Consider the following 130247-nt stretch of genomic DNA (forward strand, 5'->3'; position numbering starts at 1 on the left):
CTTTCCCTCTGAAATCCTCCAACTTTCCACTAATAAACAATGTGGCTGTCAGGGCAGTCCAGTCACTTTATCTAAAAATTGCTCCTTCTTTCCTCCCTGAACAGTCAGAGAATCTTCCCTGGACCCTACAGCAACACATTCCTCCCTGCTGTCTTCTAGCAGTGAGTCCTCCCCTGGCCTTCACCCCCTCCCAGATTCCTGGCTGTGCTCCTGTCCCCATTGCTGTGAGCTCCTTGGGGCTTAGAAAAAGTAGCTCAGTTATTGTGGCACCCCCCTCTCTCTCTGGGCTACCTCAGTGCCATTTTTAGCCTCAGCACAGCCCCTGGAACCACCTTTTTTAATCGCAGTGTTTACATGCACCTTCTGGAGCTGCCGAAGTGTCCTGACAAGCCTCTGGAATCAAAGGCTTGGAGCAGCCCCAGGGGCAGGGAGCAGAGAGAAAGAATCACCTGGGCTGCCATGGGGATGGCCCAGGAGGGGCTGCAGGAACACGCCTGGCACGGGCGGGTGGGCTCCGGGCCACGGCCCTGCCACCCACGGCGGCGCAGGCCCCGGCACGCCGCGCTCCGGCAGCACGGCCCACAGACGCCTCCGGGGACCACAGGCGAGTTTCCACTCTTGGCCAGAAAGAGCTTGTAAAGTTAGTGAACATCTTAAAAATTAAGCATCTAATGAGGCCCATCCTGCAGCCAGGGGCTGGGTGCCAGCTGGGCGCTGGCTCCGCACCGTGCCCTGCCCGTCCTGGCAGATGGATCCCAGCACACAGCGTGGGTGAGGGGCTGTGGGGACAGAGCAGGCCCCAGGACACGGCCACCAGTTAAGTGGCCTGGGGACATTGGCGGGAACCGGGGAAGATATGAACTGACTTTGGATTGTCTCACCAAAGCCCTGTGCTCTTTGACTCCCAGAAACGTTTTACTTCCTGAAAACCCATTTTCAGGTCTTGCTGTCACAGGCTCATGTTCCCTCAGCCACCAAGGAGTGGCTCTCTGGAAAAGGTCAGTCTCCTGTGCCCTCAGGCTAAAGCTAAGGGCTTGTCTGTGGTGCCATCACCCTGATGCCATGGTGTCACCTCTGTGCCATGGTGCCACCTCCTCCATGCCGTGCATCCTCACTGCCGGAGCCAGGCAGCAGCAGTCCCCTCTCTGGGTAGCTCGGAGGGCCCTGGGGGCTGGGCTGAGGGCAATTCGTCAGAGCTTTCCATCCCTCTGTGCTTGCCTGGCTGTGAACAACGAAGCATCCAGCATGTGGATGAGAAAGCCCTCGGACGACCTCACTCTTGCCACAGGAGGGGTCAGCCTCAGCCCAGCCCACAGTGCAGGATTTCCTCTCACATCCTCCTGGGCAAAGCTGACTGGAGCCATGCCCCCTCTCCAGACACCCCTCCCTCCCCCTGCTCTGCTCTGGCCATGCTGAACCTGACCCATCCCTCCTCTAGGTGCTGCTCCCTCACCTCTGCCCTGGGCCAAGCCCTGCTTCCAGGGTACTTGCCCACCTTGGTGCTCCTCTGGAGACCCTTTCCCCCAGCCTCCCTCCTCCTGGCCAGCCTTCTGCCGTCCCTGCCCTCTACTGCTCTCCTGCCGCCCATAAAAATATATAGAATATAGAACATTATTTTATGGCGCACTATAAAAAAAAAACCAACCTGGAACTAGGAGACACGTGCCAAACCTCAGCAGCACATGCAGGAATGCCTTTGTCCCAGCTGTTGCTGGATTGCCTGAGTCTGAAGGCTTTTTGGGACAGGAATGTTGTTTCCTTGATTTATTGATTTTTTCCTGGCACTGGGCAGCAGTGGTAGCAGTGGCTGTGCACAGTCAGTGATGCCATCTGTCCTTTGGGTCCCATCTCCTGAGGCACTGCCCAGGGCTCCCCAAACCACGCACATGTAGAGCTGGGAGTGTGGGTACCAACGGAGCTGCGAAGTGTGAGGGGCAGGGGCCTCCCATTGTCCCGAGGATGCTGCTGCAGTTATTGCTCCTCAGCTCCTGTGCCTGTCAGAGCCCTTTCTCTCTCCTTCCTTAGGGTTGAGCCTGTGCCATCTGGGGCCTCTCAGCTTTTCCTGGGGTTTCACAGAGCTGCTGCTTCCTGCACAGGCGATTTGGGGCACCCATGAGCAGGGAACTGTCTGTCTTTCCTGTCACGGCTGATGTAAGACCCTAAATAATCAAGGGATTCCATCCTACACTAGTACCCACACCCTGAGGTGCCAGCCCCACTCCCTGAGGTGCCAGCCCCACACTAGGAGGTGCAAGCTCCTGGTCCTCCCCATTTCCCTGCCTCTCCTAGGCTGGTGAACTTTCCTACAGCCGTTCAGCCCCAGCTCCATAAAGCTCCCGATTCATTCCGCAGATATTTCCTGCACTGGGGCTTTCCGCAGCATCTGCTGGTTTGAAGTGCTCCGTTTATTCGTCCTGGGGGCACCATTACTTTCTGCTTTAGCAGTTCTGCCTGCTCTGAAGTCTCTGCCAGGCTCCATCCACGGGAGAGAAAATTGATGAAAGAATAATAATGATGATTGTTATAAATATATATTTCATTGCGGTGGCCCTTGGTGCACGTGTTCGTCACTGATGAGGAGACCAGAGGGCGAGGGGGTGCTCAGCTCCCAACAGGCTCCCAACAGCAGATGTGTGTCCTCACCCTGCTGCCCTCCTCCTCCTCCTCTTTCTCCTCCTCCTCTTCCTCCTCCTCCTCCTCCCAAGGCACTTGTCAGGACACCCCTGTCTGTTCTCCCCAGAGAGTCTCAGGTGGGTCTTGTGGCCAAGAGCTGGACAACTCTGGAGACAGGATTCTGGGAGTGCCTGTGGGACATGTCCTGGGCAGGCTGGAGCCACTTCCAAGCTCATCCATCCATTGGGATGGCAGGAACGGGAAGCAGCAGGGAGAGCAGCTGAGTTGGGAATAGAGCCTTGCAAAGTGAGGCATGGGGAAGAGGTGCACAGCAAAGTGTCCTGGCCTCTGCCTCCATTTCTCCATGGATTTCTGCTGTCATCCAACCAAGTGGAAACAGAAAACACCAATCATTTCATCCATAAATGATCCCCATTGGCACCAGCAGCACATTTCCCCTCTCCTCAGGGGATTATCCAACCAGGGACTCTGTGAGTGAGTGCAGAGGATCTTTTCCCTTCTCTTAAAGGAAATATTTTCCCTTTGTTTCTCCAGCTGTGGATAATCCCCTTCCCTCCACATCCTCAGCCACAGCAGACTGAGGATGCTCCGGGCCAGTGTCCCGGCCCTCACGGCCACTCAACCTCCTCCACTTCCATTTCCTGCTGCAGAGAGTTTCAGGTATTTCCTGTAGACACTTTAAAATTCCTCAAGGGCTTCTCTGTTTCACCCACAGCGGGATGGCCTGGAAGTAGGACAGCAGGAGCCACGTGGAGTGGGGTACCTGGGACGGCTTTGTACAGATCAGCATTCCTTGGCTCATTTTTTCACTGGCTTTCCCATTCGGAGCAGCCCTCCCCTCCCTGCAGATCAGACCAGAGAGTTGTACATGAGCCCTCCTGGGTCTGAATATCAGTAAATGCAATTCCATCTGCAGCAAGGATAATGTTACCACTGCTGGCTCATCCCTGCTCCGGCCAGGAGCCATCTGTGGGGTGGGGGCTGTGCTGGGACACACACGGATGCATGGAGAGCGCCAGCCCATGGGGGTACTGTTACCTACAGATGGAAATTCATCTCTGAGGTACTTGATCTTCCCTAAACTCCCTTGCTATAACTCTTCCACACGACATCTGTTAAATCCCTCCAGGGATGGAGACTCCACCACTGCCCTGGAGAGCCTCTCTCAGTGCCTCACCACCCTTCTGGGGAAGAAATTATCCCTAATGGAAAAATGGAACCTCCCCTGGCACAGCCTGTTCCCTCTCATCCTGTTCCCTGAGAGCAGAGCCTGACCCCCACCTGGCTGCCCCCTCCTGTCAGGGAGTTGTGCAAAGCCACAAGGTCCCCCCTGAGCCTCCTTTTCTCTGAGGCCCCCCAGCTCCCTCAGCCACTCCTGGTGCCCCAAACTCTCTCCCGGCTCTGTTCCCTTCCCTGGACACGCTCCAGCCCCTCAGTGTCTTCCTTGTCTCTCCAGCTCAGGAAGGTGGGAGAAAGAGATGGAAATACATCAATCACCAGAGCCTGCACAAATGTAAATGCAAAATCTGGGATTTTTCATTCCTTATCTGCTGTTAGACCAGTCATAACCTCTGCTGGAGCCTCCTCCCAGCTTGGTCAGAGGCAGCAGAGCTCTCCTGTCCCCTCGGGGTAACCGGCTCCTTCCCCACCTCCCACGCTGCTCCAGTGGTGGTGTGCCCCGCAGAAGGGAGCAGCTCCCTGCAGAGCACCCTGCTGGGACCAGCCCAGCCTCACGCTTGCCGGCAGAGCCTTCCCAAAAACTCCGAGATCCAAATGTAAATGGATAATTCCATGGAAAACCCACAGCTCAGCTCAAGCAGCAGGTCAGTGGTGTTAGCTGAAAGGCTCTTTCAGACCCCAGAGAGAGACCGTGCAGCCCAGAGGGTCTCAGCTTCCCTTGTTTGCTTCCGAGGAAGTTGGTTCTTATGGCAATTTGTGCTTCAATAAACGTGAAATAAAATCCATTCTGCCCTTTCCCTGCTGGCGTCATCCCCATTTCCCTCTGTTTATCACATCACATCCATTGCCCCGGCAACCACGGCAGCCCAGGCGGGGATGCTGCTGGCAGGTGGGGCCCGTGCCAGCCCCACACCCCGGCACGAGGATTCTGCTGTCACACGGTGTCTCCAGTGGGACACACCCCAGGCAGGAAGGGGGGCTGGGAACAAACCCAAGATGGGAGGAAACAACTCCAGAAGAGGATGCTCTTGGCAGGAGCTGACCCCAGGCAGCACCCACAGGAGTGACTCTGGAAGTGTTTGCCTGTGGGATCTGCAGGTGTGGACACCCACCCCCATGGCCTGGCTCCGGCTCCAGGACGGACACAAACAGAACCCCCAGCTCAGAGCAGAGAGCCTGGGAGCAGTTTGGTGCCTTGATCCCAGTGCAGGTGCCCTCACACCTCGTGGGGCCCATCCTCTGCCTGCACCTCCCCTGCCCTGTCACGATCCAAGTTCACCCCTTCGCCCCCGCAGTCGGGAGCCCATTCCCGGTGGATTCGTTCCCTTTAGCCCTGTATCGGTTCGGATTCAGAGCTCGTTGTCCCACCGCTCCCAAAAAGAGCTCGCGGACCCCGCTGAGGACAGCGCAGCTCGCGGGGTTCCCCCTGCTCCAGGCTTCGCCTCCATCCCGGAGCCATTCCCATAGGAGCGGTAGCCCGGCTCCACACTCCTCCCGCGGTCTCCGCCTGCCCCCGCGCGGCGGCTCCGGGCGCGGACCCGCACCCACGGACAGACCCGCACCCACGGACGGACCCACGGATGGACCCGCACCCACGACAGACCCGCACCCACGGACAGACCCACACCCACGGACGGACCCACACCCACGGACGGACCCACGGATGGACCCGCACCCACGGACAGACCCACACCCACGGACGGACCCACGGATGGACCCGCACCCACGGACAGACCCACGGATGGACCCGCACCCACGGACAGACCCACACCCACGGACGGATCCACGGATGGACCCGCACCCACGGACGGACCCACGGACGGACCCACGGACGGACCCACACCCACGGACGGACCCACGGATGGACCCGCACCCACGACAGACCCGCACCCACGGACGGACTCATGGACGGACCCGCACCCACGGACAGACCCACACCCACGGACGGACCCACGGACGGACCCGCACCCACGACAGACCCGCACCCACGGACAGACCCACACCCACGGACGGACCCATGGACGGACCCGCACCCACGGACGGACCCGCACCCAGGGATGGACCCACGGACAGATCCGCACCCACAGACGGACCCACGGAGGACCCGCACCCACACCTACAGAGGGACCCGCATCCACCGGGGAGCCGTGCCCAGACACACGGACAGACCCGCAGCAGTTTGAGACAGACGGGAGTCATGGGGAGGGAAGGACGATGGGAAAGATGGGAAGGAAATGCTGAACCGCTGGGGGAGATTTTCTTGGGAGAGAAGACTGGGACTAAGAGGGTGGGGAGGCCCTGACACAGGTTGCCCAGGGAAGCTGTGGCTACCCCATCCCTGGACGTGTCCAAGGCCAGGTTGGACAGGGTTTGGAGCAACCTGGGACAGTGGAACGTATCCCTTAACTTCAGCTTCTCGTGCCAATGGGGATGGGATGGGACCTATTTGTACTGGAAATGGAACCTGCTGGAGTCTCCAGAGGCAGCCTCATCTGGACTGACCCTACAGGCAGCTGTCTCCCTGCCCCACGCTCTCTGTGGGCACCAGAACCTCACTGCCACATGCCCAGGAGGGACACAAGAACTGTCGAGCAGCCAAGGGAGGGGGTTGCATTCCGGGGTCCCCGAAGGACCCTTGTGCAAGGCTCCACTGGCAGAGTCTGTGAATGAAGATTAACCAGCCGCGGGAAGTTGCTTCACCTCTTATCAGAGAGCCCCTCTCCCCTCCCCTGCAGTGACTCATGCTCTGCTGAGCCCTTCCCACCTCATCTGGGACGTGTTACAGCCCTGGACCATACTCCCTCTCCATACAGATGGCGATTCTTGTGGAATGTCTGCCTCTTTCTCCTCCTCCTTCTCCTCTTCCCTGTTTCTGCTTCTCAGGTGTCCCCTACCCAGGTAACACAGCTGTCCCCTAAGCAGGGCTCCCTTTGGCTTGTCCCCAGCTCTGGAGCCAGCCCTGGAAAGGGAATGCTCCCCAAAGGCTCCCCCTTTCCCAGGAACTGTTCATGCCCGTTTCTGCCTGCTCGGTTTGGCTGCCAATCCTCCCCCAGGCCAGTGTAACTCTGCACTGCAGGGGGAAGGAGGCAGACACACAGATTCCGGGGAGTGAGCCCAGATCCATTGGTTCCTGGTGATGAGCTACCAGCTGACATTTCTGAGGCGCTGAGTACATGCCCCTCGGTTGGGTGAGGTTTAATTTAACCGTCTCAGAAGCACACACGTCTTTCAGAGCCAGGGATGGTGGTGACTCAAGGAGGGAGCAGAGCTAAATCAGATGTCAAACACTGATTTCTCCACACATCTCCAGGGACTGACAGCTGGAGTCACTCTCACCATCTGTCTTCCCGCTGCAGCCCCCAGAGAAGACGCACTCTGTTAGCTGTTCCTCCAGCTAACAATGGAGACAGCGAGAGAACAAATGCATTCATTTCAAGGCCTATGGATTTTCCATTCAGGGATTTCAGGAACATGCTGCATTGGGGAACATGCTCTGTTCATCCCTGTAAGAGGACACAGCACCTGTGCTTTGCTGTGTTACAGGGACACCGATGAACCATCTCCTCCCCATCCCCTGCCCAGGGCACCCTTCAGGCAGGTGTGTCTGGGCTTTCTGATCCTCAGAGGAAAAACTGTCTGAAAGATTGTATTTATTGTTCCTCGTGCTCTCGTCCTCACCCCAGGCAAGCTTGGAGACCAAATGGGTTGGCCAGAATCTTGGGACACGATAAAAGCATTTTGTCTCTAGATAGGACACATCTTCAGGGGAACGAGTCCAGAATTAATAAACCATCTACCAGCAGCCAAGTGCGTTGTGTTAACTCAGAAGTAATGAGGTCGTGGTGAATCACCAGGAGTCTGGGACGCAGGCGGAGAAACCAGCTCGGAAAAACAATGGATTAGACAAAACCTGGATGCAAACCTTGCTTCTTTCTTCATGACTGAAACTGCTTAATAGTTTGTGTTCCTGTCATTAGAGCTCCATCGCAAGCTCCCAGGAAAGCAGGAGGGGGAAACCACAGGTACCACAGGAACCAGCCCAGCCTGGGAGGATGCAGGAGCTGGCAAAGGGGGTGGGGGGGCTCCAGCAGGTCTGGCCTCTGCTCCCCTGGCAAAGGCCCCCTCGGGGATCCCAGCGTCCTGCCCTGGCCCTGCAGGGACCTGTCCCTGCCCTGCCCGCGGCCAGGGCTGTGGGTGATGCTCCTGCGCTGGATGAACTGGGAGGGAGGGCTGCGAGCTCTGCCAGCCCAACACATCCCAGGGAGTGGGAGGAGGAGGAGGTTGAGGGCACCTTCCTGCTCCCCCAAGTCGTCTCCATCCACAGCAGCTGTTCCCAAAGGGTTCTTGTTCCTCGCTGGCAGTGCACTCACAAAATGAGGGCAGAGCATCCCTTTGCAGAAGTTTTCCAGGTTACAGGTGTCTGGGGCTTTGGGAAAATGACTCTGTGGTGGGGTGATATTCGAGTCAGAGTTCTCACACTGAGAGGGAGCTGCAGTGGGACAAATCCTTCTCCCAGCTTTGCATAGTCATTTATTATGATTTACAGGCTAATCCCGTGCCCCTCCCTGTGCCCTGACAGCCTCAGCACTCACCCATATTTGAATTAACTTTTTCCATGCAGACTCTGGTTTACACCACCCACAGGAGTGCCAAGGCCTCCTCCTACCCCCTGCCCTCCATGTCCCAGGGGAGCCACCTCCCTCTGAGGGTCACCCAGGGGTGTGGAAAGCAGCTGGGAGCAAACTCCAGCTCCAAACACTCCTGTGCGTGGCAGGCTCAGCCTCAAACCCCAACCGTGGCCCAGCCAGAGCCAGTCCCTGCTCTGCTGTGTCTCTGCCCCACTCTTCCCCAGTCCTTCTTCCCATGCTTGTGTTCTGGCAGGTTTTCCTCATCTTCCTCATCCAGCCACTCCAGATGTCTCTTCCTCAGCCCCTGCAGAGGTGCAAGAACGTCTCTTTGCACAGGCACGGTGATGCCTCACCTTCCTCCTGTCCTCCCTGCGGGTCCCTGACCCGCACTCCCACCCCCTGGTATTTAGCTGTGCCATCAGTTCACGAATCCCTCAGGCACTGCCTGCAGCAGGAGCATCATGCCAGGGCTGGTGAAAGCTCCCAGAGGCTGCTGGACAGAGGGTTCCTGCCCTCACTCCTCAGGAACCCTCTGCCTTTGTTCTGGAAACGCTCTTGGCAATCCCAACACTGTGGAGGTTAATCCAGGTTCTTGGGCGTGAAAACCAAGCTGGAAGAAGGGATCTATCAGCTCTTCAAGCTGCAAGAGACAGCAAACCCAACGGCCCAAGGGTTCAGACATGCCCCACTTGGAGCAGTGATACTTTATCCAGCACTGATTTGCAAGTCTTGGCATTCACAATATTGGAATGACTCTGGTTTCCAACAAGGGCAAAACCAGGCTTAGGCGGGACGGGAGGGAGCTCATCTGCTCCCAGCAGCTCGGCTCCCTCAGCATCTCTCAATAGAGCAGGGAATTCTGCAAACCATGAGCTGAAATGTGACACATCGCCCTCCTTTGTTTTCCCACCCATCAGCTGAAATTTTCCTGTCCCTAGTTCCTGGTAGGCTCTTCTGTAATTCACTTCCCAGGAACATGTGAGCCCCACCGTGCTGTGAGTTCCTCGGAAGCACAGGCGGCTGACCAGGACAATCTATGGGAAACTGCTTTGGGAACGCCCCGCCTGAGCCTGGTGCTGCCCTCGCCCCGAGCTCTCCCTGGCTGTGTGCACACGGAGGGGCCGTCGGCAGAGGACAGGGGGCTGGGCACACCCCGACCCCCGGGGTCTCATCCCCCGTCAACCCTGGCAGCTCCGCCATCCCAGGGATTTTGTTCAATCCAGGTGCACTTTTTATTGGATTTTGTTAAATTAAACATGTGATCCCATATTATCTGACCCAGCTCTGAAGTCTCCCAGGCCCAGGCAAACTCCGCTGCCTCAGCTTTTCATTTCCATGTTTCAGATCGCCTGGGCTGCACGGTGCAGCCTCTGATGAATAAATAACCGGTGCCCTTCCAGGCCAGATTGATTAGATGGATTTAATTAACGAGCCCAGCTCCCCTTGAGGACTATCCCAACTAAAATACTGGAACGAGCCAGTGTATTACAGCGCCAGGACCTATTGATTTACGGGAATATGAACAAGGGATCATTTAGTGACTTCATCGATGCCATAACAAGGAAGAGGCTGCAAGGGGTTGGGTCACGGCTGGTTCATCACAGGGAGATTGTTCCTCCCCACTGCTCAGCCAAGTAGTGCCTGCAAACATCCATCCGTCCTCCTCCCCATCCCAGCTGGACCCGTGTGGCCAGAGGCACAGGGAGGCAGAGCAGCCGACTCGATCTCAATGGCATTGGGCGCACACGGGCGCTGGAAACCACAGGGGGAAAGGCAAAATCCTGAGGAGGGCACGGCGGGGGTTTCTCCACACCAAGGTCAAACCTGGAGCTTTGCAGGGCAGGGGAAGCAGGGCGGGAACACGGAGCCCACGCTGGGCTGGGGTGGAGGGAGCTGTGCTGTGCTGGGGCGAGCTGCCAAGACCAGCCTGAGCCTCCGTGTGCCCGGGGCCACCTCTCTAAAGGGGACAGACGTGTGACAGGGCGCTCAGCCCAGCTGTCCCCCCACCCCAGCTCCATGGCAGCCGGCAGCTCCCACACGAACCTCACCCCGCCCGCCTCCGCAGCACCCCGGAGAAGCTGCCGGATGGGTTGATTAATTAGTCCGTTAAATTATTGCCGGAGTAACTGAGACCCACGTGTTGCCCCTGCAGGTCCCTCCCCGCCAGCCGTGGCACGGGCAGGAGCCGTGACACGGGATGGGGAGCGTGCGGATAATGAGCTGCCGTGGGGAGCATCCAGAGCCGAGCGTGCCGTGCCACCTGCCCTGTCCCTGTCCCCGTGCCGCCTGCCCTGTCCCCCCGCCGCCTGGCACGGGCGGCTGCCAGGCTCATCGCGGTGACAATCGTCAGGTTTTAATTAGTCTCCAACACGATTCCTGTCATAAACACTCTGCTGGGGGTTGTTTGTTTTAATTTGATCAGGGACAGGCACAGGGAGGGGGAAGAAGGAAGGTAATTAAATTCGAGTAAAATCTTGGAATGCCATTAAAGCGGATGTCCTCATTTGCATAATCCGCTCCCCGCGGCGCCCTAAACTGCCACCGGTTTATTGTGACTGGTTTTCCCCCCAAGAGGACGCTGCCCACCCGCAGAACCTGCCAGCCGAGGGAGGACAGGGATGTGCAGGGACAGGAGAGTTCAGTGGGGAAAGGGAAAGACGCCTGGCTTTCTTTAGCAATTTGGGAGGCTGGAGGTGAAGTACGAACACCCGGGCTAGGTTGGTAAAACATCAGCACCTGGGCTGCTCCTCTGCTGGGAATGAGAGCTCCAAAGCTCTCCCGAGGTGTTCCAGACCAGCCTGGTGTGGATGCCCAAGTCCCAGCCAAGGGACAGGGGAGCACCGGGGTGCCATGTCCTGCTGGGGGCAGGACACCAGGACCAAGGGCAGGGTGACAAGGCAAATGCAGCCAGCTGTGCCTCCAGATCCCGGCCTCGGGAATGCCAAAGCTCCTGGAGCTGTGAGTTCAGGCCCCTGCACGAGGCCGGCCAAGCAGCAGGTGGTGTGGGGTCAGAGTGGGTCTCTCATCATTTTGTGGCCTTAAACAGCAACTTCTGCCCTTTGGTGCTTCTCTTTCCCTACTTATGTTTCCCTGTTTAACATGGAGAAAATGGTGTTCCTGTGTTCCCTGCTCAGCTGTCCATAGAGCAATTACCTGGTAATTATTTCTGCTCATTGGCAAGTTGTTTCTAATGATGTTTGCTAAAGGTTTGATTATTATTGCAGGTGCTGCTTCTACATCTGGAGTTGGAGCTGGGATGCTGGGGAAGGTTCTGGGAAAAGCAGGTTTTGCAGGGAGGGGCTGTGCTTTATGGAGATATCTCAGTCAGAACCGGAGACTGTGACGCTCTTGGGGTGGATTTTGTTTGGTTGGGGTTTGTTATGCTGATAAAATAAAAAATGTTATAAACTCACACTGGGTGACAAACACGGGTTTGATGATAGATGGTAAAAACCCTGAATAGTTTGGGAAGAAACATGAAACACCACCAGCTCCTGGCTGGGCTGCAGAGGCAGCAGCACCTTTGGGAGAGCACCCACGGTGGAACTGCCTTTTCTAGAGGCACTGAGGGAACAGTAAGAGCAGGGCAGGGCCAGGGCAGCAGGATCCACTCACCTGCCAGCTGTCCCACAGCACACACACCTTTCAGCAGGTGATGTGACAAGTTCCTGCCCTACAAAGCCTCTCACAGCCCCCAGCAGAAACAGGATGTCATAAAAATTAATTGCACTTGGGAGCAGGATCACATCTGCCATTACTGTGGATGTGCCCTGGGAGTGCCTCAGTGCCACCCCAGCACTGGCTGCAGCAGCCACGTGCACTGAGGATGGACCAGACAGCGGAAGATGGGATCCCCTCCTGACCTCTGCAACCACAGCGAGTGATCTGCGGGGGTCAGAGGGATTATGCAGCGAGGGGTGTCATCATTCCAGTTAAAAATCATGGGACTGACACATTGGCTGTCACTGAAAGGAGAGATGGAGCATCCCCTGAGCACCTTGCCCAAATATTCTTCCATCCTGTTCTGTAGCTGTGCCACTAAACCATCCCTGCTCCTAAGGAAGACTTGGTCTCCCGCTTCTTTCAGCACCTGGCTCCTCCCCTTGCCACGAGGACTGTCTGACTTCACTTACCTACAGGATCTGGTCAGATTTGTGCCATCTCTTTCCAGCGTGACTCTGCCTGTGTTCCTTTTTTAACTTTCAAAGCCCCAGTTAAAGCAGTGTTATCTCCCATTTGCCCACTTCCATCTCTTTTCTGCCTGAAGGACCTCCTATATCTGAGGACAGAAAAGGAAGGCCGAGCCCAATGAGGTGCCTCAGGCTGGGAGCTGCAGATGGATAATCTGTGTTCTGAAGTGGGCTGATCCCTCGGGATTCCTGCTGGGACCACTCATCATCCCCCAGGACACATGGCAGGCCCTTCTCCAAGCCAGGTGTGTGATCCCAGGAGGAGCCGTGTCTGTCAGGGTGCCAATGCAGTGCTGGCAGGGCCGGGAGCACTGCACGGGTTCACAGCCCTTTCTTTCATGTAAAAATGAATGGGTTTGCCCCAAATCTCTGTCAGCAGGGTCAGGCAGTGAGGATGCCTGAATTCCCATCTTGTCCACAACCAGACAATGCCTGTTCCACAGGGATGCTGAAATCAGAGTGCCTGTTTGTGTGACTGCCAGGCCAGGCAGGCGGCATGGTCTTTATTTAGAGAGGGGAAAAAAGCGCCAGGGAAGCCAGGCCTGGGTGAGAACTGAGGGATCATCCCAGTGGCAAACAAAGCAAAAGGAAAAGCTGGCTTGGTTTGCTCAAAGATAACGTTATCCCGGTGGGAAGGCGCCTGCGCGGCTGTGCTGGAGCGGGGGACGCCCGGGACATAACTGTGGAGCTCTGCCATGGAGGTCACACCTTTGAAATCCCGGGATATAAATCTATGCCATGAGGTTGCACAAGCCTTCCCCGAGCCCCTCGGGGTCTGTATTGTAACATTTGCTGGGCTGCACGGCCCAGAGGCTGAACCCGTGCAGGGAGGTGTCCAAGAGCCCTACATCATCCCGGGCTTGGGAGGAGACGCAATCCCAGGAGCTGGACAAGGACTGCTGCCAAAGGGTGGGAAATTCTTGGACCACTAACAAAGCTCATGTTGAGAAATACAACCAGAGTGTAAAGATGCTGTGACAGCAAGGAGTGGGTGATTATACTGGGCACCACTTGTTTCTCCTGGGTTTTATTTCTCTCTCTTCATTAGCATTATAATCATATTTTTTATTAATTGCTAAGCTGTTCTTATCTCAACCCACAGAGTTTCCCTTTTCTTTCCCATTCTCATCCCCACATGGGGGTGGTGGGAGTGAGTGGCTGTGGTGCTGAGCTGCTGGCTGGGCTTAAAACCCTGATGTGAGTGCAGGAAGAGAAACCAGTTCACCCCTGAGAAAGTTATTCCAGCCCACAGGAAGCCCCCCCAGTATGAAGATACTGCTTTAATCCCCTGGGACAAGAGGGTCTCTCCTGGCTGGGGCTGATTTAGGGCAAGGGGAACATTCTGCCTGTGAAGACAGAGAAGTTGCAGAGCTGCGGGGGCCCTGTCCTGGCCCAGGTGTGATACAGAGTGATGTGTATTTGTGAAGGTGCATGCTGGGTGGGTGGGGGCAGCCAGATAGGTGTTGTGTAGGTGGTGGGGGCCAGGTAGACTCCACCAGCCAGGTGCTAGCCTGTGCACTGAGAGCTGTGGTGGAGCAATCCCTTTAGAGATCCTTCTGCCAGGGCTGAGATAATGGCCTAAGGATCCCAGGGATGGGCAAATGGTCAGGCTGGACAAGCATCACTCCTGTGCTGGGGATGGCCCACAGAGCCAGCTGGAATGGCTGCAGCTTCTCTTTGGAAGGAGAGAATGACCATTAATTTCCCCAGATGCCCATTTTCAAGTACCTGTAATGAAAGACAACTGTGCATGTTCCTCCCCGTAATGGGGCTGTTTGCACTCTCAATACAGTACAGCTTCTACCTGACTGGCTAATAAGGAATGATTTTCTCTCTTTTTATCTCTAATTAAGCCAAACTGAGCCTGGCATTGCTGCTCTGCAGTAATTTCCCAGATGCAGAGGTTTGCTAAGTCATAGGGATTGGTTTTTATAAGGTTTGAAAAGGTAATCTGTAATAATGTGCAGGGAAAAAACATAAATCTCTGTTAATGAAACTTGGAGGATTTCAATAAGAAATTGACTTTAAATGTTAGTCTCTGCAAAGCAGAAGTTGGAGGAAAACACTTTTGGACTGATCAGCTGGTGGTGCTGAGTGGAGGCACATTTGGGAGCGTGGCTGGGGTGAGCCCAAAAGCCCTGGGGTGGCTCCAGCCAGCTTTGCAGAGGTTTTAGGGTGTTAATTAGTGTCTGCACCCAGCACAGCATCATGCAGAGGGGTGAGAAACCTCTTCATTCAATCCACTGGGGACTTGGGACCCAGGCATGGGGACATTGTGAGGCAGGACAGGGTTCCCTGTGGGTGTCCCTAAGAGCTCACACCCTTCCATCAGTGGGATGCCTGCATGGGTCCACAGAGTGCTGCCACCCTGCTGGGGCCCTGGAAGGTGAAATGCCAGCTTGCCCTCCACCCCAGGATGGGAAGGGTACCCTCTCCAACCCAGTGCTGGAGCCTTGGCCATGGGTGGATTTGGGACGAGCCAGGGCTGCCCCATTGTCTCTGCCCCCATTAGTGCTAAAAGCAAGAGCAGTCTCGCTGCTGCCAATCCCACACTTTAGCCAAGCTCAGAGAGGGATTTCTTCCTCTCCAGGCTTCAATCTTGCAGCCTTCAGCACCATCATCTTCACCTACTCCAGCACATTCTACTCTATTCCCACCACTGCTTCCAAAACAGTGGAGACAGGCGTCTGCTCCAGGGAATTCACCAGCACAGTTCCGGTGGTTCTTCTTCACCGGCATCACTGATGCTGGATGCTGATCTTCCTCCTCAAGCTGCTCTCCCTGCTGCAGGTGGCAATGCCAGGAGAACCCCAAACCCTGGCAAGGCCCTGAAGCACAGCTGAATATGGGAAATGCTGGGTTTGAGTCTCTTCACCCACGCGGGGGCAGCCCCAAGGCCGCACATTGCTCAGCCCTGGGCTGCTCCGATGCTGGAGAAGCCCTGAGCACAGAGGTTTCCTCATCAGCCAGCAGATCTTGTTAGTAGTTTATTAATTGCACGGATGGGAAGAGCAGCCCCGATCCAAGTCAAACAACTGCTGCAGTTTCATATGATACAAAACAAAAGTCCCTTAAATACAAAATACGCAGCTCTAAGTGAGCATCACCTGGTGCTGAGCTCTGCCACCAGAGTTATATATTAATATTCCACCTGTACAAGTATTTATAGATAGAAAAAAAGAAACACTTTAAAAAAATATCAGGAGAAATTTCACTCCCCCACATGTTAGTTATATTTTTTTATATATATATATATATAAAAAATACATATATATAAAAACACAGACTAGAGGCTGATTTGTGCTTTGTTTTTTTACCAAAAGACAGACAGACAGACAGAGACAGTTACGGCCCAACTCACACTGGGGGTCCCCAGCTCATGGGTCGTGTTGCCTCCCAGTTGGAACGATGTCTGGGAATTTGGGTTCCTGCCTGGATGGAGAAACCAGGTCATCTCCTGGGTGCTCACAGTTCCGGTGAACAGTTCCTTCATGAAGGGAAGGAAGAAGGGGTGGAAAGCAGAATGGATGTCTCTGCAGGGAGTAGGTGGGCATGGGCCATGTGTAGCTGCCCAAAGAGGGGCGAATCCCAAACAACTGCCCCTCCCTGCCATCCCTCCTCCCTCTCCGGGTATGGCCCTCAACACTGAGGGCAGCACAAAGGAGGAGCTGGTCTGGGGAGTCTCTCCCCACCTCGATGCCTCTTTCCAGGCATTGCCCCTTCCCACTGAGGCGCAGCTGCTCTGGGGCTCCAGCAACGTCCTGCCCCATGCAAGTAACAGGTCGGCTGGTTGAGCGATGGCCTGGGCTTGAAACGTGGTCCATCCACCCCTCCTCCCAGTGACACCCAGTGCAGAGAGAGGGCTTTTAGCCAAGGAAGAGCAAGGCACAGGAGTACAGGGCTGCTTCTTCCATGAATTCAGCACCAATGCTGCGACAGGTTCCATCTGCCCCTCAACAGGGGCTGGCACTTGAGCTGTACCTATGTATCCATAGGCAGCCCCCTCCTCCCAGAACAGCAGCCCCTTCCACTACCACACAGTGACTCCCTGGCTGTCCCCACCGGGTGACACCACACACAATCCCCTCCTCGCTGCCCACCCTCCACTTCCCAACCCCACTCTGCGACCTGCAGACACGGCCCCATTTTCCCCGCTCGCTCCTGCCACCTCACTCCACGCTCCTTTGTCCCTGCCGTTGCTCCTGGCTTGTGTGGGGGGGCCCAGCTCCTGCCACAGGGTGCATCCAGGGGTCACCCCATGGCCACTCTTTCCCTCTGCTCCCCCGCTCCTCCTGAGGGACACCACGGCTTCCCTTCCGCGGCCCCACAGCCCCCGGACCGTGGGACAGGACTGCCCAGCCCGGGGTGAAAGGATGTTTATAAATATGTGCCTCTGTCTCCTCCTCCACGGGCACTGCCCATGCCATGCTTCCTGCTGAGAGCCCCCGTCTGGATCCACTGGCAAGTCCATGTCTGACAGGACAGAGCATCTTCCTGGTGCCTCAGATCTTTGTCTCAGGGCCGTTGGGACTCAGGGCTGGGAAAGAGTCTCGTATCCTCACCAGCTCCATGGCACAGAGGTGGCCAAAGACCCTGTTGTACCACTCGGGAGACCGGCCCCTGGAGAAGGGAAGAGGCAGGAGGGGCTGAGTGGGCAGGAGAGACCCTGGCAACATCATGGAGCAGCACATCCTGCTGCTCCATCCCCTCCCCAGAGGGCCCTGTTACCTGAGGTCAGCCCTGCAGATGTGGGTCACCCGGGAGCGGCCCATGGCGCTGGGCTCGATGAGGTACTGGGACGTCAGCACGATGGCCTTGACCCCTCCCTCCACCGGCACCTTGTCGTGCTCCACCGAGAGGGAGCTGAGCAGGCAGGCTCCCCGCGGCAGGTCCGTGCGCCAGCGCCTGCAACAGAGCGGGAGTCGCCGTGTGCCCACCATGGGGTCCACAGCAGGATCAGACACCGGGGGAGCCCACACAGCCCGGGCTGGAGGAGATGGGGCTGGAGCAGAGGGGATGCACCAAACCGAGCCCAGACCCCCCGCGGGTCCCGGCCGCCCTCACCGGAGCACCATGCAGTCCCTGCGCGGGTGCGGGGCCATGCTGTCCGTCACGTAGTGGTACACCTCCATGTCCTTGTCCAGCGCCTCCACCACCCTGCTCTGCAGCAGGTCCTCGTCCCACAGGTGACGCTCCCGCAGCACCCGGTGCAGCACCGTGGCGGGAGGGGCCTCGACATCTGTGGAGACCTTCCACAGGCGCAGAGGGTGCCCGTCCCCGACCTGAGTGGATGAGGTGGGGGTCACACAGACTGTCTGTCCCACAGGACCCCCAGTGCTAACCCCTGAGCAGCTTCACTGATGGCTCCCACTGCCACAGAGCAGCACAGTCCCATCTGCTGGCTAGTGAGGGATGGGGTGGGACCTGCTCTGGCTACTGGAGAGGTCACCCCAAACACATTTCCCTGCATGTTCTCAAGCCCTTCCACACAGTGGCATTTACCTTTTTGCAGGACAGCTCTGTGTTCAGGGGCCCTGCTGTGCTCAGCCACCCCTTGAATTTCTCTGACGACTCTTTGAGCAGGTTCTGGACACTCTGCTCAAAGTAGGAGTGTAAATCCTTGCTCTCCCCCTGGCACACCAAGTCAGCCAGGGGATGGGGATAAGTGTCTGCGGCCATATAAGAGCTGCTCAGCTGCAGCAAGATGTCATGGGAGACCTGCAAGCCAAAAGCACACGGATGTTCAGCAAGGCAGAGGGATCCTGTGGGGACTCTGTGAGTGGTCCTGGACGGACAGAGAACCATAACTCATTCCCCAGGGAGTGGGGAGGATGGACATACAGCCTGAACCATCTCCTGCCCCAGGAGATGCAGCTGGGCTTGGCCCCAGGCTGATTGGCTGGTAGCAGCTGTCCTCACCTCAGGACTCCAGGAAGGTCACACCTTCCACAGGCAGCGCTGGGCTGGGACACCATTGCCACCCACCTGGAAGAGCTTCTTGCAGTCAGTGATCATATGGGAGAGCCCCTGCGTCGCAGCCATGTTCTCATTGAGGTCCTTCTGGTCCGGTTTCCCCATGGTTCCCCTCTTGTGTATGGCCCTATAGATACATATGCCAGGTAGTGCTGGCACCAGTGGGCACCTCTAGACCCCCATGACTCTCACTGGTGTCACAGAGCAGAGCCAAGAGCACCCCGTGTCTCAGCATTCCCTGCTGGCCCCCTCCCACAGCGGGCAGGGAAGGGGCACTGGAGCTCAGCCAGCCCTTACCTGGGCGATGTGCTTTCCTTCTTGGACACGTTGAGGTGGAAGATGGAGGGGGCCAGGCACACAGCCAGGTTCCCAGCCGTCATCTGGTTCTCCTCGGCTGAGGCGATGTCACTCAGGAAGTAGAGCAGGGTCTGCAGCACCTCCCGGTTCTCGTCTGGCATGAGGATGATGGCGGCCTGCACTGCCTGCAGCCGCTGCTCCTTGGACACGACTGCGAGCACAGGGCAGCGTCAGCTGGGCCTCCCCACGGCCACCACCCACCCGCTCCCGCCACCTCTGTCCACGGAACGGAGGGACCCCTCCTCCCCGAAGACCTCGAGCTGCCCCCAGCCTGGCCCTTACACTGGTAGATCTGCAGGAAGGTGTCAGTCAGCTTGCTGGTGAAGATGGGCTCGGGCAGGTCGCGGAAGTACTGCTTCAGCAGGTCGGCCACGTCGTACGCTGACTGCCCCGAGTAGTTGACGTTGTCGGGGCTGGTCTCATTCATGTGCCGGAGCGCCTGGATCCGGGACTTCACCCCGGACTTGCGGAAAATGCCAACCTGCCGGGGCAGAGCAGGGGGTGAGCAGGCACAGGCCTGGGTGGGCACCCCTGGGACAGGCAATGACACTCCCTCCCCAAAGTGCTCATCCCTGAACCCAGAGGAGACACTGAGTGAGGGATGGCCAAGGGGACACTGCTGGGTTCCCACAGACAATCCCACCCTCCCACTTCAGCACACACCACAAGAGGTGAACAAAAGGACCCCGAAGGCTATTTTTTTTCCCCCCAAATCCCAGTGCTGCTGCCCGGCAGCCACGGCCTCACCTGGTCCAGGCACTGGCTGCGCAAGTAGCGCATGGCCTGCTGGATGCTCTGGGGCAGGGGCTGCCCTGTCCGCTGCACGTTGACAATGGGCGGCACCCCAAATACCATCTTGTCCCGGTAGTCAGGGACTTTACTCCGCTTCATGAACTTGGGAACAGTCCTGCAGAGTGGGACAAAGAGACACCCATGCAACAATTGGTGCCCTCAGTACCCCCTCACAGGGGGAGCAGGACACTGGGAACACACACACATTTCTGCAGTGTTTGCAATACAAGCAAGGCAGCTTCCCAGCAGGAATGGCAGCACTTTTTATTAAGCCAAAATGCTTTGACACTTGGCTATGAAAATAAACCACTGTCCCACTCTCTTATGTTGCTGCAGCACTTTTAATGCCCCACGGACACCTGCAGCCCCCCCAGTGGCAGATAATGCCAGGAGCCCCCCTGGATGCCCAGATGATGCCAGGAGCCTGGGGCTCAGCCCTGGCTCACACTTGCCAGAGCAGAAAGCCCTTGGTTTGGCTCTTCCCCTCCACACCCCGAAGCTGCCCCAGGCAGGGGGCACAGCATGAGCTGCAGCCTGTGGGCCCCATTCTGGTCCCCCTCGCCCCAGCTCACCACGTCCAGGCCTGCTTGTGGGGCACGGAGTACTTCTCCATAATGGCAGTGAGCCGGAGCAGGGAGCACTTCTGGAGCAGGTTGAGCTGGGCCGATGACTGGCGGTTGATCTCCAGTGAGGCCGAGTTCAGGCTGGGCCGGTGTGAGTTCTGGAAGCTGTGCCAACGCAGCTTTCTGGGGACACACAGGACATTCCCAGCTAAGGAAACCCCCACTGCTCTCTATTCCTTCATGGTTACTGCCACGTCACCCTCCAGCACCAGCCAAACTGGGTGAGGAAAGCCACAGAACTAGGCAGCAGCCGTAGCTCTCCTGGGGAAAGCCCCAGGGCACACTGGCACAGGGGTAGGCACGTGCCTCCTACGTTTACGCTTGTTATTAGTTAATGAAAAACCTTTGAATCACGGGTCTGTGCAGGCAGACAGGACCGGCAGCGGTGTCCCTGCTGGAAGTGCTGGCAGCGGTGTCCTGCGGCCACCAGAGCGCACCAGCGCCCCGCGCTGCGCTCCCCTGCCCGCACCGTGCGGCTCCAGCAGCATTCCCCCGCTCCGCCCACTTCTGCCTCCCGGGAAGGGACGATCGTCCAGGCCCCCGAGGACGGGATCCGGCGCTGCTCCCCACACCCATGGGCTGTGCACGCCTCCCTGCTGCAGCAGCCCCGTCCCTGGGAGTGTTCACGACCAGGCTGGACGGGGCTTGGAGCAATCTGGTCTAGTGGCAAGTGTCCCTGTCTATAGCAGGGGGCGTGGAACGAGATGGTCTCGATGTTCCTTTCCCACCCAAACCATCTTGGGATTCTCTGATACCTGCAGGGTCTTGTGAGTGATGCTCCCACCCCCGAATCTCGGCGCTCCCGTGTCTCAATCTCTTCAGCCTCGTTGAGGGAGTTCCCGGTGCTATCAAAGTCACTGGCAGAGGTGCCAACATCCGACATGGACTGTTCTTCGAAATGCAGGTTGGAGGGTTCCCCTCCCGAGTCCGACTCCTCCTCATCCTCCTCTTCTTCGCCCCCCTCCTCCCCATCCAGGCCAGGGGAGATGGCTTTACACCAGAGTTCCACCTTCTGCTGCAGCCCCCACATGTGCTGCAGGATGTCGTCGAGGTTCTCGAAGGTGACCTCTCCGTCCTTGCAGAAATCCTCGCTGCTGCCGAACTCCGGCACGTTGTCGTAGACGCTGACGCGGCTGCCCAGGGAGCTGCAGGAGCCTCGGCGCCGGCAGGCAAAGCCCCTCGGGGAGGACGAGTCCTCCACGCTGCTGCTGCTGCCGCCCTCGCCCAGCCCCACAGCCGCGCTCCCTGGGTTCCAGTGGGCCAGGGAGCTGCCGCCCAGGGGACACAAGCTCTCGATGGAGAGGGATTTGGGGAAGGTGCCGGGCTTGTGGTCACAGGGGATATAGACCAGGCAATCGCCATGGCGAGCCCGGCGCTGGCACTCGGCAGCAGTGGCCGTGTCGTAGTCCTCCAGGTAGACTCCGCTGCGTTTGGGGTCAGAGCTCCCCTTGGTGCCCGCGGGGCCGAGCAGGCGGTTAGTCCTGTACGATACTGAGAAGAAGTGTTTTTTGCTGTGGAAAGAGGCAGGTATCCCTCTTTTAGAGGAGTTGGTCCTGGTGGCTGCAAGGTCCCCATTACTCTGCAGGGAGCCCCATCCCGGTGGGAGAGTGGCGCTGCTGTGTGGAGCCACCCTCCTGTCTGGGCTGGGTTTCTGCTTGTCCTTCCTCCGCAGGGACTCAATCCGCTTCAGGAAGCTGCGAGACCGTCGCTTCTTCGGCTTCTCCTTAGAGCCCCCTCCCTGCCCCGAGGGCTGCTCCTGCGCAGAACCCTCGCTCCGGCTGCAGCTGGAGGCGTTGACAGTGGCACGGAGGGGGGACGGGGGCTCGGACGGCGTGGCCGCAGTGCCTAGTGTGCCGCCCGTGCCACCCACGCTGCCCACGCTGCCCGTGCTGTGCAGGGACGTGGCCTCGGGGTTGGTGCTGAGGTCCGTGAGGACACTCTCACGGCTGGACACCGGGTGCATGGTACAGCTCAGGGCCTCTGAGCCCTGGGACAGGACATCAGCGGACCCCACCCGGGACCATCTTTTGCTGTCCCTCTGGAATGCCCACCGGTTGCTGATGGCACACTGGTCTTCCTCCTCAGAGTCTTCATTCTGTGGGCAGTTGAGAATAGGGGATGATCAGTTGGCTGGAGCCAAGGAGGGTCAGCACATCCCCACACCTCAGAGGGGCACAGCCACCAGCACGGCGCCAGGTGGGGAGGAGAGCAGCGTGTTCACTCCCTTTAACCAGCTCGGGACCCCTTTGGCAGCAGAGGCCTCCAGGAGCCACTCTGTGCCCAGGGCAGTCCTGCAGCTCGCCAGGACACTGCCCTGCCATCGAGCACATGATCCCCTGCACCCCTCAGCCCCTCACCTGCCTCAAGCATCCGGGACTTACCTGTTTACGCTGAAAGTGAACATCCAGCTTCATGGAGGCACAAGTGTTCAGGGTCATCAGCCTCCTGCAAGAAACAGAGCGGCTTTACCCTGGTCCCAGCCCCTGTCCCAGCCCTGCTACGGACACAGGGATGGCTTTGGCTTCTTTTAATTTTCCTGCCTCAGAGCCTTGGCTGTGCCTGTCACCTGTCATTCGCTCCACGGGTCAGAGGGACACCCGACCAACAAGGGGACAATGCCAGCAGATGGTATCCCAAGCCAGGCCATGCCCATGCCAGCTGCTGGGGCCACTGGCTCTGCAAGTGGGCAGGGGTGACCTGCTCCAGATTATTAAAGCAAAATCACCTCAGAAACTCCTGCACCCCAGACAGGGAATGACTAAAGGACCTGAAAGCTCAGAGAAGGAGGGACAGGCGGAGATTTCCCATCACCTCCTGCCTCACTGCACCCAGGAAATGGCGCGGGGATCCCCTCCTGCCCAGCACAGCAGCCTCTCTGCCGGGAAATAAGAAACAAACCCTGTTCCCGCCTCTTCTCTGTTCTAGTGGGAGGGACAGCGCTGAAGCGCAGGGACACGGCTGTGATGACGTGTCCCGAGAGCCAAGGCAGGGCTGAGTCACCCTCAGCAGCACTGAGTGACACACGGCCTGTCCAGACAGACCATCCGGTCAGCGGCCTGCTTTGGGTGCCAGCTCTGGCTGCCTGAGTCCCCCACACGCTGCTCCCTGCACACCACTCCAGGCAGCTCCCGCGGCTGCTCCCAGACTGCAGCTGCAGCAGCGCCGTGCCCAGGTGGAAACGCCCGGCCGGGCTGCGTTGCCCGGTACCGGGATGACCAGCGTCACACGGAGCATAAAAACCTGTTGTTTCCCTGGAACCACCCAACACCAGCAACGCTACCTGATCTGAACGACGGAGTTCTCACTGCAGAGGGAGCCAGAGCGCTGGAACGGGCTCTGAGCCCAGGCAGGGTGCAAGGCAGGCACCCCACTGAGCCCAGCACTCCATCAGGCACCCACTCTGCAGTGCCCACTGCCCCATCAGCCTGGACAGCTGCCGTTGTCTGTGGCACATCCCCGTGCTGATTCCATGTGCAAGGGGGCAAAGGAGTGTTACCTGCACAGGGATTTGAGGGAATCCTGGTCCAGGAAGCTGTGGTCCTTCTTCACAGCACTGATGTCAAGAGGGAATGATGACTCTGGGAAGGAAAGTGACATCAGTGGCAGATCCCGAGCCAGCTGCTCCATCAGAGACAAAGAGCAGCAGTGGGCATGGGAAGAGGAGGAGAAACCCAAGCGGCTGGAGAAGACCTGGAGGTGGTGCATGCCCAGGGTCCCTGGGCACAGCTCTTTCTAGGTATGTTAGGCGAGGGTGATACGGTGCCTGAGGGCCTCCATTCAGTTCCCTGCTCATGCCTGTGCACTCAGGGACAGCTCTGCTGGGATCGTGCATGTGAGACCTGGACCCTCCACCCCAAGGGTCTCAATCCATCTGTTCATGAAGCCATGGAGTGTTATCACCACAGGAAGGGAAACAGAGGGAAACACTTGGAGGATGTGGGAAGTTCTGTAGCGAGAGGCTGGAGAAGGGTTAGTTCATTCCTGGTCTCCAGCACCAGCACCGCTCCTCGCTGCCCAGCTGTGAGCACTGTCTGGGGCCAGCACCTGGGGCTGGGTGTCCCGGCAGGAACCCAGCCTGTCCTTGCACGTGAGGCCTGCCTCCCAAAATAGGCACTGGCAGCAAACATGCTGCTCATAAAGGCATCACCGGGGGGCTGGTGCTGCGGGGGGCGGGGGAAGTGCCCAGCCGAACAATGGCCGTGGCTGCGGCTGCCGGAGCCCCGCTTCCCGCTATTGTCCAGCCAGACGGGGCCGGCTGCAGCCACCGCTCCTCGCACCAGCCCCAGCCGGGATCAGGATCCCAGCACGGCTTCCAAGTAAACACAGCTGAGCCTGAGGCAAGAGCCACCGCCACAGCCACCTTGCCACTGCCCTGGGCGCCTGGCACAGGAGCTGGGAGTAGGAACGCCGGCTGGGTAATGCCCATGCCCCGTGACCGGGGAGGCGCAGGGACATGGTCTGCTCCAGGCAGGGCTCGCTGAGTGCTCAGGAAGGGCAGGCTGGAGCAGGGCAGGGGTTGTGGGAATGGGGAGGGACGGAAGGAGAGAGAACATGCTTGCTCTCCACATTACCTACACTGGCTGCCCCTACGCTCCCACCCATGGCAAACACTCCCTCAACCTCTTCAGAGCTGATGGCTCTCCAAAGCCTGGCTGCCCTTGGCCGAAGCAGCCGCCCCAGGATTCCTCAGAGCCCTGCCTGAAGGGGAAAAGTTCAGGAATGCAGGGAAGTTAACTGGCTGGTTCTCCAGGCCATGGCCAAGGGCTCAAAGTGTTACACACACTCATATAATCAAGTGAACAATCCCCTTTGTTCCCTCCTCTCCCTGGAGCTGTGGGCGCTGTCCCTGCAGCCCCGCTTGGAATCTGGATGAGATACAGGCTCTGAGCAGGTACAGAGCAGGGTCAGAGGCAGGAGGCAGCTCTCACCTTCGTACAGCTGGGCATACTGGGGGAATCCTGCTGCCCGTAGCCAGTCACATGCTTTCTTGGCTTCAATTTCTGGAAGAAAACAAAGAACCAGCCTGAGCATCCCACTAGCAGCAGCAACACCTCCAGAACACAGCCCACTCCCCCTAGAGCCCTGACACCAAGCCCACGTTCCATATGCACAGAACAGAGGAGATGCATGGCCGCAGAGCTGGGGTTCCCACCAGCAGCAGGGTCCTGGGCAGACACAGCTCAGCTGCAGCTCTCTGCCAGGACCGGGCAAAGAGCAGGAGGTGACAGTGATGCCACCTGAATGACAGGGCCACAAGACACAGTTTTAACCTTCTGATGAAACATTTTGTTTCTGAACCCACCAAACCAAACACAGTTCTTGGCCAGGCAGGAGAGGAAGATCTTTCTTTGTAATCATGAGTTCAGAGCTCATCAAAGCTCGGGGCTGATCACTTCTGCAAACATCCCCTAGAAAAGTGTGCCAAAGGAGCCCTTCCTCCCCACCTCCTTCCCACCACCCAGCCCTTCCCACCTCTTCTTCAAGCTGGTGTTCATCCCAGTGGGCACCAAACCCTTGGTGGGGTTCCTCACCCCTCACCCAGCTGGTTCCCACCCTTCACTCAGGGACCAGCCTCACCCAAATGAGCCCATTCAGCAGCCAGCAGTATTTCCCAGGAAATTCCTCCAATTTAGAGAACTTGAGGGAAAGCAGCCCAGAGCTCCTGCAGCCACAGCAAGTCATTGCCAAGTGTCAGCACCCATTGGCCCCATGATGTTTCTACTGCTGAGGGTGACAACATTTGACCTCAAGGGCAGAAAATCCCTTGGCAGCCTCAGGGTCTGGCCTGTCTCTCCTGGAGGCACCATCTGGCACAGAGTGGGCTGAGGCTAGACCCACCCAGCACTGGAATACCCCGATTCCATCCCCATCCGCCCACTGCCTCGGCCCAGAGCTCTGGCTACAGTTTGCATTCCCAATTCCAAGCTTACAGCAGTGAAAAAAAAAGCTCCAAATAAGCAGCTCAATTCAGGACAGGACCAAGCCAAAACCCTGGACCCAAATACTTGGCAAGTTTTGGGAAGAAGTTTTGGAATGAGCATCTGGATCTGGGTCCAAACCTCACAGCTGTCATTAGCCATGCCATGAGTCCTGCCAAAACCCAGGGCTGACCCCTTCTGCCCCCAACAGGGCTCAGACCCAGCAATCCCAGTGGAGAACTCAACCCTGGAGCTATCCTGGGCCAGCTGGTCCATGTGGAGCACCACATCCCTCCCAAAGAACCTGACACCCCGTGGGCAGGGCACCCCATGGCTGCATCTGTCCAGCAGGAGGGCACCAAGACTGGTGGTCCCTGGGAATGCTCTTTGGCCATGCCAGCTCTGGCAGCAGATCCCTCCCACGCTCCCGGGATGGACAGGACCCAGGGACAGGCATTTCCCACAGCCCCTGCCAACAGACCTGCCAGTTCCCGCTCCTGCTCGACTCTGCTCCCCCTTCTCTCCCAATGGAAATTCCATGGGGCCAATCCCAGCCAGCGACTGCAGCTCTGTGTGCCCCCAGCCATGAGCAAAAACACCAACCTCCCACCTGTGCCATGGATCCTGCCCCAGGGACGGGTCTGGCAGAGGGCAGCAGGAGCAGGGCCGTGGCAGCGCTTACCCCTGCCCGCAGCAGGGCTCAGCTGGTGCCAGAGCATGGCCGGGCACCGACTGGGGCCACACCGGAGCCCGGTGACACCCAGCGTGGCCACAGCCGCCCCGTCAGGCCGGGAGCAGCCAGGGCAGGGCTGCAGCAGGATGCTCTGCGCGGGACTGGGCTCGGCCACCGCTCATCCTGGTGGAAACGCGGAGTCAGAGCACGACATTTCCTTCCCTCCGCCGCCTCCCCCACGCAGGGGCTGGCTGGGGGCCAGGGCCCTGAGCCTCCGCCTCTCCTCAGCTCTTCAGGAGCCAGGTCCCCGCTGTGGCAAGTCCTGCATCCCCCCAGAGCCCCTCAAACAGGGAGAAGGCCCCTAGAGCAGGGGGGGCTTTGACAGCCCAAGCTGACCCCTTCTCACATAGAAGTGCTGTCACAGAAAAGGTTTCCAAGTGTCCTGTCCCAGAGGGAGTCAGCAGCCAGCTTCCTCCTCTTCCTGCCCTTCCCATGGACGTGCTTTCCCAGGGAAGTGCAGGAAAGGCTGGGCAGGCAAATACTCCTGCCGTGGGGCATGGCTGGACGCTGGGCACAGGGTCACCCATGCCAGCCGTGTTCCCAGCCCTCCCTGTCACCTCGCAGGAGCCTCACAGGCAGGGCAGGGGGATGGGACCTGAGGCCAGCACACATCCCTGGCTGCAGCCTCCACTGGGAATCCAGCCTGACCCCAGGGATTGCTGCCCGGAGACCCTTCACCTCCCACCCAGCTCAGCCTGAACCCCAGGCAGCAGCAACAGAGATGGGTTTCCAACATCTCCAGGATTCTCTGATGTCTAATATAGGCTCACCAAACACTACACCCACCCTCAGCAGGGCACAAAGAGGATCTCCTTGCCTCCACTGGTCAGAAGATAACTTCCAGGAGCATATAGCAACTCAGTATCTTTGAGATCTGCAGTTTAAATGGTGTAGAAATCATCCCATTCGGCGGCATAGCAGGAGGTGCAGGTACAGGGGACCGGCAGAGTCCATGCATCCCTGAGAAACAAGGGGATAAATCCCACCAGCTTCCTGACTGCAGGCAGGGAAGGCAGACCAGCAGCCCCATTATGTTTCATACTCCAGAGGAAGCTCTCCATGGGAGATGAGTCCTCAGCAAACACCTGGACATCCCCGCAGGGGAAACCAGCACCAACACCCTCAGTGGAAAAAGCTCCCAATGGTGCACAACCCACCAGAGAACCCCCCAGCAAAGCCTCTGCCCTTGTCCAGCAGCTGTTGAGGCTGGATGGTATTTCCCAAGGAAAGGCATCCACAGCTGCTCTCCCATCCCCTGCACCCAGCAAGGGGCAGGGACTGTAACCCAAGTGCCACCATGTCCATCAGACACGCCCCAAGCCTGGGCGCCCCCAGCCAGAGAACCCTGACCCCCCAACACCCCCAGCACGGGGTGGAAATCAAAAACGAAGGAAGAGAAGAGGCTCCCATTGTGCCAGAAAAAAAGGATGAAAACTAACACTGAAGTGGAAAAAAAGGACAAAATTCCCCAATCCCCTTCCTGCAGTCACTGCACTGTGGCATCTCCCTGGTGCAGCCCACTGGCAGCTCCAGCAGGAATGGCTCGTGGCTGTGGGGTGTCTGGAGCCTGACAGCTCTCTCTCCAGTGATTTTGGGGCTCCATCCACCCCACCCTGGCCTGGAACAGGCATGGACAGGGAAAAGCCTGGGACATTCCATAAAAGCTCTAAAATTAGCAACCTGAAACACCAGAGGCCAGCAGAATTCCAGGCAGGAAAGTCACTTCCCAGAACCCCAGCTCTGCACTTTCACTTCAACAATCAAAACTAAGAAGGAGAAGTCCCAGGCCAGGCTCCCAGCTTCCCACAGCAAGGTTCCAAATCCCCATAAAACATCCCACACAGCCAATTAGTGTGCGAGGAGAAAACCCCGCCACAAAATTGCTTGCACGTTACCTCATGGAAAGCTGGAAGCAGCTGCCTGGCACTGCAGGGGAAGCTTCAACCCCAGCACCAGGGGGAGAAAATTGGTTTTTTTTCTTTCATTTTGGTGTGATTTCTTTCCATCCTGCCTGAAAATAAAACTGCCTACAACAGGGACTTTCCTTCCTGGCTGTAAGCAGAACTTCCTTGCTGGCTTTTTACAGGAACGACAGAAAGTCCCAACACCTCTCCTGAGCCAGGGGGATGTGCCTTCACTGCTTGAGAACAGGAGCTGAGGCAGGTGTGCCATGGGAAAGGTGTATCCTACTGATGCCAAAGGTACCAGCCCCGGCATGGCCAGGGACAGAGGGATTGACTCTGCCTGAAGAAATCAGAGCTGCCTCCCTGAACGGGACATCACTCCCACAGCAGCCAAGGGCCAATCCCAGACCCTCCCAGTGGGCTTTGGAGGAAGCCTCCACGCTGCCCTCCTGGCACTGGGCACAGCTGGGACTCACTGCCCACCCAGCTGGGCTCTTGGGGCAGGAGGCACGTGGAGCCCCACACAGCCAGGGGCATCTCCCAGCCATGGGCACCTCCTGCTTCCAGCTCCCAGCTCCACTCAGTGAAGTGCAGAGGTTCTGGAGCTGCCAGCACAGACATGGACAGGGCACACGGACAGGAATGAGGAATGCTGTTGGATGTTGTCCCAGACATGGCGTGTTTCCATAATTAACCTTCACACAGTAAACAGGTCTCATAAGCTTTGGGAACTGCTCCTTGCTATGTCACCTACCAGGAATTGCTCAAATGCCTCCTTCACCTCCAGCCCTGAAATGTCTGAGGGCATCGCTCCCTGGGGATGGCACCTGGCAGGGGGATGGCACCTCTGCCACCCCACTCCTGTCCCAGACAGCTGCTGCGTGGTGCAGAACACAAGGGACATCCAGGGGTAAATATGATCCTGGAGATTGCATGGGAATTGCTGGGTGATGTCTGTTCTCCCAGACAGGAACCCCTCTGGCCCCCACGGGGCAGGGAGACTGTAGCTGTTGGATGTCTGGATCAGATCTGGATCATAATCCATGCCGGGTGGGCACAGAGACTCCCAACAGCACTGTCATAGCCCCCCAGAGCACTCCCCCGCCTTATCTCTGCCCCGCTCATCCCTCAGCTGGGCTCCAGGGCTGTGTGTGATCGCCCTTATCAGCTGGATGTGGCAGCTCTTGTTTCCTCCCCTCAAACGAGCCCAACAGCAGCCTCAGGTCTGGTTTATTCTGTTCTAAAAGCTCAGCCAGCCCTCTGCACGCACAGTGTGCAGAGCTTTGTGCTGCACAATGCAGGAACGCGGCCACCAGGAAACCCAGGTGATGCTGCCCAGCCAAAAGCAGCTCCTGCCCTCGCAGGCTGGCACCTGGGAGAGGAGCTGGGCCCAATCTGCACAGGGAACACCTCTGCTTCTACAAGCATCCCTCAGAACAACTTAAATTCAGGTTTGCAGCCGGTGCTGTCTTTAATAAAGATGGGAAGGAAGCACTGAAGCAGACAGGTTAGCCACAAACAAATGAGGCTTAGGATCCTCATTGGAATCATGGAACGGTTTAAGCTGGGAAAGCCATCTCAGATCGAGTCCAGCACTGCCAAGGCCACCACTAACCCAAGTCCTTTCTTCACATCAACACATCTTCACAGACCCCACAGGGCAGGGTTGAACAGGGGACAGCCACGCTCAGGGGCATGGGATGCACCAGGAGGGAAGGATCCAGAGGGTCTGGGACATGCTGTCCGATGGACATTGGCAGCAGGACACAGTGGGGTGGCAGAGCCCAAGTCAGCGTCCCCTGGCACTACTGTGATGGCTACAGGAGTGTCCTACAGCATATTTATTACAGGTTCCTGCTCCCCCAGGCAGCCCCTCAGAGTCCTGGAGCCCCTTTGGCCTATAGGACACCTCCTCCCAGCAGCTCCAGAGCACGTGGGAGCAGGAGCACTGCAGCAGCTCAGGGGTTACACATCCCACTGCTCGGGCTGCAGCTGCAGAGCAGATGTCTGGGGGGAACAAGGGATGGAAAGAGAGAGGAACAGAAACAAAGGGCCAGGAAGGTGAGGACCCTGATCCATCCTTGACTCCCCCACCTGCATTTCTGCAGCTGCTCTGACCCCGGAGAAGCAACAGAGAGGGCAGGACCGTCCCACTGTGCCAGGAGCACACAGCAGCAGACCCCCATGTCTGAGGGGAAGCCCAGCAGGAACCTGGGGTTCCATCTCTGAAAAGGCAACGGTAAAGCAAGCTCAGAGCAGAGAGAGTCTCTGGCTCCAGCCCACCCTGTGCACCACCCCAAGAAGATCTGTCAGTGCCAGCACAGCTACCTCTGTCAGATCCAGGTTTGGGGTGAAGTTCCTGCCTTCTCTTTGGTGTTTGCTGAACACAGAAAGAGAAATCCAGAAGAGAATCCCAGAATAGTTTGGGTTGGAAAGGACCTTAGAGATCATCTCATTCTGGCCCTCTGCCAGACACCTTCCACTAGCCCAGGTTGCTCCAAGCCCTGTCCAACCTGGCCTTGGACACTTCCAGGCATGAGACATCCACAAGGAGCAAGATGAAAACAGCTACTCAGATACTGAACAAAGTTAATCCATCTTGCCCATCCTGCAGTCCACCCTTTCTAAAAATTGCACTGTTTTCCTGCTGACCATCCCATGGATCTCACACACACTTTGTTTGGACAAGTGGACGCCGTCGCTCCAAGGGCAGCCAGCGGTGCCAGAGCTTCAGCAGCACCAGGCACAGCATCCATCATCCACCACAGGTGCCAGCCAGGCTGCACCTCCCCATGAAGAGTGATCACATTTCACGTTTCTTTACACGGACAACAGCAAAAGTCCAGTTTTCACCACCTGGAAGAGCATTAAAGCCAGCATGGACTGAGGTCAGCGTCCGGAGTACTGCACGCCGGTGCTGCTCGCAGCACAACACTCTCGCCCCAGGCTGCACGAGACCCAACACCAGCCACTACTAAAGGCCAAGGAAGGCCAAGTCAAAGGGAAACACCAACAGTTCTGCTAAAAAAACAGAACCAGCAGCAGCTCTGGCTCTGCAGGGAGCTCTCAGCTCCAGTCACCCGTTGGAGCATTTGCATCTCCCATGGATGTGACCTGCTGCAGCTGCTCTCCTGCTTCCCACGCCGAGGAACGACCCCCAGTCCCACTGCTAAATCCAGGCACTAAAAAACAGTCCCTTAATACACGAGGGAATTCCCTCCTACTTTTTTGCATTTATTTAGCATAAACACGTGTGTTACCAGAGGAACCCCTGGAGCAGAATTCCCTTGTGGTCTTGCTGCAGCTTTTTCCATGTTGTACAGAATCACAAACCCACCCCATTCCTGGCTGAAGAATGCTCAGGCTCCAGCAGCTCTGGTGGGAGCCCTACACGTCCCCACGGACAGGGAGCCCAAACCACGGCTGTCACACCCAGCCGGTGGCCACTGCCACAGCCCTGGCATGGGCACAAGCCCTCACAGGAGGGAACAGGCACTGAACTCGCAGCAGAGGCACAAAGGGTTACTTTAGGGCTCTCTTCTTCCCTTCTTAAAGGCTGCAATACAAAAATAACCCCAAATCAAGGATTTCCCAGCTCTGCACAAAATCCTGCCTCCTTCCCCACCAGCCTCAGCTTTGGTTTATCGATCGGTCCCTGCCGCCCAGGGGAAGTACAGGTGCCTGCATGTGCTCCTTGCTAAACTCCCGAAATCCCATCCCACATCAGAAAGATCTGCCAAATTCAGGAGTTTAACCCCAAGGAGTCCTGGATGTGCAGCCGAGCACAAGGCCCCCCCTCAGCCCGTGGGAGGTGCAGGCACAGAACCCCCGTCCGTGCAGGGACCCCTCCGGGCACAGCCACAGATGGAGGCATAACCCAGACTCCGAGTTTCAAAACGCAGCCAAGGGACATTTCTCGGGGGACGCAGGTCTGTGTGCACCGCGGCAGGGCTGTCACCAGCTCACAGGTCTCTCCCATCGGGACCCCCTTCTGCAGCACCCCACACCCACCGGCACCACTCGGGCATCGCTCACCGCAGCTCCGGGGGCATTTCCACCCCCACCCCACAGCTCCAAATCCCACTCCCTTCTCTTTCCTCCTCTCCTCCTTCTGAAAACTGCCCTTATATCAGTGAATTGCTGTCAGCAGGTGCTGCCACATCCCAGAGCACGGCTGGCACCAGCACCATCGCACCCGTGGCCATGCCGGCTGCCGCCCTCACTGCCTGGCAGGAGCGGGATTTTGGCTCGGGTTCAGGAAACAATCGGAGATCAGGAGGAGCTGGCACGCGGCGCTCCCCGCGCTCCCACCGGCCTGGCTGGCTCTGGCAGAAATAAACCCAAATATTGCCAGGGCTGCAGGTCTCTTCAGCAGGGAGCAGAGCGGGGAAGGAGAAGCCCCAGGCGCAGTGACTGAAGCCAGCCCGTGCTCTGCCACTGCCATCGCCCCTCTCATCCCTGCCCCGCTCAGCCGCATCCCCGGTGCCAGCGCCGTGTCCCGCCGGGGCACAGGGCTCCCTGCACACCCCGCAGCCGCCCCGCTCCGGGCACACGCTCCCGCAGGGCGGTAGCTGCAGAGCACTCCAGGGGAAAAAAGGTGAAGGAAATTCTGGTTTTCAAGAAAAGATTAAAAAATCCCCCAACAACTTAACAAGAACTCAAGCGACACCTCTGAACCCTGCACTCGCCCCCGTGTAAAAGCCCTGCTGCACAGGAAACGCTGCTTACAAGAAATTTCTAACAAGAAAAAAGGTAATTTTACAGCTTTTCCCACCTCCCCCGAGAGCGTTTGCTGACTGGAGCATCCCAATCCAAACACAAAGCTGGGACACGAGCAGACTCACCATGGCAAGAGTTGTTAATCCCGGCTTTGTTCATTGGAAACCGTGGATTAAATGCAGAAAAAAGTATCAGCATGACCTCCAGCCTCCTTCATGCCGTCCTCGGCCACCCGGCACCGTCCACTGGCGGCAAGAGACCTTCCCACAGGCACTCCATGGCAGAGCTGCAATTTCCCCCCGCAGGGCTGTGCCGTGCCGAGCCGAGCCGAGCCGACGTGTCCCGCGCAAACAGGACATCCCGGCCCCGCAGGGCTGAGCGCCGCGGCGGGGGTGGGAGCAGCGGGGAGGGCTCCATCCGGTACCGCTCCCAGCCCCGCTACAGCACGGGCAGCCGGGGCTGTCCTGCCCAGCGCGGGACCCCGGCCCAGCCAGGAGAGCTGCAGCTTCCCATTTCACCGCAGAAATGAGGGCTGACAGCCAAGTGTCCCGCAGGGCGGCACCGTGTCGGCTCCAGGGAGCGGGGCCAGCGGGGAGTTTGACACTGTCCGGCAGTACACCGGGAGGGAGGAGAGGGATGGACACCCCAAAACCCCCTCTCATCATCAGACGTCAACCACTCAAACCACTGGCTGTGAGCCCCAGCTGAGGCTCCTCTCGGGCCGCTGTTGGCAAACAGCAGGAGCTGTTGCCAGTGTGCAAGAGATGGGAAAACTGACAGCCAAGGCTGAGCCATCATAAATTCCCCAGTCCCTCAAGATACCAAAAACGAATAAAAGCTCAAAGAGATGGTTCAGGGACAAGAACAGGAGGAGTGCCTGCAATCTGAGATATCCAGACTAAATCACCCAATTCCTTACAAATTTCTGGTTTGTGCTGAGCCCAGTGTGCTCCACCTGCCCTGGGAATGCTTCTTCCCCAAGCAGCAGGACTTGGCTCACATCTCAGCCCAAAGCAGAGGGGTCAGCACAGTCCAAGCAAGAAGCTGTGGTTGACACAGGATTAGTGTCCACAGTGAAAACCACATTCCCTGTGCCTGCCCTTCCCAAACCGGTGCTTTGGCACAAATCATTCCCAGAATGAGCTGTGAGATCCCTGCAGCTGAGCATTGTCTCACCTTGCTTCTGATTCCCAGTCTCTCATCCCTATCCAGGGATACGACATTGGAAAACATCCCACCCGCCCTCAGCTCACACCTCTCAGGTCAGACCCTGCAGACCCAGGCCCCAGGGGGGACCCCAGCCCGTCAGACCTCTCTGTCCCGACAAGGCTGTGGCAGCGATGGAAGCTCAGGCCCACTATCACCCCAAAAACATGGGGGGCAGTGAAACCTGCAGACAGGGAGAAACACAGAAGGGACATCAGGCTTAGGGAGGTCACTGAGTCAAACAGGAGCACATGGTCCACCTCGTTCTTTTTTGCCCTTTCTCCCAACTGGAAGGAGACATTGTTGGGGCTGGAGTTGAAACTCAAGGCTGCCCGTGCTTTACGGAGCTAACAGGAGATGCCAGGACAGCAGGATATCGACATTTTGAAAAAGTCTTAAAGGACGTCACAGTTTTTCAGAGACAAAGAAATATTTTAAAAAAATACAGGAGTCTCCTTGCCAGGAATGTGGGGAATGTCAGGGAATATTATAAAACAGGATGCAAATCTGGCCTCAAGCAATATTAGAGGCTCTTGCTCTGGCCTGACAGTCAAGATGCTGAATCCCAATGGAAGACCAATCATGGGAATGGCAGTCAGCTTACATGGTCCCATCTATCTGCCTCCCACTGAAGAATCCAGCACAGCCAGGTCTGCCTGTGTCCTTTCCCACAGCCAAACCCACCCTGCACCCAGGCAGAGACCAAAATGGGGCCCTTTACATAAAAAACAGCATTTCTGAGGAGCCAAGGCAAGCACAACCTTGCGGGACACAGCTGACAGCCACGGATCGGGAAGGATCCAAGAATGCATGAAGGGATCTGGGCTGCTCCGTGGCCAAAAGACAGTCCCAAATCCAAGACCTTTGCTGTAAGACAGGTGAAACACTTCCCAGAGATGGTTCAAACAACTTTTCCTCAGTCTGGTTAATTAAGCAAGCACTTCCCGGCCTTCCAAGGGATTTACAGGCACAGGAGCTCACAACCCTGGCACAGCTATTCCGGCTCACGGGAAGTTATGACGCCGAACACACCGGAGCCGGAGCGGTGGCTGCCAACAGCAGGGTCAGGAGCAGAGGAACAGCTCCCGGGGTCAGGCCAAGGAGAAGCCCAGGGGTCAGCAGGCAGCAGGAAGCCCCAGTTCCACACACCAACCGCTTGCAGTAGGAAACAGAGGCCAGTTACTGGCAGAGCAGCACCTTTGGCAGGAACGGGCATGTTTGTTCCAGCTTCCCTTCCATGAGAAAGCCCCTCTGTAAGGAAAAGATTTGTCACAGCAAGACCTGCTTGGGGTTTTCTCATTTGGCCCCAACTGCACAACAGCCTCGCTGGTGCTCACAGCCAGACATGATGAGGATGGGGCTGCTCATGGGTGGCAGATCCCCTCCTGATGGTGGGCTGATGCCAGGGCTGGCAAAGGCTCCAGCCAGTGCTCAGTGCTTCCCAGGGGCGATACCAAGAACACTTTGCCCTAAAGAGAGTCATTCTGCAATACCCACCGCGATCACACAGGGAGGAGGAACCTCCCAGCCAAACCCCCACCACAGTAGCTGTGCACAGAAGGGGAGCCATCCCCAGCAGTCAGCCATCCCCAGCCATCCCTCAGCCAGTCAGTTCAGAAGAACACTCTAAAATGCTCATCTTTTCCCAAGTAAACACTCCTTTCCAGTCCCAGCAGTGTGCAGCAGTTGCCCCACTGGTGTTTCTGAGGAAGCCTTTGCCTCAGCAAAGCTCTCCCTCAGTGCTGCTGGCTGACGTGTTTGTGGTCAATCAATCAGCTCACACCCTTCTACAACTTCGCCCATCTATTTTTATGACCACTAATTTTTGACTCACATGCAAGTTTTCAGAAGGGACCCAAAGCCCCAGCGCACCTCAGCAACCTCGGCATCGTTGGGGATGAGCAGCATGTGCCCCCAGCCCCCACGGCCACCCCAGCCCCATCCAAGACAGCCCGACCTTGATTTTCCCAAAAGCCCAAGTCCCAGTGCCTGGACACACGGCTGCTCGCCCAGCACCGCCTCACTGAGCCACAGCCATGCGCACACGGCTGGCCATGCTCCACTGCCCTGACGGGCACGTGACAGGTGACACTGACCCGTGACCGCCACACACAAGGACTCGCTGCTCTTCCAGCTGGCTGCTCACCGAGTGTTTCATTCCCACCTGCCCAGGGACTGTGGAGCGCCACAAGGCCCCTTCAGGCTGAGAGCGCCAAGCGGGGCTGCAGGAGCTGATCTTTGCTCTCTCTGGTCTCCAGAGCATTCCCAGAAAGAGAGGTGGGATACGGCATCTTCTCCCACTTCCACTGCAAAACACCCCTGTGCCCATCCCCACCCAGGACCTCGGCAGAGCTGGAGATGAGCTGAAGGGGAGCAGTGCTGGAAAAACAGGGAAAGCACTGACAAAGCCACCAGTGCATCACTCCATGCCACAATGGGCTGAGGAGCCTGGCCAAGAAACACAAGTGCTCAATAATCCATGGAACCCAGTCTTACACAACATCCTCCATGCTGCCAGGAGCCCTTCACGGCTCAGTCCCTGCTCAAGGAGCAGCACAAACCACCTGAGAGCAGGTAAATCCCAGGTGAAGCAGCTGGCCAGGTGACTGGCTCTGCCAGCACAGCCAGAGAGCAGCTCAAGGACAGCCAAGATCTCTGTGGGCGCTGGCAGTATGGAGAGACTGGGATCTCCGAGGATTTGGGTTCCATCCTGAGCCAGCACTGAGCACTCAGGGGGGACGTGGCCCTGCCAAGGCACACCCTTAACTCCAAACTTACATTCTTAACTCACAAAGTTTCCTTCTGTCCTTGGAGACCGCCAATAAAATACCAGTGAACCTTATCAAACAGCAATCATTGAGACTCCTGACCTTGCTATCTCTGCCTTCTCCAACCACTGTGGCCAAAGAAACTGAGACACGAGACTCAGGCTTCTTCCTCAGGACCCTGCCTGGGGGACCCCAGCCCAACCCTCAAAGCAAAAATCGACACCCAAAGCAGGAAGGGAGCAGGGGCTGAGGTGGGAGTGGCCACAGCACAGCAAAGTGAGTTTGCTTTGCCGAGGAGGGCAGGAAGGAAAACCGTCAAACCATCAAGCTCAGCCAAGGGGCTGGCACCACTTCCGGCCACAGTTCTGTAGAACCTCATTAATGAGCCAACAGCTGCAGCTCCCCGGCCTCTAACAGTGCTCACAGAAACAAAAAATTTACTACAAAACAATCCCTGCTGCTCAAGCAGGTGGGAAGGCCATGGAGAGCAGGAGAAGAAAGGCACCCTCACAGTGCGGCTGCAGAGGGACGGCCGTGCCCAAGCTCCAGGGACAGTGTGACCCCCGCCACGGCTTCCTCAGTCGGAGGAAGAGATTTGGACACACCCAGCTCCTCTCAAAGCAGGCTCTGCTGGTGGGGAAGAGTGATCCACCCAAATCTCGCCAGGTCCCAGCCTGCTCCTGCTGCACCTCCCTGTGCCCAGGATCCTGCAGCCATCCAGAGCCGGCTGGAGCCGCAGCCGCCAGACACTCACCAAGGCCAGGCTGACAGCGGCCGCGTGCCTGGGGGAACATGAGGCACAAAGCTGCAGCTCACCAACAAACTCTGACTGTTAACACTTCTTCAATCCCACACTATATTCCTGCCACCACCACAGGGATCACAGAATCAGAGAAATCTTGGAACTACAGGATGGTTTAGGTTGGAAGGGACCTTTCAGCTCATCCCAGTTCCACCCCGTGCCATATGCAGGGACACCTCCCACCAGACTGGGTTACTCCAAGCCTCATCCAATCTGGCCTTGAACACTTCCAGGGATGGGGCAGCCACAGCTTCTCTGGGCAACCTGTGCCAGGGCCTCACCACCCTCACAGGAAAAAAGTTATTCACAGTGCCTCAGCAGCACCTGAGGGTCACCTCTGAACCCTCTCTTTGCATTTAAACACTAAAAAAACCCCAAAATTTTAAATTAAAAATGTGTGCTGCTTCTTTTGTGTTGGGAACTGTCCTCACCACATCAACCAGCACCACCTCATTTTATTTACCCCCTCTTCCCTGCTTCCTGCCATGCCAACACCATCCATCAGACCAGCCCTACCTCTGTGCCTGGCCCAGCACAGTTTGCAGGTGAAGTTTGCAGCCAGCCGAGCCAGCGCCCTGCCAGCTCGCTGCCTTTGATCTGCGGCAGCCCCAGGAAGCCCCCCAGGTGCTTTCAGAGGCTGCCTACAGAGCACCAGTGCTCCCAGTCCAGCCATTCCATGTCTGGGACCACCGCTCCTCCAGCTGCCGGAGCGGAGCGACACCCCAGCACTGCCGGGGCCAGGAGCCAAGGCAAAACAATGGGAACCATTTACAGGGCAGGAAGCTGCATCTGCTGGATGAAACGCTATCTTCAAACAAGACGTGTTTGGATAACTCCAGTTTCATAACTCGCCTCTTCCGATCTTAGGAAATCACGGTAGTAAAAAGAAAACAAAATGGGGGAGAAGAAATTTGGCACAGGGAACATCGGGGAACAGCTCGAGCCCCGGCACTGCGTGGGGAAGCCCAGCCTGTGGCGTCGGGGTCTGGCTGCAGCCCCTGCCCCAGGATCAAGGTCTGATCAAATATCCCCAGGGAAAGAGTTAAATCTGCACTAGCGACCCCAGGGGCACAGTGAATGTTGATGATCTGGTGCATTACCACGCTGGCTTGTTTGTCTTTTCAATGGAAATCAAAGCCATCCTGGGGGAGGGAAGACAGCTACACCAAGCACAGGATATGGGGTCCAGCAGCTCTTATCTTCATCATCCTAAAGAGAAAGGAAGGGGTGGCCTGAAAGCACCCCGAACACCCCGTGGATGCCAGCTCAGCCTCACCACAAGCGGCAGCAGCGCTGCTGGGGCACACGTGGGATGCCGCAGGACCCTGCTCCTCGCCCTGCTGTGACAGCCGGCCCGGCCCGCGCCTCCCGCAGCTGCCACCACCACAATTCGGGACAGAGAGACAAAAGCTGAGGTCACCCGGCTCGGCCGTGGACCCTCCCCAGGACCCACCTCCTCTCCCCACCCTTCTCAGGCCAAATATAAACTTGCTTACAGGAAATGCCTTAAAGAAACGGCACCTCCCTGCGTCCCGAAGAATGCCCAGAAAATAAACTGTCTCTGGACATGAAGGAAATGGCGCTTTTTTTTCTTTAAATCACATTGCAAAGCAACTTTAACCTCTTCAGTCCCTGCTGCAAATGCCGCCCCCATGTGACTCTGGCCTCAGGGAATCTCAACGTGTCTGGACTCTGGATTGGTGACGCGAGAGGAGCCTCTTGCCAGGGGCCACCTGTGGCATCGCCAGATCCTGAAAAAAATGCCAAAAATCCAGAATCCAAACATAAAATTTCTGTCTGACAAGGAAAGCACAGGACCCTCTAAAGGGGCTCAAAGCTGGGGACCCACTCTTGATTTCACAAAGGCGCTGGCTCCATTCCCAGAGCCATTGGGCAGAGCAGGAACTTGCACAGCTGTTGGCATTGCTGGAGGTCCTGCATTGCAGCCAGGGGGCCCAGGGGGCTGCACCTGTGCCCCCCTCCCCACCCAGACCCTTCCTTCAAGGGCCCTGAGTGGGGTGTGCCAGTTGCCCCCACTCTGAGAGTCCCTCAGGGTGTGCTGGGATCTCTGGCAGATGGAACTGCAACTCCCCAGCTTCCTGCGGAGGGCAGGGATGGGGCACCCCGGCGATGCAGCCCCCTGCACTCCCCCCCAGCCCCAGCAGCTCCTGTGCGAGCCCAGCACTGCAGCTGCTCCAGCCCAGCAGGGACACACACAGAGGCTTAGGAAGCACAAACGCTGCCTTCACACCAACGTCCTGATACCAGGCACAAGAAAGCAAAAAGAGAAGAAATACAGGAAATCCAGGACGTGGAGAAGCAGCAGCCTCAAACAGTCAGTCAAGGACAGACCAAAGCCAACAGTCCAGTGTGGAGAGGAGAGAACTCACTCTCCCCAGTCCCTCTGCCATGGGACAGGACAATAAATAAATAAGCTCAGTGCCAAGATCTGGCAGTGTTCCCATGCACTCACAGGTCACAGCCACAGAGAGGGTGATTCCATTCTCCCTCTACAGAGGAGGACACTGAGGCAGGAGCAAGGCCAAGGGCACAGCCAAAGCACTCCCTGTGTCACCAGCCCCTAGCACCTCCCTAAACGTCCCCTTAATAACGGGGTACTTGGGGCCTTCAGCCTCAGAGGCACACCGTGGTTTGATCCAATTCAGCTGCTGCTGCAAAACGCCTCCGGTGCCTGCCGTGGTTTGGAATTTCTCGGCGCAGCAGCAGCGCTGGAAGAACTGTGTGGAGGTGTGAGGCCAGGCATGGGAAAGGGAAGCGTGGGGTCAGCTGCCACTTGGCTGGGAAGCAAATGTCCGTCCAGAGCAGCAGCCAGGGCTCCGGGTTCAGCAGGAGATCACCTGCCTGGAGAAGAGAGGCAATTTCTGCCTTGTCCCTCATTTTTCACTTTGTGTATGCCCATTATTTTTAGCTGGGGGAGAACCACTGCTTCCTACGTCCTTGCTGCTCCCAAGAAAGCAGCAGCACAGCTCCCAGGGCATCCATAGGAGAAATCACACAGCCACAGTCCATGCAGGACCCCTAGCGTGTCTGTGCCCAGGGGGTTCATGCCAGTGGCTCTTGCCATGCAACAGCCATCCTGGGATTTGCTCAGGAAGGTGTCCAGAGGCCATGGGGCAACCCTCCTCCTGGAAAAATAGAGCTGCAACACCAGCCCTGGCTGCCCAGATGTCCTGCTCTTGCCCAAAGACACTGATGAAACGAGGTCAAGTGGACTCTGCGTCACCGCTGTGGGCACCGTCCCACAGCCTTGTGACACCTCTGCCCGCCCCTGCCCAGGGTCAGTTCCAGTTTCAGCAGGAGCAGCAGAGAGAACCGGCTGCCAGCCAACCCTCTGAAACCCCACAGAGCAAACCTCCACCTGCAGCCTCAGAACCACCCCTGCCCCCAGCCTGGCCCCCTGCCCCAGCCCAGCCTTCAGCGCTGGCAGCAAAGCCTCATCCTCTTCACTCCTTTTCCTTTTTTCTTCCTTTTTCCTTTAAATGCCAGCTTTCTTGTCGTCTCCACCTGCAAGGCAGGAAATCCCCCAGCTCACCCAGGCTGGGGGACACAGGACCCCTCGGGTTCAGCACCAGGATGCCCTGGGAGAATCCACCAACTCCTGTTCCCACTTAAGCAATGGGACCAAGACTTGGCTGCAGCACCCATGAAAATCCAGATGTTCTCACAGGACCACACCAGAAACCAGGTGTCCCAGGACTTATCCTGACCACCCCACCAGCCTTGCCTGCCCTGTAGTCCCCCAGCCTGTGACACTGCACCTCTGCTGAAATTCCATGTGCCTCTGGTGCAATGGGATGAGGACTGGCTGAGCCCCTGGGGAAGGTCCCCTGAACTGTTAAAGTTGTTCCCAGCACCGTTTACTCTGCCTGTAACTGGCACGCGGTGACAAGTGCCCTGTGCTGATAAGGGCTCTGCAAACAGCCGGGCCAGCGCCCACGTGGCACGGGGACCTGGCAATGATTAACCCAGCAGCCGCAGGGAACAGCAGCAGCCTGGGGACGCGGCCACCCATGGGTGTCACAGCATCCAGAAACGGGGGACACATGGGGACCCACTAGGAGCCACATCCCATGGGATCAGGGTCAGCACCTCGGGGGGAGCATCGGGCAGAGGGTGATGAGCATGGAATGGGGCAGAGTGAGGCTAGCACAGCTCCACACTGACAACGATCCCCATGCAGAACATGCAGGTAAGGCGCCCAGTGAATCAGAAAGCAAACAGACAATGAAGATCCAGAAGCCATCACCTTCTGGCACCAGGAAACTATCCTCTTACTGGAAATGTAGGGACAGACCCGGTCTCTTTAAATCCCCACGCCCAGCCCCGCAGCCTGGAAAGGTTCACGTGTTCTCGAGGTGCCTCTCCAAACAGCAGGAACCAAAGGGCCGCTGCAGCTCAATCATTAACCGTGCGGAGACCCCCGGCCTCGCTGGAATGTGCCGCCGCTGCCGGTCCCCTCCGGAGCTCTGCTCAAAGGTTCACAGGCGCTCCTCTGCTCTGGCCACCAGCCCCTGGAGGCTCCGGCCACTTGCCAGCACAGCTTTCCTCCAGTGCTAAATCCCACCAAACACCTCTGTCACACATCCCAGCAGGCCTGGAACAGCATGTGCAAGAAGGGGAGTTGAGAAACAAGAAACCCCAACTTCCAAGGAGACATTCCCATGCTCAGTTCACCCGGGACATAGTTTGGGGAGCTGTTACTCCCCGTGGCTCCTCTTGCCTTGCAGTACCCTTGCTGCTGCAGCAGGACCAGCATGGGCACGGCGTGGGATGGGAAGACTGGCAGGAGCAACAGCATCCCAGCTTTTACAGCCCTCACACCACTTCTAAAGCTTTTTACATGCACAAAAACAGCTCAGCTTTCATCCCTGGGCTCTGGCAATCCTTGTCACCAAACCCAATGGGCAGAGGGATGGAGCAACACCTCTGCTATGGGGCTGGGGGGAGGGAAGGAGACCCCCATGTTAGGGGATGCTCTGCTGGGCCAGGGAGATGAGCCCTGGCACAGGGCAGGAGTCCCACCACACACAGGACCCGCCAGCTCCCCATCCATCAGGGCCAAAGCGACCTCTCCAAAGCATTCCCTTCCCCACAGCCCTGCTGCCAGCGTGCTGGCTGAATTTGGGGATTAAACTCCCATGGACACCAAATGCAAAAGCCCTTCCAAAGCCACACCGAGGGCAAAGGCAAATCCCAAACCCCTGCAACAGGCAAACTGTCTCAGGCTTTTCATGGAGTGATCGCTTGAAGGAAGGAGACTTGGTTCTTCTCTTCACTGGCAGTGATTTACCCTCAGCACCGCCCGCTCCCCTCAGTGCCAGCCAACTTCCCAGCTTGGTCCTTCTGCCCAAAGTCACACAGCAACATCAGCATGCCCTCAGGGAAAGGGCGACCTTTCGTTCCTCCACTCACTTCAATTGACTTTGAGAACCTTCAAATCTTTTTGAAATTAGTACAAAACTGAAGGGAAGTACTGACGTGCCCTTGGGCACAACCACATTTTGTTCTCTTACGAAACTGAAGCTCTGGCAGCCTGTCCTGTGAACACACACTGGGGTTTGGGCATTGGAGGCGATGCAGACAAGGAATGCTCAACGGAAGCACGGCTGGATTTATGCAGTCAGTCTTTTATCAGAAAAGGATTTCTTGGAGGAAGTGCGAGCACATGGCATGAGCGTGACCTGCTCCTCAGAAGCAGCTTTGATACCTGCTCTGTGCTGGGACTTCATATTTTGCCACACACGAAAATACTGACAAGCTTTCAGGATTAAGGGTGGGAGCTGATTTTTCCCATGCAAGAATGGAAGGGGACTGATGGGATCCGAGCTGATCCGTGGCCCCTGCTCCTGGTGGCACACACGTGCCGAGAGTGGCAAGGGGCGGCTGCACAGCCACCTCCCCAGCTGGGCTCTGGTGAGAATACAAACAGAAAAAGGCACAGCCATTGATAAGAGCTCACGTATGCAAGTGGAAAAGAGTGTGGATTTCTGCCAAAAACTCACGATATGTACTCCAACACCCAGGGACTGTACAAAGGTCTTTAAGTAGAAGAGGCTCTGCTGCCCTCAGCACACAGAGCGTTTCAGAACACAAACCGTAATTTAAACGCACAAAGAGCTGGTGTTTGAGCTCGGCATGATCAAACAGCCCCTGAGGAAGGAGCCTCTCACCTTGTCAGCACCCTTCTCCAGAGCAGTGCTGGTTCACAATGTGACAAATGACACATGCACAGCAAACCCATCCGTCCCTACCAACGACAAAGGGCTCCAAAGGAGCCAATCCACTGGAAACGTGTCTATGGCACTGAAAGGCAGGACACAGAGCCCAGCCTCCCCCACTGCAGTGAGAGGGCCTGATCTGGAGTCTCCTGACATCAGTGCGGTTTCTCCAAGAACTCACTGACTCTGAATCAGATGGCAAATCTGTGTTTTCTCCACCACCGGGTTAGCTGTCACTAATCCCAGGTAAGAGGAGGTGAGGAGGTGCCCTGGGAAAGCCCAGGTGGCCCAAAGCCCACATCCCATCACAGCCTTCCTGAATCCTGCTGGCAGCATGCGGGTCAGCGGGGCCAAGCCAGGAGCTGAACGTGCCAAACCTGAACCCGGCCACTCCAATGGCAGCAGCGGATTCTCGCCCCACACACTGCCGTGACTCAGCCTGGGAATGACAGAGGGGGATCCAGTTACTGCACGAGGCTGTCAGGAGCTGTGTACCAGCTCCAAGCTTCTCCTCCTCCCCGGCTGCAGCAACAGCCACCTCACACAGGCACCGTGTCCGTCCTGACACGGACACCGGTACCAGAGCACACACATCCCACCTGGTGGCATTCTGGTGCTGCTGGAGCCAGCGGGGCTGAGCAGCGTTCTCTGGAGCCACAGGTGAATCACAGAATCATTGAGGTTAGAAAAACCCGCTGAGACCACCGAGCCCAACTGTTCCCCCAGCATTGCCAAGGCCACCACTAACCCACGTCCCCAAGTGCCACATTTACACAGCTGTTAAACCCCTCCAGGGACAGTGACTCCAGCACTACCTTGGGCACCCTGTGCCAGGGCAGGACAGTCCTTTCAGGAAAGAAATTGTTCCTAATATCCAATTAACCCCCCCTCCCCCCCTCGGCAAAACTTGAGGCCACTGTATCTCTCCATCACCTCCTGTCTACTTACTCCATTACACACAGAGCTGTAAGTGATTTCAGGAAGGGGTTCTGCCATGCATGTGCAGCATTCAGAGCACGGCGCAGCCAAGCCTGAGCCAAGGAGCAAAGCCACGAGGTTTAGCAGATAGCTGGATGCTCTCTCCCGAAACCCACCTCCTCCTGTCCCCTCACTCCCCGCACCTAACCGCAGGCTCCCGATTTACCTTCAGGCTATGCCCCGTCCAGCCGCGCTCTCGGGGGACCTGTCGAGGGAGGGGGAGGAGAGGGGTCTGGAGGAGGACGGAGGGTGCAGAGGGGGACTCCCGGTGCCCGGGCCGCCGCGGGCAGCGGGCGGGCTCGGGCAGTGCCAGCCGACGCTGCGGCTGTTGTCGGTGTGAGCGCGGCCGCGGCAGGTGCGGGGCTGTGCGGCGGGGGCCGCCCGGGATCCGCCCCCAGCCCCAGGATCCGCCTCCCCATCCCCGGCACCGCCCGCCCCGGGATCCGCGATCCGCCCTCCGCCCCGGGACCGCCCCGCGCCGCAGCCCCCGGGCCTGCGCTGGAGGTGCGGGGGCTCCCCGGTACCGCATCGGCCGCTGCCGGGGAAGCGGCTGCCGCGACAGAGGAGGGATATGGAGATGCTCCGAGGGCTGGAACACCTCTGCCATGGAGACGGGCTGGGAGAGCTGGGGGTGTTCACCTGGAGAGCAGAAGGCTCCAGGGAGACCTCAGAGCCCCTTCCAGTGCCTAAAGGGGCTCCAGGAGAGCTGGAGAGGGACTTGGGACAAGGGATGGAGGGACAGGACAAGGGGGAATTGCTTCTCACTTGAAAAGAGAAGGGTTAGGTGGGATACTGGGGTGAAATTCTTCCCTGTGAGGGTGGTGATGCTCTGGCACAGGGTGCCCAGTGAAGCTGTGGCTACCCCCTCCCTGGAAGCGTCCAAGGCCAGGTTGGAAGGGGCTTGGAGCAACCTGGGATAGGGGAAGGTGTCCCTTCATGGCAGAGGTTGGAGTGAGATGAACTTTAAAGTCCCTTCCCATCCAAACCATTCTGTGATTCTGTGCCACATGTCAAACCCAGCACAACCCCAAACTCCATTCACATCCTGCACTGCCCCAGGCCCCGGTGCCCCTCCAGCTCAGCCACCCCCCTCCCTCCACTCCCAGACGGGCAGCAGCAACTGCAGGGCCTGGCCTGGCCCGTGGGCTGGGGCAGCGACTGCAGGATGGGGACACCAACAACTGCCACCTCCCTGCAAGGCTGAGCACCCACGGGGATCCCTCAGGCTGTTCCCCCCACAAAGAGGCACCCCAGGACAATTTCTGGACAGACACCTGGCTGTCCCCAGCTCTCCCTGTCTGTCAGACCCAGCGGATGGACAGCTGGGGTGGAAGCCACAGCAAGGCATTGAGAGGAGCAGTAGGGCTGCTCCCAGGGACTCATGTCCCCAGAAATCCCCTTGCAGTGCTCTGTACTTAGTATTCCAACAGCACAGCGTGAGGAGGACTTTCTTCATGGCATACACACCTCACAACCTGGCTCTGGACCACAGACTCCTGTCACACCAGAGGGGCACAGCCACAGGTGATTTGCAAGAAGATGAGGGAGAAGAGGGGGGACAGTGTTCAGAATAGAGGGCTAAGAGGGAAAAACAGTGTTTAAAATGGACTTGAAGGAGGATTTTTTTTTGTGAGCAATGATAGGTGAAAGGGCTGGAGGTCAGGAAGCACTAGCCCGAGCATGGAGGGAGAGGCAGACGAGGCAGAGGGGGAGATCGAGGCAGGCAGCAATCTGGGGTGGGAAGACCAGAAAAGCAGGAGAGAGACCAGGTACATTGCAGGGATGCCAGAAACCAGCTTTCCTCTGGAAATCACTGCTTGGAGGGATGCCCAAGTTCCCAACATGGGAGAACCAAGTTAAAAAACAGGATTTTTTTCCCATTGTTTTCATAGTCTGAGAGGCACATCTCCTTCCTTCCTTCCCAAGCTCCTGACTCTCCTCCCACCAACTTCCCTCCTGCCTCTGCCCCTCCGCAGTCCCCCCTGCCCTGGCCCTCACCACGGAAGGAAGGGACTCCAGCATAGGCTGCTCAATGCAGCCCTTGTTGGCTACAAAGTCCTCCCGCAGCTCTGTGCGTGAGAGCCCCTCACCAGCTGGAGCCCAGGGGTGGGCAGGGGGTGGCAGGGGGGTGACAGCAGGCAGCCGGCGGCCCCCCGGGGTCAGCCCCAGCGAAGGGAGCAGCTGTTGATCTGGGGGGATCACTGCAAGGTCATTTAAGCGAGGAGTGAAGGGCTGCGAGCACCCGCGGGCAGAGGAGGGGTCAGGGGGAGCCGGGTGTCAGGACCCAGCCGAGCCCTGACCCCGACAAGTCCCAACGCCCCCAGAGTGCAGCTCCCCGGCTCGTGGGGAGGGGACAAAAAAGGGACAGAGGGCGAGCAAAGCCTCTGGAAACACGATGGGTGCAGAGCCTTGGCGTGCTGTCCGAGCCCCCGGCCAGCAGCCCAGGGCACAGCCGGGATGGTTGTTTCACCCGGGTGCTCCCAGCACGGTGACGGCCACTAGAAAAGCGCCGGGCGCAGAGATTTCAGGCATTTTTCCGCTCGTTTCTTGCGTGAAGCAGGAACAGGGAGGGTGTGGAGGCAGAGAGCAGGAAATGTAGCGGAGACGCTGAGCTGGAAGGAGGCGGCGGCGGGGGCAGCGCGGCGCGGCCGCTCCCACGCGGGGCCGGGGCTCCCCACGCGTGACGACCCCCCCGGCCCCGCGGGACACGGCGCCCTCAGCAACACCCCGACAGATGAACCCTCCCGGAAGAGTCACAGCCAGGAAACGGCGTAAAAGGGGGACAAAAAACTACTCCGAGTCCACGGGAAAAGCACCTTTGCTCCAGCTGAGAACGCTCCGCAGAAGGGGACCCACGCACCCCGGCGGACACATCCTGCATCACCGCGCCATGGCCATTCCACTGCTGCTCTTTTCCAACAACCAAAATAAACCGAGGAGAAAAAGGTTACCGTTTTCTTTCAGGTGTATAAATACAAACAGAGCCCAGAAAGGCACCCATGGGCGATGGGGTCTGGGGCACGTGTGTCACACCCAGCTGCCAAGGGCCTCCTGCTCCACTAATGCATTATCCCTGGCTCCTATTCATCCACTGCTGGGGATGGAGAACAGGAGAAACTTGTGTTATTTTCACACGAAGGGTGTCACCCCCCGGCAGAGCTGGCCCAGCCTGTACTGGCACCCTTGCCCACCTTGGGATGCCCCATTTATCTCCCTGTCCAGCCACCCTAGTGCAGAACACTTGTTGGCTTTTCCCAATCCCCAGCCCTAAAAGCAGCACCCAGGTGCTGCCACTGCCCCACTGCAGCCCTTCCAATCACTGGGTACACAGCAAATCCCACAAGGAGCCCCAGGCCCACAGGTCATCCCCAACACCCCTGAAAATGGTGAATCTGCAGCACAGAGAGCCCAGAAACCACCTCTGCCCCATCCACCTGGAGCTTCCAGGATCACATGGATGTTTCAGTGCTGGCCTCAGCACTGAGCCTCACACCAGAGAGAAGTGAGCAAACCAGCTCCAGCCAAGAGGATGAGGATGGCTTCAATATCCTTCATGAGAGGAGAATCAGGGGGAAGAGGTCGCCTGGCACACCCAAAATGGCAGCTGGAGCCGTGTTGCCAGCTGCACGAATACAGCAGGCGGGATCTCACCAGCACCAAATTCCCTGGCTTCCAAAGGAGGAGGGTGAGAGGGAGGAAAAGAGAAGCTCAGAGACACACACACAACAGCATCATTCATGAGAGCTGGGTTTGTGCAACAAGGGTCCTGTGTCTGGCTCAGAGCTCCAGGCAATTAAAACAGCAGCCACAGATCTAGGAGAAACAGCAGGAATTTATCCGAGGAATCCTGATTATGTGGCCACTGCTACAGCAGAGCAGAAAGCCCCCAGCTCCTGGAAGGCAAAACGCTGGCAAGTGATGAGCAACCAGTTCCATTATCCAACTGTTCCTGCCTCACCCACTCGAGTCAGAGCCTCCTCTCACCCATCGGGAGTGGGAGGATTATTACTGCTGGTCCTGCCTCCAGCCAGTCCCACCAAGGGGAGGGTGAGGACCCCAGTCCCCAGCCCAGACGTGGACCTGGCTGCAGCAGGCAGAGGCAGTGGCTTCAGGCCTGTGACTGGGGCCACGAGGGACTCGGTGCTGCAGGGCTGCTCATGGGGCACATGGCAAACCAAGCAGTCTGTGGTCCCAAAGATAAGGGCAGCACTTTGCAACTCTAAGAACGTGGGTTTCCATTCTGGTCCATCCTTGGAAGCACGGGGTTACCAGCACGTGTGAAAAGACACAGGATGCTGAGCAATCTCTTGAAAATCTTCCCGACAGGGCTGGCTCCTGGGAGCAACCACAGACCCGCCAGGAGTCCCCGGAGAGGATCTGTGTGCTCCCTGCTCTCGTGTGGATGATCCCAAAACAACCTCCTTTCTCCTGCAGGGACTCTGTCCCCTGATCCGTGGGGCCAACAGCCCCTGGCTACAACTTGCTCCATGTGCCAGTACTGAGCCGGGCAACGTCACTGGCATGGGGTCTGGCAGCAGGAGATCTTCAGAGAACTCCACTTCCCTCTCACCTACAACAAACTAAGCTTATCTTCTCATCCCTGAGGAATAACCCCTGTCCACCCAGCATGTTTGGGGCCATTCCTGAAGGGATCATTTATCAGCAGAAGGAATGAGTCTCCAACATGGGTCTTGGGGCAGGTATGAGGCAGAATTGTTCGCTAAGCATCACAGCCGACGGAGAAACCAGGCAGCAGCAGTTCCTCCTTCACACAACCCAAAATAAATGGCTTTCAAGATCATTACCCACACCCTGTTATCACAGGCATCTTTACAAGCCACATCAAACCAGGTTTAGCACTGGAGCTCCAAACGAACAAAAGCTCCTTAAGCATTTTCACAGCCTTGACAAGATGACTGATACAAGCATCATTAAAACACTATCAAATACAAAATAATGCTCTTTTTTGGATGAAAAGTGGAAGTTCTTTTCACCTTATGGTCCCTCGGGCGGGTGATCTGCTTTACCAGTCGGCTCAGGACAGTCCCCCCTTTGGCTTTGGGATCGGGATCACTCAGACAGGACAAACAGCCGGGCACGGCCAAGAGCACCACCAAAATCGCTCCGATTTGGAAGGAATGCAGCGCCTGAGCCCCTCAGCCGCGTTCCCTTGCCCGCGCTCTGCCCTTTGCATCCACCGCACTGACACGCACGGAGCCCACCCTGCGCCAGCCCCCTGTCCCTCGCCTCGCTGTGCAGCAAACGCGACGTCCCCGCTCTCGGCGCTGCCCCGCACCGGGCTGCTCGCAGCCCCCGCACCGGGCTCGCCCCCGCAGCCCCGGGCCCCGCACTCACCTGCCCGCCCGCGCCGTCCCCCCCCGCACGGAGCCGCGGCCGCGGCGCGGCGGAGCCTCAGCCCCAGGGAGCGCCCGGGGCCCCGGCGCGGAACCGCGACCCCGGCCCGGCGACCCATCGCTGCGCTCCGGCGGGACGGGCGAGAGCGGCGGCTCCTCCCACGCCGGGATGCCGGCACGGGACCGGGGCCGCTCCCGCTCCCCTTCCGCCCGTTGCCCGCACCCCCCGCGGATCCTCCCCGGCCGCGCCTCCGACCGAGGAAGCCGCTCGCCCTGGGGCACGCTCCTTCCCGGCGGCTCCGCTCCCCCCGCCGGGTCCCGCAGCATCCCCGGGACACGGTGCCTGGGACCCCGCTCAGCCCCTTCCCCCGGGGTCGGGCATCACCAGGGGCCCAGGTGAAGGTGATGCTGAGCCACGTGTTCCACCTGCATCCTCCCAAAACTGAGTCACCCCCGCTCCGGTGCTACCCCGCGCCTGGGCGCGCTCGCACCCGCCTCCGCTCCCGGGGGCGGGCGGGTGTTCAAAGCCCTGCGGACGCGCCGGGCACGACGCAGGGGCTCTTCATTAAGAGGAGAAGGAATTAACGTGATCAGACTGGCCTGCCAACACCTCACACTGCTTTTTCCCCATCTGACCTCTCAGGCTTTGAAAACAAACTCCTGTGAGCATCACACAGCCCCAGGAGGCTCCCACAGCCCCATGCCTGCTCCCTTTGCACCAGCTTCTGCCCAGAAGAACAGAAGGGCTATTTCAGGCACAGAAAACATTACCTTCCTGTGCATGTTAAGGCAATTTGCATGTCAGAGTTCTGACCAAAGAAAAAACATTGCCCAGCCAAACCTTTCTGCCAGTTTTAAGTGTATTTTCTCATCATTATTTCAGGGAAATGACCACACTCGGAACTTCTCTCTTGATCCTTTCAGTCTCATGCAAACCACCCGAGGATGCAGATACAAATGTACTTTCCTGCCTGCAGTTACTTTCCAGTCAGTCTCAATTGCTCTTTGCTGCCATGGGAAAAACTTGGCGACACTCAGGGGACGAGGTGGCTAAAGGGGCCTTTTCCCAGCTCATTCCCTGCACTTCCCACATGCTCTGCAGCTCACCAACACAGAAAAACCTTCTCTCTAACCCAGGCTCTTCCCTTCTGGCCTTCAAAGAAAATCCCCCAACCTGGGAGCAGATCCTGCTGTCCAGAGGGGGGAATCTGTATTTTGTTAGCTACAGGAAATGGGAAGACTTCCAGCCCTGGAATTAAAGCCCAGAAGGAAGGAGCTGAGCTGGGGGAGGGGGCTCTGTCATTGCAGCAGTCATCAGGGGGTCAGAGCTACACAAATTTTACAGGCAGAGGGGCACAAGGACGAGAACTGGTGATTCACCAGCCAAGCTTGAACCCGGGAGGGCAGGGAAGAGGAAGAGGAAGGAGCAGCACAGAATCCCCTCATCACATGTCCCACCAAAAGCACAAATAATCACATTCGGTTCAGCTTTTCTGCTTCCCACCTCTCCGACCCACACCCAACCCCATGACTGCCTTTTCCACCATGTAAGAGCAGCAGTTCCTCAACGAGTTCCAGAAGTGCCCAGAATGGGTCCCTGCTGCCACATCTGGCATCCCACTAACTCCATGGGTCCCCTCTGATCTCCCTGGCTTTGATGCCAGAGCAGGGCCCCGGTGCCGAGGGCAGCAGCACTGGTCCCTGCACACCCACAGATCCCAGTACAGCCCCTACCAGCCCCTGGCCCCTCTCCCTTCCAACGTATTCAGACAATGACAAAACCAGATCCCAGTCTCTGTTTCTCCCCCAAAACCCAGGGAGCCACACGCATGGGCTCAGGTCAGGTGAGGAACGGGGTCCTCATGCTCAGGCCACAAATCCACCAAGTCAGTGCAGGAGAATTTTGTGCGAGGAGAGAAGAACAGCTCAGCTGTGACAACACATCAACAACAACTAAATTTAGCAGGTTATTTTCAGTAATCCAGATGCTGGGTAAATACAACCTTATTATTTCATGCAGGGGCAAAAGTTCAGCCGAGTCCCTCGTGCTGCTTTGCCCTTTTAGTTCACCACATCCAGCCACAGCAGCCCACCCTGAAACGCTGCAATGTCACCACTGTGTGGCTGTGCTGGCAGGAGCCACCAAGTCTGTCCCTGTCCTTTAGCAGCAAGAGGACCCACTGCTCCATGACATGGGCAGAGCACCTCCCAATCCCTTCTGGAGGGGCCTGGTGCTGCTGTTGGTAGGAATTTATTCTGAGGATGCAGTTTTCAGGTGCATGGCCAGGCTGTGAGCCTTTCCTTTCTTCAAGCTTTTCCTTTCTGCTCAGTCCAGAACAATACACGGGAAGTGAATGCTGGAGAGGAAGCAGAGGGTTAGGAAATCCATGCAAACCTGACCCAGCTGGGACTGTCCCAGTGGTTAGGTTTGGGGCTGTGCAGGGGCTCTGTGTCCCACCCAGACAAAGATGCTGCCCGAGGGTACTTCAGGGTGGGCCAGGGCAGGTCTTGCTGCAGGGCAGTGGGAATGAGAGTGGGGGCACAGGTGCTCCCACAGCTGAAACATCACCTCCAAGAAGGCAGATGAAATCCAAGTTGTTTTCCACCATCACTGCTGCAGGAGCTGCCATGGCATACCGAGGTACTTTAATGCCAGCGGGAAGCCACAGTGACCTCATCCAGCCAGTGTTCGGGGAAGGGAATGTGCCAGCACAACCATGGTTCCAAACAGGGGGCTGGGAATGGGTCTGCCCATGCCTGGAAAGCAGCTCAGGGAGTTTGCCAGGTGTGCTGGGAGAGCAGCAGTGCTGGAGGGGGAAAATCAGAGGCAAGTTCTGGGAATTGGTGGAAGAGACACTTTGCCAAGAGCTACTGGGATAAACCAGAACCAACTCCATCCTGCCTCATGCCACTGCGTCAGGAGCCAAAGTCCTCATGCCACCCATCCAAAGAGACTGAAAATCATCATAAGGGAAGGGAATGGTGTCCCCCAAGCCCATGGCCTGAATGCTCCCACTGTCTGAGCACCGTCTGGGGACAATGAGTGAAGAGGGCAGCAGGCACCTGCCCTGGCCCCTTCCCAGTGGAAGGCACAACCCCCCGGCAGGCTTGCTCCCTGTCCAGTGTAATCCACGGGAAAGGCAGAACTCCAGCCTACCCCAGGCACCCTGCTGCTGCAGGTCACAGTGACACCAGGAGCCACTACGGCCCCATCATCACATCGAGTCACAGGTGACAAATCCCACAGTGAGAAACTGTGCAGCTTCTCAGGACATGAGGCTCCTGCTCCTCCTGCCCCCAGAGCCCCTGGCCACCCAGCATCCCTCCAGCGACCAGAGCTGGGCCAGGGACATGTGACAGGGAAGTGTCAGCTGGGGTCATGTGAGTGTCATTGAGCCCTCACCAGGAGAGACCTGGATTCTATAGGCAGTTATGACCAAGGGGAGAGCACCTATAAACATTCTTTGCCCCAAAATCCCAGTCACAGTGTGATCCATAGGAGTCTTCCATGCCCCTTCCTTTCCACAGGGCTCTTTAACTCTTTTTAACAAGCTCTTGACATTTATGTTCTTAATCTCTCCTGTTCAAGGGCCAGAGACCACCCAAGATACCTCTGGGGCTCTCTCACAAAGCACCTTTTGTTACTCAGAGCTCTCCTGTGCTCTGGGCTCTCGCCGGCCAGACTCAGAGCTCACCTCACCCTTACGTGCAGGAAAACAAGAGGCCCTCAGTGCATCACCCTTCAGGCAGGGAACTGCCTGGAGATGCCCAGGCACATCCCATGGGCTCCCTGCACAGAGGGTTTCCCTTTTCATGGCGCCAGGGCTCCAGCCAGCAGTGCGGACAGCCCCACTCCCCCCACCTCCGACACTGGAGCCACCACCCACGGGGCCTGTCCTAAGCCCTGTGCCCAAAGCAGTGGAGCCACCCCAGCCCCAGGTCCCTCTACTTCCAGGGCCACCAGAGCCAATGGCCATGGGCCACCCTGTGTAGGACAGGACAGGTTTGACTCTGGGGGTGTCATGCACAAAGACCCCCAGGGCACTGACCAGTAGGATGATGAAGGTGGGACCTCTACCCCCCTGCAACAGCCCTGTCCCCATCCCTGGTTCCTGGCCCTGCTGGCACACACACCCTCCCCCTCCTCCTCCTGCTCCCACAGACTACCACCAGCCTCCCCAGCACCCATGAACCCCTCACAGCAGAGCAGCCCCAACCCCCAGCCTCTGCCCCCACCTTGGCAGAGGTTTGATCAGGGCAGCAGCAGCTGTGCACAATCCCCATGGATCAGCCTGGAGCTGCACTGAGTCCCTCCCTCCCACAGTCACAGGTGAGACACTCCAGTCACACAAAGCCGAGGGGCTCCGAGCCAGGGGTGACCTTCCTGCCCATGGCACTGCAGTGCCAAGGCTCTCGAGCTCCCCATGAGATTATCTGCTGAGCACAAAGCTGTTCACCACAAAGACAATACAAACTGCAAATGAACCAAGGCCCCTTTGCAAATATATCCCCTTGAAAATAACAGTTCTGGGGGAAAATCACACTGCTGGCAGAAGAAACCAGCAAGGGGACATTCCTCTTCCCATTACCCCTGCCCACCCCACAGCAAGGGCACTTTGGCCCAAAAAATTATTGCTGCAGCTTACCTGCATCTTTTTTATCTTCTAGCAACGTGAATTTCTGTGAAAAGAAACAAAGAAAAAAGAAAAGAAATAATTTTTAAAATCATTTTGATTCTCACATTTGTGGAATGCTATCCCTCACATCTGGGCTTGGTCCCCGCTGCAGCCTTCCCTCTGTCCAGAGGTGACCTGAGACCAGCAGTGCTGGTCTGGAGCTGGGACCAGCAATGCTGCTCCAGCCACAGGACAAGCAGGGCCCTGGCAAAGGCTTCTCCCAGGGGCATCAGCCCCACTGGTTTGAAAACACCATCACCAGTCCCAAGGGCCCTGAGCACTGGGCAAACATAGTGTGCCCAGCACGCACCCTCCACCCCGGCTGCCAAGGGAAGCCACGAGAAATGGGATTCACAGCAGCGGAGCCTCGGCAGCACTTGGGACACAGCAGCAATTTGCAGAGGTGGAGGAGCAGCAGAAGGTCCCCATTGCCAGTCCTGAGGTGAGCACAGAGCCCAGGATGCTCCCCAGTCTCTCTCTGGGTGCTGATGAGCCCCTCCAGTGCCGCGGCCCCACGAAGGGGCCGAGGTGCCGGCAGGATCACTGCAGGAATGCGCCGCGCTGCTGAGCCGGACTTTCCCACGGACCCCCGGGACCCCTCTTCCTGCCGGGGCAGCAGGGCTGAGGCTGACCCAGGGAAGACAAGCTTAACCATGTCCCTGCTGCTGTGCTTCCCGCAGCACCGCCTGCTCGAGGGGTGCCACCACCAGGGCTGCAGTCATCACTGCCACCTCAGAGCATGCCCATGTCCACAGGGGAGGTCACCCGGCTCCTCTGGATCCTCTGGCATTGCCCAATCTGTTCCCACACCTTCCTTTTCCCACAAAATCTTCCACCAGCCACAGATGCACCTCATTTAATCTGGAAAGCTTTAATCCCACAGACAGAGCCCAGCATGTTTCTCCCTCTTCAAGAAATTCCTCAGCGAGGAAGGTGAGAATTCCTCGCCTGTTCGTGGTGAGCAGCTGAGCAACACTGGCATGGGGAGGAGAGCGAGGCCAGGCTGAAGCAGAAGAATCAGCTGTACAGGAGGCCACTGGTGTCCACTGAAGGCAGCCAGGAGGGTGGTGCCCTGGCCAGCTGGGCCACCGGACCCCATTTTGGGCCAAAGAGATGAGCTGAAACCAGTGGTCTGCCAGGTGCTTCCAAGGAGGCTGAAACCCGGGGGCACCAGAGCCCCATGCTGGCCAGGCTGGAGCCATCCCAAGCTGCAGCTCTGCAATGCAATGGCAATGCAGGACCTAGTGTCCATCTCCGTGCCACCACCAGTACAATGGCGATGCCAACATGCAGCACGCAGGGACGAGCAGGGTTAATGAGGACAGCTAAGTTCTCCAGAGACAGCGGGGACGAGACAGCAGGGACAAGACAGCCACTAATATTACCAATGAATTTCACAAATGTCATTTTTAGACTCAACTATTTTAAGCATTGCACTGAAAGCCCGGGGGACAGCATGCATTCCACATCTATTTCACTGCAGCAGATCCACTCACCCAGCACAGCCCGGTGTACAGCACTGCCTGTAAAGGGATTTTACCACTTTTCCCAATCTGAAACTCCCAAAATCCACACTAACCATACCCTCACAATCTCCTCAGCTCACCTCCCACCACACTGCATAGTCTGGGACACAATAAACCAACACTGATCAGGAGCAGGCAGGGAGAGTCACTGCTTATTAAGGTGACAGATGAAGAATTAAACCCTAATGAAAAATCTCAGATGCCACGCCATGAGAACTGCTGCTGCAGGAAATGAAAAACTGGGGGCCCTTGGCCTTGCTGCTCCTTTGTCATCCTGCTCACAGCTGCCCTGACCCTCCAGGTCGGCTGTGGTCCCACAGCCACCCCAGGGGTGACCTGAGCCTCTGGGTTTGGAAGGATGTCCCAGCCTGGCCACACCACGCAAGCAGGCACGGCAGGACCCTTTTGGCATGTGCTGACCACCTCGGGGGGCTGAGGGTGCACACACACACAGAGCCCAGCGCCGCGCTCGCCGGGCACAGCAGCCTGCCCGCCCAGGGCTGCCCGTGCCGGGACACGGTGACCCAGTAAAGGGCAGCGGGCGAGCTTAGGGTACAGGGACCAGCGCACCCACACATGGCCCAGCCAAAATTAAAAGCTCTCACATGCCCGTCGGGCACGGGCACGACACCCCCAGAGCAGACGTCGACACCGTGAGCGAGCCGAGCCCCGCCGGGGACGCTTCCCCAGCGCTCCTTCCAGAGGCTTCTCCTGAAACCGGAGGGTGTCAGGGACGGACACCGTGGCACAGTGCTCCCTTACCTTGGCTCTCTTGAAGCAAGCCCAGAAGAAATCCAGCAATGGCATGATGTGCGGCGGGGGCCCGGCAGACCCCCCTAGAGCGCGGCGCTGCCCCCGGCCGCGGGGAGAGTCCCCCCCGGCACCCCCATGGCAGCGCTGCGGCAGCGGAGCCGGGCAGAGCCCGGTGCCGGCAGAGCCCGGTGCCGGCAGAGCCCCGGTGACGGCAGAGCCCCGGTGACGGCAGAGCCCCGGTGCCGGCAGAGCCCGGTGACGGCAGAGCCCCGGTGCCGGCAGAGCGGAGGGCGGAGGGAGGAGCAGCAGGCAGCCGCGGAGGCGGGCCAGCATTCAAACCCTGCACCGCTATTCAGTTGGTTGGGAACGGGCTTGGACGCGATTGAAATTCCCTGAAGATTGCGAGTTTTAAACAGCTCCAGGCTTTCCTTCCTGCCTGGAACGCACCGAGCTGCTCCCATTCCCAGGCAGTGGGAAGGGGCGAGGGGCGGCCGACACTCCAGAGCGGGAGAAGGGGGAGTTTGGCTGTCAAAGGCACACATAGGGCGTTAGAAACCCAAACCCTGGACGGTTCAGATTCTCACTCCGGTTCTGCACAAGCTGACTGGCAGCTCCCGGTGCTCTCCTCTGCGAGGCACAAGGTGTACCCAGCCACGATGCCATCCCTTGGTGCTCAGGTGCTGCTGGCCTCACCACGGACACAGGGGCACCCAGGCTTACCATGGGCACCCAGGCTCACCACAAGCACCCTCATCACAGAGCAGGGGCAACCAGGGCCAGCCTGCTGGTGGGACCCCAGCGGGGAGAACAACACAGGGGAATCCCCCCCAGCCATCAAACACGGCTGAGCCATTCACTCCAGCTGTTCACAGCTCCTTATCTGCCTTCTGCAAACGTCATTCGTTCACAAGCGCCACAATAAAAGGTCACTTCACAAACATTTGTGCCAGCCCCCCACTCACAGCCCCCTGGGCCAGGATTCTTCTTGCAGGCACATAAGGACACCCCACAAACTGGTGATTTGTGTCAGCAGTTCGGAAGGAGCAAGGGCAAGCAGATCCACAGCGATGCCTGGGCTCAGCCCTGCTCCCACAGGATCCTCAGTGGCTGTCACCCACCCTGGACTGGCATCAGGCTATCCAGTGGCATCACTCCTGTGCACTGCCCATCTCGGGCTGGTGCCAGCTCCACTCTGACAGGACCTGCTTGCGGGAACATGAGCCAGAGCACAATGGTTCTGTTTGGGATGTGACACGTCTGTACCCAACCCCCAGCAGGTGGTGCCTGTGGCAGCTGTGTCCAGTGCCACGTGTCAGGCAGGGCGGGCCTGGACGGGGTGCTGGGGCCCCAAAGCATAAGGATAAGGGGGATAAGGCAAGGACAAAACCACGGAAGGCCATGGCACAGTGGAGCTGGAGCAGATGCACCTGCCTGGAGAGGATGGCATGAGGCACCGCCAACACTGCAGCATCCAGCAGACCTGACCAGCACCCAGAGCCCTGGACTGGCAGCACTGCCCTGGCGGCACCAGCACAGCCCCGCCATGGCCCAGCACAGCCCCGCCATGGCCCCAGCAGCAGCTCACAGGCAGCATCAGTCCCGGCGCCGGCTCCAGCTGCCTCCTTCCATCTCCCCCTCGCTCATTCCTCAGCGGGCTTTGGCACTGCTCCCAGCCTTGGCACCAGCTGCAGCTCCTCACCCTGTCCCCTGCCAGTGCAGCAGGGCTGGGGACACCAAGGCACAGCACAAGCTTTGTACATCCCTTTTCTCCTCCTTTAAAAACCCGGGGCTGGGAAGGCAGTCTCACCTCTATGGGCACACCAGGGTCACCTCTCCTAGCAAGGATTTTCCCCGAAGGATTTAAAGCCCAATGCTGCTGCCCGACAGCCACCCACCCTCTGTAACTCACCCACTGCTGCCTCAAGGGCTACACTTTTTACCCCAAGGACTTGCAAATAGTCCCCTGCAGGGTTGATGGCATCTGGGGTACTGCCCACTGCCAGACATCCCCCATTCAGCTCACTGGGCACTGCCGTCAGAGGGCTGAGGCTGCCAGGTGACCAACACCGTGGCCAGGACACAGAAGGGCACTGCCAGTGCAGGGTCCTGCAAAAGGCTCTGCCATTGTCATTCTGGGCAGTGCAAGGAGACTCTTCAATGCTTCTACAGGCTCTGGGGCATCTGGGCCTGGGCTGGGGCTGAAGGCAGCTCTCACGGGAGGGACTGTCCCTTCAGAGGGGGTGGCACTGCCAGGTTTGGTGGCACTGGACTCCTCTTCCCGTCAGGGGCTCACTCCAGCACCATGTGTTGTTCTGAAGCAGGACAGGCACCTGCCTGCTTCAGCTGGCACAGGCAGCACACTGGAGGGCAGAAAGACATCCGACCAACCAACCATCCATCTGTGAGTCCGTCTGTCCATCCGTCCGTCTGGCCATCCATACACCAGGCCCTCAGGACAGGCTGGGGGAGGTGGCTCTGTCCTGCCCCAAACCAGGCAAGCCCTTGCAGATAGGGGAGCAGCCCTGCTGCTTCAGCCATAACCCTGCCAGGACCCAGAGAATTGCCCCTGCTCGCTCCAGTGGCATCAGGTCCTTCTCCCACTTTCTCCAAAAGCCAAAAGAGCCAAGCTAGCACAAATAGAAGCAGGATGTCGCCTTCCCAGGCCTGGGAGACAAACCACAGCGGTTTCTGCATACTTGTGTAGCTTCTTCCTACCCGGTCATCCCAAAAGCATTCCAGTAATGCTGCATCTTGGATCCTTCCTCAGCGTGCCAGGACACTATCCTCGGCAGGAATAGCTCCTGGGGACTGGATCCGTGGGGAAGTGGCAGGAGCCGTGCACACCAAATGGGTATTTCTGCTGAGTGGCGCAGGGACACAGACCCCACTGCTGCATTTGGCTCTTCCCAAAAATCCTAAGGTACCCATTCCACAGACAAGCTACAGGAAAAGCAAAAGCAATGTCCATTCATTCTATATATAAATACGTGTGTGTGTGTGTATCACTATTCTCCTCAGACCCATGTGAAAACCCATTTTAAACTTGAGTTAATTTTAAGAGGCTGATTCTAAGGAAAACTTCACCCTGTATACATTTGCTAAGAGCTTCCCACTGCTGCCCAGAGTGCCTGGAGCTGAGATGGACACCAGGATGTCACCAACCAGCCCCAGCACTGCCACACACATCCCATGTTCTCTGAAACTCATGAGACAGGGCCGGTATTTTGGGGGACAGGTACAACCTCTTCCCACTACAGATCATTCCTTGGAGGATCCCATGTCCCCACGGCCGGAGCTATTTCTGTGCACTGATGAGCTATTGCTGTGGCGGCTGTTGCACAGGATCAGTGCCAGCTCAGGCTGGTGGCGGCCAGGCTGTGTCCCCGCAGCCGCAGCAGCCCCCTCTGGCCGCGCTCCCGGCCCGGAGCCGCGGGGTGCGCGCAGGGGTGTGAGCGGGGGGCTCCCCTCGGCCAGCAGAGCCCCGAGCCGGCGGCACACGGGGATTTTCCACTTGCTGCTGTGCACAGGCATTTCCCGAGGCTGGGAAGGGCGCAGCTCCTGCCGAGCTGGCGTTTCCCCATTAGCATAGCGGGAACAGGGACCCTTTTCTTCTCCCGACGCCGGACACGGGGCGGGTGCTGGCGGTGCTGGGGCTGTGACACCGCGAGGGCGGTGAGAGAGGGACGGGGGGGAGAACACGCGGAACCTGCAGTCCCCGGGAGCAGCAGTGGGGAGGTAGAGACGGCAAGGACAGGGCTGAACCCCCCCCGTGTGCCCCCGAGCGAGGGGCTGCGAGGATGTGCCCAGGAAGGGCCAGCACACAGAACCCATGGAATCCCACAGCTCCCCAGGACTGGGGCTCCACTGCGGGGCCACCCCTGCTCAGACCTAGGTGCTCAGCTCCAGCCCAAGAGGCCAAATGTCTCTGCTGCCACCAAAGAAGCACCACCACGGCCAGACCACAAGAAACCAGCTGAGAGATGTGAATGTCCAAGGGCAGCAGAAGACATTCCCCAGCTCCCCGCAGCCCCACAGTTGCCCCATGCCACCAGTGAGCCCCATGCCCACTTGCCACCACTGCTTCTCCATTAAAAAGCTCCTCATTTAAAATAATCCCGATGTGCTCCAGTCTCCAATGGCTCACAGGTGGGATGTGCTGGGCATGGAGGCTGCCTGCAAGGGTGGAGGACACATGGGGCTGTCGGGATGCCACGCAAGCCACAGGCTGCACCGGAGCCCCAGCACTGAAGCAAAGCTTCTCTCTGGGATGAACAATTAGGCAATTACTTAATCCCCATGAGCAGCTCCTGTGGCAGAAGGAAGTGCTTGGGTGAGCAGAGCAGTACCCCAGAGAGCCTTCTGGGGCCAAAGGCATCAGTCCCCCATCCCACAGGCCAGTCCCATGGCATACCCTTCAGTACGTCCCCTCTCCCAGCACTGGTGGCCCCTGTGTCTTGCTGAAGCTTCACCCTCCAACACCAGTGACACTTTTGCTTAGCCCAGATGTGCACTGGACTCCCAGAGACAACCCAAAGGCTCATGGCCTCAGCCAGGGCTGCGGTAAGCCCCCTGCACTCCCTGTCCCCAGAAGGGTTCCTGGCACAGACGGGTTTGTGCATTTCCCCACACAGGATGCCCCAGTTTGCAAACACCAGTGAGAGAATTCACAAACACTGACTGATTTAGCACACACACAAAAGCCAAACAAACTTTGCAGCTGACTAATCCTCACAGACTGGCAAAACCTCCCAATTTCACTGAAAAAAAACCAGCCCATGATAGTTTTGGTGAATTTCCGCTGCACCAGCGGGGGGGTGCTCCTGCCCCCATTCCCGGAGCCAGAAAGGTTGGGGAGTTCAATAGGGGCCTGGGGCTGTGCTCAGCATAGGACTATTTAAATGCACTTAAAAGAGCATAACTGATATGGTGACATCTTTGAGATACTATAGACAACGTACGCAAATTACAAATAGACCCAAGTGATACAGAAGGAAACGGAGGTTTTTTGAGAGCCATATCCCCACTCAATTTTAAATCCATTTGTATTCAAGCACCCAAGAGTTACTGTCTGGGGGCGTCTACAGAGACTCCCATGCAGGACAGAACTCTAGCAAAAACCTGCTGCTACTGCACTCTAGTTCTCTTCCAGATGCCTTTGTGAGAACAACAAACATAAATCAGGCTGCATTTTTAAGTACAAAAGAGGACATAAGCAGAATGCTCACCAGGCAGTTTTTCCTTCCCCTGGGAATAGCACTGAGCTGCTGGAGCCTGGCTGGGACATTAATCCTGGGACATTAATCCCCTGCCCCCAAGGCAGGCACCAGAGCAGCCCAAGGAATTGCAGCAGCTCTTATTATTAGCTGGAGCAGGGAGGCTCCCATGGTGAAACACCCGAGGCTGGCACGGGGCTGGCAGCACACGTGTGTACTCACACTCACACACTCTCACACTCACACATCCCCCTGGTACCTGCCACTGACAGCACACTCAGCAGCTAAAAAACAACCACAGGCAACGGGGGCACCTCCTCCTCTGGCACAACGAAATGCCATGTAATAAACTGCATCTGAGCTCCTTGGGTATTTTTGCACATAGTTCTGGTGACAGCTGCTGTCTAGGGAGGATCCCAGCTCTAATTCTGGACAAGGGTTGGGATTAACTCCCAGGACAGAGGAATCTTGTCAGGTGCAGTGCTGGCTCCCTGCGAGGGCAGGTGTCTGCAAACTGAATCTCTGGCATGAATCCACAGCAGCCTCCTCTCACTCGTGGAGGGATGGGCCATTCACGTACCAAGTTTCCCACACCCAAATCCAGAGGCAAATCCTGTCCAGTGCAGCTTCTCAGCAGAACTGGGGACATGAGATCAGGACTGGGACACAGGATGGGGGACTCGACAGCTCCTGGGTGCCAACAATCAAACCCCCTGATAGCTCTAAGCATGCAGCCCTGAGCAGGTGGGAGCATGGAGGTGGCAGGACCAAAGGGTTTCTGCAAGCCCACCAGTGCCCAGTTTGTCACACTCCAGCACTCCGGGGTTTCCAGAGGATTGCCACCATGACCCACTGTCTGGCTCCACCACGGTGCAGAGACAAGTGCCCACGAGACCCTTCCCAGTTGCCCTCAGAGCCTGGGGTTGCTGTCAAACCCCACCAGAGCCAGGCTGGTTTTGTGGGCACCCTGAGAGCAAGCTGAGGGGGCTCAGGGCATGGGCAGGCAGCAGCAGTGGGGCTGCCAGGAACACGGTGCTCTCCCCTGTCAGGAGCATCAGAGCAGGATTTGCAGCAAACCAGCGTTGGGCACATCTTCCCTTGGCACCTGTTCAGTCAAAACCACTGCCCAAAGATGCCCTTTCCTTCTGGCATGGACAAGGAGAGACGTTCCATGCTCAGGGACACCAAGTGTCCATCCCGTGCCCATCCCGTGCCCCTGGACACCTCACCCCAGGGTATTTCCAGGCTGGACGGGAGCCACGCGCCACTGCCAGCCTTCTTTGGGGACGCCAGGAAAGGCTCTGAGGCAGCTTCAGAAAACCCTTTATGCCAGCCCTCACACACACAAAGCCTCTTTATGTGACAGCGAATTCTTTTCGCCCCCCCGCGGCCGCGGGGGCTGCCAGGCTTGTCCTGGAGAGGGATCCTGCTCCCAGCACTGTGCCACAGGGCTGAGCTGCAGCCACGTGCTTCTCCACTCCAAAGGGAATCAAGAGGTAGAAGAGGTTTTCTGGGGACAGATCCTGGCGGTAGGCACGGTGCAGACCGGGCTGTCCCCACACCCTGTGCTGGGCTGTCTCAGGCTTCTGTTCCTGCTGCTGGGAGGAATTCCAAAGCCCTGAGAAAGAAGAGGCAGCAGCTCCAGCCCAGACCTCAGCCCCGTGGGTTTTGCTAAGGGAGGCGTGAGTTTTGGGGAGAGGAAGGTTTTAAATGAGTGCCCAAGATAAATAATTGCATGTTCTGTTTATGATCCTGAGACAGTGACACAAAACACCAGAAAAAGGCTTGAAAAGAACCAGAAAGCACAGTCCCAGTGAAATCCAGCAGTTCTTGCTGAGCTCTGAAATTCACCCTCTGCCTTTCTCCCGTAGATATCGATGACCTTATCAGGCTCCTGCCTTGCAGCAGCAGCAGCTGTGGGAAGCATGAGAACAGGGGAAGGGATGGGGAAGCACCAGGAGAACAGCCATGGGGACAGGGCTGCTACAATGGCCCCACAGCTCCTCTGCTCCAGGGGCTCTGGAGCCTGGAGCTCTCTGCAACCAAAATAACCAGGACCAGGGTCTCGAGGACCACTGTGTTCACACGAGTTTCTTGTAAGCACAGGGACTCAAAGGGGGGACAGAGATGTCATTGGGACCTGACAGACAAACAGGTTGCACAAGGAGCACAGACACTGCAGTGAGGGAGCCCAGCCAGGAGCATGCAGGTCCACAGGCACACGAGGAGGTGAGAGAAAAGCCCACAATGCCCAGACCAAACAGAGGAAAACAGCCAGTGCCAATTCCCCTGGCCAGGGTGACTTGTCCTTCCTGCAGGGCCTGCGGGGATACATTCTGTCCTCAGCCCCAACACACTCCCTGCTCCGCTTGGCCACCAGGATGAACAGAAATCCAGTTCCTATTTGGGTAGAAATCCATCAGGGTAGTAAGATCAACTGCTAAAGGATACAAAGGCAACTTAACACACTGGATTTGAACTGCACATCACCAGCCTGAGGCAGGAGTTTAGAGTAAAAGAGAAGAAAAAGCATCCGTGTCTGCCAGAGCATCCCAACCTCAGGACCACCTGGGCACCTCGAGGGAGCAGGAAATGGGGCACAGGGAACAGGCACCCACAGACACCATGTGAAACACCTACCAGCTGTCCAGGACATGTCTTCACTTCCCCAGGAGACACAGAGAAGGCATTAACCTCATCTTCCTCCCAGTCCAGAGCATTGTGGGCTCTCCCCAGGTCTGCCCCAAGCAGCCCCACCAGATCTGTTTCATTGTGCCTGAGCACATGCCCGGGCTTTGTTTGGGAATGTTCACCAAAGGCCAACACTTCACTGCTGCTGAAAATTTTATTGTGGCCTGTAGCATCCCCACTGTGCCCTGCAGGTTCCTGTGGGAGGCTGATAAATCTTGAGCGGTGCCTCCTGGTTCTCCTGGGAAAAGATCCCCACAGGGACAGCAAGGATTTGTCATGGATCAGCTCATAACCAGGCTCATCCTCAGGACTGCACTCACTGCTCTTCGGACAGAGGAAGCCAGGGACACCATCTTCATCTTCAGCTGACGAGGAAGAGCACGGGGTCAGCAGCTCATCCTGCTGGCCTGGAGATGGTGGCTTTGCTTGGTTCTCAGTGCTCCTTGGCTCCATTGCCCATGGATGGAACCCTCGCTGCCACTGGCAAAGCTGGCAATGCAAAATCATAACTCATTAGCAAGAACCACACAGGAGACTACATTTATTTTGCTTTTCCTCATTTTCCCTTCTATTCCATTTGATTAGAGAGGGGTGGTGTTGTCCTTACTCCGGGAACGTCCATGCCCTCCTCAGCAGAGCATGCGAACCCACAGTTACAGCTCGACCAGCTGGGTTTGTATTCTTCATTTCTCTCTTAAAATGCCAAACTCCCTCTATACTTTCAGGGGAGGTTGTGCTTCACATGGTGCCCTTTTCACTGCTGGCAGTGCAGAACTGGGGGAAGAGCAGGGTTTGGAGGGGGCTCATTGGGATGGATTTCAGGTGCTGTCTGAGGTGTGCTTCAGGCTCCTGGGAGGAGCTGGGGCTGAGCCTACTACACAGGCAGGGGAAGTTTGGCTGAGGCCAGGAATCACTCCATCTCCTCCCTCCCAGGCACAGCAGGGAAGAACAGAGTTCCCAGGTGGCAGGACCCTGCCTGCCCATGTGCCTCCCCAAGGCTCTGATGATGCTCCCTTGCCTCCATCAGCAGCACAAACAGCAGCTCCTCAGACACAGAGAGCTCAGAGTGTAGATGTGCCAAGGTACCAGGCATGGGGAAGCCGTGGCACCCCAGAAAACCTGCCCTGTTCCCTTCCCTGAAACGTGGGCAGAGGGGACAAAGTTCAGGGAAGGTAACTGGGGCAGAAACACCAAACCCGTCCTTCCTGCATCAGCAAGTGCACTTATGCAACGAATCCGACTAGGATTCAGAATAAATAGAGCAAACCTTCACTCCTGTCTCTCAGAGACCCTGAACCCCCCAGCGCAGGCATTGCCCCTGACAAGGTGACAGCAGAGCAATGCAGCGACCCTTGTGTCTGTCCCAGCAGCTGCCCCCTGCGCTGGGCTGTCACACCTGCCCTCGGTGATTCTCTCCCCATCTCTGCTGAGGAACCTCCGTGCTGGGCACAGCGTGTCCCGTCCCACCCGTCACTGCCCTTCCATTGAGTACCTGCAATGTGGAGATTCAGCAGCCTCGGGCCTGACTTCCAGCTCCTGCAGCCATGTCACCTAGTTTCCTTGCCAGGAAAGCCAAAGGTCGGCAATCAGGTTCACAGTCCCAGCTGTCAACAGCTGCACTGTATGAGTTACTTCCTGATTTTACTGGGAAAGTCCTTCCTTCCACTGTCACCTGCCCCATTCATTTGCCCTGGGGTACAATTCAGCATGCAGAGTATTTGCCTTAAAAGATTCAGGGGACAAAAAGACTGGGGGACAAAAATGCTAAATTCGAGCTTTATCCAAACAAAGTATAACTCCAAAGCCCAGAGCTGCACTTGGGAACACCTCTTTTGAGCAGAACAGTTACATTTCCAGGACTGGTAAATTGTCTTTTTAAAAAAAAATAAATAAAAAATGGTCCTTTTTGAATGAAAGTGTCTTCTTGCCCATCACTGAGCAGGCAGAAACCCCACAGCAGGGGCAGGTGAGGCACCACAGCCTGAGCTGGTGGCTGGTGGTGGCGGCTGAGGCTGGCAGCTCACAGCTCACCTCCCAGGGCTGCCTGCGAGCCCGGTCCTGTCTGCAGGACAGAGCACACTGGCGGTGCTCCCCAGAGCTCCGGGGGCGCTGGAAACCACGGGGAGGTGAAAACTAATCTGCAAAAGGCTGCGAGGGACGGCGCGGTCCTGCTGCCCTCTGGTGACCACCGGGCCATGGTGGCCTTCCCCAGCCCCGCGGCCCGTGCCTGGCACAGGGGCAGCGTGTCCCTGCTGCCACCAGCTCCAGGCCAAGGCTCCCTAGCCAGGGTCGTGTCATGGATGTCCTCACTGTCAGCCCACAGTACAGCGCAAGAGTGTGGAAAAACTCCTGGCCACCGCCTCAAATCCTGGCGTGGCTCAGGGATGGGTTTCACTGCCATTGATTTATTAGCCAGGCAGGAATGGGGCTTAATATCCATTCACCCATCAGGCCCCTTCCTACCAGATTTCTGCTCCCCCATCACCCCTGCCTCGTTCAGCTTCCGGTGATCACTGGCCAGCACAGCTGAGGCACACACGGGTCCCTTGGGTGGCTCCTGAGACCTCCTGGCCCTGAAGCCACTGAAACCCTGATCTTGGGGTACACCTGCACCACTGCGCCTTCCCCAAGCTGTCTGTGAGCACCAGCAGGATCTGAGCCTGGGCAGGGCGATGTCCTGGCTCAGCCTCGGGGGCTCTGGCACGTGTAGCCCACATCTCCTGCTCTCCCTGTCTGGCCAGGGGGACACGAGGGTAGGGACTGGGGAGCTTCCCCCCTCCTGCCCCAGCCAGGCCTGGGGAGCTCCTGGTACTGCAGGTGCCACAGGTAGAGAGAGCACAGAACTTCCATCCACACGTCACATTGCCCACGTGACCTTCAGCCTGTTTGAATTTTTTGAGTTAAAACAAATAAACTCTTTTCCTCTTTATTGGTATTAAATAGATCAAAATTAAATATATACAACAACTTCTGCTGATAAACAGTATCAAAAAAATCCTAGTAGGAAAGAAAGCCTGGTTTGTGCATTGGAAACTCAGCCATTTCTCTGCAGAGCAGTTCAAACACTCCATTATAGGCAACACAGCTGCTTCTCCTTGTCACCCTTCCACAGCAGCTTTAAACAAGAAGGAAGTGCCTTTCCCCCACGGAAAGCAGAACAGTTCTTACGACAGACATTTCCAGCACAAATTAAACCTCTCTGTTGTGGTCCTGCAGGGCCCTTGGGAGGGATGCACTGCACTCCTGGCTGGACAGGATGAGGGACATTCAGGGAGCACTCAGCACTCTCAGATGACACCAGCAGTCTAAAGGACTATCAATTAGCTGCACTAATTCTAGGCATCTGCAAATATCAAACAAGCTCGAGGCATTTCGTTTCCCTGAACCAAAATGGTTTGGTTGTGTTTAATGTGCCCATGTCCCGTTGGCTTTAGGACCGCCCGCTTGCCGAGGGACAACAGCAGGGGCTCTGCAGGACCTCAGTGGTGGCTGAAGAACAAACCCCAGTTTGGGCTTTTGGTCCTTCTGAAGTCATGTAAAAAATTTCAAAATATTACTGGATCAATTAAATGCTACTCCAATTATCCTTCAGACAGAACAGCAGCTTAAGTCACAAGACTCAGAGAGAATCCAAGGATTTGTTTGAATGTGTGGTTAAATTCTTGTAGGACAGAAAGATTTGGCTCAAGGAATCCCACCGTAGCCATCAACAGCTTTACCATCCACTTCCCTTGAATACTTCTTCTCAGCTTCAAAAAGCTGTACTAACATTTAAATGAATGTAAAACTGCACACTTAAAAGAAAAACCATATTCCATACCAGCAATAATTTAATGGAAGCTTAAAAATTCCCCCTTCCATGGTTCCCATGTCTACAAACCACCACAGCTCCCCTCCAGCCCCTTGGTGCCACAGCCAGGCCCTGCCACACACAGCAGCTCGTAATCCACAAATGCAAAAATGCACTTTTAATCTGAAATTCAGCAATTTCCATCCCAACTCCTACCCACCGCCAGCATTTACAGCACAGACTGCTCTTGCACATAGAACTAGAAATTAGGCACATTCACACCTCAGCAGAACCCACAGACCTCCGTTTCAGTCTATCTGCACAAATGTAGGAAAAAGGACATTTTACAGCAGCTTTTTCACCCCAGATATTTCATGGATTGCTGACTCAGGACAACAGACAACAGGAATCATTTCTGTACAGTTTCCAAAAGCAAGTCCCAGCTCCCAATGTCTGTGCCAAAATACACCTGACTCTTGCACACCTGTTCCCAGAAGAGGTACACAATGCACCTGCCGTAACCGGAAGAGCTCCCTCTCTTTTATTAAAGGATTAAGCAAAACTAAACCCCACAAAACAACCCTCAGAACAGTGTCTGACATCTCACGGGAAGTAGAAGGGAACAAATGCACATTTGCACACATTTCTTTGCTGGCCCTGTGAACAACCAAAGGACAGTCACACAGAGGCAGGAGAGAGCAGAATTCACACCCTGCTTCAGAGCAGCCACCACCTCTAGTACCATTTACTTCCCTTCCTTCAAGCTGTTTTAACACTTTGGGACCCAAGCCCTGGTATGGCTTTTCAGACCCAAACAGCCTGTGCAGCAAAACCTCAACTTCCCGCACAGAACCCCTTGGTTTTAATCATACATATACATTCATAGTACTTTCCAGGGATTTTTCCCTTCCCATATGCACAGAGCCCAGTCCCTGCTACAAAGCAGTCTCAGCATTTCTGCAGGACTCTGAGATCTGTCCCCTGTGGTCACAGGTCTGTAACTTGCAGTGAGCCCACAGTCCCCTCACGGATGCAATGCTGAAGGCACCAAGTTGGAACCCTCTTTCCTGCCACATGAAGGGATGGACACACACAACACATGGATATGAGCAAAAGCAACTCCCTGCCACCAGCTCCAATTCTCTCCAAAGGGACCCAACTGAGTTTTGACTGAACTCTCCTTTCCTGGGAAAGCCCCAGTCCCACACTGCCCTGGGTGCACATCCTACCACTCTAGAAGAGAACGAAAAGGAGTCAGACATGTCTCTTTCCTCTCCACACATCACTGCAGTGAAGTTCTATGGTTTGATAAGGCATTTTCATCTTCAGTGAGAATCCAGGCACAGGCAGGAAATCTGCCAAGTCATGCGAACTTCATCTCCCAACAGCTTGAAAATCCAGGATCTCCTGCTCTCTCCTCAGATGGAACAATCCCTTCTCCCAGTGGGCATTATTTAACACCAATACAGAACAGGGCTAAATAAACCCCTCAGCAGCTGGACCTCAGTATCTTTCACAAAGAGGGACACACAAACAAGCACTTTTTGCAGCTCTCTGGCTTTATCCCACAACCTGCCTTTTTACAGTATCCCTATATATAAATTAGAAAGAGATAAAGCCAAGGATTCACTGCAGCGTCCATGAAAAAGTCCAGTCCATGTCCCAGTCCCTCGGGATGGTGCTCACTGGGGGGTGAAGGTGAGGATCATCCAGCTGATGACGAAGTAGAAGAGGAAGATGGGGTACACGACGAGTGCCTTACGGTTGGGGGGCTGGCTGTCCGCCAGGAACGCCGTGGATGCTGCGGAGACACAAACACGTGGAGCAGGAGCAGCAGAACACTCAGAGACCCCACTGCATGGCAGCCAACTACAGTGGGGATCTGCACTGCAATGGTGTTGAAAAAGAAACCACTGCTCAAACCAACGGGCTGTAATCACCAAGTGCAACTTCCTTTATCATACAGAATGACAAATGATAGATTCATGGAATCACAGCATGGTTTGGCTTGGAAGGGATTCCACCCCTGCCACAGGCAGGGACACCTTCCACTAGCTCAGGTTGCTCCAAGCCCTGACCAGCCTGGCCATAAATGCTGATTAACACTGTACAATGAGAGCCAGACTTACAGATAAAGAACAGGAGAAATAGTGCAAATGCATCTCTATAAAATCAGCATTTTCTAATAGTACTTATAACATAATCATAGAATAAACCACCAGTCTCACAGAGTTTAATACTAAATAATTTAAGTTAATAATAAGTTTAATACATCCTGCTGCCCAAGGCAATTTGCATATGACCATGGAAATCACCAGGAGCAGAAGCAAAGGCAGAACCACTGCCAGTTTGAGGACTGGAAGAACTATTCCTACAGCCCTTCAACAGCCCAGGGACACCTCAGACTAGAGCATCCCTTGGTTTTGCCCAAGGGAATGAACATGGATCGAGCTCCCCAAGCACGGAGCCACGCAGGGCACACATGAGGGACTCACCCAAGGTGGACCAGCCGAACATGGCCCCCACCACGATGAGGCGGATGATGAAGCTGATGGTGCCCACACCCGCCAGCAGCACCAGCCTGCACACCAGCATGGCCACGGTCAGTGGCAGCACGCAGTACCCAAGCACACACAGGCTCTGGAAGAAGGAGCTGCACAAGGAGACAGCAACAGGGAAACAGCAGTCAGACCAGGCAGGGCAGAACTCCGTGCATGGGAGAGCGGGAAGTGCCACGGAACAAACGCACACTCACATGGTCCCTCCCAGAAGCTTCGAGTTGAGTGTGATGACAACGGCCCCAAACCAGATGATGACAAAGACCTCGGCAAACTGGGGCCCTCCATCATCCTTGCTGTCTGCAGAGCCACCCTGCAGCATCCTGGAGTGGGGAAGAGACAGACAGAGGCATCGGCATTGACAGAGTTTTCCTAGACTGGAGTAGGTACCAGAGCAGGAGCCCCAACCCTGATCCCCAGTTATGCTGCAGGCCCACAGCTGTACATCCATTTTTTATTTTCATTATATCCTCAGATTTGCACAGGGAAGGAAAATAGTTGTGGCTCAACTGAGGTGATTTCTGTCCATTTGTTTCCCTGTTTTGAGGGCTGTGAAAGCATTCAGAAGGGAATCAAGCCATGGACAACAGGCTGAGATGGAAATTAAAGTACCAAAGTTTTGGTACCTCTCAAAGCAGCAGAGTAGTGTGTGATTGAACAAACCAGCCTCAGAGAAAGCTTGGAATAACTATGGGATGCAGGCACCACAGCCAAATCAGGACAACCTGAGACACCTTCAATAAAACCATTCCTAGGACAGGGGACCAGGAACAGTTCATCTTTAAATCCTAAATTTAACGGGCTTGAAGTGTCACAAACACATTTTATCAGAGAACCCAACCAAGCAGTGCTTGCACAAGACCGAGAGGGATCAGATGAAGTTGATCTTAACACATTAACTAGCAATTTTTAATGTCTCATTTCCCTCATGCACTGGGCTACAAAACCCCAAATAACCCCAGAATACTCACAGAGCCAGGGAGACACACAGCACCAATGGGCCCCACAGATCCCCTGCAGGGAGAGGGAAAACACATCACAAAAGTCACAGAATCATCCATTTTCCTGGGAAGGGCAGAGCCCCTTGCCCAACTCCCAAGGTGCCATTTTCCACATCTCACTGCTTTACAATTTTCTTATTCAGCATCTTACACCGTGATCTATAACAAAATTCATTCAAGACCCACCAGTTGCTAAAGCTGCCAGTTCCACCCATCCTGGCCCACGCCAGCCTGTCACAGATACCCCAGCTGTCATCTCTGCTGTTCAGAACAGGATGTCCAACACTCCTGAATCCCTGTCCCACTGGATTTTGCCTCTCCCCTGAAGGCAAAGCACCCTCTGGAAATCAGGAAGGCCCCAGCACATACAGTCCCTGAGGAGCGCGCTGCTCTTCCTGGGATACATCACATGGACAAACTTCTTCCCAACAGCCTTCAGGTCCCTCATCTGAAACAAACACAAAACACTGCAATTCATCACCTCACAAAAATTACAGCTCCCAGCTAAAGCAAAGACACAGAAGTAAAGGAACACTGGTGGCAAATCAGGAGAGGATCCAACCCAAGAAGTTCTGTAGCATCCTCTGCAACAAACAATGATGACTTTTCCTACATTCCTTAACAACTACAGCATCACATCCTTTTCTTTAACAACCACCATATTGTAATCCTTTAGTAACACCAGAATATAACCAACAATTTGGTTGCTCCTCTAGGAAAAGAAAACAAATGAAAAATACCGTCAGTCCTCAGAGCTTCTCAGAAGCTCTCACTGAGGCCTCTGCCCTCACAATGATTTCACGATCACAGAGAAACTTTGGGCCACAATTCAGATACTTTTTGATCCACAGGAATTTGTTTTACATGACGAGTTTCAAAATAATCCCTGCTGAAGTACAGGTTGAGCAGAGTTGTGCAAAATAGCTGCCAAAGATACCAGAAAACCCGAGTTTTACTCCAGCCAGGGGCTCAGACTCACAATTGTGTCCTTGACTGGCTCGTCCAGCGTGGAGTAATCCTCATCAGGAGAGTGAGATCCCACAGGGACAGTGATCTCCCCTTCCACTGGGATATCCTGGGATATCGACACATCTGCCAGACCTGGGAACTGAACGGATATAGACCTTTAGGAACAAACACAAACATGCTCATGTGCACTTCAGAGGGGTTGGGGATGGATGCAGCTCCTCAGAATTCAGGGATACAACAAAAGAAATGTTCTACAGCAGGGCCAGGCTGTCGCTGCCTGATGTGAGCAGCTCATGGCCTGAAGAGCTCGGCAGGTGTGTGCCCCGTCACCCCCAAACCCGCCCTCTGTGCTCTGTTCCGGCAGCAGTAACTGAAAGAAGTGAAAAGCTGTGTTTTAAGGGAGGTGATGCCTGAGGGCTGCACAGCCGCACCAGCCCCCGAGTACTGGCCTTGAACAGCCCTGGAGAGCTGCACGGACACCCCGGCCCGGGCACACACAGGGACCAGGCTTAGCCGGGCTCCATCCCTCCCTGCCAGCGGGCGAGGAAAGCTCTCGGGTGCCCGGAGGTGAAGGCAAACAGGACACAGCCCGACTGGCTCGACGGCAAACGCTGGAGAAGGCGGGGCAGGGAGGGCACGGCGGGAGGCCAGCAGCTCCCCGTCCCTGCTCTTGACGCTGTCCCCTTCCCTGTCTTCTTTTCCTGTCCCGTTCCTCGCCCCTCTCCTCGGCCCCTTTTCCCGTCCCCGCCCTTTGGACGAGCCGCCGCCCGCCCAGGCCTCCAGACCCCGCTCCGTCTTTGCCCGGCACCTGACCGACTGCCTAGCCCTGCTCAGAGAGAGAGGGGGGGGCCGAACGCCCCCTGCCTCCCCCGGTCCCCCTCCCGACCCCCCCAGCTTCCCCCCAGGGACCTCCCGGCCGCACTCACCAGAGTCCCCCCGGCCCCGCTCCCCTCCGCCGCCGCCATCTTGGCCGCCCCGGCGACGTGGAGGCCACTTGACGTCATCACCACGCGCCGTCGCGTCACGCGCCGCAGCCGGGGCGTCCATGGCAACGCGTGGGGGCGGCGCCGCCCCCGCCCCGCCGGCAGGGGGCGCACTCGGACCGGCCCGCGAGGCGGCGACAGCGACCGGCCCGGATTGCACGGACTGGACGGGCCCGGAGCGCGCGTCCCGCACCGTACGGACCGGAGCGACCGGAGCGGGCGGGCTGGGCGGCGGCCCCGGGCAGCACAGCCCGGACTACACCTCCCGGCGGCAGCGGCGCGGCCGGAAGCGCGGCGGGCGGGGATCCCTCGGCCGAGGCGCGGCCCGGCCCCGCGACAGCGGGAGAGGGCGGGGAGCGACGGGCGGGGCCGGCCGGGCGGAGCGGGGCGGGGCGGGGCGGGGCGGGCCCGCGGGATGCCGGCGGCGCGGGGCGCCCGGGGCGGCGGCAGCGCTCGGTAGGCGCAGCGCGGCGGAGCCGGGCCGAGCCGCGGCCATGGGGCACCCGCCGCTGGAGTTCAGCGACTGCTACCTGGACAGCCCCGACTTCCGCGAGCGCCTCAAGTGCTACGAGCAGGAGCTGGAGCGAACCAACAAGTTCATCAAGGAGGTGATCAAGGACGGCAACGCGCTCATCGCCGCCATCCGCGGTGAGCGGGCCGGGGCGGGGGTCCGGGCAGGGCTCGGCCGGTCACTGAGGTGTGTCCCGTTCCCTGGGCATCGCCTGCAGCCCCGTGCTGGAGCCGCTTTGGCCCCGTGCCCTGCATCGCTCTGGGGAGGGCTGGCGTTCCCCGGGCAGCGGCCACCGCCCCCGCCACCCCCGGCGTGTCCCTGTCCCTGCACTGCCACCCCCGGGGCCACCCGCGGCTGTCCCCACGCAGGGACAGGCCGATCCCCCGTCCCGCTGGGTTGACACCGGCGGCGGGACCGGCCGAGTCTTCCCAGGCATGTACTGGTTTGGGGACCGTGATCCCTGTTCGGAGAAGGTGCTCCGTTATTTTGCGTCTCCCAAGCGCGGGGGGAGCGTGGCGGGTTCATCGTTGGGCATCTCGTCACCCTGGGGGACCACTGTGAACATGAGAGGGGCCTTCCAGAGCCCTGCTGTAAGTCCTCCTTTTGTTGTCGTTGTTCTGTCATTCTTTAAATCACGGTGAGCATTTCTCCCAATGAAATGTCGATTTCAGTGTTGACTCTGCGGGAGTCGCCTGTTCAGAAGTGCTGACAGATCACCAGAGCACCTGGGCCAGGTTGTGTCACCTGAAACCACCAAGTCCCATGTGTTTGACACTGACCTTCTGACGGCTTAGATTTGTTTTCCCTCCCCACAGCTGCAGATACACCTTCATACACACCTTCCCTGTGCCATCTCCCATACCCTCCTGGACTCGATGATCTTCCAAGATCTTTTCCAATCCAAATAATTCCATGATTCTCTGCTGTTATCAATGCAGTAGAGTCCAAGCCCGGGCCAGCAGAGCATCCATGGGGGCAGTGGAGGGACACAGACAATCCACACTGGTCACACATGGTTTTCCTGCCAGCTGGTTGGTTTCTGTTGGTGTTAATAGGTTTAGCTGCTGCCCTTCTGTTCAGAATAATTCAGAGCTTCCTTGTTATCAAGGCCGTGGCTGGAATAGCCCGTGTTTGCCCATCTGGAAGCAGCAGAGACAAAAGCTGGTGTGACTGAAACTGCTGACGTCACAGGGCTGTGAGACCTAACATGGGTACAAAAACCCAAATCTCTGTGCAGTCCAGGGCAAATAAAACACCAGCAAAATGGAAATCAGAGGGATTTAAACAAACCTGCTTATTAATGGAAATGCTTTTCTTGATCACTTTGTTCAAAACCATTTCCCTTTTCAGTGTTTGTAGTGCACAGGGATGTGAGGGATTTCGCTGGGTCAGCAGACCCGGCCCAGGGAGACTGGCCAGGGAGGAAGGGCAGAAGCAGAAGAAAGCAGAGCATACCCAGACAGCACCGAGGACCCCCAGGGCTGAGGATTTCTTGCCTGAAATGCTGTGGGGTGTTTTTGTAGCTGATCCACGAGGCTGCCAGGGAGGTGCTGGGGCCAGTCGTGCCTGGACTTCCATCAGCTCCTTGTGTTTAATTAACAGATAACTTAAAAAAATAGATAATATCTGTGAATCCTATCCTTACGGAGCTGTGGGTGGGAGTCTGGGGTAATCACTGGCCATGGCCTCATCACGACCAGGTGGCAGCTGGCAGATGCCAGTGTCCACTCAGACAGCCATGGCTGACAATCCCTCTGTGCTCCTTAACAGGGTGGGATGGAGGTGCCCTCAGCCGCTGCGATGCAAAGGTGGTGGGGTCCCATCAGGAGAGTGAGAGCCAATGAGGATAGAGGGGGGACTACCTGAAGGAGCCTAAGAAAGGTGGAGAGGGACTTTGGACAAGGAATGGAGTGACAGGACCATGGCTTCAAAGTGAAAGAGAGCAGAGTTAGATGGGATAATGGGGAGAAATTCTTCCCTGTGAGGGTGGGGAGGCCCTAGCACAGGTTGCCCAGAGAAGCTGTAGCTGCCCCATCCCTGGAAGTGTCCAAGGCCAGGTTACCTGAATGAGGGGGGCACTTTGGGGCGCTTTAAACTCCTGTGGCCTTTCATGGATTAAGAGAAACTGCTTCCATTCCCTCCACCCAACTGATGTGTCACCAGCTGGAACAAACAAAATCCCAGGGGTGAAGCTCTTCCGGGGGCCTGCAGCCCACCATATCCTCGTGAGGGTCGTCCTGCAGTCACAGCCCCACCAGTGCTGCCTTTGAGTGTGGTATTTTCTCTTGCTGACTGACACCCCCGCAACAGATTAGTAGGGACACCACTGGGGACAAAGTATAAAGTATTGCCCAGTGGGGAATTTAACTGACTAAAGCAGAGAATAATATTGTACATTTTTAACAGTCTTGGATGTGAAAACCAATAATAGAAAATAATATTTTGAGTCAGAAATGGGAATTATTTTTGTTGTAAAGTTGGCTGTATCCCCTGGGTTTTGTGCCAGGAGTGCAGAGAGTCACTGGCAGTGCCAAGTGACGATGCTGGTCCCACATGTTGTGCTGGCAGTGCTGAGACCACCATGGCCTGTCCCTGGTCAGGGAGGGAGAGGGACTGGGAGGTGTCCATCCCTTCATTTTGGTGCCCATTCCCTTGGGCTGGCCAGGATCAGGGCCTGATGTGGGCATTGGGGATTCAGCTCCCACAGCAGCTTGTCCACGCCCAGAGTTCGCCATGGCCAGCACTGTGTGACAGAGGAGCCTCGCTCAGGGGACACACTCGAGGCCACTGGGGTGTCACAAGTTGTGACTTCCTGGCTGTAAGAATGGCTGCTTTACAGCAGTTTCTTTCTGTGCTTCAGTGTGGGTTCTTTAATCTCTCCTGCTCACTGTGCTCTGCTGTGTGTGTGATAATGCAAACCTACCTATTTCCCCTGGTCTTTGATCTTCTCTCCCAATTACATATCAAATGGAGTTGGAGAAATGTCAGATTGAGGCTTCTCTCATTAGTACCTGTGAGTGCTGTGATGGTGAAAATTGTCCTTTGAAGCTCGAAGAGCTGTGAGTTCTCATGCAAATGTTGTGTATGTGGTTTTGCACTTGATTTCTGTCCAGCATGGAGTTCTGCAGAGTGCCTGGGACTGTGCTGGCAGTTCCCAGCCTCCCCTGGTGCTGTGAGCCCTTCATTCTGAAGAATAATGTGATAAAGGAATGTGTAGGGGCTGTCTGGGCTTTTCCCCAAGAATGGGGTTCCCTGGGCACCCTAGGAAGGTCACGCCATCATCATCATCTCTGCTGGTCCCACAGCGCTGTGTGTGGGAACTGGCCTGTCCCCTCAGGGAATGCTGTGTCCCTTAGCGTGGCAGACCTGTTCTGGGCAGGTTTCTGTGCTGTCGTTGGATGTGGTGCCTGGGGGTTTAATGCTGTGGAGTGCAGGAAGCAGCATGGCCCTGGAACAGGTTATTTTAATGGGATTGAAGCCACCCAGAGTGTCCTGTCTGCCCAGTTCCCTGGAAACCCATGTCCTGGTTCATGGGAAGGCTGTGGGGAGAATGGCTGGAATCTGTTCCTGCAGTATGTTACAGCCAGGTCCTGGGTACTGTGTCCAAACAACCCTAAAGCTCCTCTGGAAAAGGGGGAAGAAGGAGGAGTCTGTCCCACAGCAGGAGAGGCTGCAGCTCCCCAGGCAAGCATCAAGTTTGCTGGGAGGCACAGCTGGGCATTGAGGCACTGCAGTGACAATGTCCTGTCCCACAAAGACAGCTTAGCCATGAGACAGTAAGGAGCAGGGGGAAAATGACTTGCTGGAAAATACATCACTCTCCTCCAGCCATAATGTGATCTCTTGTACTTGTCATTTCCTTGCTGGTCTTCCCCATCCTCGCTGAGGATTTCAGCCACTAAGGGCACCAGTTACTGCTGGTAACTTGTAAAATTGTCTCCAACTTCCCAGCTCTAAAGGTCCCAAAAGACATCACACCCATAGTTAGACCCCAGCTCTCCCTGGGAGCATCTGTGCCCTGCAGGCATCCTCAGCACAGGTGGGCAGAAGGGGTCTCTCTGCCTCCAACAGCTGCTGATGAAGCAGCTCCTGCTCCTGGGCTGCAGGCTCTGAGCACAGGACTAGGGCCCCAGTTAGTGCAAATCTAAACCAGACATGCTTTAACCAGAGACTAAAACACAATAGCAGAAAAAAGAACAAAAACTCAAATAAAGCCAACTCACCCCCAGCTGCCAGTATCCTCAGTGCAGTCAGGAAGGACGAGGGGCGGGCACAGGATCTACCAGATCCAGCTGCGAGGCAGATCCCACCCTGTGTTCTGGGGCTCGGGGATGTGTTTGCTGGGTTTTGCTCCCCCTGGAGCAGCTCCCCGGGCAAGTTGTCGCTGTTGGGTTTGCTTTGCCGGTGGCTCGGCGCAGGGCTGTGCCGTGATGGCCCCGGGCCCAGCTCCGTGTCCCTCGCTCCCTCCCTGCTGCTCCCCAGCCTCCTCCCTGGGAACCACTGGCTGGTTACAGCTGCTCTGTCCATGCCCAGGTGTGCCCAGGGCTTGGTTTTTTTTAGGAAGGCCAGGGCAGGAATATGAGCAGGGGCAGCTGGCAACAGCACCAAGCCAGCCCTGTCCCTGCCAGCTCGGGGGCTGGTGGGTGGGCTCTGGACCACCCTTGGTCCAGCTTAAACAAACCAACATGCAAGATTTTGTGATGGCTTTTTGCAGCCCAGATACGCTTCCTGAGGACTCGCCTGCGTACAGCAGCACAAAAGCCGGGACAAGAGATGAAGTCGTTTTCGTGTGTTTAAGGATATTTTTTCTTGCGCTGCACATGAGGCATGCAGGGAGCTTTTCATCCATCTTCTGCTGCCTTTTCTGGCTCCTTCCCTGGGAAGATGTGGGTGTTATCCATGTTCTGTGTGTCTCACAGCCCACGGCTCATAGCAGTGTTGCTGCTGACCTAAGAGTTTCCTCTTGAGTCACTGTGTGAAGACTCAGCTTTTCTGGCTTTTTTCTTGAGATATTGTTGGAATATTTCATTTCCTAATACTGTTGGTGGCACACCAATAACTACAGATGTGGCATCCCATGCTTGCCCCTAGGCTTTTCATGGGTGGCTTCTGTCCTGCTGGGTGCCAGCCTGGCTCTGTGGGTCACAGCGGTGTCCCCACTCCGTTCTGCTGCAGTACGTGGCTGGACACCTGTGGCACGTCCTGGCCACACTGCATCCTCCTGCCCACACAGCGTGGCTCTGGCACTTATCCCTGGCTGCCCAACCGTGGATCTGGGCTGCAGGGAGGGGCTGCAGTGCCAGGATGGGCCATTCTCCAGGGACAGAGGGGCAAGCGCTGCTGTGGGGGCTGCAGTGTCCAGAGCACTGCCTTGCGGCACTGCCTAGCAAGAACACAGAGGTTTGGAGAACTGTGGGTTCATAGAAAAAACTGGTGAACAATCAGCACCATTTACATATACTGAGCACCAAAATGCTGCAGCTTTGGAACTGCCGGAGAAGTTCAGCAGGCAGCAGTTATTTTTCCTTACTCAGCATTAAACAAATTTTCCAAACACATAAAGCTTCTGTCTGAGCTTCCGACACGTGTGAATGAGAAAGCTTTTGGAACCTTGTTGTTTCTGTTCTAGTGATGGTGGATTGTCCACAGCAGCCTGTGTTGTGTCTCACAGCCTCCTCAGCACCGCTGGCCAAGCTGCTACGATGGGAGCAGTGATCCCGGGCCATGCTGGCTGTTTTTTCCCGGGGCACATTCAAACATGGCCTCTCTGCCCAGTGTCCTTTCCTGTCACTGAATTCTCCATGCAGGTGAATGTGCAGTCACGAGCTGTTCAAGTGATGATAAGAGCAGCAGAATAGCCTGAGATAAAGTCTATAAGTACTAAAGTCAGTTGCTCTCTCAGTCTGATCTCTCTCCTTTTTATCCTGTTCCCCCAGCCAAGCCTGATTTTGAAGAGCCTGGAAATGTTTAAAACAAGAGTAGATTTATTAATGTTACTAAACCTTTTAGCTGTGAAAATGGAGAACGAGGGACACAACCTATTCCTGTGCCATCACAGGATGAACTGGGGACTTGGAGAGCATTGGGCGACCGTTTGAGGTGGAAGCACAGAGCCAGACCCCCAAGTCCTTGCAGAGGTGCCCAGAGTGGAGGTAGGTCTTGGCAAAGCCCCCCTAAGAGTGCTCTGCAGGTCAGACTGTCCCAGTGTTGGTCGGGTTGATGGTGCCCAGGAGTCTCCCAGGAGGTGCCAGCTGGTGCAGGACAGGCCATGCCCACGATGGTGTTGTCTCCCAGCCTGGATCAGGAGGGATGCGCATTCCTTCCCACGCTGAACCACTTCGGATCGCTGGTAAGGCGCTGGCGATCCCTCCCCGGCGTGCTGCGTGACTCAGCTGGCCTCTGGCCCGGCCCCGCTGCGCCCTTATCGAAGGAAACTCTGAAATCATCCGTGCTTGGAGCGAGTGCGGCTCCCTTGCCCGTCGCAACCTGCCCTGCCTGGGAAGGGGGGCTGCAGGGAGACGCATGTGAGGGCTCTGCAGATCACAGGATGTCTCTGTGGGGATTGCTCGTGCTCTGCCTCGGATAAGAGTCCGTTGTTTTCATGTTTGTTTTCCCTGTGTCCGTCCTGCCTGTACAGCGGGGAGCTGCGGATCTTGGAGCACACCCTCTTCTGCCGCTCACGCCAGAGCACCGTGCCAAGAGCCTGCTCGGCTGCTCTCGGAGCCGGGGGCTCTGGGTGGCCTGGAGCACTGCAGGGATTTCTGCAGCTCTGCCCTCGCTCTCCTGATGCCCGTGGGAAAGCGGCTGTTGCCCCTCCCTGACAGCTAACTCGTCCCAAGGGAGGGGAAAATCCATTTGTTTTCCATGGCTCTGCTTCGTGTATTTTTATTTTTCAGAGTCTGTCCTTTATTCCCCAGCCCTAGGACCTGTCCCTGGGCTGGCATTCTGAAGGTGGTAACTGGCTTCTGTGGAATAGAATAGTGATGTAAACAGATGTATAAATAGGTGCAGCAGCTAGAGCCACCTGCCAACCTCACCCTGCTTCCAGCCGGCTGCCTGCTTGGCTTCCAGCCCCGAAGTGTCCCCCAGCTGCCACAGCCACAGCTCAGCTGGCACTGCCATCCCCGGGGCTCACCTGGCAGCACCATCCCCATGACTCACCTTGGCCATCCCTGCTTCAGGGGCAGGCGTCCGGCAGCCTTTGTGTTGGGAGTTCTCAGGAAAACTGCCTGCCGCCCTTGGAGCCTCCCATGCAGGGTTTGGGAGCTGCTGACTGCCCAGCACAGGAACGCCAGCACCACCTCCACCAGCAGTGCCAGTGCCCACAGAGCTGGGCACTGTTCCCCAGCTGTGGCTCTCCCTCCTACTCCTGGGTGCAGTGCGCTCCAGCGCAGTGCTGAGCAATTCCCTGGTGTGCTGACAGTCAGATTGGGACACCAGGTGGTCTGGAATTCCTGCAGGTGTGGCAGCACCAGCCCTGCGGTTGGGCTTGGTCCATGGTGAACCAAAGGACTACAACAGCATTTCCTCCTGGGTGACTCTTCTCTGCCTCTGCGACCCCGGGAGCATTTGCCAAAAAAACAGTTGCATTATTTCTTACTGCGCCTTTCACCACTTTTGCTGATTTCTAAGGCCGCTCATCTTTGCTTAACTTCCACTTCAGCTGGCCACGTGTTCTGGGCTGGCTGCCCTGTGTCTCTTTCCAGTTTTGCTGAAGCAACTCCTCCAGCTTTGCAGGGCTGCAAGGTTGATTTGAAAGGCCAGCAAAATGCCAAAGGGGAAAAATCTGTTCTCTGAGAAGTTCAGGCTTCCAAAGTGCAGTTTTACCCATGGCTCTTCCTGAGGAGCCCTGAGGGAAGTGCTGATGCCAGCAGGAGTTTTGCTGCTGGGGAGAGAGCGGGGGTGCCCTGGGTATGCTGGGCCAGGCAGGAGGCTGTGCTGCAGCATCCTGTGCTGCAGCATCCTGTGCTGCCCTCGTGTTTCAGATGCAAAAATCATTAAAAAAATTCAACCAACACACTGTCCTTTATAAAAACATTAAACCTACAGCCTGAAGTGCCACTCTCTAGGAAAACCAGAACAAGCCAGTGAGTGTCACTGGGAGCATGTTCCATGTCTTTGCTTTGAAATGCTGCATGATTCTCTTCCTGGTCAATGGATCTGTCACTGTGGAAGTCTTGGGAAGAAGATAACTTAATCCGAGGGAGGATAAGAGTGCGTCCTTCTCCCAGAAGCTGTATCCCACATCACTTGCTCCCAGTTTTCTCCAAAACAGACCATTATACCCCAAAACTTTGTTGTCCTTCCAGTTTTGCTTGGTTGCTTTGTGTTTTGGTTGGGGTTTTGGGCTGATACGTTGCCAAACTTTCAAGCTGTTGGTGAGGAGACCCATGGTCTCCTTCTGCTCCAGGCATCCAGGAAAGCCCATCTGTGTGTTTAACTGCCTTGAGCTTCAGTGCAGCCTCATAACCCTTGCCAGTTCCTCTGGAGCATGGCAGGTTCAGCAGAGCCAGTTTCTATCAGGCAGTGAGGGAGATAAGACAGGCGCAAGAATTATATGATGAGTGTGAACCACTTCTGTGTGGGTACTTGGGCTTTTAATTTAACAGTAAATAAGAAAACAAGCCTGTCAAGCAAGTTTGGGCACTTCCCACAAGGCTGGCTGGGCAAGGAGGAGAATTCATGAGAATAAAAGACTGAAGTTTAGGACAGGAAACAGAAACTGTGGAGGGTGGAGGGAGAGTGGGAGGGGGATGTGTGAGTGGAGGCGATAGTCCAGAGGGCAGGTAACCAGCTTGCAGAGCAAAAGGTCCCTGGTTAGGGGGAGGTACTGAAAAATTTCTTTTTACTGGGAGCACAGCCCTGCTCTGCTGCCTGGAGCTTGGGCTGGACTGGCTGTGAAAGGGAAGCAGCAGTTTATGAACAAGTCAGTTAATGAAGGGCTGATTAGGAGAGGTAAATGTGTGACAGAGTGTGAGACATCCAGTAAATTCCTTTGCAAGAGATTTGTAAAGCACAGCTAAATATAGCAAGTTATTTTTAGCAGTCCATGCTAGCCACTTACTCCTGGCAAGTGGAAAACCCGTGTCAGTGTGGGAAAAATGGCCTTTGTCCAATGTGTCAGGATTTCTGCGTCCCCACAGAGCCTTCAGGGGCACTTGCGGACGGCTTGCCCTGGGTCAATGCCAGGCACTGCCTGTCCTGGGCTGCTCCGTAATTCCCTAGTGCTGAGCATCTTTCCTCTGGGCAGCACCAAGAGGGCTGGATTCCTTGCGGGATCCTGTGTGGATTTGGGACTACCTAGAAGGCTGATCGGAACGTTATTTTTTTATCCTCATCTGAGAAAATCAACATGTTTCTGTGTTTGAGCAGCTGTAGAGTATTTGGGAGTGTTGCATGAGTCAGGGCTTGTTACTCCTGATCCTAATGGCACATCTGGGCTCAGTGGGGGGATCTCATGGCTTTCCAGGCTGAGGTATTTTGGTGGGACAGAGACTGGGGACTTCATGTAGGTAGTACACACAGTGTAAATCCAATGGCTCGGAGAAGAGTCTGGCCCCTTGGCCACATACTTTGTGTGTTGGCTCCTAAAGCTCTGCAGCAAGGACAGAGAATCCCTGGGAAGCAGTGGGTCGGGTACCATGTCCAGAACCTCATCCCCAGGCTGGTGATGGGGATCAGCTCCATCTCTTTAGTCATGCCAATCCCCGGGGAATGCTTTGGTGGGAGTTGGTCACAATAGGCACATTATTTTCCCCTCAGGAATCACAGCCCTCTGCATGCTGGGAAAAGTGGCATTTCACATGTTGTATGTATGCTGTGCACAGCTCTCCACCAGGGAGGAGAAAATCGTCCATAGGAGCCACTGGTAGGAAATGTAGGTGTGTCTTCAGCTGCTGTGTGTCAGGGTCTTGTAACGTTTCCCTGACAGAAATGGACTTCCAGGGTTCAGATCCTAGCCTGAAAATTTCCATGTCTTAAAATACTCTTTTTGAGGACAGAGTGAACTTATATTGTCTTTTGTTTGCTTATTTGAAAGGAAGTGTGTGGCAGGCTTTGATAGTTCTGTTTTCAAGCTGAAAAAGAAGAAAGCAAAATGCAACGATGGAGCTCCTGCTTACTTTTGCTCTGGTTATTTGCACTGCCATGGTCAGTCCCAGGTTGGGTTCTCCTTATTGCTTCCTTATGGGTTTTCTTCGTGGGTTGCTAAAGCTGTGACTGAGTTGCTCTGGCACTGCAGTCTGTGGGTCGGGCAGATGCAGAAGCTCTGGAATTACTTTTTCCCCCATGGAAATCTCTGCTGGCTGCTCTTCCCCGAGCTGCCCATGCATAGGCGCAGGCAGGGAGATTGGTTAAAGTCACTTCTCACCTTCCAGTGTGGGCCAGGTCATTCTGTCCCTTCCCAGGAACAGGACAGGGATGCTGCAGCCCCATCACTGTTCAGCTATTCATGCTTTCAGTTGGATCAGATTAGATTCAGGACTGCCTTTGCACTGGGAGTGTCACTGACCAATGATTGCAATGATTATGGGGGGGGGGGGGGGGGGGGACGTATTTTTATTTTGGTTTTCCTTTCTTAATTTTCAGTGTGATGCCCAGGGAGCAGCATGTGATGAGGATTAGCCAAAGGGCTGCTGAACCCACTGCTTGCTCAGCCCCTGAGCTTCTGGAGGAGCAGCAATTCCCATCTGGCTGTTTCCTAGGAAGAAGCAGAGCAGTGCTGTGTATACCAGCTGCTGCACAGCCGAGTGTCACATAAACAAGGGCTATTTGAGTGTGGATAACAGGGGTGAGAGTGCTGGCAGCCTGGCCCTGGCCAGTGTGAGGTGTACCCTCCCCACCTGCTCTCCTGCACAGTTGGAGATGTCTGTTGGTTTTCAAAGTGTTTCTTTTCAAAAATCAGGTTGCTCGTTGCACCTGTGCCACCCCCGATGTCCCACTGTGTCCCTGTGGTGTTAAATGAGGCAGCCCAAGCACGGCTCTCCTGTCCTGGTGCAGAGATCCTGCTGGTCCCCGTAGCTGTCACGGCTTGGTTGTCACGGCCACTTCTATTTCCGTGTGCTCAGGGGCATGGTTTCCTCTCTTGGGAATGGACCACTGCAGTCACACAGATTGTGACCTCTGGGTTGCAATTAATAAAGCTAATTAAGGATGTGCACCTGTGTCACCTTAAGCACTGCAGACCCTCAAGCGACACCTCTGTGCCCCATTCTCTGGCCTTGTCTGCTCACCCTGTTCCCCCATGGCTCTGTCCTGTGGTGATGGTTTCCTTCTGGTTTAAATTCTAAGCAGTGGAGGAAAAAGCAGTAGCACAGCCTGGTTTGGGGCTCTGCTTGTGTTTGTGTTTTGTCAGAGGCCTGTGGCTTTTGCAGCGGTAGCAGCACATTTTTGTTTGTGGTTTTTGGTTACCTGTGGTTGCTGTGAAAGGTTGAAGTGAGAATCCTTCTAGGTCCATACTGAGCAGGCTATGAGGCCCATCCTTCCAGAGCTGCTGGCTCTGGAGGTGTGTTTATCCACACATAAATACAGCCCTGAGTTCTCTGTGTGCCTCCTGAGGCCAACACAGCTGGCACTGCTGCTCCCCACTCCTGCCCCGCAGCCCGGCTGGGGCCACTCTGTGCAGGGATGGAACTTCATTCTTACTAGAAGAGTAAATCATTGTGACCACAAATGGTGAAACTTGGCATTGCTTCCTGACGCTGGAAGGGAGAAGAGTCCTTGAGGACTCCTGATCAAATTCATGTTGGTGTGTTTCCATGGAAACAGGCTGAACAGGCAGGGTCCTTGGGGCAGTGCTGAGCCTTGGCGTGCTGTTCGTGGGGATATTCCAGCTTGAAGCATGGCATTATTCCTTGATCCTTGGGTCCTGGTGCTGGGGGAGCAGGACAGGCCCTGCAGCCGCCTCTCCCTCCTGCCAGGCTCTGGGGGCGCAGAGCAGGAGACTTTGGCAACCGAGTGTTTGTATTGGGAGGGAAAACATTTCCGACTGTGAAAACAAGGGAGAACACAGACTTATCTCTCCCAGCGTGGGATGGAGCCCCGTTTTTCCACACAGCATATCTCATCCTGCTGGCCCCTTCCTGTGGTCAAGCCTCTTTCCTGTAGCCATGGCTTATCTCTTTCTCCCCGGCCCCCCTGTCCTGCACCATCCCTGGTGTCACCACACTGCCATTCGGGTGCCACCAAGGGAAGGGGCAATGTCTCACCAAGTGTTTCTGAGCACTGATGCCGATTCTCTGCCTCAGGCCCTCGTGCTGGGCCCTGCAGGGACACAGCCCCTGAGCGGGGGCATCCTATGTTGCTGCAGTACCAGTGGTCGTTCAGCCCCATACTATGTCCCAGTCACACCCCACAGCTGTCCCACAGTGCCAGCAGTCAGTCAGCCCCATGCTGTGTCCCAGTCACACCCCAGAGCTGTGACAGCGCTGCAGCAGCAGCAGTGTTGTCCTGTGCATGCACACAGGAGCTCTGTCAGGAGCCAGTGTTCAGCCAAGGCTCTGTACGTGTGGGAGCTGAGTTGTGTTGGTCTGGAGGAGCCTGGTTTCCATTAAGAGCTCCTCCAGAGCCTGCCAGGCACACATGGTGCAGGCTCACGCTCGCTCTCCCTCTCTCCCTCCTTCTCCCTTGGGCTGGCAGGGACACGCAGCACACGGAGAGCCTCTGTCTGTGCCAGGTGCCACCCGCGGGACCTGCATGTGCTGCCATGCTCCTGGCTCAAGGGGACACCAGAGCCATGGTGCCTTGTCACCTGCCCCAGCCAGCACCCATGGAGGGGACAGATGGACAGACAGAGAGATGGATGCTGGCTGGGAGTGCTGCTGCTTTCAGAGGGGCTTAAGGACACACACTGGGCCGGGAGGGCTGTTCAGAGGGAGGGATTGGACATCACCTGTGACCAGCGGCAGGGGAGGGGCTGGATGGGGCCGCAGCAGCGTCAGGGATGGTGATGGGGGTTTGCAGGGGGATGAACAAAGATTCCCCTGAGCGAGGGCTGAATGAGCCTCCGGCCTGGTCTGAGTGAGCACTGGGGGACTGAGGGGGAATTATTTGCTGAGGTTTTCCATCAAGTCAATGACATCGTTCTGTGTAAGAGTTCACCCATTTACGTGCTCCAGCCTCTGGCAGCTGGGGCTAAATAGCAACATTCAGGCCTGAATCTGCCCATTCAGGAGCAAAGGTTTGACCCATCGGAGGGAGCTGCTGAACGAGGCTTTTGAGGGATAAGCAGGGACTGCGCTCTGAGCCTGCACCAGGGACCCGGCTCTCCCCCTGTCCATGCCTGCCTGGGGACCTTGGGGAGGGTCAGGAGCTCCTGACCTGGGGACAGGGAAAGCAGGACAGTCTGGGGACCTGCTGGTATCCCACACAGGCCACTTGATTTCTGTTCCCCAACATCCATTTCAGTGTTGTCCAATTTTTCTCTCCCCTTCACAGCAGCATTTCTGAACATCCCATGATTGCCACCACAGTAGTAAGTTTTATTTTCAAACTAAAGAAAACCCATCCATGTACACCAAGTTCCTATATACAACAATCATGGTGCTGGTTTGGTAAAGCAGTAGTGGGAGCTGGTTGCACGTTAACGTCTGTGCCATCACATCTTCCCCACTTGCAATTTCCTGAATTTCTGAAAGTGTCATCTCTGTGCACCACCACAAAGGAGTCCAGCCTGGGACTGTGCCTATAGCTGGAGTCCCAAATTAAGGAAAATAGCAATGTAAATTGGAGTATAACATTATTCCTTTACTTTTCTTTTTGTCGCCTACATCCTACTTCCTGAGGTCAGGCAAGTGCAGCCTCCTTCTGTTTGTATCTCAGGAATTTGTTGTAGCTTTGTGCAAGATGGTGTAGTCGATCCAGTGAGTGTCACTGGTGCTGATCCCACTGGCCCTGGGCTGGGCTCTGCTGTGGTGTCAGTGCCCCGTCCCAGGGCTCCTCTGCCAGTGCCAGCAGACACCGTCCAGCCACGTCCTGCAGCCACACAGGGTGCAAAGGCACAAAGAATCCTTTGGGCTAGCAACTTCTCTGGAAGGTCCAAAAATAATCTGATCTGAGCCACAGCCAACATCAGGCAGTGTCTTTGCTTCCAGCCCGGACTGTTCCTCACCAGTGGGAGCAGCAGGTCCCAGGCCCATCTGTGGGCACCCAGGCAAGCCCAGCTGAGCCCCCTGGCTCAGCTCTGTGCTCTGTGGTACTGTCCTTCCCTCAGGGCCTGTCTGTGTCCATGACCCCAAAGAGGGACAGTTATTTTTAGTCCTGCCTTTTCCCTCACATTTGTTTTCTGACTACAGATTTTTGTCCCGTATTATGAAACAATTCCTGTGAATAGTGGTCAGCCTGTCTGACAGCCCCTGTGCTCCAAGGAGCTGTGCCGGTGCACACAGAGCCCTGGAGTATCTCCTATGTGTTTTCCTGCAGGGAAGTGTGTCAGTGTCCCTTCCTGTATGTGGCTGTACACAAGGCCATTGATCAGTTGTTGTACTGTGTGGTGCATCCATTAGTGCTGCAGAAGCTTCTTCAGAGAGAGAAAAAACCCAAAGCCAATGCTTTCCGCAGCCTCTGTCCCACACTGAGGGTTATTAATGCTGCAGCATTTTCTGCAGGGCTGAAATTCCCAATGCCTATGGATTTTCATAAATACCTTCCTTTGGTCTTGCTCCATTCAGGATAAATTCCTAAGACTTGCAGCCTCTGTAGAACAATTGCAGAAACCCACAGCTGACTGCTCTGTCCTTTTCCAGGGTACTCCTCAGCAGTGCAGAAGTTCTCCCAGACTCTGCAGTCCTTCCAGTTCGACTTCATTGGTGACACCCTAACGGATGATGAGATCAATATTGGTGAGTTCTCTGCTTTTTGAAGCTGACTTCCAGTAACTGGAACAGTCTCCCTCTCTAGGAATTAGCCTGCCTGATGGTTTTTAAGCAGCCTCAGGAGCCGGGTTCCAGGCAGCTCTTCCACAGATTATTTTATGAAGTTGAACAGTCACGGGTCGAGTTTCACATTCCCAATTCAGCGGATAATTTGCAGAGGTTTTCCATGGCTCCAGGCCTGCTCCATGCTGCCAGGTGCTGGGCAGGAGGTGGTGTGGTGACCTCCCAGGCAGCCCCTCTTCCCAGTGCTGCAGAGGAGCCCAGCGGGTGCTGCCCCCAAAGCTGCCTTGGCTGCGTTGGAAAGGCCTCACAGGAACAAACTGCCCCACGCTGCCCTGCAAAGGCACCAGGCTGCAAACTGCTGGGAAAAAGGGTTGCTGGATGTGTCTCAAATGGAAAACAATGGCTGTCTGTGCCCTGGGCAGCCTTGCAGGGCTGCTCCCTGCACATCTGCTTGGGGATTAGTGATCCTGGAGCTGAGTTACATCCCTGCCCTCCCCCGGCACAGCTCTGGGAGTCACTCAGCATCCACTGCCCGGGGGGCTGAACCGAAGGGTCTGAATGCCCCAAACCCCACGTGTTTCACATGAATCTGCTCTTGGCTTAGCGGGGTGGGTGGACTGCAGGGTGACAGGAGGCTGCAGGAGGGACAACAGGGGATCCTCAGCCCCCAGGGTTCTGACCCTGCCCCATGAAACAAAACACTTGGGCCACCTGCCTGGGCTGAGGGGCTGGGGCTGCCCATAGGCTCACGGGGCATTCTCCAAGAATGAGCACAGGGTATTCCTGGGGCGGGGCACAGGGTCTTTGCCAGGCTGCTCCCAGGAGCTGCACAGAGGGGAAAAGAAAAAGAAAACCAGCTTTTGTCAGGCAGCAGTTGAAGAGTGGCAGCAGTGTGACATTGCTGATGTCAGGTCTGTCGGCTGCCATCAGAAGGGGAAGGAAGTAGAGCCTGTTCCTTGGGCTGTTGTATTTAAAGCCATGTGAAGCAGATTGCAGCCCTGCCCCTCCAAGGCTTGTTTCCTTTATGGAAAGTCTCTAGGTGAAACCTGCTGGAAATGAGTCAGCTTCCAAATCCTAATAGCAGCAGAGGTGCTGAGCTTCCAAACACATCTGGGTCAGAGAGGAGAGAACTCTGCCATGTAAATGCCCCTCCTGGGAGCTGAGGGGTCTGAGGCAAACAGCCATGCAAAAGGAGTGTCCCTCCTCTTGGCTGGAAGGGGCAAAGCTCCAATGACCGAGCAAGGCTGCTGGGAATGGCAGAGGTTGAATAAAGGGGTTGTGGGATGAGGGAGAGCAAGAAGAGATCACAGCAGATGTAAAACGCTCCGTGGTGAAAGGAGCGTGTTTCCCTTCAGTTTTGCTGGGGAGTATTTGTTTTGCTTTTTCAAGAAGAGGTCCCCGGTTTCCCTGTGAAGAAGCCTGGGCTGTGTTCCTCCTCCCACCCAAGCCCTGCTGTTCCTGCAGGGGTTGAGGCTTCGTTGTTCCTGACACAGCAGTGGGGCGTTGGCGTCTCCGTAGCATCTTCCATCTCCTGCAAGGGTGCCAGGGATCTGCGTGGGAGTGCAGAGCTCATTTGATGTGCAGGATATGGGAATGAAGCAGAACACTTACAGGCGCTTCTTATGCGCTGCAAGAGAACGTGTTTGGGTTGTAAATAGAGCTAAAGTCACACTGCTCTCTCGTGTGGGCAGAGAGCAGCCAGGCACCCGAGCGGGTGGCGGCAGGGACACTGCAGGTGGCAGTCAGGACACTGGGTTGATGTTGTCTGTCATGAGCAGCACTTTCCCCTGGGGACGTGAAAGGTCATGGATGCACCCGTGTTACCCCACAGCTGCGGCCCCTCCTGTGCTCCTCATGGGAGCCAGATCTGCGGCTCCTGCAGAGACAAAGGGGGCAGTGAAATGGGATGGCATGTTCCTCCCTCCCAGGCACAGGAACCTGGAATCCTCTGGCTGTAAGGACCTTCCTGGAATGCTTCTGGATGCCCAGCAGAGTCGCTCTGGCATTTCCAGGTGTCAGTTCCCAGGTGTGGCTGGGCAGGTGGTGCTGCTGGTGGCTCCCCTGCTCCATGCTGCCCTGCAAGGTCTGGCAAGTGCTGACCCAGGCCAGTAGCACAGATCCACCCCACTGCTCCCAGGCACTGCTGGGCTGGCAGCAGTGTCTGAGCCTCATGTGGGGTGCAGGGTCAAACTCAGTGGTCCGCTCCATGACTGGAGCCATGAAACATTTTCCTGGGCTCTTCCTGTAGAGCAAAGGGAAAAAACCAGCTAGGGATCATTTTAGGCACTGACATATTCCCTGTAAGTTTGGGGCTGGATTCTCTTTCTCCCATGATAATTCTTTTCCTGGCTCAGGCCCCTGGTGTCCATGCACTCCAGGTTTCCCATCATCCTGGGGAGCTTCAGTGACAGTTATGTGTGGCCCTGGGCATGAGCACCATGAGCCGTCGGGGCATTGCATTGCTGGGTGCTGGAGCCCTCGCTGGAGGAGAGCTCAGAAGTTCCTGACTCATCAGGAAGGTCTGTTGTGCCACTGCCAGCTGAGGGCCCGTGTCACGAGGCTGCAGTTGTTCCCTTTTGTGTCTCGGCAGCTGCAGAATGAATCCTCACGCTGGATTTTAGCAGGACAGGTACCTCTCTCAAGGTGCCGCTGGGGATGAGGGGAGAGGGCCCTCAGCTTGCACACAGAGCACAGTAGCAACCTTTCCCTGACCTGTGGGACAAGCTAATCCTGTGCCTGCCTTGCTGTACACCTGCTGTGCCCCTCCTGTGCTGCCCTGCCCTGCCCAGCCCAGCCTAGCTGAACTGCAGAGCTCTGGGGTCTGACAGAGCCACTCCGGGCTGTTCCCACCAGGGCAGAAGGGAGCCTGGGACTCACCAGACCTGCCCCACGCTGTGCTGAGCAGGCTGGAACTGTGGGAGCCTTTCCCAGCTAACTCCCAGATAGTTCCCAGGTACACTGGGGTGATCAGGTTGTTCCCCCAGGCATCCAGCACACAGCCACACTTACCTGCATGGGCAGGTGTTTGCCCAGCCTTGCCTTGCAGCCCAGAGAGATGGGAGTTTGGCTTGGCACTGTCAATGCTGTGCTGCTGAGAGGTTTCCTCCCATGTGACAAATTCAGCCCCTTCCCAAATTCTCCTTCGATTGGCAGGGCTGCATGTTCCCCCTTGGTGTGGGGTGAGTCAGCCCAAGACAGTCAGCTACTCCCACCTAGTCTTCTTTTCCCCCAGGCTAAATTATCCTTTTTTCAGTTTGTTAAAGGAAAGGTTTCATGCTATTTTTATTGTAGTTGGACTCTAGCTACAACTGCTGATCAGCGAGATCTTTTTGTTTCACTTCTAACATTTTGGGGAGTGGTGTCAGTGTCTGTGACCATGTCTACACCTGCTGCCTTTCCTCCTGTACATGGACTTTGTGCTTCTTGATGCTGAATGTGATCTTTGTCATTTCAGGCCATTTTCATTTGACACACTTGTCTTGGTCCTGGCAAGCACCTGCAGCTCTTCCCATGGCAGAGGTGCCAGGCCCATCCTGGTGCTGCTGGCAGCTGTCCAGGCAGGCCAGGCAGCCCTTTCCTGCTGTGACAGGGCCTGTCCTGCTGCAGGCCCTGGGGATGGCAGCTGCCCCTTCCCCCTGCTTGCCTTTCCCTCCATTTGCCCCTTCTCTGCCACCTACATTGCCATTTCTATAGCACAATTACTGATAAAAGCTACTTAACATCTTCTTACCTTCCCAGGGCCTTCTCTCCCTCTTTGCCCAGGTGGGAGACCCTCCTCTCCCTTGCATAGATAAATACCCCTCAGGGCCAGCCTGCAGTTTCTGCCAAAAGGGGCCAACTCTTCTCGTTTTTTCTGCCAGCCTTTAGACGGCCATGCTGGGGGTGCAGCCACATTGGGGTGTCCTGACACATGTCTCATACTCCAGTGCCACATCCCAGCTCCACTGACCAGCCTGTTCTTTTCTTACAGCTGAGTCCTTTAAGGAGTTTGCGGAGTTGCTGCACGAAGTGGAGCTGGAGAGGTCCATGATGGTGAGGAGATGGGAACTGGGCTCTGTCATTCTCGATGTGGCTAAATGCCAAATCACGGCCACAGCCCCATGTGCCTCGGTCTGAGGCTGCTCATCAGAGGGCAGCTGGGAGCACTGGGAATGTGCTTTGTACTCATCTGGTCCATGGTCCCATGGCCGTGGGCCCTGAGCACAGGGCAGACACAGCAATAGGTGTGGAGGGCTGTGGCTCTCCAAGGCAGTACAGGAGGCACAGAGCCCCAGGCCCTGCAGCTGGAGGGGCTGCAGTGTGTGCAGGCTGCTCACCAGCCGCTTCTGTGGTGAAACCAAGGGTTAAAGAGTAAGAAGTGCTTTCACTCCGTTTTTGCTGGGTGCAGGAAGGCAGGTGTCCCTGAGCCCATCTGTGCTGGCCCAGCTCCTGCAGGACAATGCACTGCCATCGGCTTCCTACTGCCATGTGCCCTCAGACTCTCCAGGGCTCCTCCAGAGCCAGTGCTGGCTTCCCATTTCACTCCTAATTCCAGGAAAAACATGAAGGTTAGGCTCGGTGGAGAGCTTACAGCATGCCAGGAATGTGCTTCTTGGCTCTGCATTTCCCTGCCTCGTGCAGCGGCAGGAGCTCCTGCCAGGCTGGGCCAGAGGGTCCACGGGCAGGCAAGGAACAGCAGGAAACCAGGAAAGCACTGAGATACTTCTTTATTATTAATTACATCCCAGGTACAGTGGCTCCTTTGGCAGTGGGGGGAGCAGGGGAAAGTATTGTTTCAGGGATTGTGGGCACTATCCAACTTTCAAAGTTGGGGGTTTTTGCCCTCTACGTGTAGGAGCAGTTCTCTTTTACAGCAGCTCCCTCAGGAGGTTTCACACTCACCATGTTCATCAGCTTTGAATTCCCTGAAGGGCTATGGCTGTGTGGTGTCCTGTCCCCTTCTCTTCCCCCCTCCCTTCTCTGGAGCTTGGGACAGAACCTGTCACAGAAGTGGGGATGGGAGGAGACAGCAGGTTGGTCCCAGTGCCAGGATGAAGCTGGAGCCAGTGATACAAACTGGGATGAGCTTTCACGTGGATTCATGGTAAAGGTGTGCAGAGCACCATCCAGGAAAGCATCTCTCAGACATGAGTGGAAAAGACACAGGCAGGCTTTCCCTTTTCCCTAGCTGTTCCTGTTACAGATAACCTTCTGGCTGAATCTCAAGAGAAGGGAAGTCCATCCTTTATTTGAGAGCAGCCTTGTTAGATCAGGGTGAGGGACACCCCGTATCATCTACAGGACACCCCCAAAGCCTCCTGGGCTGCGGCTGGGGTTTGCTGTGTGTTACCAATGGGGAAGAGCAGGAACAGATGGGTTAAGTGACTTCACCTACAGACAGAGAAGTTTCCAGTCACAAACATTAAAATCTCAAAGTTCTTGGCTTCTAGCCCTGTTCAGCCTCTGTTTAGGAGAAAATTGATCAGCATCCCACAACTAAAATGCTTTTTCTTTGCACTGTAGGTGCAGAACGCAAGTGATTTGCTGATAAAACCTTTGGAAAACTTCCGGAAGGAGCAGATAGGGTTCACCAAGGTAAGGCTTGTTTGTTTGTTTTCAGTGTAAACAGACTTGTTTTCTGTTACTGTGTTTGAATTCAGTTTTTTCTCGTGTTGTTGTTAACAAGCAGACAGTTGCTCTACTGCATTCTGACTTCAGGCGCTCCGAAACTCCCTGTTCAATGCTGGCTTTCAGCTGCTGGCATGAGGGTTTGTGCTGTGACTTTTAGTCTGATTTTTCAATCATAAGAGGCTCCAAAATCTTTTCCTGAATTCTTTGGGTTCTCTCCTGGCCTGATTCCAGCACTGCCTCCATCCTGAGCAAGGAGTGCTTGTTTCAACCAGGAGATCCTCCTTGCTGCTTTTTCTCCTCTCCCCTTTGTTCAGTCAGTGCTGTTGAGAATAAAATACTTTCTGCAGAGAAGTGTGTGGTAGAGTGGGAGGGAGGAAGGGAAAGAGAGGAAAAGGGAAGGAGGGAAAGCAGCAGAGGCCAGCAGGCAGAACCTGATTATAGTTGTAGGGCTTTTGTTATGAAATATTTACATGAAGTGTCTAATGAGTCTTTCAGATGGACCAAACTTTTAAAGAAACAAGCTATAAAAAGCAAATTCTGCACATGTGGAGCACAAAAGATCATTTTTCCCTTGTCTGCTATCAAGAAGTCCAGGTTCCACGTTACTCAGTGGTAGCTTAAAATGGGGCTGGCTCTGACCCAGCTCCGAAATGGAGATGTTTTGGAGAACACTTGGGGCTTGGATTCAGCCCAGCCCATCTGGAGGCTTTGACATTTAATAAATACAGGGTTTGAGAAGAGATACTTGATGGCTCTCCTGCCCTTTGCCATGCCCTGAGGACTGGTGTGTGGAACCCTCTGAAGAGCTACAGCCACGAGCATGGCAGAGGTGCTGCCCACGGCCCCTGCTCTCGTGTCCCTCAGGCTGCTTTCTTCTCAGAGAGCCCTTAAGGTGTGTAAGGGCCACTTTTCCCAGAGTGTGCTGTGCCCTGAGAGCCGAGCTGCCTCCATGCACGGGCCATGTGCCTGTGTCTGGCTCTGCAGTGGCCGTGCCCATCAGGCAGGCACAGGTCTCAGCAGGGCTGGTGCCATAGCCCCAGCACTGACATGGATTCACCTGGCAGCCTGCAGCCCTCCCTCGGTCCCTGTGGACGGGCAGGGCGCTCTGGTGGAAGCATAGGGTGGTGACAGTGGCAGGACACTGCTCAGAGAAGCTGGAAAAGTGGCAGAGGGCAGGGAGTTGTTGCAGGTGGCTCAGCCTTTGTGGTTTGGTTTTGGGTTTTGTTTCTTCTGAGGACCATGAGCTGCAGAGGTGCCGGGGCACTGTGGTGGGAAGAGGGCTGTGCTGTGGCTCAGCACAAGTGCCCCACACAGGAGCTTACAGGGCAGCACCTTGCAAGGATCCAGGTGTGCTCACACTAACAGGGATGCACAGAAAGGTACCACTGTCCCCAGTGCCACTCCAAAGCCTTGAGAGGATGCAAGTTTGGGAGTGAGCCCCAGCCGCTCCAGCCCCTTGTCCTCAGCTCTGATGCTTCTCTGACAGGAGCCTGTGCCACACCGCTGGTGGGCTGCACCCTCGGGTATCACCTCGGGCACAGAGCCTTCCTGCACCTGCCAGCCTGCAAAGCATCCCCAGGTCATCCCCACCCGGCAGCAGAAGGTGTGAAGTACAAATTGAGGCTCCTCACAGGGGGCTCTGTCAGCGTGGGTTCCTCCCATTGCTGCTGGGCCTGGCATCACCCTGTGGACCCTTTCTGCTCTGCACCAGGGGCAGAGGCTGAGGCTGGGCTGTGGAACAGGCTGGAGACATGACACAGGGAATTCGTGCCCTCTGCTTAGTTTCCGTGTTTTGGCAGCGTCGCCTTCTGTGAGATGTTTTCTGTTCCCTTTGCGAGCTGCTGGAGCCAAATAGGAAGAGCCCTTGAATCGGGGCTTTGTGATGCCTCTGGCTGGAGCACAGCCAGTCTGACCAACACATCTGAGTCTGCATTCACCCATTTTCCCGGGACGAATGGAGTCTCCTTGGGAGGGTGTGCTCCCACACAGGGCAGCCCCAGGCTGTCACTGGGACCCCCTCCAGCCACTCCCTCCTGCCGCAGCCCCATGGGGTCACTGTTTTTCCTGTGACTTGCTGTCAGTGTGAGTGACTTGCTGTGCTGTGCCGTGCCACATCACAGATAAAAGGGAGGATCTGCGACCCCCTGAGCTGACCCACTTCCCAGCTCTGGCACTCACTGCAGAGGGTGAGTGTGGAAAGGAGCTGGCACATATGGAGGCCCCATCCCTCCCTCTCCATAGCCCTGGGGCTCAGCTGCACACTGTGGGGCTGGGACACTGTGGGAAGAGCCTGGCCACACTTACTGAGTCAAAGAGAATTTGAATAGGAAAAGTTGAATTCCAGTTTCACTTGGAAGGAGACAGCTTTTTTTAAAAAAACACAAAGCAAACAAAAAAAGAGGGAAAAACTTGTTTGGATGTACTGTAAGGGCAGGAGGAATGCTGAATAGCTGCACTGTTTGTCAAAAGTTCTTCCATAGGAGATAACATATTCCTAAAAGGACTTAGTTAATTCTGTTATTAATTTAATTAATTATAATTTTAAAAGGAAGGGGGGATAGTAACTTCTACTTGCTTTCATCTCTGTGGAGGCAGAACCTAAGGAGCATTTGAGAGAAAACAGTGGGTGAGGGAAAAACATCAGGATGAACTCAGTGTGCTTCGATGGAACTGCTCTTTTTACACCCCTCGACTTTTTAGAAATCTGTTTTTGAATTAACTGCTGCTGCCTCGTAAGAATGAGCTGTGATGATCCTCCATCCACTGATCTTGCACCCAAACCCCTCAGGTGTGCATGGAGGTGGGGGCTGCCAGCAAGCGAAGTGTGTTTCATTCCTTATGGAGAGGAGAAGTGGCCCTTGAGCTGGGCTTCTTGCTTGCCACTCACTCCACCTCTCCTAAGAGGGGAATTTCAGAAGATCCTAATTAGCAACTACTGGTTAAGGGGGAGTTTTTGCAAGTCTGTCTGTCCCTTTCCCCTTGGTCAGCTGGACCTGAAGCTGCTGAGGGGCTCCGGTGTCGCCCCAGTGCCAGCGGCAGTCGGGGTTTGGGCAGAACCCGGCACACACAGAGCAGCCAGAGCTGCTGCTGGATCACCTGCCACAGCAGGCAGCCCGTGCTGTCCCATGGGCTCCTGCTCCTTCCTGGGTACAGCAATGTCTGTCAAAGCTCCCAGTGTGGGGTTTTTGCAGAGCAGCCTCGTGCCTGCACTCGGTGGGATCTGCTTGGTTGCTCCCAGTGAGCAATGAAAGGAAGATGGGTGGCACTTGGACTTGGCAAACCTTAATGGAAACGTGGGACTGCCCTTTGCTGAATATTCATGAGGAACTAATTTGTGCTGATGTTTCCAGATTGTGATTCAGTCTGAGTGATTTTTTTGTGTTGTTTTTTTGTCTTGGCTTGCTCTGTTCAGCAGCCAACTCAGAAGGATTTGTAGGTCATCCTTCTGCTCTTCAGTTATATGCTAATTAGCCAGAGTGGGAATGATTGGCAAGCTCCCTCTTAGTGGCCCAAAATGCCATGCTGCACTGTGGTCCTGTTGCACATGGGTCTGTCTTGGACATCGTTCCCAGTCCCTTCAATCCCCAGAGAGAGCTCAGTGCTCCATGTCCCCAGTGCAGCTGTGTGCCCCTGCCTGCCGTGGGCGCTGGCAGAGGAGGAGGCACTCCCCAAAAGAGTTGCTGTCTGGCTTCCCAACTCCTGCTGCAGAAGGAGCTCCATTGTTCTCCCAGGCTTTTCCTTTCTCTTCACTAGTCTTTCCCTGAGCAGGGGTGACCCCTCTGCCCCAAGACCCACCGTGTCTTCCCACAGGGAGCTGCCCACAAGCTGGTGGCGAAGCTGCTGCCTAGTGATTTGTGGTCTCCCTATAGGTGCAGGCTGTGGCCATCTGTGTGGGCACCATGGCCACACACAGCTCATGGCCTCCTCCATGGGTTCTTGTGGCCATCTGCACGGGCACCACAGCCTCCCACAACAATGTTATCTCTCCTGGGGACAAGCTAGGAGCCACGTGCTCCCAGGCTGCTGCATCCAGAGGCACATCCCCCCTGCCCATCCCATCCCTGCTCCCTGTCCATGGGCTCTGCTGTGCCTGGCCATGGTAGCACCAGGCTCCAGTAGGCAGCTGTTCCCTTGCCCTGTGCTTTCCCACAGCTCCTGGTGCAGGTGAGCAGCCTCGCAGCCAGAGAGCAGGAGAGGTTGGTCCCAGCTCTAGCCTGGAGTGTGGCTGCCTTTCCTGCTGGCCTCTCCACAGGGTGGGGACAGACACACATACCCTATGTGTGCTGCTTGCTGGCAGCAAGAGGCAAGAGAGGACACCTGGAGTGGGCTTCAGCCCCTTTCCTGCTACGCCTTCATCTGCTCATCCACAGCTCTGCTGAGGAACAGAGATGGCACCAGTGCTGCCACCACCACCTCTGCATGCCACCTTGGTGGAGACAGCAGAACTCAAGGTTGGGTTTGGAGCTCGCTTTCCACGGCAGCACTTGCTTTTCCATCTCAGGACCTGCTGCTGGCACAGCCATCTCCTCTGAGACGTGAGGAGTTGGCCGCAGGAGCACTGTGCCTGCAGCCCCACAGCTCTGCTTGCCTGCACTTCTGTGGCCTTGGGGTTTGGAGGCTCCTCGTTAAGGAAATGGAAACAAGACGAGTTCCTGCCTGCATTAGATGGTGCATTAGTGGCACAGACAGCCCGGGAGTGTGACCTTACAGACACAGGAACTGCTGCTCCACAAATGCTTTCATTGCGCTGGGTTTGGGTTTGCTGATGAGGGTGTTAGTCACGAGGGTGGTGGTTTGTTTTGATAGTCCTTCCTGGCCTCAGCCCCGCAGTTGCTGCACTGCTTAAATTAGGATTCACCCTTCAAGGACTCTGCTCCTTGGGATTTGATGTAGATCTCTCTGTTCTGATGTGTGAGGTTGCTAACATGGAGTCACAGGACTTGATATTGCAGGGGGTGATTCCAGAGGATGCATTTCCCTTCAGGTGTCCTGTAATTCCAGGGTCTGCAGGGCAGGGCATGTAATTGCTGAGGTGAAAAGGTTTCCTGAGCTAAGCCTGCCCTGCTCCAGACAGTTACACATAAGCAGGGGTAGTTGAGTTGGTGCCATTTCCCTGTGGTAACTGTACTTTCACTACAGCCATGTCAGGACTCTTGTGGGGAGAGAATCCTTTTCCCAGCAAGGCAGCTGGCAGGAAGGCTTGTTACTGTTAGCAGGAGCCAACTGTGCTGAGCCCAGGTAGGGGTTTTGGGAGCCCCCAGGCATCCTGGTGCAGGACATCCTGACAGACAGCTGGAATAGTCCGTGCAAGTGGGAATGGGGAAGCAAAACTTCGTGGCAGGGGAAGCTGCGGTCACTACTGAATTCATGAGGAAAATTCCTGATACCCAGCAGTCTGGCAGAGTCCACCTGCTCTGGTTTGTGGTGACACTGGTGTATGCTTGTTTATCCATGAATTTCTGAGTGGGGGCATGAGAACAGGATTTCAGGGCTCTCAGCAGATAGGTGTTGAAAGATACCAGAAATTTCCAAGGAAGCTGGAACTTCCTAACTGCTTTCCACTTTCTTGAGCTTTCAAAAGCCAGAGGATCTGGGCATCCCATACATACCTGCGCTATGTGTACACCAGCTCTCAATTGCTTGGACCTGGCACTGAGGTTGCTGCCAGGCTGGAATTTCCTGATTTTAGTAATTTAGTTGCCTCCCAGGAATCCCTGATATCTCAGTTACCATCTGAAGTGGGTATTTTTGTAACCTGGCCCCTACTCTGGTTGTTTTGTGATTGCCAGTATCACAGTCAGTGCAAGGCAGGAGCCAACAGCCTGGTGCTCAGTTCTGCTGCTCCCTGCCTGCTCTTGGGGGTTCCTTCTCGAGTGTCTCTGCTGCTCTTGTTCATCTGTGCTCTCTTCGCACCAGTGCTGACGGGGAGATGAGGATTTCCTGCCCACCTGTCGACCTTCTAGGCTTCTGCTTTCCTTCTGGTACTCTTCAGAAACAAATTATAAACTCTTTAGAACAGAAAGTTGCCGACCTCTAATTAACCTTTTCTTGACCTTGATGTGTCTCTGACATTGCAGTGTTTGCCCAGTTGTTTCTGGGCTGTGTGAACAGCACATCAGCAGATGGTGAATAGGTTTTTGATGTATGAGTATGTCTCCAATTGAGAGAGGGAACAGCACCTCAGCGGTGGGGCTTTTGCCATGATGTTGGCATGAAAAAATACTTCTTATGCCACAGAGTATTACTAGACTGGGTCTTGAGGTGTAACTGCACCCAAGATAGGCAAGGGGCTGTGAAGGCAGAGCAAATGAGAGGTGGCCTCCTGTTCTCTGGCTGGGTTGACCAAAATCTGTCCATAGGAATGCAGTATTGCACAAAGCATCTTGGTGTTGATGCATAGTCTTATCTGGAAAATGCCAATAACTAGTTCTGCTTCAACCTCTTGCATCTACAGGAAAGAAAGAAAAAGTTTGAGAAGGATGGTGAGAAGTTTTACTCTATGCTGGATCGCCACTTGCATTTGTCTTCCAAAAAGAAGGAGTCTCAGTTACAGGAGGTGTGTATGGAATTTTCCTCAGAGCTGGGTCCAGAAACAGCAGCACCAGCTGCTCTATGTCTTAAAAAAAGTGGGGGGAGAGATCATCCCTTCCAGTAACCCATTGAAATTGATAATCAATTAAATCTACCCAAAGCCTGGATTCTCTGTGTGAGACCAGGGAAATCAAGCTCATAGTTCTCCTGTGTCTGTTGGATGCTGGTAGTGGCTTTATGTGTTGTCATTGCTTGATGTGTAGGGCAGTGACCAGTGGCACTGGCACAGCTGGGGACTGGCCACCCTTTCACCTGGGGAAGTGCTCTGGCAGCAAAATAACCAGTTATTATTCCTTTTGCTGGCCTGGCATCCTGCCTTGCTGCTGGATGTGGGGTGGCTGTGGGGGCAGGCAGAGGAGGGGGTTCCTGCCAGCTGGTGCTGCTGCAGGCATGTTGCAGCAAGGAAGGAAACCCAGCTGTTCCAGCCCACACTAGAGCAGCTGGTTCTGGTCAGATCTGTCAGACCAGTTGTCAGATCAACCTCCGAGCATCTCTGCAAGGCAAACTGTGTGTGAGCTCTGGGAGCATTGTGTGCTCCTGCCACTGCTGCAGCTCCAGAATTGCTGGTTCTGGAACACAGATGGAGTCAGGCAACAGGGTGGTGATGGTGGCCTTGTCCTCATAGGGTTGTGTGTGGAGAAGAGGCTTGTGCTAAAATAGCAAATGAGCTTTGGGAAAGCCTTGTCCTTGCAGAGTGAGAAGAAGTTTTGGATCCTTGAATGAAGGGAGCCAGAAATGGGCAGACTTAGAAGAATATCCAATGTTCCAGTTCAAAGCCAGGCTGGACACCTGGCAGGCTGTTTTTACTGAGGACAGAACTATCTGTGGGCTGACAGACAAAATCAAGTCAAATATTTTCAAACTACATTTGATGTATTTTCTTTTACCACCTTTCCCTCTTTCTTCTAGGCTGACCTTCAGGTGGACAAAGAGAGACACAATTTCTTTGAGTCCTCCCTCGAGTACGTGTACCAGATCCAGGAAGTACAAGAAAGCAAGAAATTCAGTATTGTGGAGCCGGTAGGAGCTTCCTTTTCTCTCAGTCTCGTTGGTTGATACTCAGATGTGCTGGCAATGGCAGGAAGGGATGAATTGCCAGGTTGGATTAGGTCCTGTGGGGCAGGAGTTAACCTTGCATCCTTGGTTTGCTGCATCTTGACAGCCTTAGTGGTGCTTGCTGGAGCACTGTGTAGCCCCAGCCCTGTTTCTTCTGGCTGGCTGTCGATCCTGAGGAACAGGCTGGACACTGTACATAGCTACAGGTCGTGTTATGGATTATCTTGGCCCCCTTGGGTTTGGCAAGTGCTGTCTGTCTGCAGAGGCACAGAGGTGGTACCTGCTCTGCTCACCTGTCCCAGCCTGGCCTGCAGGGGTCCCAGACTGTCCCTGAGTGCGGGGACCCTGCCCTGGGTGGTTGCTCTGCCCCAATGCCTGCTGCAGTGGAGTGTGGGATCGTGGGATCCCATGGATCTTGTGGATGAGCACTCTGCAGATCTGCTCTGGGTCTCCCTGCAGGGCCTTTTGTTCTGGGTGTTTTATTCAGACAGATGTGTGGGTGGTAGCTTGGGCTTTAGGGACACTGTGGTGGATAAGCCATATCGAGGCTGGCATCATTCCAAAGTTGTAAGGGAAAAATAATTGTAATTTCTGAAACCCCACACTCTGTCCATCTTTCCTTCAGTTATAAACACAGCAGTTCAGCATGTCCCTTTCCTCCATTGCAGGTGCTGGCATTTCTCCATAGCCTCTTCACTTACAACAACCTGACAGTGGAGCTGACGCAGGATTTCCTCCCATACAAGCAGCAGCTCCAGCTCAGCCTGCAGAACGTGAGTCCCTGCCCAGCTGAAGGACTTTTCTGTGTGACTTCTGTTCTCATTTGGATTTACACTCTTTTGATGGCAAAGTCTTTCCACCCAGGCAGTCTGGCCATGTTTGCATTGTGGGAGCTGCAGATACAGTTATTTTCTTCTCAGTTCACATGTGTTTTCCCCTCTCCTGCACAGGCCAGTTCACAGGTCTATGAAATTGTTTTCTCTGGAAGGGGCTATTGCAGTTGCATCATTTAACCTGATGCATAAACAAGCCTGAGATTTTCTTTCCGTTTCATGAGATGGAAATTGTACTCCAAGAAGGCCTCTAACCTTGACCTTAATGGTAGTGGCTTCCTACAGGCTTGCTACATGCGTTGATAAGCTCCTCTGCTGGTCACGTGTGCTCGTGGGGTAGAATATCTGAGTCCTGTTTCCTTTATACTCAGTCTTTCCTGACTGGCCTTCGTTTCTGTGGGACAACAATAAATCTGAGCCAAGCTGGTTTTGCTGCTGGCTCATTAATTGGTCGGTGTAGTATTCCATCAGAATGCCTGGATTTTGTACCCCATGTTGATGTGACTCTTTCATGCCAAGCAGTGTAGCATGATCTCCTTTGGGAGGAGAATACACCTGTTACGCGAGCAATGGTATGAAGGGGAGCTCAGGTGCTGCCTCTGTTCCACCCAGCCTTGAAATGTGCTGAAGTTCCTTAATTAAGGGAACAAGCGACCTCCCAGCTATGGCACTCCATCACCATCTCTGCACTTGGTGTGACTCTTCGATCATCTCTAAGAGCCCAGTGGTCCTTATAGCCAGTTTCCTTGTGGATTTGGGGAGTGGTTTCCATGTTTTGTGCCTTGGGAACCAATTCATTTCTGCTACAGCACCTCAGATTTATCTAGGAATAAATACCTGCAGCTCACTCTTTGCTCATGTTCAAATATGCTTCTGTTTGTTTTCTGTTACCAGACAAGGAATCACTTTTCCAGCACGCGGGAGGAGCTGGAAGATCTGAAGAAGAGGATGAAGGAAGCACCCCTAACCTGCAAGCTGCCTGGGCAGCCGACCATCGAGGGCTACCTGTACACTCAGGAGAAATGTAATGGCTTTGGGATGCACCTGCATGCAATAGGGAACGTGCAGGCTTGGGCTGCCCTGACAAAACCCAGCTGTGGGCTGTATTCAGCTCCCATGCCCAGGCCAGCCCTGCACCAGGTGTCACCGCTGCCAGGGCACGGCATGTCCAGGGTGTCGCCTTCTGCCAGTGCCTGAGGTGCCTGGGGTGTCACCGCCTGCAGTGCCTGTGGAAGCACTGGCAGCCTCAGCTGGCAGCTTTGTCAGCAGTGGCACAGAGCTTTCTCCAAGTGCCATGAGCTGTGGCAGCACAGGGCTAATTGCCCTGCGCTCCGATGAGATGGGATTTATTACTCCAGTGCCTGGAGCTCTGGCAGACTCTGCCTTGGCTGTGTTTTACCGGGATGAACCTGGTGTCCTGCCCAGCCTCCCTCTGGCAGCCTCTGCGGGCAGCTGAGCACAGCCAAGGTGGAACCAGTGTTGAGTTAAGCTGCTGAGAGTGAAACTTGTAATTCTGAGCAGAATCAAATCAAACCGAATACAGCCTTTTCCAAACCCTGCAGCTCTCCATGGCCATGCAGCAGGAATGCTCAGGGGACATAAGTATGTGCAAAACTGTGACCTCGGAGGCTACAGACAACTCTGTAAGCATTCATTCTTAATCCTATATAGAAATCTATTTATACATATCTTTTTATGTCTGTTTGTCCTGCTTTTAAAAGAAAGCACACTCGGTAATTTTAGACCCCAAATGTGGCATGTTCCTGCAGGCCAGTGGCTATTTGCTGCCTCTATTTATGCTTCCCTATAAATAAGGTATGAAAAGTTGTTCCTCCTGACAACTGCAACTTAAAAACAAATTACAGAAAAAAATACCAGTTTAATTATTTCCTATAAAGCAGTTCAGGTAAGAAAACAGAGAAAAGTGACAATAAATCCAGAAACAGGAACTTCAGAGTATTTTAGAGCTGCTTTATTATTGAGTTTTCACCACCAGGAACAAGCAGTGGGGTTTGTGAAACAGGCATTCAGGACATGCAGGATCCTGCCAGTGTAGGTCTTGGCTGGGCTTGGCCAAACCAGCCTGGCTTGTGACCAGAGTCCCACAAATGCCCTTCTGCCAGCAGTGAGTTGGGAGGATGCTGGAGGCAGCTGCTGCCCTGTGTCCTCTCCTTCTCTCCCTCTCTCCTCCTCCTCTCCTCCTGCTTCTCTCTTCATCTCCTCTCCCTTCTCACCTCCTCCTCTCCTTCTCTTCTCCTCCTGGCTCTTGCCCATGGAGACACTTGCAAGGGAGATGTCCCCCGGGGCTGTCAGTGTCCATCCCCAGAGAAGGGAGGACATGTGGGCAACACTGACCATGCCTTGCTGGCTGCATCCAGCTACCTCCCTGTCCCTGATTGCAGCCTCTCGTGTGTTCCACAGGGGCGCTGGGCATCTCCTGGGTGAAGTATTACTGCCAGTACGAGAAAGAGGCAAAAACCTTACGGATGACGCCCATAGACCAGAAGCCTGGAGCTAAGCAAGTGAGTTGGACATCTGCAAACACTGGCCCAACCACCAGCCCACCTTCCCACGTATGGCCTCCCGTCCCGTGAGGGCTGACCCTGCGTGTGCCACAGAGCAGAGGGGTGGGCTCTGACCCCTCCTTGCCTGCACAGGGCAGTTTGGTGTCACCCAGAAGAGGCACCCCCATGAGGGGAGGTCTCACTCAGGTGTCCCTGGGAGCCCAGGCCCTGCAGGGTTTGGCAGCAGATGTGGGTCGTGTGATGTGAGCAATACTGGCCAGTGCTGGCTCATGAGTTCAGTCTGGGGTGAAACTTGTGCCTCTCTAGACCAGCTGATGTTGCTCCTTCCCCATGCACAAGGGCTGGGAGCCACAAGAACTGTGGCAGCCACTGAAGTGCATGAATGACTCTCAAGTCACTACAGGAGTCACTGCTTCTAAATGCAGCATTCCCTTGCCTTGGCATGTGCTCACGGCATTGGTTTGTGGTTTGATTTATCCTCTCAGCACTGGTTCTGTGAGACTGGGACAGTGTTGGGAAAGGAGAGGGCAACAGTGCAGCTCCAAACTGCACTACGGTGGCAATTTGGGTAGCTACTTCTTTCACAAAGTGCTTTGGTTTACCAAAGTCTAGGAGTTCCCTCAGTCCCTCCACGTGACAGGGGAGGGATGGGAGGATGGAGCACAGCCAGTGCCTCCAGCTGAGTCCCCCACCCTCCTCTGCCATGGAGCAGGTCCCTGGGGCCTTCCCAGCCAGGCGTGTGTGCTCCAGTGTGTGAGCTCACAGTCTGGTTTTGGCAGGGCTCTGCACACTGCAGCAGGAAAATAAAATAGATGTTTTGCAACCCCCTGGCAGAGAGCTGGGCAAAGAAATGTCCAAACTATTGTATGGAGAGATTTGTTGTCATTTTTGCCATAATCATGTCTAGGAAAGCCCATTACTGCAGATAAGAGCTTGGAAAACTTAGTGCCTTTCCCAAACTCTGGCGGTCTGGTAGCCTGCACCGTCAGGTCACAGCTGGCCACAAACCCACAATCAAATTATGAATTGACTCTGCTGCAGAGCACAGGGACATGAACACCCAGGGCCAGAGCTGAGCCCCTCCAGAGCACGTCTGCTCTATCTGGGAGGAGCAAACATACATCTGTTTGCCACACTGAATTTGTGTAAAGCCATTTGGACCATTGGTGGTGTGGGTAATTGGTACTGATGACCAGCCCTGATAAAAATTTGGACCCAGCTGTGTCAGAGCATGGGTGAGCGTGGTCCTGGCCTCAGAGGCCAGGGAGTGCCTCCCTGGGTTCGTTGGAGCAGTGTTCCAGCACTGTAGAGGCAGAGTGCTGCTGTGTGGGGTAGTGCTGGGAAGTCCAGGACATTCTCTGGCTGAGAGCAAGCCTGGAACTCGGAGCCTCTTATCTCTACCTGTGATGATGGTGGGAGGATTACCTGTGCTCCTGGTACCAATGCCATCGGAATGTCAGGACACACACCGTGGGCAATGCCATGCTGGGCTGCAGCTGAGGGGCCTGAGGAGCCTGAAACCTCCCATGTTGCTGTCCTCTCACCTTGGCATTCATGTTCTCTCCTAGGGCACCCTGGACCTGACCCTGAAATCCTGCGTAAGGAGAAAGACTGACTCCATAGACAAAAGGTTTTGTTTTGACATTGAAACTAATGAAAGGTGAGAGGCTTCGCATCCCCAAACCCCACGGGCTGCAGCAAATCCCTTTCTGAAGTCTATTAAAAACAACTTTTCTTCTTTCCCTGCCTGTCGCTGGGGGAATTCCGCGCAGGTCCGGGACCATCACGCTGCAGGCGCTCTCAGAAGCCAACCGAAGGCTGTGGATGGAGGCCATGGACGGAAAGGAGCCGGTGAGTGTTCCTGGAGCTGTTCCCAGCTGGAATGCGCTGCCGAGCAGTGTCCTCTGCCGGCGGGTGCTGCTCGGGATCAGCGCTGCACGATCGCCATGGGCTCCATGCCATTCCCTCGGCTACCACTGGGGATTTTGGGTTTCCCCCTTAAATCTGGGGATGTTCCCTTGCTGTGCCAGCCCGCCTGAGAACCGGCCCTTCCGAGGCTGGTTCGCTCCTATTCCTGCTCCTCACTACCTGCCGGAGATGATGTTTTGTCTGTCTGTCCCTGCTCTTAGCCACCTTCTCGAAGATGTCACTGCCTACCCTGCACCCGTGTTCTCCCACCTTTCTGTGCCTACTGGTGTTTCAGAGCCCTGCGGTTTGCCTACAGAACAGAGAATTTCCCTCGCAATAGGTGCCCCACTGAAATGCAGGGAGGCAGCAGAAGCTCCTTGACTGTGCAGATAATGGGTTCTTGCCTTATTATAAAATGACATTTCTATGGGACATTGTCTTTTTGGCTGTGATTGCCTCTGGGTAATCTATGGGTGATTTATGAGTGACTTACAGGTGATCTACGGGTGACTTATGGGATGCTGCATTTTCTTTCAGAAATAAATACCAAATCATACTGATACTTTTGTTTCTTGCTCCCCCATTCCCTCTTCCTTTTTCAGATTTATCACAGTCCCATCACGAAGCAGGAAGAAAGTGAGTCACTTCTGTTGCTGTTCTTTGGGCTCTCACAGCCTTGAGGCCAGGCAGGGTTTTCCTTGCAGATACACTTATCCTCAGTTCCTGCTGAGTAGCAGTGTTCCTGCTCCATGACAGCAGTGCCACTTCTGTTCTTGTACCACAAGTGGCTGGCACTGAGCCCAGATAAGAACAAGTCGCACAGAACTGCAGCAAGCAGTTTTTATTTAGCCAGGAGTAGCGGGATGTAAGGTTCAATTTGCACCTCCAAACCACAGTGAGAGATTCTGAGAGATCTTAACAAAGATTGTAATAGGGCAATAGAGGTGGCATTGAGTTCCTGGATCTCCCACCCACCACCGTGTCCCATGTCCCCTCTTGCAGCAGTGGGGTGTACCCTGCAGAGCCCTGGAACTCTTTGGGGCTCTGTTAGCTGGGTGAAACCTGCATTCTGTCTCAGAGCTCACTTCATCAGCACTGTAACTAGCTGGCTCTAATGAGCACAGAGGGAGCATTCCCAGATGCATGAGCACAAACCTGTGTGGCCGTGTTCACATCACACACTGGGAGGAATGTGATTCGGGTCTCGCTGAATAAACATTCTCTATTTGTAATAGATTAGAGCTGATAAGAATTACAGTGGTATCATAGCCCTCAGTATCAAGCACCAGGTGGGTCTGTGCTTATTCCTAGGGCAGGGCTAAGAGACGTCTGAGCTTGATGTTGCTGTTGCTCAGAGCAACCAGTATAAACCACCTGCTGAAAATGCAGGGATACCATAGGATTCCCCAGATCAGTGGAACAAGCCCTGTGCTCAGCTTTCCTCAGCACATCAAGCTGGATTGGTTTTGCTTTTTAATCCTAGTGATGTAGGTAAGCAGAAATTACACAGTCCCATGATGGGGAAGAGCTGTAACTATAGATTTTGCTCTGGAAGTGATTATTCAAGTCTTTATCAGAGACAATCCAAATTATTTACACTATTATTATTATTAAACACCAATTTGCAATTATTATTAAACATAGAGAGGGTGTGGGGAGCAGTGCTGCAACTCATAATAAATTTGAGGAAAAATGGGAGAACATACGGAACTAATAACTCCTTGTCAGGATGTCCAGAATGCCAGTGTTTTCCTGAGGATGTAGGGGATGCAGTGCAGGTGTGAACACTCTGCTGTGCTGGGGCACTGCAGCTCCGGGAGCCAAGAGGGGCTGGGGCTGGGGGTGTCTCAGGGCTCTCCAGGAGTGCTCAGTCAGCTAACACAGCTTCCTTGTCCAAAACAGTGGAGCTGAACGAGGTCGGCTTCAAGTTTGTTCGGAAGTGCATCAATGCAGTGGAGACCAAAGGTGAGGAGCTCACCCGGCCTGGCCATTCTTCCCATGGCCTTGAGTTACCCTGCAGTTCCTGCAGTACAGTGTTAGTCACTGACACGGCACTTCAGCTTCTAGCTGAGGAATGCGTGTTCTTCGGGAGCAGAAATCCCACGTGGTCGGGAATGTTGTACCAAGTTGGTTGGGGTTCTATTTCCATCTTCATGCTGGTTTTGCTCATGGTTTTCTCAGTTTTGGCCCTGAGCACACCCACTGTTGGGCAGCAGGAGAACAGCTCCAGCACTGGGGCCAAGGGTGGCTACAGGCTCCTTTAGCCCCAGTCTGTGAAGCAGCAGAAGCAGGTGGCAGGGTGGCAGCTCATCCTCTGGGCTGTCACATATTGTCCAGCCTGCACCAGTGAACATCCAGTGAGCATCACCAGTGTGAGATGGGGGCCTGGATTCATCTCCAGATTTCTGGGGCTGTGGCAGCCAAGGCCAGCAGGGGCACAAAGACCCTGCTTGCAGAGCCAGGAGAAGCAGTGGCTCTGCTTGTTGCAGAACTGGCCAGTGTTTTCAGATTCTCTTTCAATGTGTTTGTCTTCTGTGAGGGGTTGAGCAAACCCATGACAAAGCAGCACCCCCCAGACATGGGGTATGTGGGCTGGCGTGTCCCATGCCCTGGCTGTGCTCACCTGACCATGACATGGTGACCACGGTGGTGCTGGTGGCCACAGCTGCTGGGGGTGAGTGGAGCCCCTGCCTGCAGAGCCCGGGGAGTGGGACAGGGCCCGGGATATGGGACAGAGCCTGGGCTGTGGGACAGAGACCAGCAGCAGGAAAACAGTTCCACTAGATGGGGCTTTTGGACCACCAGTGGGAAACCTCGGCTAACGCTCTTGGCTTTGTTCTCTTAGGAATCACTACGGAGGGCGTGTACCGGACCGTTGGCAGCAATATCCAGGTGCAGAAGTTGCTGAATGCCTTTTTTGGTAAGAATTAATTATTCTGTCCTGTTCTTGAATTGTTTGTGAGGGACAGAGAGGATCGGGTTCCACAGTGAGAAATGTCCAGCAGGTGTTTTGGTCCCTGCCACCCCTCTGAGGCTCATTTTCCCCTTCTTTCCTGGGATAACACGATGAGCTGGACTGGGAAGGTGGCCTTCGCAGGGAGCCCTCCACCCTGGTGTAAGGTTTTTCTCTGGAAGGATGGGGACACCTCACTGTGTGCAGTGTGTATGTTAAGGAGTCAATGTACATGTTCAGAAGTCAATGGATGCATTCCTGCTGCAGGCCTTCCTGTGGCTGGATCTGCCTGTCACACAAGCTTGGCAACTGGGGACAGTCTTAATAGTCTGGGCAGGTTGTGGGGCTCAGCAGCGCTTCTCTGTGCCAGGACAGGCACTTCTGTGCTGGGCCCTGGGTGAGGCCATTGTACCCTCACCTCATGGTCAGCTGCGAGCTTCTTGGGGGACCTCTGGGGTCAATCCCCACCTGCCCAAGGCCAAGACATTCTCCCCAGCCCTGCCCAGGACTGGAGCACAGGGCAGGGATTGCATTCACCTCGCTGCCTGCGTGCCTCGGGCTCACGCCAGCTCAGACATCTGATCTTAATGCAGCATTCAAAGGCTTTGGCGGTTGTTTCCTATTGCTTCTACTCTGGATGTTGTTTATTAAAACCCTGGTTTGTACTGGTGTCTGGCTGTGCCCGATTCTCACAGAGCCATGACTTCAGGCATCTGCCCAGTTCTACTGGCCTATGACTCATTGCTGAGCCTCAGGTTCTATTGCTGCTGATTCTCACCCTCCTCTGTGGTTTTCTCCTCAGAATCCCACCAGTGAGTGGCTTTTTGTTTTGTTTATCTGCATGGGTCTGGGTAACCACTTGCCATCCCACTGCATATGAATGCACAATGGGAAGTCCAACACCACAGAAATAACTGCTGCTGCAGCATTTCATCCTTAACCACTCTAAGGAGATAGATTTAATTTTTTTTTAAATCTCTAGTCCTATTTATTTTTAAACATAAATCCTGCTGTTTATTTCTGTAGTCCAGCTTCCCCCATCCTACAACCACATCTTTCTCTTCATGGCTCCACAGACATTATGTGGTTTATCAGTGGGGGTAGGCAGGAGCAAACTGTACTTCCATGCTGCTGAGCTCCCCTCTCCGTGCAGCAAGAGGGAATGCTTCCAGACCAGCCTTCAGGGGAGTAGCTGCAAATGAGGGATTGGAGCTGGCATTCAGATTACTTTGGATGTCAGAAAGCTTGTCTTGGACCTGTTGAAATGCGTTGTTGTTTCTGCCAGCCTTGAGAAAAAATAAACAGTAGAGAATATGCTCTCAGTGACTTTTCAGCACTGCTTAAATTTTACCTGGTCTTCCCTCTTTGTCCCTCATTAGCACTGCTCTCCAGTCTCTCCAAAAATCCTGACACTGGTGCTGGTGTTCTGCTTTTCCCAGCCATGGGAATCAGGAGCTCTCTTTGTGTGCTGCTGTGGCTTTGTGTGTCTCAAGGGGAAACCTCCACCCCAAGCAGACTGTTTATTAGCAACCTCTAAATGAACTTCATTCTAAAATCTTTTCATTCTTCCTCCAGATCCAAAATGCCCCGGGGATGTGGATCTGCAGAGTGGGGATTGGGACATCAAGACCATTACCAGCTCACTGAAGTTCTATCTCAGGTAGCACTGCAGGTCACACCTGCCCAAGGAGGCAAAGGGGACTGGGGCTAATCCACATGAAAGGTGGAATGAGCTGCCAGATATCCACATCTGGCTGTTGAAAAGGGCAAAGTGACAAAGGCTTTGGGAAGAGGAATGATAAATATGGGTGTTGCAGAACCCCCCAATCCCATGGGATGAGCTGTTTCAGTGATATTGACTGCAGAGGGAGATGCCACTGGGACCTGGTGGCACTGAGGGATGAGCCAGTTTGCCCATCAGTTCAAGATGGGTCACAAGTGGGTCACAATGCCCTGCAGAGCTCAGTTTTCTTTCTGGTTGTTGCAGGAACCTGTCTGAACCCGTCATGACGTACAAGCTCCACAAAGAGCTGGTCCTGGCTGCCAGTAAGTCCCACAGCTGCCCCACTGATGGTCCCTGGCCCTGCTCTCCCCAGCCAGGGTCCATCAAAATCACTTGGCAGAGCTCTGCCAGCTCGTGGTGTCCAGCTGCTTCACCTGTAGAAAGAGCAGTGACCCTCTCCTCCGAGTGCTCATCTGTGCAGGGGATGTGGTGCTGGATGTTCCCTTCCCTCCTTTGCTACTGCAGTGCCCTTCCCTCAAACAGGGTCTTGTGCTCTTGGAGGGTCTGGAGAGCCAGAGGATATTACTCACTTGAAAGCAGCTCAAGTGTGCCACAAGAATTGTTTCCCCCTAGTATTGATATATTTATTTTAAAACCTGTGAGGGAATGGGATGGTGCTGTTGCCACTCAGATAAGTAGGTATTCCCTTTAGGTTGTGAAATTTATCCTGGGATGTTGAAAACAGAGTGTCTACCAGCACATGGAAGACATTTCTCTGCTGTAGTTGTTGGGATTGAGTCACAGTTGGGAATAACAGAGGTCAGGCAAGAAGCACAGGTGTAGTGCCAGGGCTTCACCTGTGCTGAGCCAGCCGGTCCTCGGCTGTCACCTCGTTGTGGCCGTTGCAGATGAGCCATGACAGTTGTGAGCCAGTGCCCGGTGAGGGAGACGGATGCAGGGAGCTGGTCATCCCCGTCAGCATGGGAGTGCTGGCATTTGGAAATGTGTGACATTACAGCATCCCTCACCTCACTGTGCCTCCAGAAGTCACTGGGAGAGTGCCCACTTCTTCTTCATGTGTCCCTCTGGAGGATGAAAAACACCCATTCTTTCTTGGAAAGGGAAATGTTCCACCACTTGCTGAAGGTGGTCAAGCCCAGGATTTATTAGTTTCAGAGCTGGTTAAGCCCATGATGTGTGGGCAAGACCTTTATCCCTTCCCTGCCCTCCCTCAGAAACTTGCACCATTGAGCTTCCCAGCCACCCAGACCCCACACCATTCTTCTCACACCAGGTATTTTATTGTTTCTTGATTATTTATGCTTCTAAGGATGACTTCTTTGGGTCAGGGACTTAGGTTTTTGCCCTGCAGGATATTTTAGGTGTTGTTCAGTGTCAAAGCTCTCTGGGCTGATAGGACTCCCAGAGGGAAGCTGTGTGCTCCCAGGTGTGTGAGACAAGGATGTGAAGGGGAGGACCTGCCCATGCCCAGCCTCTTTTGGCATGTGTCCCTGGGCTCCCTTTCAAGCTCCATTTCTTCCTCTTTCCACTTCATATTGTTTCTCACAGTGTTCATCCTGTTGCTGTGAAATCTCACTTCCCTCTGCTCCCCATCGCTCCCATGCTGTGCAGGGAACAGCTTCCATGGGTTTCCTTTGGCTTTATACTTCCCTGGTGTATTTAGTTTGAAAGTGTTGGGTACAAATTCTTCTTTGTGTTCCTGCTTTCCAGAGTCCGAGAACCTGGACTACAGGTTGGGAGCCATTCATGCACTGGTCTATAAACTGCCTGACAAGAACAGGGAGATGTTAGAACTCCTCATCCAGCACCTCGTCAAGTAAGTAGATGTTTTCCTCTAAAACCAAAGAAAGAGAATAATGGAATCAGCAGAACAAGCCTTTCTGGGAGGTCAGGTTTGCAAAATTTTATCCACTGTAGTCCCCTTGGGACTTTCCATGTGGATTGCACAAAGGGGGTGATTATCCTTGCTGCCCTGTGTGTCAAGTGATGCTTCTCTTTCTGGTTGCTCCTTCCATCCTTTTAGACATGCACAGAGCAGGAAATGATTTAAAAATGAAAATACCCTCTGAGAGCAGGGGCTGTAAATTGTCACCCCTAAGAGATTTGTTGCAAACACTATAGTGTGCTCCCTTATATTCAGTTCTCTTCCTTCAGAGAGAGGGAAAATTAAAGCCAGAAGTCAATTCTGGATAAAAAGGATATTGGAATTAAATCATTCCTTTTGTGTATATGCTTTGCAGATAACTTTTGATTACAGAGTTAGAGGAGCTGGGAGTGGGAAGAGATCAAATAAAGATGCTGTCAGCACATTGCTCTCTCCAGCATCTGTCTGAGCCAAACTTGTGTGTCAGAGCTAGAGCCATGTTTATCACTACTGGGAAACAAACTCTCCTGAAACACAACAAAGAAAATTGAATGACTGATTCTTAATGTATCTGGGATTTTGGGTTTTTTTCTTGGAATAAGATCTGTTTGGAAAAAGCAAACCAAGCCAAACTCTATTCCTCCTTCCCCTGCTCTCTGCAGCGTCTGTGAGCACAGCCGGGAGAATCTGATGTCACCGTCCAACATGGGGGTGATCTTCGGGCCCACCCTCATGCGAGCACAGGAGGACACTGTGGCAGCGATGATGAACATCAAGTTCCAAAACATTGTGGTCGAGATCCTGATCGAGCACTTTGGGAAGGTACGGGGCAGCCCCAGAGCAGCTCTGGCTGCTCCAGCCTACTCCTGCAGACTGTTGCTGTGGCAACTGGCAGCACTCTGGCTCCTTCTGGAGTCTCCTTGGGCTGGCTTTATGTAACACGCTGCTCTGAAAGGCTTCAGGAGGAAGCAAAGGGTAGCAGGTGTGTTCCTCAATGCTGCTGTTATCTGGTCCCAGAGGAAACAGCGAGTCTGGGCATTTTTGCCTTTTCTTTTTAAATAAGGGGAAGCTTTATTGAAAAAACACTATTGTATGACTGGACATTACAGGGCTCCACTCTTTCCTTTTCTAGACAGGAGCTAGGCCAGAGCAGAATTGGTTTTAATGGGCACAGTCCAAGATGTGACACTGCGTAACTGTTGAATCAGTGGAAAAAACCTAGAGCAGACAAGTGTTGAACGGTTGATGAAAGTAATTCAGCTGTGGATGCATTCAGATGCAGATACAGGGACAATGTGGAGATGGTATGGGGAGTCTGAGGAGGTGTTCTCTGGAGTGAGGGGGAGTCTGAGGGAGCTGCTGCCAGGGGTGGAGCAGTCGGAGGAGCTGAGGCTGGTGCCTGTGGCCCTGGGCCATGCTCTCACAGGACAGAGCCCTGGAGAGCCTCCAGTCTCATCTGCCTTCCATGGATCTGCGCTGGGTATTTCAGCCTGGGTAGCACCCATGTGCCCAGCCAGGGTCTGGTTGCTGGGGTGGTGCTGAAGATGCATGTGCAGACAGCAATCTTGTCATGTGGAGTTCTGTCTTTGCAAAGCAGAATATTCCACTGTGTCTGTGCTCACACTTGCTCTCAGCGATACCCGACACTGACTCAGGGGTGTCAGGTGGCTGGGGGATAACAAGAGCTGGGTGTTAATATTGAAAGCTGGAGCATCCAGCTTGCATCCAGAGCAGCAGATCCCAAGCAGGGAGCAGACTACTGCCCTGGTAACAGCTCTGGGTTCCAAGGAGTGAGTTTGCTCCTCCAGCTTTTCACAGCAGAGTACACGGTATCCAAACCTCTCTCATGCCTTAGGGGCAGGAAGCAGGTGGAGCCGTTCACTCAGGGATGCTGTTTGCTGTGAGGGGGCTGAGGCAGCTCCCGGCGTACAGGGCAGCACATGGGCGGGAGCAAAGCTCCATTTGGAAAGGGAAGAGGCAGCCAAAGCTGGAATAGCAAGGTTCTTGCAACAGGGATGTGGAGCCAGAGCAACCAGGTGAGGATTACGTGGGGGTATGGGACCAGATGAGGTGGTGGGAGTCAGCTGTAATGCCAAGGATTGAAACAGGATGAAAGAGCTCAGAGAGGCTTCTGAGTACCCACACCAGAAGCTCATGGAAACACCAGCCAATTCCTTTGTAGGTCTCTATGAACACTTGTAGTAAGTTCCCACAGAAAAACGGGCACTGGTTTGTGTCTGGGATCTCACACGCTCACTCCACAGATGAGGCTCTGTGCTCCCCTCCGTACAGCCTGAGGCACAGTCTGAATCAACATACCCTGCCACCTCTGAGAGCTGGGATGACAACTTTAATTAAGGCAGATGTTCTTTTGCTTGCTTTTAATTTCTCCATCAATAAGGTTAGATTAGTCACTTTTATTAGGTTGAGTTTATAAGTTCAGCATTGGAGCCGAGAGCATCTTCAGCTCACACATGAGCAAACAGCTCAGATGAGTCTGGAGGAAGAGGGGATGTGGGTTATATGGTACAATCTGAAGACTTGGAGGACAAAGTAACTATTCATGAAGTGTTTCTGGATAATTGCTTTTCCACAGCTCATGTTTCAATGCCGTGGTTAAATTAAATAGGTTGACTGTTCTCCTTCCCTGTACAAACCTACTTTAGGTGAGGGTCTGTCAATATCTTGGTACTTGGATTTAACTTGGATTTTCAATTAGACGTAAATCAGAGCCTGCACCCACCTCTTAAACAGAGTCGTTTGTGGTGGGTTTAGCTTGGGTTTCAGGTGTTGAAAACAGTATTCTCTGGTACCTGTATAAGTGTCCATGGGGAGCTTAATGTTTCTTTTAAAAGCAGGATTGGATTCTGGTCAGGATGTAAGGATGAGGTTGGTATTTCCAAAAAAGTTCCCTCCTGCAGGCAATCCTTTACTGCTTTAATAATACACGAGCTGCTGCTTTTAATTCATGGGCTGTTATGTCACAGCAAGTCCCTCTGAATCCAGGCAGAGAGAGTGCTCCAGACCTTGTGTTTTGGAGTGGGGAACATGTCCTGCCCCTGCCCAGGGCAGAGCCCAGCAGGCAGTGAGCCAGCCCTGTGCCACCAAACCATAAGTGTGGAGGTTTTTTCCCCTGAGTGGGTGTGGAATCCTCCCTCACTGGAGATATTCCAGAACTGTCTGGACACAATCCTGTGCCATTTGCTTTAAGGATACCCTTGCTGAGCAGGGAGGATGGACCAGATGACCCCCTGTGGGCTCTGCCAGCCTGAACCATTCTGTGATGCTGTGTTGTTCCTCCTCTCCTCATGCAGAGTGAACCAGAGTGTCGGGAGCAAAGCCCGGTCCCAGCACACAGATTTATCCCAAGCCAGCCCAGGCTGGGCCAGAGCAGCCTGACCATGGGGTGTGGGGAGCCATCGGCCACTGCCTGCCCTCCCCAGGCACACACTTGGGACCAAGGAGGTTAAACTAGGGATATGTTTTCCTCCCCCATCCCCCATTTTGGTCTCCCAGGCCTGCTCTTTGGCGTGGAGAAGAAGGAATATACTTTTGGTTTGAATTACCAAAATGAGGCATGTAATCAAAGCAGAATGTTACATTTCTTCATGTTAAGATTTTTCTGGGTGATGCAATAAAGTTGTTTTTCCATATCAAAGTGTGGCCCAAGGGTGTGGTGACCTGGCATGCCGGTGGGGCTAGCACAGCTCTCCTCCTCTGGGCTGGAGCCAGGAAGGGACCAGCTCCACATCTCCCAGGACAGCCTCTGGGCTCAGCAGCTCAGGCCAACCCTCCACAGTAACTCAGGCTTTAAATCCCTAATAAAACTTCAATTAACATCCCTGGGAAGAACACAAGAGCAGCTGCTTTGGGCCTTGATATGATGTTTCAGCTCTTCAGATGTAATTCTTTTTCAGCTCTTAAAAAAAGCCCTGACATAAATAAGAACTTCTCAATTAATGACCAGTGAGAAAAGGAGATAAAACTCCTCAGTAGCATTGTCTGTATGCCAGTATTTCATCCCAGGTAATTTCCTGGTGCCAAATGCATCACTGTAAGCCAAGAGCTGAAGGGTTTTAGTGTTAGATCTGAATCAATGCAAGGTTGATTTGGGTGTTTCAGGGACTGTACCTCTTTGACGGTGGGAGTCTTGATGTTGCTCAGGAGCTGTCAGCTCCAAAGCCTCAAAGCCTCTCTCATCTGCTCCAGGAGAATTTGCTTCTGCAAATTGTCTGTGTTTGTGATCTTCCTGCTGAGCCACAGGGACAGTGTCAGTGGTGGGGATAGTGCTGTGGTGGGGAGAGTGTCAGTGGTGGGGAGAGTGTCAGTGGTGGGGACAGTGTCAATAGTGGGGACAGTGTCAGTGGTGGGGACAGTGTCAATAGTGGGGACAGTGTCAATAGTGGGGACAGTGTCAGTGGTGGGGACAGTGTCAATAGTGGGGACAGTGTCAATAGTGGGGACAGTGTCAGTGGTGGCCACCATCCCCCTCTGTGCTGGGTGGGAGCACCTGCAGCGGGAGGTGAGGCAGCGGCCCCTTTGTGTTGGGTCACCTGAACGTGTCTCCCTTTACAGATCTACTCTGGCCCCCCAGAGGACACCACAGCCCCCCCGGTGCCCCCACCCAGGGTGGCTGCCCGGCGGCACAAACCCATCACCATCTCCAAGCGTCCCCTGAGGGAAAGACCTGTCTTCTTCGATGCCTCTGTGGAGGAGAGTGGAGGTCAGTCCAGCTGTTCCCTGATGCCTTACCTGCCTCTTGCCCCTCCTGCTTCCTGTAACACCTTTCCAGGAGCAATGGAGGTAACAGCAGTACAGCTGCATTTCCTGGGTCCTGGACACAGCAGGCAGTGAGGGCTGTTCAGAGAGAAAGGAAAGCCAAAAACACTCATACATCATGTCACAAGTCAGACTCTGCGGGATTTGGGTTTTTCTGCTACCTCTGATGCATTCTCCATTAGCTAAACTACGGTTGGTTCCCAGAGGAGAGGTTTTGTGGCATCAGAGGCAAAGGTGCAAAAGGAACTGCATGGGGAGTTGAGATGGTAGCCAGAGAGGGCTGTGCTGTGGGAGGCCCAAGGAGGTCTCAAGCTGGCTCAGCTGCTGGCAGTTCCCCATCCAGAGCAAGAACTCCAACGAACTTTTTCAGGACCCTGTGATAGTATTTTCTAGATGAAGTTCCTCTCTGCTGTTAAATCCAGCTGACTGTAAGGAAATGCTGAAGTCCTTATCATAATGTTAAAGGGCACATCCGCTTAAAATCATGTTTCTGGACCTGATTTGCTCTAATCGTCACTGCAGGCTGTGCCCTGAACCATAGTCACCAAAGAGATGGAAAGTCCCTTTCTCCATTAGTTTTCAGAGCTTTGATGATGTTTAGGTATAAAGTGCATTTTGTGACACTGGCAAAACATGATTGATTCACATTGCTCTTTAAAACCCCCAGACTGCTAATGCAGGTGGGGCTGGCTTTGCATTTCAATGCTTCCCCGACCTGGGAGCAGAAGCTTTTTCCTTGGACTGCTCCGAGGCTGCAGGGAGCAGTCGAGTTCATAGTAGAGCTCCGGCTCCTGGGTCTGTAGCGCAGCAAGAGGGCTGGGACGAATGGCTTTTGGAGGGACATCAGGTGCGGTACACAACTAACCCCACGGCTCCGTGCCCCCTTGTTTCTGCAGCAGAGCGGCTCGGCCAGACCCCCAACGGCGGCGGCGTGGAGGCCCCCAAGCCCCTGCACCGCAGCCGCCCGCCCGCGCCCCGGCCAGGCGGGGACGAGCCGGGGCGTCCCCCCGCTGAGAGCCGGCCCCAGCCGCGCCCCGAGCCCGAGCTGGGGAAGCTGGTGAACAGGCTGCAGGACGGCGGGGCGAAGCCGGGTGGCAGGGCAGCCAACGGGGTGGTGACCAGCCCTGCCCTGAGGACCGCCACACTGCAGGCCAGGAGACCGGCGCCCCGGCCGGGCATCTGTGGCAGAGAGGGTGAGTGTGCGCAGGGAGTCTGGCCAGAGCTAGGCAGGAGTGCCCTGCTCCCGGGGGAAGCCCGAGGTGCCCGAGTCAGCCCTCCCTGGGGTGGATGGTGGGCTTCTCCTCTTGAGTCCTCCTGAGGTAGCTCAGCAGGAGGGGCTGGGAGAACAGAACAGCCTAAGGCATGGGGCACAAGGTAAAGTCTGACACTCATTCCGTGTTGCCTTGACCCTTAAAGTATTTGAAGGGTTAAGTGAATAGCAGGGTTGGCTGGATCTTGGGGAAAAAAAGCAGCAGAGGAGAGGACAGGTAGTGTCATTGTCCAGGATACAAGCTCAGGTGCAGAAATCACCAGTTTGTGCTGTTCCTCTTCCTTTTGCAGAGCAGCACTGCACAGGGTTTGGTTAAGAACACCTGTCATTCCCAGGAAATATCAACTTCACAGTCAGCAGCTACATTCAGTTTGTCCTTGCAGGTCCAGCTCCAGCCCCTGTTCCCAGTGCCAAGAAGGCTGTGCTGGGGCAGGTAGTGTGGCAGCTTCCTTTCCCTGGACTCTGTCCCTCTATTCTGGCTATTGGCCACTGTCAGTGAGAGGGTGTTTTGAGGCAGAGGGACAGAACTAAACCCACAGACCTGTACAGTGTCCCTTCATAAATATCTGGCCTCTGCCAAAGCTTCCTGCTCAGTGTTTGTCATCTCCGTCCCTGCAGGTGATTGTGACGGTGTCCCTAAGCCACGTTCCCATGGTGATAAGCCTGTGATAACGCGTCCCCCTGTGAGACCTCCGGATCCTCCGTGCCGGACTCCCATCCCTCCAAAGCTGGAGCAGAGGCCAGATCTGATAGCAGGGACAGCAGAGGAGATGCCCTCATCTGTGTAAGCCAGCAGCCCGTGGCGGGTGCATGGTGTCGGCAGGGACACCTGGGGGCTCAGTGGCTGGAGCCTGTGGATGTCCCCTTGGCACCGGTGCGAGTGCAGGTTTGAGTGTCACTTGGAAAGCTGAGCAGAGGGCACGGCCGGGAGGGGAGTGGGGCCACAGCAAAGGCATACACAAAGCTTTGGAGCTGCTCAAGCACAGCCCCAGGGCTGAGCCTTGTCCCATCCCCTTCCCTGCTGTTCCTGGGTCAGTGGAGCTGAGCCCCTTCCTGCCCCCAGCAAACCTCTTGAACCAGACACTTTCTGGGGCAGGACAAGATCCAGCTTGGATCTGCTTAAGGAAACTGGATGGAGTTCAGCTTCTTCTCATTCTCAGGTTTCTTTCAGATTTTAAGAGACTCAGAAACCCTGGTGGCTTTAGTGGGAATTAACCAAAAGAAAACAAAAGGTGCCATGAGGGTCAGCTCTGTGCCAGAACTGCCTGGGAGAACTTCTCTTTCTTGAGCACGGGCAGGAGCACATAAACACTGAAGGAAAGATCTTAAAGGGGATGGATGCGTATGGGATTATAGGCAATAGCATGGAAATAATGACTGGATGTGGAACTCGGTGCCATGGCTTAGTTGGTGTGGTGGTGTTTGGTCAAAGGTTGGACTCATGATCTTGGAAATCTTTCCAAAGCTAAATGATTCCATGATTCTGTGGTTCTATAAGCAGCCCAGCCAAAGTGCTGGCAGGTGGTGTGAGGGTGGAGCGGGTGCAGAAGGAGCCCAGCTGTGCCTTGGCACAAGAACTGTCAGTTGAAGGTGATCTCTGCAGTTCTGTCCATGCTACAGCTCATTCCCCTGGCACAGAGCAGATCTCATTAGCAAATTGTCAAATCAGAAGAGAGACTTCTGTTTTCTTTGCAGGGTGGCCTCTAGGACCAAGTTCTTTGAGACAGCTTCCCGAAGAACAGGCAGGTAAGGCTGGCACCAGGAAGGTGGTATGTGGAGAGCAGCAGTCCTGCAGTACAGGCTCTGAGGCAGAGCCAGCACAGACAGCCCCAGCCCCAGGCTTGCCTTGTCTCGTTCTCACAAATAGCTGAGGGGCTCAGCTAAAATGCTGAAACTAAACAAGGAGCACAAAGTGTAAAATGTGAGTCTAGATGCAGACTTGGTAAGTTAAATCTGAAAAGTGAGAAACATCCTGTGGATCCCTGTTACCACGTGTGTGGATCTAGTGGTGTAGTGCCCATTGTACTCCAGCTCTGTGGGAAGATCAGGGCATGAGTGAGGTGATGAGGGCTGGTTAGGTCTCAGCAGCTGCCGAGAGAGCATGGCTGGGCCAGCACAGGGGGTATGCAGACAGGGAGCTAGGGGGTTATGGGGACACAGCATGGGCACCAAAGCCCTTGGCTTTGAGTGGCAGCTGGTGCCATTTATGATAACATTTGCCCAAATAAACTTCAGCTTCCTGCTCTGAAAAGCTGCCAGCCTCTGCCCAAGGGAGAGCAGGTTTGTGTGTAAGTCTGAGAACTGCTGCTGCTGGTGCTGAGGGTGAAATCATTTGTTCTATTGCAAAACAGACCCCTCCCTGCCCATTACCCAGCCTCGAGCAGCTCGTGGAGCTGAGTTGGAGCTTGCTTCTTGCATTCATTATTTTCTCTATTTTTCTACTTCCTTTTATCCAGTTCTTCATCACCACAAGGCAGAATCCCAAGTGATGAGAGCTGAGGGTAAAGGTATGTGTTTATGGCAACAAATCAAATAATAAACTGAAAGCAGACATGTAATACAAAGTCAGCATTTATGGGGTTGTGGGAGTCCAGTGGTCCTGCCATTACTGGTGGATTTGCACTGCTGCACAGAGCTTGTTTTCTTCTTCCAGGCTTTGTAAGCACACCTCAGCCCAGCTGGACCCAGGAGACTTTCTGTGCTTGTGACAAAGGAGTCATAGCTGAGCCTTGCCAGCGCCAGTGTCCTGGAGAGCAGCTATCTTACTGGACAATGATTTCCAAGCCACAAGTGGCTCAAGAAATTAGGAGAGGGAGACCATGATGGTGAGCAGGTCCTGCCCACACATCTGTGTTGAACTGTTCTCTGCCCTCCCACCTCTCCTCCCTGCAGGCTGTGACAGTGCCCGTGTGCCCGCGCAGGGGATGGCAGCATGGGCAGGGCTGGGGGACACTGACCGCCTGCGGAAGGGACAGCGGAGCCCCTGTTCACCTGCTCACTTTCAGAAAACACCTTGAAAAGGGTGTTTGGACAGCACAGGGGCTGAGTCCATGTGTTTGGATGCAAGGACAGAGCAGCTGCAGGCCCCCTTGCCCTGAGAAGCCCCTTTGTGTTTGTGTCCTTCACTTGGTGAGCTGTGCTGTGGTGTCAGTGTGTGGAACAGCCATGCCTGGGAATGCTGCCCATGGTGACGCAGGCTGGGCAGGGACTGGGGGACCACTGTGCTCAGCTCTGGGATGTCTCCTCATCTCTTCCTGGATGTCCCTGGCCTGGGACACCGCACTGACAGATGTGGCTGGGCCAGGGGCTTGGCCTGAGCCACAGCCGCAGCCTTGCCTGGGGTCAGCTCTCAGGCAGCACCCTCGGGTCAGCAGCCTCCAAGGGTGCAGCTGGGGAAAGGGAGCAGCAGATGCTCCTCCTCCACCTCTTCCTCCACTGCCTCCTCTTCCATGTGAGCCACACTCACCAGATCCACTTCTCACAGGCCCACCAACAAGTGTCCATCCTGGGTGATTGCGGTGGGCCAGCACAGAGGTGCTGAGCATCTGAAACTCACTGTTTGTGGGTTTGTTTTTCTAAGAACTGCCCAGTTTCTTGCTTGCTTGTTTATTCATTTCCAGTATGAGATGCCCAGTCTGCCCCTCAGCTGTGGCCCTGTGGTTGATGTCCACTGGCCAGGGAGGTGTCCCTGGCCAGGACCTCTGTGCAGCCCTGTAGTAGTAGAGGCCTGTCTGTTGCTCCAGCTGCCACCGGGGCCCAGCTCCAGGGCTGTGCACAGCAGCAAGCGGCTTCCCTGCTTCCTCCACCCACCCAAAGATGACTCCCCCATTTTGAATGGTTTTCTTTAGGTGCTGAGAGCATTTCCAAAATGCCAGACATTCCACAGCTGCTTCCCGGGTGCTCCATCCCTCAAGCGCGCTGTGTCCTGCCCGGCGCAGGTCCTTCTCACCTCCTGGCGCTTTGCCTCTGTGCCCTCTCATGTCTCTTATTGCTGAATGTCACACACTGGCACTCACGTGTGTCGTGTCCATGGTGCTCTCACTCCCTTGGCTTCAGCAGCACCCCAGCTGCTCCCTCCTTTGGACCTGTCACATGAAAGTGGCTTTAAAACCAAACCAGCCCTGTGCTGTGGCAGTTGAGGCTGTGCCACATGCACTGGTGGCACCTGGGGCTGTGCTGGGCCCCTCCTGCTGCAGCTCCTCACCAGCAGCATGAGGACAACACACAGTGGTTCTGATCAGGGATCTCTGAACAGGTAGGATGGAGCTGAAGCTGGAGGGAGCCACTCTGACCAGCCTGGCAGTGGGGCCACCTGCCTGCAGAACATCAACCCCTGGCCCTGGTGGGGTGTTGGGCCTGTGGTTCCCACACAAAAGGCCAGCGTTTCCCAACTCTCTTTCCTGCTTTGGGCTGCTGTTTGGGGACCCTTCAAGCCTGGCAGTTTGGGAAGGTCCTTGAGTTACTGCCAATGTACGTGGCTCTGGAGGCGACATTCTGCGGGAGCAGTGGCTTGTCACATCCTCCTCTGGCTCGTGTCCACTGCCCAGCACAGACTGCCAGGACAGAGCCAGGCTCTGTGGGTAGGGAGAATCCAAGGGTGGTTGGGTTTCGGTCTGACAGCATGAGCAGTGGGGAGAAGCAGCTTCTTGCAGATGTATTTCATGGTGTCCTTTTAAAGTTCTTTGTCACTTGTATGTCTGTACCGATTTTTCCTGCACCTGTGGGTGCAGCTGAACACTGGGGACCAGCAGCTGGAGTGGTGGGGGGTGCTGGTGGGGCTGTGGGGTCCAATCCCTGCTGCTGTGAGGTACAGTCCTTGCTGCTGTGGGGCCCAATCCCTGCTGCTGTGAGCACTGTCCCTGCTGCCAGTGGCCCAGGAATGACAGCTGGGAACGCGGGATCGCCCCGTGCAGCATGGCAGCCCCCCACCATCAGCCCCAGAGCCATTGTGCTGTGTACAAGCTTAGGTTACTGCGTTTATAAAGTTTCCATGAAGTGAAACAACCATCTCAGTGTGTTTTATTCCTCTTGTGAGAAAGGACCTCTCACAATTTAAATTGGGAACAATTTATTAAATCGTTAGCACAACGATCAGAGGCTTAGATTGGCTGTCTGCCTTTACACAAAGCAAAGGGCAGCGCTGGCTGTGGGTTCAGATAACCTGTAGCCGGACAGCGTCAAGGGCTTTGACACCATATTTTATACCCCAAAGACCCCGCCCATCACCTCCCCTACACCCTCCCGTTAGGATCGAGATGATTGGCTGGTGTTTGAGTCAGTTCATTCGATCAGCTGGTGGTTTGCTTCCCGGTGTCTAGAGTCTTGTCATAGGAGTGGTCTTCACCCGACGATCTTCTTGCCTGTGCCTCTGTATGCAGGGGTCTCCTCTAAACGCCTCCTTCAATTACATCACTAATATTCTGGAACATTCCCGGCTCCTCCATTATCAAAATCTGTTATTTACATGAACTATAACTATTATCAACCTCAATTGTAGGGAAGATGAGGATATTAACTTGACATAACATTAACTGTTCAGAACATCCAAGTACGTTATCCCATAACAATTAAACAGCAACTAGTAGCATTACATAGTAACCTCATTTCATTAACTAATTACCCTGTGTGAAAGCCAATTCCATCAACCTGTTTTTGACACTCTTCACCCCAGGCCCAAGCGCTGCCCCCACTGCCGCCCCCTCTGCAGGCGCATCCTACTGTGGGGTCCCAGCTCTGTGCCCTGGGGAGGCCACACAGGGCTGTGTCCATGGGACTGGGAGTGCCCTGAGCACTGCCAAAGCCCCTCTCTGGGTTTGCAGTCCCCAAAGCTGGTTTTCTGCACTTTCTGACTGGAGAAGCTGCCCTGCCAAGGCTGAATATTCCTGCACTGCCACAGTCCCTGGGCAGTGTCCTGTGCCGTGGGTCACTGAGACTCTGGTTTTCCTGTGACCAATGGCTTCTTTCTATCTATCCAGCACTCTTCACCCCTCCTCACGTCTGTTTTTCCCCACCTTTTGACATTGTGCACCAGTGTTTGCTTTTTCAGGCCTCTTGCTTTTCTTTAACAGGAGAGAACAGCTTTCTCTCTCTGAAATGGGAATCTTGCAGCCAGCTTTGGAGACCGGATTTCTGGAGAAGCTTGACAGATGTGACCACTCAGGAGGGTGTTCCTGGGGTCCCAGGGACAGCCAAGCTGCCCCCACAGCCACGAGGGTCCCTGCTGGAGAAGGGGAGCGTTCCCACCCACACCCTGCTCAGGGCTGGTCTCTGTTTTCAGGATCCTCCTGCGATTATTTTGTGCAGGCCCAGCCCCCACTGTGGGCTCTTCAGGCAGCACCGGCTGGGTTGGCCAGCTCAGAGAGGTCTGTGCCGTGCCCTGGCTCTGGGCCCAAGCAGCCGGAGCACTCCCAGGGCGGGCATGGACACAATGGACTGGAGCAGCAGCTGGAGGATTTTCTGCTTGTTTTTTCTGGCTTCTTGTTTCTCTTAAAAGTTTCCTTGTGAGGCTGTAACTTTTCCAGGGCTGGATGCATTCAAAACAGCAGCGTTTGGGGAACTAAACTGATTCCTTTCCTCACTAGGCCTTCTATGAAGTGATCATGAACTGGAATCAGCACCAAGGCACTGCCCCAACAATCCTTGTCTCCCAACCCACAGGTGCCTGGCTTGCTTTCTTACAGAAAACATTTAGATTTAATATAAGCAAGAAAATTATCTTCCAGCACAAGTAAAACCTTTCAGGTTTTTATAGAGAGACAATAACAAAACAAGCAGTTCCAAAGCTTGACCCTGAGCCTCAGTGAGTTCTTCCCAGAGGAAGAATTTGAAGAGGCCAAAGACTGCAGCAGACACATCTGTGTGATAAATTTAGAACTGAAATATACTTAGTGGAGCACTGACATCTGAAATTTATGTGCTACACAGAGACGCATGAAGGCGCTGGAATCCACCCACGTGGGACTCCTTGGAGGATCTGAGCCGTAGTTTTCAGCTCCGTAGTTCTCCCTGACCCATCCCACTGCACAATTACCCATCTGGATGCTCTGAGCTGGGAGCAGCTCCGTGCACTGGGCGGGTTTCTGGCAGCCCTTAGAAGGTTTCTTGGCCCGTACACACGGCTGTAAATCAGGTCGGGCCACCAAAAAATCCTGTGATTGGCTTAGACAATCAGGAGATGCTTTAAACGAGTAAGGGCCATAATGTTTTTCATTTTCTGTGTTTTCAGAAGTTTAAGAAGTGCTTTAACAGCCTCTGCCAGTGTCTCTAAGAGCTCCAGCAAGGCAGAAGTTCTGAAGATTCTTGAAATCCTGTATAAAATGTGGCCATTCCCATGAAGGCTCAGAGAGGCAAGTCCCAGGAGCTCCATCCTCCCACAGCTCCACCCTCCCTCTGTGTCTTGCCCACCCTGGCTCCCTTCAGTGCCTTTGCCCCACAGGCTCTCCTGGTAGCCACCACACCATGCCACCACATCACACTACTACATCATGCTACCACACCGTGCCACTGGACCCACCCTGCTCCTATGGGATGGGACACAGGGCATGCCAGGCCCTGCTTGCCCTCCCTTTGGCACCAGCCTACTGCTGGCAGAGGAAGGCAGCACCAATTTAGGGTAAGGAGCAAACCCCAGCGTTAGCCGATGTCCCTTGTGTCAGGGCACTTGAGTCGGCGTGACCCCACTGAGGTCTGTGGCTGCCACCAGCTCGTCCTGGGAGCGCAGGCACAGCCCTGACACCATGGAAGGCACACAGGGCTGGCTGCCAGCGCAGCAGAGCCACAGTGCTGGCACTCCCAGGCCCCCAGGGAGGGGAACCGCTGCTGAAAGGGCTAGTTGACACAACTTGTCATTTAGGAACACAACTCGTATTTTAGGAAACAGAACTTCTTTCTGTTTTAAAAATACCCCACTTTCTGCTATGAGGGCAAGAACATATAAATGACCTTAAAGCATGGGGCCATTTGGGGGTTTTCATGATGTTTCCATGTTTTCAGTTGTCTTCTTCTTCATGGTGAACTGGACTTTCTCCAGTGAGCTTGGTGTGCTGTTCTGCTGGGGAGCCAAGGCATCTCCAAGGACAGCTCTGGAGCCCACCAGCATATGGCTCATCCCTAGTGCTGGCATGGTGGCTGTCACCATGCTGCCAGGCCCCACAGCTCTGGCAGTTAGGAATGGTCAGACAGGCCTGTGGAATGGTCAAGCAGCTTCCCTGTGACCTGTAGGTCCTGGTGACCAGTGCAGGGGGGATGCAGGATGTAGGATGCGGGAGGCAGGATGTGCAGCAAAGGTGGCTGGAGGATAATGGGCCAGAAGGAGTTGAGTGACGTGGATTTTCCCTTCAGCCAGTTCCAACCCCGGCAGCCCCCAACCAGTAGCCCCAGTGTCTCCCACAGACACTGTTCAAGCCACACAAGGTCAGAGCCATCAGAGACCGAGGCCAGTGTAAGCCCAGGATGTGTAGCTGCTGAGGGACCAAGTCCATCATCCCATGAGGTGCTGGACCAGTGGCTCCTGAATGTCCCTGGGTGGCCAAGTGGCCATTTGGCAGGTGACACTGGGGCTGACATGCTGTTAC

General features: G+C 55.3%; 3 protein-coding genes across 5 annotated transcripts; 1 reads left to right on the forward strand and 2 right to left on the reverse strand.

Moving 5' to 3' along the window:
* Positions 1-15925: 15925 nt before the first annotated feature.
* Positions 15926-58133, reverse strand: STARD8 (StAR related lipid transfer domain containing 8). 3 transcript variants are annotated; one of them, XM_082289492.1, is made up of 15 exons: positions 57962-58133; positions 55644-55677; positions 25305-25376; positions 23873-23954; positions 22758-22821; positions 21132-22471; positions 20326-20499; positions 19709-19868; positions 19244-19442; positions 18902-19112; positions 18617-18731; positions 18134-18349; positions 17696-17913; positions 17360-17536; positions 15926-17251 (listed from the first exon to the last, which is right to left on the reverse strand). In XM_082289492.1, exons 1-15 carry the CDS (start codon positions 58004-58006, stop codon positions 17134-17136), a joined length of 3225 nt encoding a protein of 1074 aa, XP_082145618.1. In that variant the 5' UTR covers positions 58007-58133; the 3' UTR covers positions 15926-17133. The 3 variants fall into 3 exon arrangements, with proteins under 3 accessions (XP_082145618.1, XP_082145620.1, XP_082145619.1); XM_082289494.1 differs by lacking the exons at positions 55644-55677; positions 57962-58133 and adding an exon at positions 45810-45972; XM_082289493.1 differs by lacking the exons at positions 55644-55677; positions 57962-58133 and adding an exon at positions 33776-33921.
* A 13051-nt stretch (positions 58134-71184) lies between these two features.
* YIPF6 (Yip1 domain family member 6) lies at positions 71185-75178 on the reverse strand (the record flags this gene model as incomplete). The annotated part of the gene is made up of 7 exons (XM_082289495.1): positions 71185-71447; positions 72142-72299; positions 72402-72527; positions 73176-73218; positions 73575-73653; positions 74185-74313; positions 75101-75178. 7 exons carry the CDS (start codon positions 75176-75178, stop codon positions 71329-71331), a joined length of 732 nt encoding a protein of 243 aa, XP_082145621.1. The 3' UTR covers positions 71185-71328.
* Positions 75179-75651: 473 nt separating this feature from the next.
* Positions 75652-124173, forward strand: OPHN1 (oligophrenin 1; the record flags this gene model as incomplete). Its single annotated transcript, XM_082289631.1, has 23 exons — positions 75652-75805; positions 90410-90505; positions 94512-94573; positions 96044-96115; positions 102606-102707; positions 103652-103762; positions 104467-104571; positions 105526-105655; positions 107053-107153; positions 108725-108816; positions 108929-109007; positions 109667-109700; positions 110967-111029; positions 111910-111984; positions 113593-113677; positions 114005-114063; positions 115472-115577; positions 116288-116447; positions 120201-120348; positions 121301-121597; positions 122293-122458; positions 123370-123420; positions 124131-124173. 23 exons carry the CDS (start codon positions 75652-75654, stop codon positions 124171-124173), a joined length of 2391 nt encoding a protein of 796 aa, XP_082145757.1.
* Between the last annotated feature and the right edge of the window lie 6074 nt (positions 124174-130247).

The sequence above is a fragment of the Coloeus monedula genome (genome assembly GCF_965178545.1).
Source record: "Coloeus monedula genome assembly, chromosome: 12".
In the NCBI taxonomy this organism is placed as follows: Eukaryota; Metazoa; Chordata; class Aves; order Passeriformes; family Corvidae; genus Coloeus; species Coloeus monedula.

What these genes read in the sequence shown, in the direction of transcription:
- STARD8 (XM_082289492.1), bottom strand. Translation starts at nt 58,006, where the DNA reads ATGCCATTGCTGGATTTCTTCTGGGCTTGCTTCAAGAGAGCCAAG. An exon ending in GCAGCCAGTGCCTGGACCAG is followed by an intron (nt 19,443 to 19,708) that starts GTGAGGCCGTGG and finishes CTGCCCCGGCAG; the next exon opens with GTTGGCATTTTCCGCAAGTC. An exon ending in ATCTGCAGGGCTGACCTCAG is followed by an intron (nt 17,252 to 17,359) that starts GTAACAGGGCCC and finishes TCCCTTCTCCAG; the next exon opens with GGGCCGGTCTCCCGAGTGGT.